The 144179-nt window shown below is 46.1% G+C and overlaps 3 protein-coding genes, 1 long non-coding RNA gene, 1 other non-coding gene and 2 pseudogenes across 16 annotated transcripts; 2 read left to right on the top strand and 5 right to left on the bottom strand.

Annotated features, from left to right (window-relative positions):
* Positions 1–23588: 23588 nt before the first annotated feature.
* LOC120849913 lies at positions 23589–24098 on the bottom strand (annotated as a pseudogene).
* A 12472-nt stretch (positions 24099–36570) lies between these two features.
* LOC120849903 lies at positions 36571–39666 on the top strand (annotated as a pseudogene).
* A 32214-nt stretch (positions 39667–71880) lies between these two features.
* On the top strand, positions 71881–77144 carry LOC115319184 (protein ALP1-like). Its single transcript, XM_042291039.1, has 2 exons — positions 71881–72004; positions 73675–77144. The coding sequence occupies exons 1-2, from the start codon at positions 71912–71914 to the stop codon at positions 74527–74529; spliced, it is 948 nt and encodes a 315-aa protein (XP_042146973.1). The 5' UTR covers positions 71881–71911; the 3' UTR covers positions 74530–77144.
* Positions 77145–77834: 690 nt separating this feature from the next.
* LOC115319187 lies at positions 77835–106748 on the bottom strand. 12 transcript variants are annotated; one of them, XM_042291032.1, is made up of 8 exons: positions 94534–94560; positions 93752–93952; positions 91699–91970; positions 90447–90591; positions 88589–88760; positions 88419–88507; positions 87733–87821; positions 77835–80091 (listed from the first exon to the last, which is right to left on the bottom strand). In XM_042291032.1, the coding sequence occupies exons 3-8, from the start codon at positions 91903–91905 to the stop codon at positions 79762–79764; spliced, it is 1032 nt and encodes a 343-aa protein (XP_042146966.1). In that variant the 5' UTR covers positions 91906–91970; positions 93752–93952; positions 94534–94560; the 3' UTR covers positions 77835–79761. The 12 variants fall into 12 exon arrangements, with proteins under 12 accessions (XP_042146966.1, XP_042146969.1, XP_042146970.1 ...); XM_042291035.1 differs by having other exon boundaries at positions 93752–93947; XM_042291036.1 differs by adding an exon at positions 93216–93257 and having other exon boundaries at positions 93752–94555.
* Positions 106749–117667: 10919 nt separating this feature from the next.
* Positions 117668–121069, bottom strand: LOC115329476. Its single transcript, XM_040213502.3, has one exon. It carries the CDS (start codon positions 121067–121069, stop codon positions 117998–118000), a length of 3072 nt encoding a protein of 1023 aa, XP_040069436.2. The 3' UTR covers positions 117668–117997.
* Positions 117681–117868, bottom strand: LOC121836207. Its single transcript, XR_006077841.1, has one exon. It is a non-coding gene; the product is annotated as a U2 spliceosomal RNA (small nuclear RNA).
* A 5481-nt stretch (positions 121070–126550) lies between the features above and the next one.
* Positions 126551–129364, bottom strand: LOC121046290. Its single transcript, XR_005798088.2, has 3 exons — positions 128909–129364; positions 128171–128295; positions 126551–126757 (listed from the first exon to the last, which is right to left on the bottom strand). It is a non-coding gene; the product is annotated as an uncharacterized LOC121046290 (long non-coding RNA).
* Between the last annotated feature and the right edge of the window lie 14815 nt (positions 129365–144179).

Genomic DNA, 144179 nt, shown 5'->3' with positions numbered 1-144179 from the left:
TAGCGTCTGTGGAAGAGAGAAAGCCGCTTTTGGTTAAAAATAGATAATCGGACCGGACGCAGTAGCTCAGTAGCCGAGGCGTCGGCAAAGGGCTTCTAAGAGTCCTTGGCGCAGGGCGTCGAAGCATAGCCTCGTACAATCCTGGTCCACACCTCCACACATGTGGTAGGCGTATCCGGGGCAACTAATCTCTCCCTCCATTCCACCCCACCTTCTTCCTATACTCCGTTCACTCCTAAACTGACAGTGCGGTGGAAGCTGCACGCTCGCTGGACCACTCAACCGTCAGCCTTGAACCATGTAACCACACCCCTCTCCCCGCACTCCTGCGCGTTGAGCGAAGTCAAGCAATAAGATTGGTCCTGAGAACACGTAGCCTCCAGCGCACCGTCAGCTTAGGAGTGAACGGAGTATAACCTCGTCAAAGCGTTGGGCTCTCCCAACCTCCCTTTTGTGTTCATTGTCACTTCCTTATCCTTTGCACCCAAGTTTATCTCAGTCGAAACTGGTGGATTCCACCGTTGTATGCTTCCCTTCAAGTTCTTGGAAAAGCATTTTACCCTCAATGCGGTAACCCCCTCTCCAAGCCCACAGTGATCTTCGGTTGACGGTGGCATTGTGCACCCGAGGTTTGCTCTGATCAGCACAGGTTGTTGCGTTTCTTTCAACGATTCAGTCTTGCGACGTCAACTCTCAAGCAGACATCTCAATGTCGTTGTCCAAGCCGTCCGCAAAACGCAAAGTTGAAGACGAGAAGCGGCTCTTTCAAGAGCGATGGGAACTATCCTATTTCTTCACGGAATCGCAAGACAAGGTGGTTTGTTTAATTTGTCATCAGACTGTAGCTGTGCCAAAGGAATATATTGTGCGACGTCACTTCATGTCATGCCATCAAGAGAAGTATGAAGCCCTCACCGGAAAGATCCATGAGAAAACTGTTTTCCCACGGATCTTTCCCACGGAAAGATCCGTGGGAAAACAGCAAGACCTCTTCCAAAAGGCGGTCCAAACAAGCGACGAAACGGAGAGATCTAGTTTTATTGTTTCCGAGCTTATCGCCAAATCGTCCAAGCCATTTACTGATGGCCTGTTCATAAAAAAGTGTCTGCTTGAGGTTGCTGATGCTGTCTGTCCCAGCATGAAGAAGACATTTGAGAAGATAAGCCTTCCCCCAAACACAGTGGCAGAAAGAATTATGAGTTCAGTGAAAACGTCGAGAAAGAATTATTCACCCGATGCAACGGCTTCAACGCATTCTCATTTGCTGTCGACGAGAGCACCGGTATTACTAACAACGCTGAGTGTGCCATTTTTGTAAGGGGCGTAAACAAAAATTTGGACGTCACAGAAGAAGTCTTGGACCTAGTGCCAATGAAAGGAACAACCACAGGTGCTGATATTGTTTCCGCCCTCGAACGAGTGGTTGATCGTGCTGGGCTGCCATGGGAAGAGTTGGTGTGCCTCGCAACCGACGGCGCATAGTCAATGGTGGGAAAGAAAAGCGGCCTTGTCGGACGATTGAGGACGAAACTCGCTGGACTGGATATCAGCGAGTGGTTTGCAGCAGTCCACTGCATTTTACACCAAGAGGCGCTATGCAGCAAGTCACTGCAGATGAAAGGAGTCATGGACATTGTGTTTGGTGCAGTAAACTTCATTCGCTCCAGAGCGTTCAACCATCGACAGTTTGTATCTCTGTTGGAGATGGTTGGCAGCGAGCATAGCGAAATTTTGTACCACCCTGAGGTACGGTGGCTGAGTTGCGGGAAAGTTCCTGAAGAGGTTTTTTGATCTTCGACACGAGATAGATACTTTTTTGAAAAGCAAAAACAAGGCCGTCGCTGAACTATCAGACCCCAGCTGGCTTTGCTCCCTCGTATTCCTCACGGATATCACTGAGTACCTGAACCGTCTAAATGGGAAACTTCAGGGGAAGGACAAACTTATTACGACAATGTATGATGACATCCAGGCGTTTCAATCAAAGTTACAGCTCTGGGAGCGCCAAATGAGGCTGCTCAAACTCGACCATTTCCCGACGCTCAGTCACTAGGGCACGCGAGTCAAGAATCGTGAGACACCTTTTCGGACCTCCTGCATGATCTCCAACAAGAATTCCAAAAACGGTTCCAGGACGTGAGCAGCCTGTCAAGAGAATTTTAACTTTTTTCTTTGCCCTTCTCGGTGCGAGTGGACGACGTTGCACCTGAACTACAGATGGAACTGCTTGAACTGCAAGAGAGCACTGTACTCAAGCAGAAGTTTGAGGACGTCACAGTCCCGAAGTTTTACAAGTTCCTCGACGAGGAAAACTTTCTCTCGCTGCGCCAACAAGCAGTAAGGATAATCGCCATGTTCGGGAGCACGTACTTGTGCGAGCAACTGTTTTCCTTGCTAAAGGTAAACAAGTCGACACTTCGGTCAAGGATGACCGACGAACATCTGCGATCAATCATGAGGATTGCCTCCGCACAAGGGTTAAAGGCGGACATTGATTTTCTCGTCACCGCTAAGCGTTGTCAGGCGTCAAGCCAGCGTTCATAGAATTTTAGCTCTCATATTTGTGGTTCACATGGATAAATATATCTTGGCTTTCACAAAATGTTTTGGACATTATCTTTGTAATACTGCGAATTGCAACATAATTTACGCAGGTTAACTTTTGCGGCAATGAGTTGTAGCATAGTTGGTGCAGATTTCGACTGTTGTCGAAAGCGGTGATAGTATCTGGCATGAACCCCGTGTTGGTCAAAATCAGAAACCGGACGTCACAACTTCCGAATGGCGACGATTGCAAATCCAACCCCCCCCCCCCCCCCCTCTTGCGAACCTAGGATTTCTGGATGCGGCCCGGCTCCTCACGTGAGTTTGAGACCCCTGATTTAGTGCATAGTGTTCACACAGCTGAAGCTTAATATATGTGGAAGGTATTTCTGACACCATATTTCTTTCTCCAACTGATGAGGTAGAAATTATTTCAATTTTCAAATACTTAAAAAATATAAAAAGTCGTAAAATCGATGACGTTGAGATAAAACCGATTGAACACGTCATAAGAGTCGATTGCTTCTATTTTAACTCACATCTTAAACTTACCGCCTCAAACTGGGGTTTTTCCGCGCAAAATGGAAGAGGCCAAGGATCCGGCAATCTATGAATTTATAAGGCGGGAGACCGAAATGACCTCGGCAACTGTAGGCCAGTTTCTATTTTGCTGATATATTCAAAAGGATTAGAAAAAATAATCCACAAAAGACTACAGCTTTTGCAAAAAACAATGTATCCTTACTCCCCATCAGCACGGGTTTCGGAAAGGATGCGCTCAAGTGAGTTAGCCTGACTAGACCAAAAAGAAATAATTCTAATTAATGTTGAGAATAAACTCCTTACATTAGGAATATTCAATGACTTCTTGAAGGCTTTTAATTGTCTTAATCATAAAACATAAAATAAAATCATAGATCATAAATATGGCATAAGGGGAAGAGCCCAAAACATAATTGAGAGCTACCTAGAGTTCTGTTTTCAAAGTGTTGTAATAGAAGGACAACACTCTCAGTCTAGAAAATTAAATGCAGGCGTACTGCAAGGAAGTATTCTAGGACCCCTCCTTTTTAATTTATATGCAAATGACATTACCAACTTTGACTGCCAAGCAAACATGATAAGTTATGCTGATGACACTACTATATTGTTTTCGGGGTCAAACATTTCTGAAATTGTAGGAACGAGCAATCGATTTAAGAAAAACTTAACGTGTGGACAATTCTGAATTCACTATTAATAAGCAGTAATAAAACAAAGGCTATAGTTCTTAGGTCGAAGGAAGTAGGGTTTTGCAATAAGCAGTGTAGGGGATAGCTGAAGGAGCTTAGCTGAAAGAGCTTGGAGAATCGGCAGCATGGTCACTCGAAGCGTCCTTCGGAGACGCCCGATGCCTTACGTTTTTCCCTTTGGCGGCAAGCGGAGGCCAGCTTCCGAAAGTGGAAGATTTTTACCATGGGAAGTAAGCAAAGCTTTCGGTCCCAGGGCGGGAGCGAGAGGTCGCTTTTGCTGCGGTGGTAATTGGGGATTTGACATCATCAAGGCCATCTCGACGACTCCAAGTAGAGAGGGAAGTCGGTCTCCCTTCGGAATGTGGGCGTGCCTTTTTGGAAAAGAATGTGAGTTTGTATGAGCCCGTCCGCAGAGCAAGACTTCATCCTCCCGTGGTCCCGAGGGCCCCGCGTATTCTGTCTTGCGGGACAAAGAACTTGACATGAGCGGCAAGTGACTTGGCGCCGAGGTGCTATTGTTGGCGTTGTGCTGCCTCAGGCAACAGCAGCAGCGTGACAGCCCCTGTATCATATTCGCTCTCCAGTGTAAATATATTTATCAAAACGAAAATTACGAGTCCTCCGATTCCCGATTGCAAGGAATGGCAGACACCCACAGCACCACACAGCATTCCACGGTCATCTGGTCCCGATCGGGACTCCAAGGGAGCTGCCCAAAGACCGGAGAAAGCAACCATCCTCAGGGGAGGACGAAAATTTACTAGCAGGTTCTCTTCCAAGGATCTTGTAGTATAGAAATTGTAGAGAAGGTCAAGGTTCTTGGCATTATATTTAGTAAACACATGTGATGGGATGATGAGCTTGACACGATTGGAAAAAAAACATCAAAAATGGTAGGTATAATATACAAGTACAAAAAAACATTACCATTGTCTATACTACAACTTTTCATTAACTCTTTATTCTATGCTTGCTTCAATTACTGCTTTCTGGTATGGGGGAACACCACTGCTACATATATTCATAGCCTGCCTGTACCACATAAGAAAGGAATTCGTATACTGTGCAATGAAAAGTTGCACAGCCACACGGCACACCTATTTGAAAATTTCGGAATTATTGATAACAAAATTTTACAACTACAAACTTGCACTAGCATATAAAACAGCTCTTAATAACAAAAACAGTAGTTTCATTTCGCTTGCCTCTCTTCGCTTAAAGAGTTCTTTGCATTTTACTCAACATATCGATGTCTGGACGGTCCCGCGCTCCAGAACTACGGAGATCAGACGATTAACCATCAGCTCCCCAGAGTGTTAAACTATTTTTGCAACTAGGCATTTGCATTGAAAGCGCTCCACGAACAGCTGTATTATCGCTACTTGTTTCCTTACATGAAACATAACGAGTCGACAGAGTGTAAGAATATGTTTTACCTTTGTTATTTCAATAAATTCTGCTAGCGCTGTTGCTGTAGGGGAGGAGGGGGCTTCGTCAAGCAGTTTTGGTACTGCACTTTTTTTTTTTTAGGAAGAGGAACACATAAACTTGAAACTGGCAGTCCCCGAGAATCGGGCTGGACGAAGTGCCCTGTGGCGTATGGACATGAACCTCCTTCGGGACTCGTCTTCCATTGCTGAACTGCAAAACAGCATTGCAGAAACGCTGAGTCTACAACCCTTTGTCCCTGCCCAGTGGGATGGTCTGAAAGTCACCTGGCAGGCCTTGCTGGTTTCGACTGACAGACCACCGCACAGCTCGGCAGACTACAACTCTAACCGAGCTGATAAAGCAGATGCGCATTGTTCAGCACGGTGGGACAGGGACCTTGCTCATGTGTGGTGGGACAGGCATCTTGCTTCGGGCACATTACAGTTGTATACTTAGTTACTTGAACCACAAATGCCCAATTTCTGAGGGGTACGCCTGCGTCCGACACCAGTGGCGTAGGCAGAGAGCCCCCCCCCCCCCTCCCCCCCCCCCCAAATGCCAAACACCTACACCCCCGCTGGCTCCCCTGCGTGTGCAGGGGGCCCGCTGGCTCCCCTGCACATGCAGTCGGTTTTGCGCGGGGCATGGAGCAAAGGGGGAGCGCGGACTATCTCCAACTTATATGTTTTCGGGAAGAGTGTTTCTGGGGGCAGAAAATGCCCAAATAAATAAAACAGGCTATATTCCTTCATTCATATATACGAGTATTTAATGGGATGCGGAACTTGATTTCAGATATATAGAGAACAGATATTTCGAAACACTTATGGGGTGACGGATGGCAATTTCAAGGCCAAGTATAACAAACTATCCTCACTGAAATACACAGTTCAATCAAACCAAAGCGAACATAAGAAAATGAACACATGGCGATATAATATAAAACAATGCCAGTGATGTAAGTAATATTAAATGAATTGTAAAAACAACTGCACTGTAAGCAAAGGGGTGGCGCTGCGCTCACACACACCTTGAGTACTGATCAGAATTACGTGCTTTTGACTAAAATTATTAATAAAGAGTTTATTTCCGTCGTATGATGATGGTGGCGATCAAGGAAAAAGCTGTATGGCACAGCTTGATAAGTACTTGAAAAAGGGACGAAAAAAAAACATTTACATATCTTGATTACCACAATTTAACAAAGCATGTTTCGAACATATTTTATCATCGGCTATAACAGGAGAGTGACCTATTTGAGAGCCCAAAAGTTTAGTTTATTATGAGACCTTAAAAGTTTAGTTCATACTCAGATTCATTTGTGAAGAAAATTAGTCGAATTTCTCTAAGAGACATTGTACTGAATTTCAATCTTTTATCTTCAAGTAGGGTAAGTATTTTTGCGATGGTATGTTTAACAGGGCCGGATCCAGAACTGTGTTTTGAAGGGGAGGGGGGGGCAGAAAATTTGTAAGGATACTGTTTTCCAATGCTTTCTTGTGCGCCGGGGGGTCCACCCATGTCAAATTGCCCTCTGAGAAGGGGGAGTGAGGGGGTAGACCTTGTTTGAAGGGGGGGGGGGGGGCGACCGCCCCCGTCGCCCCCCCCCCCCCCCCCCCTCTTGGATGCGCTCCTGATGTTTAAGCATTTGTGTGCTTAAACATTCGGCACGACGGGTAGAACACGTGTGAATATTTTGAGAGAGCTGCCCAAGGTTTATCAAAACGTTTGAACCCCTAATTTGTTCTAGTTTTAGATTAGCCACACGTCTATAGCTAAGTAGAGCGCGTATATTGATAACGCGAAACTTTTAAAATAAACTAGCTGCGTGGCAGTCAGATGGAACGTCTTCTGTAGCCCTTAACGCTTTTTTTGCAACAAGTGGATTTTTTAGATTCATTGAGTTTGTTGTACCACACACTAAATTACAATAGTGTATGCGTGAGTAAAACAATGAATATTATATTAATAATTTCACCTTTGCTGGTAACATGTACCGGTGGCGGTTTATCAGACCTACTACTTATGACAGCTTAGAGACTAAGGTTGTTGACATGAGTATCCCATGACATATTCTCTGCAAAAATGGCACTTAAGAGCTTGAATGAGTCTACAATCTCTATTTTAAACAAGTAGAAAAGATATCTCTTGTAATTGTGACTAGCTTATGTTTTAGGCGACAAAGAACCGCTTTTTGTTTTCTACGTTGATTTGTAGTAAATTAATACAACTCCAGCGTGCTAATGCAGATAACACCTGATTTGCCATGTCGAAAAGCACATCGACATTTTCAGCTGAAAAAAAGCTAACTAGTGTCTACATAGCTGATAAATGTTGCACCAGAGTTAATATTTACAATATCATTAACGTAAATATTAAAAAGAAAACAACCTAATATTCATCCCTGTGGAACACCAGTAAGAATACGCTTTGAACTTAAAAGAATATCCATCAATATAAACGAATTGCATTCGATGCTGTAAGTAAAACTTCACTCACTGCAAAGAATGCCCTCGAATCCCATATGTATCCAATTTTGCTAGTAAAATTTCATGATTGAGGCAATCAAAAGCCTTTGTGAAGTCTATGAATGTTCCAAGATAATTTTTTTTCTTCAAAATTTTTAAGATGAATTTTTTCTGGACGAGTGCAGCATCGGTAGATTTATGCTTTATAAAACCAATTTCATATCAAGTTATGCTTCATTGAAAAAATAGTTATACGTGCATGAAGTACCTTTTCAAGTGCTTTAGAGAATACTGGCAATATAGAAATTGGTCTGTAATTACCTATAACATTTACACTCCCCTTTTTGTGTAGTACTGACGCTTTTGCTATTTGCATTCGTTTAGGAAAAACGCCAGTCATCAAAGAAAGATTAAATATATGCGTTAGCACTGATGCTAATAAATGAACAACAGAATTAACGGGCCTTATTTGTAAACCATCCACGTCACAAGCTCCACTTTTCTTAAGTTGTAAAATCACATTAATGACCTCAGGTTCTACAACAGGACCTAAAAAAATTGAGCTGCTGTTTCTATCATCAAAAACGCAATACTTTACAGTAATAATCTCACTTCCAATATTCACAAAATGCAGGTTAAAAGCGTTCGCAAAAGAACATTTGGTTAGTTCAACAGTGTTACGCACCATTTTATTAATTGAAATAGATGAATGTTTTCAATTTCAAAGATAATTTTAACTCCTTCCATGTGACGTCCATACACCCCTCGGCTGCCTTGAACACCTTGAAGCAGTAGCGTTCTTTATCACGCTGTAAATCACCACGAATAAAAAGTGATTGTGACTAGTTATTTCAGAAAGCAATTTACAGGCTATCTTGATCATTTCATTTATGCCAAGCGCCTACATATTAAGATACAGCCGCCTGCGTTCACGGCAAAGAATATCCAGGACGTCCTCTGCTTGAACTTCCATGCCGCGGTGAACATTCAAAAGCGATAAAACGAGCAGTCGCTCATTTGACGTGGACGCTCTCAGGTATGTTTTCAACCGTCGTAGTGAAAAAAATTAGCTCTCGGCTTCCGCCGTTGTTACGGACAGAGTCGCTAGGATCTTGAGGAGACAAACGTTTCGGAATAGGGCCTGCGGACCGAGGGCGACCGCCTGTAGCGCACACGTGACGGGCGTTTCACGTTTCTCCCTCTTACATTTGGCAGCCAATATGAGCAACTCACATTGGAGTTCAGGAGACGAAACCAGGCCTGAATGGAGCTCCAAAAACTCTTCAGCGCCGAGACATGTCCCGCTTCCCAAGATCTTTGCGGGCAGAAACGACGAAAGTAGATGCAACGTACGCCGGTGCTTTTTAAATCTCCCATCTAACTTTGAGATCAGGTAATCCATGAAAGGAAGGAACACGAACGTTTAAAATGCTCTTCCGTGCTTCCAGCTGGAATGTTAGAGCGGTGACGTTGCCGACTTGTTACTCACAGCATATAAATTTCGACTTCAGCTGTCTCGGCCATTTTAATGGCGGCTTGGGATATTGCCAAGTGTTTGTGCATAAACGCTTCCTCTAATTCGCAATTTTGTTTGTGTTGCTGTTTAATTTTTTATGACAGTATAGCTATCTTTTTGTTTTTTCTGGCCGGTACGCGTTGGTAATGCAGTGGTACCTAAAAAGCGGAGGGAGCTATGTGCTGTAAAGAAAGCTTTTAAAGTTGGTGGGCCGCAACTACAATAGAACAGTGAGGCACCATGCCCGTATTCCTGTAAATCAAGCCTGCTCCGTTTTGAAAAATGACAATGCAGCTTTACCCGCTTTATCTTAACAGTGCCTCCCCAATCTTTGCGCGAGCATCCGTACCACCGAGTTCACCCTGCTTCGTCATTTGGGGGGGGGGGGGGGGGGTAGTAATAGTGCCGGTGAACCCCTCCCGAAATAAAATCCTGGCTACGCCACTGTCCGAAACCGAGGTTCTGAGGTATCTGTGCACGTCTGGTGGAATGGGGACGGGGAAGGGGGGGCCTGTATGCGGGTTTCGAAAGTGCTTTTGTCGGACAGCAGCGTGCCATCCAGGCAGAATGACATAGACGCCGTGTTCCTGGAGTACTTCTCTCGCTTGTACGCTTCGAATCAAAGCGATACCCCAGTGATTTTGCCATGGACGTGCGACAGTTTCGTGGGGACCTTCCCGAATTTCCGGCTGAGATGAACAAGGTTGGTGCGTCCCACCTCCCGTCAGGACGGGGTGGACATACTGTGTTCCATGAAGACAGGCTCGGCCCCAGGCCCGGATGGCTTCCCTACTGAATTTTACTCAAGTTTTGGGACGCGCTGGTCAAGGTCATTAATACGTTCCACGTTTCAGGCTACGCCCCCCGATTCTTTTCAAATCGGACGAGTCCTTCGAATTCCCACAATGAGGGTTTCTGGCCCCGAGCCTCAATCGTGGCGGCCAATCACGTTATTAAAAACGGATATCAAGATACTAGAGAGTTTTAGAATAGGGGGCCCCAAAGCTTGGGGCCCCCAAAGAAATAGGGGCTCACCACTGCACATGCGCAGAACCCAAACTCTGTTTGGGGCTTTGGGTTGGCGCTTGGGGCCCTTGCGTCGGCAAACATGGCGGCGCCCTCTCCGCTCGCTTCGGAGCAAATTCGTCATGGTCGCTGCAGTATTAGCCCATTTCAATGCCAATGAATAGTGCAACTGACTTTCGCTTTACTTTATCTCGCTCAAATGACGAAGAATGAGCGGTGGGCTTGCCCCATCTTAAAGATCGTCGCCGATTCTGGCCGTTTCTAAGCCTAAACATACGCGGTAACCGTTGACATGGCAACGTATTGCTACTCCATGGCTCCGAGTCGGTTTCGCTCGTGGCACGATACCTGCAGCTTGAAAACAAGTATTTCAAGGCTTCAAAGTCGCTTCAGCTTGATCTAAATAGTTCAGCTGCTCGCAGAGTATGCGCGCTCGCGTTCGTCTCAGTTTCGGCATAGTTGAAGGTCGAAATCTTCGGCTGCAGATAGTCAAACCGCACACGAACGCCCAAAAACTTTGAGAAGGAGCCATGCTTAAAACAGCGCGCAAGCACAGGAGGAAGAAAATAGAACACAGGAAGTAGAGCTGACTCTCAACTTATGTATTGTGAAAGAAAGAGAAAGAGGAAGCTTCAGACATGAAGCCCGCGCGCACCCACAAGGTAAAAAGAAGGAATAAAAACAGATACCTTACTAAGTTGCAGTAGAAAAGGAGAAAACTGACATTATAAGGTCACGACAAAAAAAAAAAGAGAAAAAAGAAGAAAGAAAAACTACAACGTGGGCTTCATATCTTCTCTTTCTTTCACAATACATAAATTGGGAGTCGGCGCCTCTTCCTGTGTTTTGCTACCTCCCTCCTGTGCTTGTGCGCTGTTTAGGTAGGTCTTCTAAGTACCAGCTAGCTCAACTCTCTATGTTAATACGAGAACAAGCACCAAATTAGAGCGCTACGGATTGGATTGTTCTGGCTACATCCGAAGCGGGATGGCCGAACGAGTCAAGGCCGATCCAAGACCAGAAGAAAATGGCGGAAGAGAAGGCTCCCGCGCGCGTTCGCTTCTCGATGAACGATATAATTTATGTGGTACACGAAGTGTACGCCACTAACCCATTCCAGAATTTCAGGAGATGGACTTCAATTGCCGAAAGGGTCTCCGAAGCATTCGGAAGAAATTTCTCCACGCGGGCCATCCGCGACCGGGTCGACCTGCCGCTGGCACAGTTTCATACGAAGCACCAATTTCCCGGTGATTTTTCGTAACGTAACGTAAAAATACAAAACAAAAAAACGGGTTGTGTGAACGAGCTTTTTGTCACCGAGTAGCAATACGTTGCCATGTCAACAGTTACGACGTATGTTTAGGCTTAGGAACGGCCAGAATCAGGTACGATCTTTAAAATGGGGCGAGCCCACCAGTCATTCCTTGTGACTTGAGCGAGATGAAGCAAAGCGAAAGCCGGTTGCACTATTCATTGGCAATGAAATTGGCTAATACTGCAGTGACCATGACGAATTTGCTCCGAAGCGAGCTGAAAGGGCGTCGCCATGTTTGCCGACACAACCCGGCCCCAAGCAATTGGGGGCCCCACGCTATTTCTCGAATTCCACGTTGGGGGCGCGCGCCAACCTAAAACCCCAAACCCCCAACGGAGTTTGGGTTCTGCGCATGCGCAGTGCTGAGCCCCTATTTTTGGGGGGCCCCAAAGCTTTGGGACCCCCTATTATAAAACTCCATATAAATTTCGTGGTGCTTTAGCTACAGGATGGGCTAAAAGCAAGCTACACCTACAAGCGTCGTGCCTGTGACCGGGGAATGGCCCGTTGAGTTCGCAGATAATTCCACAGGCGCACATGATAGCCTGGTATTTCAGGGCGTGCACTCTCTTGTGACCAGAAAAGTAAATCTTCTGATTCAGAGACGGTCTCTTGCTGTGCCGTTCCAATTGGTGTTACCCTCTCTATTATTTGAACCGCAAGCCACAATAAAGTGTCGTTTCAGCGCAAATGTTTTGCGTTTTAATAATTTTTTACTGTTAAGAAGTTCGCTCGTTGTCCACAATGGCGCTGCATGCGAAAAAGGCGAGCGTGCCGCGTTGCGTCGCCACAAACCCTATTCTATAACACGCTGCGTGAGGTGTGGTTGCGTTGGGTACCCCAAAGCGTTGGGTTCCCCAAAGCGTTGGGACCCCCTATTCTAAAACTCTCTACTAACCAGTTTGTTAAGTAAGCGGCTTTGCACTAATTTGCTCATCATTATTAGTCTGTTTCAGACGTGCAGCGTCCCCGGGCGCACAATCTTTTCTTCTTTAACTCTGACGAGAAGCTGACGAGAAGCTGACGAGATCGGGGATGACGCATATAACATTGTGTGACAGATAGCGCCTAATTTTCTGAGGCGCATGCGCATTTCCATTGTGATTAGAGAGTCGTGTTGTGGTATGTTTTTCTTCGGGGTTTCCTGAGAATAAACCTTTCAGTTGTGAGTCAGCGCTCGTCCTGTCCAGTTCCTTCCTCTGTCCTTGCAAAAATTTGCGCTGTTCCATTATGAGAAGCCTTTTTTTCATATGCATGTTCCAGATCTTCTAACGGCTGTTTTATCTCTCTTGATCAGGCCAAAGCTTTCAACAGGGTTGAGCACAATTACCTCTACTGTGTCTTAGCTACGTTTGGATTTTTTAGGCTGTTTATAAGTTTTTTTAGGTTTGTACATAAATATGTCCATTGAGCGTTTAGTAAATGAGCGTCTAACCCAGGCACGTAGCCAGGGGGGAGGCCCATTGGGCCCGCCCCCCCCCCCCCCCCGAAATCTTCCATTTTGCATGGGTCCTCCTCTCCCCCCTCCACCTCACACAGCATTTTGTCATGAGTGGGCCCCCCCTGAAACAAAATTCTGGCTATGTGCCTGGCCCAACCGCAGCTTTCTCCGTAAGGAGAGGAGTGCGTCAGAATTCACAAAAGTGAAAATGTTCAGGGTTTATTTGCTTCTGGGGCTAGGTACTGTGTCTGTTTCAGCTTATGCTAAAAGCTCTGTTGCCTTTTTACTCTCTCGTTACCAAACTAATGTGTGTATCACCTTTCATCGTTGTTGTGTTCTTTTTGAATCGTATAACTTACTGTACTCGCCCCTTCCTTATGTAACGCCCTCGAAAAAGAGCCTTTAAGGAACAAATTAAATGCAACATGCGGAGCTATTTGCCACACCTTCTCCAAGTTGACAATACAGCAGATGTGTCTCAAACGGCCTATAATAACTCAAAAAGAAGTAATCTGTTATCAGCCCCCCCAACTACTGTGTGCATCATTAAAATCACTGTTATATTAATCTAAGGCTCATCTTGTTTCATCACATGTCACGGCAGGGAGTTTGAAATGCATGTGCCACATTGCCAACTCGGCGATTAGCGCCGAATGTAGTTCAATACAGAAGCAAATCGGCACAACTTTCATTCAGCCTAAACGGTCGGCCACATGGCACCGTCACTGCTCGAGGCACGCAACAGGTCGCGCGAGAGCTTCTGCTGAAGTCCGTTGAGTGGCGCAACAAGAGGGAACCTTTCACTCTGTCATCCTCGTTTTTTGTGTTTTTTTTTTTTTTTTTTTAAACTGCACAGGATAGATTTTCACAACCATGCGTGCATTTTTGTTTTTTCCTAGTTCATACAATTCCATGAGGAGCATCTAGATTTCCTCTTACATTTAGTTTACCTTTACATTTTCTAGTGGCATTTGTTTTCTTCAAAGCTGTCTTATACTTTAAGAAATATATTTTCTAAAAATAAATTTTTTAATTCATAACTTTTTTTGCTGATGTTAGGAACTGATGACACATGGTATTCAGTGATTACTTTGAAGACAATCTGTCTTTGTTACATCACTCACAAAGATTTTTCTACACCAGCGGCGTAGACTTTCCATTTTCTCAAGGGGGGGGGGGGGGGGGGGGGGTGCTGCGCATTACCTCTTCGCCAGAACTGGAGATTGAAGCTAACGAAAGCACGCTGGGATTCCATTTCCCATATATTTTTTCAATAAAGGCAACGTGGGCGTTATTTTGTTTACATACCACTTCTTTAGAAGCTTGTTACTGGCACGTAAACAGCGTCTCGGTAAGGATCATGGCCCGGGCCCGGGGGCTGATCTCACCAAAGGGGGCCGAGCCCCAATGCCCCCCCCCCCCCCCCCCCCCGGAAGTCTACGCCTATGTTCTACCCAGTAACATATTGCACAATTGATGCCTTATTCCAGTATTTGATAAAGTAAGTCAGTGCTGCTATAAAGCATCAATTGCATGAGCATGTAATGAGAATTAGTGATAGGAAATTGGATCTAAATGTGGTTTTTGCCTGCACTAAAAGCCCAAACTTCTGCATTTGTAGTGCTGCACATACAGCAGTTCAAGCTTTTAGTGCAGGCAAGAACCACACCTAAATGAATACCATCGCTAAATCTTATTACATGCTCATATATTAGCTTCAAGTTATCACAAAGAATTGTTGGCACATGCATAGGCGTAGACTACGGGGGGGGGGGGGGGGGGGGGGGGAGAGGCATTGGGGCTCGTGCATTCCATGTTGAAATCCAAGAGGGGGGGGGGGGGGGGCAGAAGCCCCCCCCCCCCCTCGAGACGCTGTTTACGTGCCATGTAACGAGCTTCTATACTTCATTTCATACTTAGTATGCAATGCTGCCAAAGCTACTGGTGCGAGACGTGGCTTTCTCTGTGGTTTCGTTCGCGCGAGCACGCGTGCAAATGATCAACGAGATCAAGCCTCATGCTCGCGCCAGTAGCTTTGACAGCGTTGTACGCTAAGTGTGAAACAGAGTATAGTAGTGGCATGTAAACAAAATAACGCCCCCCGTTGCCTTTATTGACAAAATACATGGGAAATGGAATCCCAGCCTGTTTTTGTTACTTCAATCTCCAGTTCTGGCGAGAATGTAATGCGCAGCACCCCCCCTCTCTCCCTCCCCCTTCCCCCCAGGAAAATGTAAAGTCTACGCCGCTGGGCACATGTCTTGAGAATGTACAAAGAAAGTCCCAAGGTATCATCCAGAGAACATTTCGAGGATGAACGCTGAACTGACAAATGAATCCTCAGTGGACTGCTTGAGGATGAGTCGAGGACTACATCAGGATATCCAAACATCCTTACTTGGATATCCTGAGGATATTAGCCCCGAGAGCGAACACAAGCGTCGCTGCGATCGCCGCGCCCTGATTGGGTGAGGTGTACCGTGACGTCAGGCGGAGGACTCCGCTCCGCGATCTCGCATCGGCTGGCTTCCCAGCACCGGTTTTCTGGTTTGGCGTTGTGTGCCCAAGCTCTTCGAGGAGCTGGACTTCGTTTACCCGATGTACAAGACGTTGAGTTAGGCCGATATTGACGTGCTTCCGTACATCTTATAAGCCTGCTGGTCCCTTTTACCTTTAAAAGGTAAAACGACACGACACAAGACAATCTTGCGAAAGGCCGGTGAAGCGGTGGCGCAAGTGTTTCAGACGCTGGAATTTCGTTCCATGCATGTTCATGATTTGGGACGATATTACATCCCGCTTTCAAGGCATTAGAAGTGGCATTGATATCATGGGCCTTTGGGGGGTCGGCAAATTAGCTCGCGACCCCGACTTAGCGCTGCCACTCTGCATGCGCTGGTTCGCAGATGTATTAAAAGCCCTGCGTCTGATGATCTTTGAAGTGCTCGTGGAACAGGGTTGTTTTGCATAAATGTAGCTTCTTCGTGAATTAATTATACGGTTTATACACGTATGCAAGCATATTTCTTACAAGGTGCACAACTACTGGAAATTAGTTTGTATGGTAGCAGCAAAAACGGCTGAATTGCCCCCAGTTGCCTGTATGATATGTATTGAACTGCCCAAAATATGCACAGCAATAGTGCCGTATTTAGAATGTTTATACTTTTCCATGACATTCTTTATTCCAGCCTTGGGTATTCAGAAAAAACACCGTTTAGTCTGAGTTGTCATTTCCAATTAAAAGAGACACTGCTGCAGGTCCCCAAAAGCTTCCTCAGCCTTCAAACTCCCTACAGCTGGAGTCTCTGACAACAGAGGAAAACAGTAGTCAAAGCAAGCATTCGAACGTCTGTCCAGTGGTAGATGCAGCACTAGTAGCAGAAAATGTGGAACCTGTGAAGGGCGACAGTTTGCGTGAGAAAAGATTCTGATATTTTAGCTTCAGGACAATTCGATTTAAGTAAAATCTCTATTTTAGGGCTTAAGGGACTAATAACGAGCTAGACACCTTCGCTTACGTTTGTTATACATTACTTGAGGGTTGATATAAACAAGCCCACAGATACCTCACGTGTAGTCCATTGAAATACTATCGGAATCCAGCAAAGGTCAAATGAGAGCAATGTATATAAATAAATATTCCCTCTTTCTTTACTTTGCCCCTGCACTTGGGCTGTCTTACTTATGATTCCCTCCCCATCGCCCAGACTGTATTTAGCATGTTGCTCGAGCAGCATGCAGCTTTTCTGCTTCGGTGACCCTGTTTAAAAACAGAAATACAAGAAAATATAGTATACATAACCTGCCAATTCGTTTAGACCATCAGCAGCATTTATTGTGCGAGATGTAAATCTATAGTGATGATCCTGCAATTGTGGCCATATTTCTTTATTTTCATATACCAGCTGCGATTCATGCGTTGCCTGCCCTGTCAACCATGCTTAAAATGTTGGCTGAAGTTTCGCCTGTAGCTACAGGCTATACCCCAATAAAGGCACATATAAAAATTTAGACTTCCCACCAAAAACACGCCAAAAAAGTAATTAAATAGAAACGAGCGCGCCGACAGCTAGCGTCGTCACAGCCTCCACAGGGCGAGCGGGGCGAGAACTAGAACTAGACAAAGTTAAGAGTAAACGAAAGGGGAAGCAAGGACATAGACCAAAAAGTTGGTGGGACAAAGAAGTGAAGCAAGCGATACAAAAACGTCAGGAAGCCTCTAGAGAACACAGGTATTCCAAGCGTAGTGGGGAGTCCGAAACGGAAGTAAAAAGAAAATGGGACAATTTTATAACATGTCGCCGAGAGGCATCCAGTTTGATCAATGCGAAAATTCAGAGAAAGGGTGAGGAATGGATGAGTAATGTAAGTAAGAAAGATAGAAACGCTGCCAAGAAGTTTTGGGAGCACTTGAACTCACTCGGTGAAACGACGCAAGCTAGACAGAGGTTCATACTCTCGCATCAGGGAGATCAATTAGAGGGAGATGATGCGATACAATATATAGGAGCAGTGATGGAGGAGAAATTTCGGGAACGGGTACATGTGGAAGATAGGAGAACCGAAGGAAGTAGCAGTCCAGTTTGTGACATCGCGGATTTTGGACAAAGAGAATGGGAAAAGGCGGAACGAAGAGTCCCTAGTGGCACGTCGACAGGCATAGATGGTATCCCTATTAAGCTGGTGAAGAATTTGGGTCCTAAATCTAAGGCAAAACTAAGGGAGGTAGTGAGTACCATGATAACAAAAGGAAATATTCCAGATGAATGGAGGCTTAGTAGGATGAGTATGATATATAAGGGAAAGGGAGATAAGTCTGACATTAGGAATTATCGTCCTATAACCGTGACACCGGTTATTTACAGGTTGGTAATGCAGATTATAAAGAACAGACTGGAGGAATGGGTAGATTGCGAGGGCATACTGGGCGAGTTACAGAACGGGTTTCGAAAACAAAGAAGGTTGGAGGACAACTTATTTTCTCTAACACAGTGTATAGAAATAGCGCAAAAAGAAAACAGACAGCTCTGGCTGGCATTTCTGGATATCAAGGGTGCCTATGACAATGTGAACCAAAGAAACCTGTGGGACATAATGGAGAACTTAAACCTAGATGAAGGACTAACAGCACTATTAAGGAACATTTACAAAGATAACAAGGTGATTATAACATGGGAAGGAAAGGCGACAGGAAAAATAGAGATAAGACGAGGCCTTAGGCAGGGGTGCCCGTTATCGCCTTTGCTGTTTATGTTGTATCTGAGAGGATTGGAGGATAGACTAGAGAAGAGTGGGCTTGGGTTCAACCTTTCTTACAGTAAGCTAGGCCAAAAAATTCAGCAATCCTTACCGGGATTGATGTATGCGGATGATATTGTACTAATGGCTAACAACAGGACAGAGTTGCAGGAATTAATGAGCATCTGTGGTAGGGAAGGAGAGGAATTAGGTTTAGAATTCAGTAGCGAAAAATCGGCAGTCATGATTTTTAACGAGGATGAAGTTGAGAGGCTGAAGATACAGAATATTACAGTTGAGAGAGCTAGTAAATACAAGTATCTAGGAGTATGGATATGTGATGGTGCAGAATATCTCAGAGACCATGAAAAGTATATAATAGGTAAGGGCAACAGAAATGCAGCTGTAATGAAAAATAGAGCACTTTGGAATTACAACAGGTATGAGGTGGTGAGAGAGATTTGGAAAGGGGTCATGGTGCCTGGCTTGACTTTTGGAAACGCAGTGCTATGCATGAAATCCGAAGTGCATGCGAAACTAGAAATAAAACAGCGCGGAGTAGGTAGACTGGCTTTGGGGGCACATTGCAAAACGCCAAACCAGGGAGTACAAGGAGACATGGGATGGGCATCATTTGAGAGCAGGGAAGCGGTGAGCAAGGTAGAATTTGAGGATAGGTTGAGGCTAATGGACGGGGAGCAATGGGCACGAAAGGTTTTCAGCTATTTATACATGAGGAGTGTAGACACCAAGTGGAGACAGCGCACTAGGAAATTAAGAGGAAAGTTTTTGGGCTATAGCGAAGATACGGAAGAGCAAGTCTCAGTTAAGAAGAAAGTTAAGGCCACAGAAAGAGATCGGTGGCTAGAGGGAATGCAGACAAAGATGGCTCTGGAAAGCTATAGATTAAACAAGAGTTATTGCCAAAGAAAGCATTTATGACAATTCTAGGGGAAGCTCATTGCTGTTTGAGGCAAGAACGGGTGTTCTGCGAACCAGAACATACAGAGTGAAGTACCAGGAAATTGATACAGTGTGCACTGCTTGTGGAGAGGAGGACGAGACGGCTGAGCACTTGATACTCTACTGTAAAGGGCTTCACCCTATGCCTACTGAAGACAACATAGATTTAATAAAGTCATTGGGTTTTAGAGACAGCAAAGGGAGAGTGGATTTCAAGACTGTAGAGATTACCAAGCAAAGATTAAGTGAATGGTGGCAGAAATCGAGAGAAAACTAGGTATTTTCTTATTCACTGATGGCAAGGGGGTTTCATAGCCTCACTTTCTTTGTACTGCGGAGTGAATATAGATTTCACATTTAAATAATCTAAGCTTAAATGGTAAAACAAAATGGCTAGGTGGCGTAAGCTACCGCCCGATCCAAAGGGCTCAGCCGTATTCATCCATCCATCCATCGGGGCTAATAGACCCTTTACAAAAAAACAGCGCCATCTGTTGAACGCAGCGGCAATCAGCGTCAGTCGCCATCTTGCAGGGTTGGCGGCGGCAGCGCCGATACCAGTTGACATCGCGTGTCTGGCGTGCGGCGCGTGCATTTTCGACCACGTGTGTGATGCCTATTTACTGCTGCGTGCCCCTCTGTAAACAGAGTGGGTATTTGGACTCGTCCGGAACAAGGGTACGTACTTATCGATGCTCACCTTATGTTTTGACGGGTTTAGACACGATCGCGCGGCCAACAAAAGTAAAAGCCAGCACTGAGTATCGTGCCTTGCATCCCCTGTTCCTAACTGAAGTTTGCAGCATTCGTAGTCCGATTCCCTTGTTTCAGCTAGGGAGGAGACTACACAGTATCACTGACTGATACTTTCCACACTCCGTGGGTGATGTGGTGATGCAATGCTGCTCAAGGGTGTAGCTTTCTTGCTATCCCACAGCTGCGTGCGAAGCTTTACATCCCCGCATGTCTGTGATTTTATTTCATGTACGAGCGAAGCCAATGCTGCAAGAACCCGACGCTGTGAACATTGCACACATACTCGCGCGGTGAAAGCCTTTTAGATAAGTGTTTGTAGCGTGGACTTCGCTCTCGGTCTGTTCTCCACACCTTTAAGCGCGAAACACATGCGCATCAAAACTGTCCGATCCGACGTGCGAACTGCCGGAACGGACGCTCGAGGGCGAGGGTTTTCGCAGCCTCGGGTGCGACGAAAGAGCAATTACATTTTGCAATCGCTAGTAGTAGTACACTGTTAGTCAGTACGGCTAGCGTAGCGCAGTGTAGTTATTTGAGGCAGCAACAAAGAAAGTGAACGTCTGTGTTCGGCCTGCCTGCCCCCGTAAAAATATTTTTTTCGTGGTACAAAATACGCACAGCCAAAGATCGGCGAGAACCTCAGCGATATCTGTTCGACGGTCGCTGGCCGGTTGCTTTTCTCAGCAAACACCTATGCGAATCAAAGCCTGTCGAATTTTGCAATATCGAAGGTGCTCTTACCTTTTTCTCGCATAGTTTGCCTTCACGGACGACGAGATGACAAACCCCTCCATAAGGAAATTGTAACTTCTCTCGAAGCAACTCACCGATTCCGATCGACTCTCGTACAAATGTTCCACTTCGTTGTCTTTCACAGCTGGAAGTTGGGAGATGTCGGTTACCCAACCGGTGATGCGGATAACCCCGCTTGTAGCCATGCAGGAGCGAGGTAAATAAGAAAGCGTCGTTGAAGAGAGCAGCACCTACAGCCGCACGCGCGTCCGGAACAACCCTGCAAGATGGTGTCGGCCACCCAATGTTGCTGCACTCGTTTAGCGGATTTTCACCGTTGCCAGGTATTTTGAAAGGGGTCTATCCCAAGGATGTCGTTGCATTGTCTGGTGTGTTAGCCAAATCTCGTGGATGTTTACATTCTTGCTGTATAACTTTTTTTTATGACTGTCATGCTCTTTCCATGAATTCAAACCACTTTGGCTTTGGCTGCCCCACTCCCCTCTCCTTCCCCCTCCCCTTCCCCTCCCCTCCCTCCCCCCCCCCCCCCCCCTCCCCGGAAGTGAAACAATGCCTATCCCGGAAGCAGTGCAAGACCGGGCCAACCCGCGGCAAAGGTGAAGCAAGCTTCAATCGTTTGACGGCCCGGTGCGTTCCGTAATAACGGCAAGAGGTTGCAGAACGTTGCGGAGAGCGTTTGGGCTCAACTTGTACACATAGTCTACAGCAGTGAAGAGCCAATATGAACGCGCTATCGTCGCTAGCTGCTTACCAATATTCCACGTCAACATAGTGGCGCCAGGCGACAGCGTCGAAGTGGCCGACCTTGGGACGATCCCACTGGCTTTCGCGACTTCTGTCCGGCTTGAACCATAGCAGCCTTGACAAACCCTGCTTTTGCAGTCCTCACCGCGCGACCACTGTGCGCGTCGCTGCGTTTCCTACTGCTATGGGTGCCAGGGGACCTATGTTGGACTTTCGAGAAACTAGAAACAGAAGTGACGTACCGGCAGGAGGAGCGTAACCAAGCAACGGCGCGCACCGCGAAACCGCCCTCTTTAACGCCGTGACGACATGGCAAGATTGACGTCTGTCACTCACTTGAGAGGCGTCAAGAGCCAACCACCGAAGAGCGGAAGTAGCTACGCTGTCCCCCTGCCGTACCTACGCTTTCCCCGCGTTACCTATCTGGAACCTAGTCCCTACGCAAGCGTCCGTTTCTCCGGCAACCGGAAAGGCATTTTCTGCTTTTAGTCAAGCGATGGCAGCCAATCGCCAATCCCTTGCGGCGGCGACCTTCACATCGGCTCTTTTTTAAAGAAACTTGTCAAACTAAAAAAATACACGTGTTCTATTGAAATGAACAAATGATTTTGTAGCGGTTCCAGAAAATATTAGATGAAGTAAACTCGCATAAAAGGTTAGAACAACATGCGGGACGCGGATGAGCGCCTAGTTCAAATTACTGGCGCTCATGACTGCTCAAGAAACGGGAGGATGTGGCCTCTCTGATACGCGGCGCAACTGAGCTGAGCCCGGCGCTGTCCAGAGACGACAAAGTTCGTCTCTGGAACGAGCTAACCTCCCGGCTATACTTCCTCGGGCCTCCAAGGAAGGAGCCGGAAGGTTGGAAACGCTACTGGGCCATGCGGGTGTCGAAGGCGCGGGGGCGGGCTACGGAGCTGGCGAAACAGGCGAGGTAATTTGCGTAGTTTACTCAGAGTGTGGACCAAGCTATTGAATTACTTCCTTTACCCGCAGGCAAACAGGGGGCGGAGGCGCCCAGGTGCGCTCGCTGGCGTCATCATACTCGCGTATTTTGGCGCTGGTGGGCGAGGACTCGGCCCTGGGCGCTCCCGGGTTTTCTTTATTTGAAACCAAGAGGTCTGCACTCTAGCCACAACTTGCCACCCGCCTGAAACTGGCCTCCGGGTTTGCCGTTTTTCTTTTATCGAAATAAAGTGGAGATTTGGGCCAGTTCGTTCATTGCAAACAGAAAAGGCGCCAAAGGGAAACAGGACAAGGTGCACTCTCAACTGAAGTTAAATTTTCACCAGTGCATTTTGTCCTGTTTCCTTCGTCTGTCCCCCTGTGTTTTTCGTTTGTTTGTTTTCTTATATCATTGTTAATCTCAACATGCCTCTACTATGGAATCTCTCATGCTTCCATTTGTGACTAAACACACACGAAATGGCAGTGTGCTGAATTAAGTGAAGTGTAGTGTGAAATAATGTCTGTGATATATCCTGGATAATGACAAAGAATTTATATGGTGTTTAATAGTCCATGCTCAATTTTAAAGAAAGTATTGCAACCTGTGCTTTCAAACATGTTTATTTTTCATGTTACGGCATTGTTGTAAAAAAAAAGAAAGCACTTTCAAAGACACTGTTTGTTGTCTTCTTTATACATTCAAACCGACACAAATCCAATATGCGATTATCGAGTAATACACCTGGCCCTGTGGTAACCATAATAGATTGTAAAATGGAACAGGGCAATGGAAGTGTAGAGAAAATGAATCGATGTCCAAACCCGATACGAACAATATATTGCAGTAAAAGAAGCAAAACGGGTCTCACCAGTAGCCTCATTGAGTTATCCGTTTCCTGCAAGGGCGAGCCAGATGCCCTGTTGGCTAGCTACATAACCCACAATACATTCTGTTATTGTTCCAGGCATTTTATGCACCCTGCTTACAAATTGAAAAAAAAGCTCTATCAACATCACCGTGATGCACCGAATAGCATTTCGGAGGCGGTACTACATGTCCGTAAAGGTAACACGGTGGTTGTGCGATGAACTGCGAAAGGCATTGGAGTTGACACTGTGGAGCTTATGGACGGCCTTGACTGTGGAGCAACACGTGAGGCACATACTGCCACGGGGGGCTTCTCTGGTGGCGAGGGCGTCGGTCGAGGTGAGGACGACGAGGGGTGCGCTGTCGCCGGTGGCGTCCCTGGTGTGCGGGAGTGCCACCGTGGCGAGGACGATGAGGGGCTCCCTGTCGCCGATGGTGTCCCTGATGGGCGGGACCTCGATTGTGGCGACGGACTCCTTGGCAATGGTGGTGCCCCTGGTGGGCGCGACTGCCATCGTGGCTTGCGTGGGGGTCCGGGGAGGCACGGCTGTGGCGGGTTCGGAACTGGGCAACAAGGCGCTGCCTCAGAGCCCTCCCCCTGTCCGAGAGGCTGACCCGAGGGTGGGCAGGAGCTAGCCTCTCGTCATCCGCCACTGACCCCTCCGAGCTCGGCCCAGACTCCAACCCTGGCTCGTGAGGGTCCGGTTCTGCCTCCCTCGATGAAAGGCACATATTGTGGAGCACTGCACAAGACGATATAATGACGGTGGCTGTTGTTGGATGCTAATACAGAGTCCGGTGTCTTTGCAGACACTGGAATCTGCTTTTCAACAGCCCAATGCAGCGCTCCACAATGAACCTTATCGAAGAATGTACCTTATTAAACCGGCCGCAAGCGGTGGAGGTCGCGTGGAATCCAGGGACAGGGGTGATGAGCCAAGGTTCCAAGGCATAGCCGCTGTCACCTGCAGAGTCGGAGAAGGAAATGTATGATATTAATGCTGTTTTTTTTTTTTAAACAATACTTCAACAACAGTTGAAATATACCCGTCGTGTTCAGAAATAGGCTGAATATGATCCACAATACCCGTAAATGACAATTGCACATTTGTATTTTGAGCTTGATGGCTGTATTCTTCGTTATAAACAGCCCATACTGGCAAGCGCTCGGAGAGCAGCCAGCTGAGAGCACGTCACATCCAGTGCAATTGTGATGTAGTTTATCTCGGGATGAGCAAAGCTGCGGCGAGGCAGACGTCGTCAGGATGCCCTAGCTGTTCCAGCAACCAAAGCGGTCGAAGCACGCCAGCGATCGGGCCACCGCAACTAACCCCAAAGCTGCTTTTGTGTGAATTTTGAGTGACGGGTTAATCTTCTATCATCTTGGGACACACAAAAAAGAGTCCCGTCGAGTGTGGAATTCCTCCCTCCCCTTTTCTCTTCTGCTGGCCGTAGAGCTGTCGGGATGGCATCAGGTTCAAAGCATGTATAGTTCTAGGTAAGACAGTTATCATCCCTACCTGTCAAGGTTCCTAGACTGGCATTACAGCTTTAGCAACATCTAAAAAATGCTCTTTTCTAATTGCCTAATTTATTTAAATGCCTTTTAGTGCCTTTTTTAACAAGATATTGATGAGTTCGATGTGATACTGCTCTTTAAACACGTATAGACCAAAAAATAAGCACCGAAAGTTCGTTGTAGTATCCCTTTAAAATTGTTCACAACTACGCAGGTAAAACTGCTGTTTGCAACCTTTCCCCCCTGTAGTTGACAGCTGCGTCAGAGTGTTTCCAAGGAAACGTGTCACAGGTATGGCCAGAGCGCATGCCAGTTATCCATGTTCGGAACAATAAGTGTGATATTGTAGCTTATAAGTGGTGCAGAGCCATCATGTACAGAACCAACAAATGGAGTATGCTTACCGAGCAGGAGCCTGCCATCGTCTATCAGCCGGCCTTGCTCGAAGTTACTCCGGAGCCACGAGTAGCGCCACGCGAAGGAGTTGTGCACCGACCCAGGATACCGTGGGTCGATGCTTACCACCCGGCAGTCGGCGTTACACACCTGCAATAGTGAGACATATGTAGACATTAATTCAACTGAATCCACAAACAGTTGATTGCACTCACTGTCATGGAGCCCTGTCAAACACTATTTACATGTTGAACAACACACCACCATAAATTATGTGGTTTGCAACAAGCGCAAAAAAAAAACGACGGAATATTGAATGAAGGAGGACACAGACAGAGCGCTGCCTGTGTTACAAAGATTAAAATTATATGATAAATAGCCACTACCATTGATCCACGTAATAGTTTAGGCAAATTTGTTTTTTTTCTTCAGAGGAGAGTTTAAACTTTATCATGCAGGACAGGGACTAATGATTAAAAGCCTAACGCGACATGAAAACAAACAGAGATCGAAAGCTTTTCAGCAAACAAACCCTCCCTCCCTTCGTCGAACAAACGCTTGTGCGGAGGATGAACGAGTACTAACAATTCATAACTCTCTAAAATGGCATATCCAGACCGTATTAGCGTTACACTCTTTTTCAAACCCATTCAGAACGGGCATTGACCTACAACTAAAAGCGCGAGCTAGCTACTTTGGATAAAGCCCCGGCGGCTGCACGAGCGCTCGTGCAGCGAGTGCTCTAGTCAAGCCGTTCGCGCTTACAGTCTTCTTAGTTAGTTCATGCTAAGGTGAGACGTAGTATATATGTGATCATACGTACCTCCATCGCGTTCAGAGCGTAGAATTGTTTGCGGCACCAATACGCCGCCTTCGTGACGGTGAGGTCGTTCTGTGATGGACCGACGATGGCGATCATCGTCCCGTCGACGCAACCGATGACGCCGGGTATCCTGCCGAGCCGTTGGAAGCCCCTCTCGACGTCTTCCCTCTTGCCGGTTGTCTGGGAAAAGTCTATCCATCCGCGCCGGATCCCCAGAGGCTGCACAATAGTGAGGGACACAGCCCGCACAACAATGCCGACTGTAGCCTGATACCTCGCTATGTGCTCGTCGCTCGCCACCAAGCTCTGAAAGCTTCCCGCACAGTTTGCTCCCCGTGGCTAAAAGCGAAGTGCGCACAACACTTGCTGTCCCACAGACATCACCGTCCACGAACCTCACAGCCTCAACTCTGGCTCCTCGTGCAGTTCGTCGCACAATCAACGGACCACATTCTTGGTGAGACGGTACTGCCTCCGAAAAGCTTCCTCCGGTAGTTCAAAGGCATCGCGGTGCTGCCGGTGGAGCCTTTCCAGAGGGGAAAAAAAAAAGTTGAACAATAGAAAGACTGTCGCTCGGCCTCCGAGACGCCGTGTTTCCAATTTCGCTACCGCGAAGAGACCATCGACAGACTCGTTCCCTTTTCAGACGAAACACCGAGGAAACGATACGTCAAAGTGTTGTCACTTCCGGTGGGGGCGGTTCGCCGACTCCGCCCACATTTTTGTAGAGAACTTTCGTCATTCGAGCCTCAACCAATCAGACGCGATGTCGTCACTTCCGTTTCTTTTAGGAGAAACGAAACATTTGTCAAACATAGGTTCCCAGGACTTGCTGGTGGAACGTGTCTACATAACCTCCTTGCATCCCCGACCAGTTTGTTTACAGTAGTGGTGAGGCGAACTTTTTCAGAACTGAGATTCGGACCCGAAACTGGATAATTAACTAGGTTCGGATAATTGAGCGAGTCTCGTAGCGATTCGGATCACTGATACGAATCACTCATCAGAATTTACTCAATCTTACTCCGGGTTTGTAACTGGGCGTCCCAAACCCTAACCGCGTCCGGCGCTTTTCGATTTGTGTTGTCACGTGACACGACTAGTGTTGCCAGATGGCGGCAGGGTTACCAGATTGGGCTATTAATAGCCAAATTGAGCTGCCTACTGATAAGTTTGGCGTCGAAATTTGGCCGCTGGTTATGTGGCTACGTGCGGCTATTTCTGGGCTATATCCAATTTTTGCCCGATATCCGCGAAATTGTCTCCTTTCCCTCTGTATACTGTCGGATATCTCAAGAAACCCGGAAGAGCATCCTTCATGTGAAGTTTTTTTGTTTTTTTTTTCTTTGGGAGGAAACAGTGTTGCAAAGATTTTAATCCTTCCGACGAATGTTTCCCTTGGTTCAACTCTAAGGTACTGCACGGAGCTAGTACGAGTGGGAACAATGCTTCCTAAAATATTGTTCATAGCATGAGACTGTCCAAATGTGTCCACATGAGCTTTTTGTTTTATCATTTGAAATTAAACTGTTTTCTGAATATTGTAAGACTATTTTTGCATACTATCTCTCACATAAACGTATACAGAAGCAGAGCTTTCGCCGTCAGCTTATAAGTCAATATCGAAATTTTGGCTACTTTTGGGCTCTGCAAATATTTCGATTTTGGTTACTTTTGGGCTATATTGACTAGCCATTTGGTATATCAGCTAGGAGCTATCTGGCAACCCTGCCAGCCGGCAACAGGCAGGCGGAGCCGGCAGAGTGGAAGCCCACGGTTGTAGCCTTTCTCGTAACTTGGCAAAGGGGGAACGGTAAGCCCCATATTGCATGCCGAGGGCTTCGAAATGCGCGACGTATATGAGCGTAACGTACACATATTGGAGCATGACGCAGCGAAAAGCCTGATACTACTCGCGCTTCGGTGGTACGCAGTCACATTCCCATTGGCCTGCCAGGGCTGTAGCTTCCGCTGTGCTGGCATGTAACGTGATCACGACTTCCTGGGATACCCAGTATTTCTTGCTTCAGGCACTGGGCTAAGCGGCGCCACTAGTGTAATAGCTCACGTTTGAACAATGCAGCAGCCACTCCCAGGGATACCCACTATTTCTTGCTTCAGTCGCTAGATGGCGCCAAACCAAACAGCATTGCAGGTTGCCGTAAAATAATATAGCCAAAATAGCGAAGACAAAAAACAATTATTTTAAAGCCTATTATTCGCAATTTTTCATGCACACACAAACCACGTTACGGACTCGTTTTCAACCCTCAGACGTGCCACATTTTCTCTGTATTACGTCACTTGCGAAGTTTTTAAACAAAGCTTCGGAAGGATAAAATTTGTACAACCCTGAACCTTCCTTCTTAGGTTTTCAGAAATACAGAACATGCAGACGGCTTTGTTGTGAAACCTGGGAGATATGATCATACAGTAAAAGAACAGAATACAGAAGCAGAACAGTTAGAACACAGAGTTTCAAACCAGATCCCCAATATCTAAGGTCCTTACCAATATCCTATCCATCTCTTTTTCTTTGTGCAGAACATGAGAGCTCCCCATTCCGGTTCACGCTATTTCGGTTCACTCTATTGTCCTTTCTTGGGGTGGGCGACGACTGGAAGATAGTCAATTGTTCAGTGGTGAAGCTGCGGACTTCTCATTTTTACGAACTTGGGTGCCTAAGGATCAGACTTTGCCTAAGGATCAGACTTAGACCCGTTACTTGAAAAATGTAATGGATTGCAATTACAAATTACCAAGCCTCACATGTAATGAATTACCGTTCCAAACTACTTTCGCTGAAAACTAATGGATTGCTTTACTCGTTATGTTACAAATTACTTTCATGGTACTTTTCCCATACGCTTATCAAGAATACAACAAAAACAAATGTGACGTTTTCAAAAATGTTCTGTAAAACTACTTTCTAGTTCTCATATGCCCACATTATGGTACAAACAAAACCATTTGTCGTCAGTTGTTTATACAGTAGGAGTTTAGTCTGCCAGAACAGGGCGACATTGTTACCCGCTGTCGAAGAGTAATTTGGCCAGTGTAGTAGATTTAAAAAAGTCCTTGAAGAAATAAAATATTGCATTTAAGAGAAAGAGTGTATGTGCACTTTGTTCACCTGTAAGCTGCCAAGGCAGCGAAAGCTGCAACCACACCCGCCATGTCGCTAGCTTATGGCGACCAGAAAGGATCCCGGGAATACTGCAGACAACGCTAGCGGTGTGCATGCTCAGTAGCAGCGTCTGCATCCTCTGGGAGATGAAGAAGGCAAAGCCTACTCGGCGTTGTCTTCTCAATAATTTTTTCTCACATCAGTTGAAAGGTTCGGGAACCTTTTTATTTGTTGTCTTACTTCGTCTGGAGGCCCTGCGCGAATGATTTTTGGGGAGACGTGTGGGGTTCACTAGGGGATGTTTACGACCTTTGGAAGGGAGAAGTCTGTGCGCTGGGCGGGGAGCCCCCTTTGCGGTGCGTGTGTCCCGCCGTTAATCGGGAACAGGCCGCGGCGCGTTCCGCACCCCGCTCGGCTGCCTGCAGCTGGGGAGGCTCCGCGGTTTAGTGTTTTTCTCTGGTAGTCGACCAGTGCCACCACTTGGGGTTGTTTGCTTAGAGAGTCGTTTGTCGCTTCCCAATGACAAGAGCCGGTCGCTTTCGTAGAAGTGTCTCGGGCGCTGTGCTTCGTCTGTCGGCACCTGTCCCTCCAGCCGGTGTTCGGAGTGCCAGGGGTGATTTGTCGTGTCTGAAGGCCAGACTTGTCTGCGCCTCCTACGCCTGGCGCCGTCTAGCCCTGGGTTCAGAGCGCCGGATGAGAATGTTCACCCCCTCAAGAAAATGGGAAAGAGGGACAGGCTGCTCTCGATAAGAGCACAGGCGAGACAAAGAAGGGGGTCTTTGATTCGGTACCGTTGGAGAGAAAAGAGCCGCTCTCTAACGGCGGCCAAGTCCGGGGCTCGGGTTGTCGATATTTGTATTCCTGTATCCCGTATGTTAAATTCTCTTTTATTAAAGTGCTACAAAGAAGTATTTGCGTAAACAGTTGTCTGGCCCGAACTGCTACACCTCCGCCACCGTCCAACGCAAGCCATCCTCTTCCACACCATCGAGAAGGAACTACCGTCTACAACTTACCAAGAACCTTACTTCAGTATATACACCGTTCCAAGTAGGTCGATGCAGAAAGGGAAAAACACTCTCGAACCAGAGCGCTGCGTCAACGCTCCGCTTACCCTTTCCCTCAAAAGCTCGTCTGCTCCACGGAGTGGACTGTTAAAAAGCATGTGAGGAGTGTACGGAGGCAAGTTGTTTCGACAATATTAGGCGCCGCTTTGATATTATAACGTGTTTTCACGCGTGACATGGCCTATGCAAGAGAAGAATCGACATGGCAGCACTGTGCTGTAATTGTTTGCAAAAATAACAAAAAAAAAGTAAAAGAAACACCGATTCAGTGTGCAAGACCCATGCTGTCAAACAGGATGAATGTGGGTGAGGCATGTTTATGCTGCACCGGTTCCCCGCTACTCCGGACCTACGACGCCGGTGGCTGGCGAATTTAAACAGGAAAGACTTCTTGCCATCGAAGGGCAGTCGTGTGTGCTCCGACCATTTCTTGGACGGCTGGCGAACTGCGGAGAACCCCGTGCCGTTCCTTCGCCTGGGCTACGGCCGAAAGGTTAGCGGAGGGCAGCTTAGACATTGAAAAAAGAAAACAGTTGCATGACTCCTGGTCTACTGATTTAATAGTACACACCACGACACAGTTTGAGCACAAATAATTCTCACGCGAGACGATTAAAGAGAGGCACATCAATGTGCCAATATTGTGACAGTGGATTCCAAATCAGAAAAAAAAAAACGAATCCGTCGCACTTGCTATTTGTACTCAGTATTTATATATCGATTCATGTTTAAATTTCAGGTTTCTACTATTTCAACCAAAGCAGAAGTGGCAACGCAGGTCTGAGCCACTAACCGCGCAGGTGCAGTTAGTTCAAATGTTCCCGGCGCCCCCAAGCTGCGACAACTCGAGTTTAGCGCAAATCCACATGCCGTAATTCGTGCCATCCTGGCTTTGTTCAATCCTCAATTTCACTAGCGATCCTCAATTTCACTAGCGCTCCCCAATTTCGCTAGCGATCGAAACGCCGAGTTTGTGTTGGGAGCGACGACTGCCCCAGAACCGCGCTAAAAATTACCCACAAAAAGATGCCAGGAAAGCAGGATGCACTTTTCCCCATGCCTGACATACAAATTAGGATAGTGCTTTCCTCCATGGATGAAGATGATGAGCCGAGGACGCCGAATACGGCAGCCGTGCTGGCAGAAGCAGCTGCGATCGGTGTGACTCGGTGAGCAGGGTAACAGTCCAGTAATGGCGGTCGCTCATTCGGGCGGGTTCAGATTCTCCCAAATGCCCGGATGAGGGTAGGCAGCGCTACAGTCGTTAAAATGGCGCCAGCTAGGAAGCCCAGCTTGGAACGGTGTATACCTTACACATTTTTCCAGTGGTTATAGTGACCGGTCATACATAGTCTTTTCTTTTCAGCTATTATCCTGTTCACAATGTACACGGCACACGGTTAGCCGACTGCTGACTATGACATCAGCAAAGGATTTCTCATCAAGAAAAATAAGTAATGAAAGTTCTTCAATTTTGACGCTGTTGGCAGTGTTGGTTTCATGGCGCTATTATTTCAAGCTTCCACTATGCTCTTTACACAAACCATCAAACTTGTTGCTCGCAACGTAATGACGTCATTAGAGGGAACCATAGGAGGAAGCCATCAAAACTAGGGATGTAGTGAACCATCCTACGTAGGTTCGAATTCGCAAGGTTTCAATATTTTCGAACCAAACTGAGGTTTGAACCGAAAGATATCTATATTTTCGTACCGCCCGAGGTTCGAATTCGAAAAGTTTGCAACTTTCGATCACCATGAAGTTTCGAATTAGAAAATTTTGAAGCTTTCATGGTTTCTAAAAAGTTCAGATTCGAATATTTTGAATATATTTTTTCTTGAGGTTCGAGAAATTTGATGATTTCGAACTTCCCTATATTGAAATTCGAGAGATTCGAAAAGATTTGGAAATTCTTTGGATATAAAATTCTAAAAATTCAAATGCTTCAAATTTTTATAGACATACAGTTCGAAAAATTAGAAGATTTCGAATTTCTTTCATCATAAAGTTCGAGTTTTGATTCTCTTTTAAGGCTAAATTCAATTTTTTTATTAAAATTTTGAATTTTTTTTTAGATTATGTTTTGAAGGCTGACTTTCATGTTCGTCCACAGTCAGTTTCAAATAACGTTTCCCGCCTCACTGGTATTCACGAAATCAGGTTTAGAAAAGTTTGGGTGTGATATTTTGACTGCGCGAAGTTGGTCAGGCAAATGAAAAAGACAACGAGTGTCCCGGATGTGCTGGAATATTTGCCAGTGCAGTGACGTGTGACCATAAACCAGTAATTGTGACCGCCAGCCCACATGGGGGGGGGGGATTTTTATAGTGCATCACACAGTAGTGATTACACGAGCACCCTGTTTTACGATACTCATCCAGTTCGAAACGGCCAGGGGCGGGCAGGAGGTTGAAGCTCAGAAAAACCTTAAAGCGACCTGGCAAACTACCTCCCCACCCCCTAGCACGCTGGTAGTAATTCGATCGAAAGACGCCCGAATGACACTGGCATATCTAAGTTATAAGTTTGTAATTGTTCTGGAGGTTTATTTTCCGGGACGGAGGAAACGGCGAGCAAAAAACGCAGAAGCTGACACAACTCGAGGTCAAGGAGCTTCCCTCCCCAAACCCCCCCCCCTCTCCCAGATATTTCGGACTGTTAAAGAAACATTATGGGGAAAGAGGGCGTTTTCTAGCTCATCTTAATCTGAAATTATTTATGCATATGTATAGCTACTGTCGCTCTTCACTGCAAAAAAGATCGCGTAGATGGTCATTGTCGGAAACTCGTTGTCGGAAGGCACTACTTGTCACATGCTTAGTGGTTCGGAAATTCAAAGCTATGTCTTCTCAACCTAAATAACTGTGCCATTGGCTAAAAAAAAAAAAAAAAAAAAACAATAAATGCGGGGATAAAAAGCTGGAAAAAAAAATCTATCAAGAGCCCGAAGGAAGTGTTGTATTCTTGCATATTCAGAGGCTCAGAACTTCGTAACAAGTTATTCTTACCAAAATGTGTACAGGCTAAAAAAAAACACGTCCCAAAAACGTGAAACAAAAAGAAATTAAAAATGTTTTTTTTAATGACATGCTGAACTTGAACAATATTAGCAATCTTCCCCCACAAGTTAATTTATTCCTCAAGGTGAAAAAAACAATAAATACACTATTTTGTATTGGGCAGATGGCAATAATATGTACTGTCCGTGGTGTTAATTTAAACGCGATACCTCAAACAATCTAGAAAAAACAATTGCCAAGTTTAGCGCATAATTGCCTGTAAATACATGTTCGGACATTTCTTAAAAACTCATATTGAAAAACAATAATCATATTTTAAAACGACACTTACCTAGGCTATACATAAATCATTCTTAAAAAGTTTAACATCTCTACCTCAAATAGCTTTGACTATAGCACGCTTCAAATATGGCACAAACGACAATTGTCAAAAACCCGTCGTCCTTCCTCACTCCTTCGGCAATTCATTTCTTTAAAACTAAGCATGCCAGAACATTGAAATAAACGCCATTGTCTTTCGCAAGGAACGCAACACAGCGTATAAAAATTCCAGAAAAAAACACTCTTGAATTCAAATGAAATTGTCCGCCAGCCTTTCAAAGTTTGAAAAACCTCAAACTTTTACCCTAAAAGTTTGAAGTTCGTTGAACTTTCAACTTTTCAGAATTCGAAAGTTCGAAACTTTTTGAATTATCTAGATAAATGAGTTCGAAAGATAAAAAATTATTAAATTCTTTACCGTAGAAAGTTCGAAAAGGTTCGAACTTTTAGTGCAATAAATTCGAAAGTTCGAAAATCATAAAATTTTTTGGTCTATAAACTTTGAAAGTTCGACAAACATCAAATTTCACAGCGTAATAAGTTTGAAAGTTCGAAAAGGATCGATGTTTTTAGCGTAATAAGTTTGAAGGTTAAAAAAACATTGCACTTCTGAATGTGCAAAGTTCGAAATTTCTAAAAGCGTCGAACTAAGAAGTTCGAAAATTCGACTTCCGTCGAATTTTAAGACATACGAAGTTCGAAAATTCGAAATCTTTCTAACCTTTCGAACCGCTTGATTCGATCATTGAAACTTCGGTTTGAAAAAAGTTTGCAGCATCCCTAACCAAAACATCTCGCCGCTAGTAGACCTAGAGTTCCTGTATAGGCTGCCTACGAGAGCCAGAGTTGCGCATTCATCCCCGTAGCGCCGTCTTTCCTGCACGGCATGTTGATCCCGCTCCTCATGTGACTGACTTCGGCGAATAGCAACGCTGCACCTTCCGAGGTGCGCGGCGAGCTCAAAAGCAGGGTAACGTACATCGGGGCGCGCCGCGAAACGTCTGCTTTCCTGCGCGGCACTTGATCTGGCTCCTCACGTGATCGGATCTCAGCGAATAGCGGCGCGGCGGCACCTGAAAAACAGACGCGCAACTCTGGCTCCCGTAGGGAGCCTTTACAAGACCTCTAAGTAGACGTTGCGCCAAGATACTCAAGCATCACAAACAATGCTCGGAACATAGATACATCAGCTGCATGCCTTTTCTATATAAAATATTTCAAGTAAATAACTACAATAGAGCATTCGTGGAGAGCGCGTCCGTAGTGCCATTTGTTTTAGATTTTTGCTTTCGAACAGTTACAGCTGCAGAAGCCAGCATGCACATCGCGTATACCTACGTCCCCGCTTTTTCTTGGATGCTTAGGTAATTCAGCAAAATGTCTATGCGGAGAGCAAGTAGTCTGCTTCTTGCGCAGGGGTTGCAGTGAAGTCAGAACAAAGTCGAGCTTTGATTGGCACTGACTTGAAGGATAGTGGGTATATTGCGATGTTAAATGCTTTAAAACCTACACAATATTTTTTTTCTTTTTCATGCAGACAGTAAGAGCTTGGCCTTCTGAGATCATCACACCTGTGCAAGAAGCAGACAAACTTGCGCTCCACATTGACGCGCGTCTAGGGCAAGGTCGAGCCTAATATTACAATTATTTTTGCCCAAGCTGAGTGAACCAATGTCTAGCTAACCAAAACAGGAAACCAAAACAGCCGTATACAGAGAAAGTTTGGCCATTCATTGGGAAGCGTAAGAAACAAATGAGGAGGTGCCATTGGCCGAAAGGGGGCCAGGCGTGTCCAAGGGCGTCTTCGCAAATCCGAATGCAGACAGCCAGAGGCCGGGAATAATACCCTGGCGGTGGTCGCGAGAAACAAAATTAATAAGTGTGTTGGAGTAACTCTTGGCGATTGAAAATATGGTGCACGTGATTAGTCGGTCACGGTAATGCAAAGTCAAAGTCTAGCAGAACGATCGACGTGCACAGAGAGCTAGGAACTTGCCATTCCAATGGTCAGACTCCGTCTGAACAAAACAGAGTTTGTGCGGCCTATTCGTTTCTTACATATTTTTGCATGATCATAATCGAGACATCACGAGCACCATATATTCAACCATGAAGAGTTACTGCATTTAAGTCTTACGCTTTGTATGAACTGTTTCTCGCTACCACCGCTAGGGGACTGTTTCGGCTTCTGGTTGGCCAAGTGAGAATGTCAAGCCCTCTATCTGCGTCTGGTGCACGCCCTGGCTCTACCCGCTCCTCTCATCGACCAATCCATCTTTATATGCAGCTCTGGTAGTGCAGTACGTGTAACACGGTAACGGTTTGCTAAAAGTCCTCAATATCTGGGGTCTTATATGTTAGATTTGGTAGTGATTTTGTCGCGGCTGTTGCAAACATATCATTGCTTACTTTGTTCCTGTTGGGACGCAGAGGGGGCAAAGTAACCACATAGGCGTCCCAAACTCAACTGGTCTTTTATTTCCAAGTGCCCGTTCCCGGACAACTCTTCCTCACCTCCTTTACCGTCTTCCCCTCCGCTGCACCGCTCTTCACATTCCCCCGTCACCGCGGGCGAGGGGAATTCTCTCGCGTGGGCAAAGGGGGAACACATCCGGTCGGCAGGATAGGCCAGGTTCGTCGGGCAGCTGCGCTTGCACGTGGCGTGATATGATCCCCACATTCCAAGCAAGCTAGACGAAGTAGTGTCCTCGGGCTTTGATTTAGCGTTCAATCTCTGGATGATCTTCCTCCTACTTTCTTTAAAATAAGTATAGTGACTGTATAAAAGTTACTTTCACAATGTGGTACGCCAGATAGGAGACTGCAAGGCGGTGATGTCCGGTAATCATGCACTGCCAACTTGGAGCATCATATACAAAGGTATCACAAGAACAAGTTTGCCCAACTTGAGTTGGAAAAACCGTCGAGCAGCAAACGTGGTCGTGACAACAGCGTCAAACCACCGCCTAAAGACGCGATCAGCCGAACATCAGGAATGCACTCGCACAAGTTCCAGCTATCGTAGTAAAGATAACCTCAAAAACTCTGATGGACAGCTGCGTCGGGCTGGTAACGAAGAATGGTCGCCAGTTTCGGTTAATCGACGACAGCGGATTTCGGAAGATTGTGGATCCAACTCTGAAAGGCTTTCAAGAAAACGTATTCATTAACTCTGAAAACGTACGAGCTAAGGTGAATCAGGAAACACAAGCAGCAAGAGATAATATCTCGCGCTCTCTGAAAGACCGCCTAATATCCTTGAAAATGGACATTGCAATGTGCCTTGACCACGCCATTCTAGGAATTAATGTGCAATACGTACAAGGTGGAAAGCTAGTACTTCAGACACTAGCCATGAAAGAAACTATTCGACCGACACACAGCAGAGTGCTTGAAATCTGAAGTGCTGCAAGTCCTGTCTATGTACGATATAAAAGTCGGGCAAGTGTACAGCATTACCACAGACAATGTGGCAAATATGATAAAGGTAGTAGAACTACTGAAAGAATGTTCTGCGGAAGAATCCGAATCTTCCGACTCGAAAAACGAAGACTCAAATAAAAGTGCAGTCTGCCGGGGTGTTGCATAACACAGTCTTTTTATGTTTTGAAGGCACCATGTCCACGTAGAAATGCTTCCAGTCCAGGCTGTGTTATGGAACCGGAAATCGACTACGGCTGGAGCTGGAAATCTATTTTACCAGCCGAATTCCAGGCTGTTTCCACCCAGAAATGGACAAATTTCTTGCTGGAAATTTGATCATGTACCTCCAAGCTGAAATTTCTGATTTCCAGCATGAGCAGCATCCATTTCCAGCTGTAAACAGGATTTCCAGCTGCTGCTGTATAATTTAGCTGAAAATGCGGCTGGGAATTTTGATTTCCAGATGGAAGCTGCAGCTTATTTTTATGTGGGATTACACTCAACGATGACGGCCCATTGTTGCAGGGCACGAGATGCGCTGCCCACACACTGCAGCTCGCCATTCATGATGCAAGAAACTTAGAAGCCAGACAGTGATGTCGCTCATAAGAAACTGAATATGAAGAAACTGATAATTGACTGCAGTACCAGATCGATGTCAACCGTTCAAATGTTGAAGCGACCTCTCGAGTTGCGAGAATTCTGCAGTGATGTTTTGTCATCTGACGATGAGTTACACTTCACTGAAGAGGACTGGCAGAATGCAGAATGATTTGTGCTTTCCTTAAGCGCAGCAGAAGAAGCTGCAAAGGTCCTCCAAAGAGAGCAGCTGACGATGGGTGATTTCTACAGCACTTGGCTGAAGTGCAGAATGCAGACATCGAAGATCGACTTTCCCGTGACAACTGTGTTGGTGGCGTTCATGAAAAGAGGAGAGAAGTGGCTGCTTGAAAACAACCTCTTCTGTGCAGCTATTTAGTACAGTGCAGTCCACTTATAACGATATATCAGTTATAACGATTGATATTACAGAGGCATCAATTTTTGCATTGGTTCTATGTAAAAATAGACCATATATAGCGATGCATTTTTCCCGAAATATCGGATATAACGAGCAATAAATGATCGCGTAGATGTGTTTACTACGAAAATTCAACAGAAAATGAGATAAAAATTGTGAAATTCCACGAAGAAACGACCGAGATCGGCGGACGTAATCATCGCCGATCGGCCCCGACCGAATACTTCGTGAGTAGGCGCTGCGCGCGGCCTTAAAACCTCGGCGCTATCATCGTCATCATACCCGTAACCTCGTAACCCCTCCCCGCCCTCCTCTTCCCTGCATCGCTGGCGTGGAAGATGGCTTCGACGAAGCAAAAAGCTATCTCCTTCGAGGAGAACAAGGAAATCCTATGTGATTGGCGGCAAGTATTCAAGGTCGGAAGTCTCGTCCGGAAGTATGAGCACTCTCAGTCGACGATATCGACCATCGTGAAATCGGGCGACGTCGTAATGAAGAAGGCTGGAACAAGCGGCTTTGACGACCAGCGGAAAACGCTTAGGGAAGCCTTGTACAGGCTGTATGCACACCGCGATAGTCAAGCTCCAGCTGCCGCACAAGCAAGCGGAGATATTGGATTTTTTTTCGCGTGTTTGACACCATTTCATTGCGTGCTTGCTGATGACCCTACAATAATACTTTGTTACATTGCGGCGCTTCTTCTATGGTGTGATTCAGTGAACACTGGTGAGTAACCTTCTGCTTGGGGGAACTATTTTGGGCAGTTTTCAGGGTCAGTCCGGATACAACGATAATCGGTTATACTTATAACGATCGGATTTTCCGCATTAAATAATATCGTTATAAGTGGACTGCACTGTATTTGTATCCCCGGTACCATGTATCATTATCGAGCGATGAGAAGAACCGCGCAAAGCAACACTTGATTAAAACACGGGGACAAATTAAGGCTTTGATGAACGGGCCGAGGACGCGTCCAGCAGACTCTCTGGGCAGCCCCGACAAAACGGAGACGCTTTCTGCCGACGATGACCTGGAGTCGACGACGACCTGGAGTCGATTCTTAAGGAGAAGGAACAAAGGTCCTCAGAACTCTATACCAAGTTTCGCCAAAAAAGCAACAAAATTGAGCAACATCTCGAATCATTTGAAAAATGAGCCTTCTGTCAAGAAGGACGCCAACATCCTGGAGTTTTAGACCAGGGAAAGACTTTGTTTTCTGGGGCTTGACCAGCTGACAGAGGTGGCACTCGCAGTCCCCGCAACCCAAGTGAGCGTCAAAAGGGCATTTTCTGGCCCTAAGTACATCCTCCCTTCTCAACGAACAAGGCTCGCACCAACAACCCTGGACGATGGACTCCTTCTCCGCTCAGTGTACGGCAACAAGGACAAGGATTGATTGCAAAAACCCAAAGCCATGCGAGTTTTCAAGGCAAAAGCATGTTTTCAAGTTATAGGCGTGACAATACACAAACATCTCTCGAATTCCTTTAGGAACTATATTTCATTGCGGAAGCGCGTCTTGAAACAAAAGCAAACATAACCATAGAAATAAGAGAAATTCGGGGCAGTAATGTTGCAGCACCCAATGCAACAATGAACATTCACAAATGAAACGACATGGGCCACATAAGCCCTTAACGAATCACAATAACATTTCAGTGAAACAACCAATAAGACCCAATAAAACCTGAATGTTAGTGTGGTGTGCTGAATTTATTATCGAAGCAAAATTAATATAGGGTTAATGTTATCGCAAAAATGAGAACAACCCAATAGCATTATTTTTTTTCTAATTTTTGCTGTACTTGGAATTTTGCTATGTTGTTCACAATCACGCGCACAAAAATACTTATATTGGTATGATGTATGCGGCAGCCATTCCTACTCTGACAATGACGAAGACTCGATTGTTACGAGACGGTTTGGTTTAGTCGATTGGCGTTTAACATGACTTTCTACCCCTAGGCGTCGACAATGCCTCCTTTAGACCCTTTATGTCCTACATTTCTGTCAAAGCCCCACTGCGTTATTAATACTTCTATTTAGGTATGTTCCTTATCCACCTTCGGCTAGCCCATTCCCGAAATTGGGTAGCAGCGTACGCTGCAGATCTATCCAAATTCCCCTACTTTTCTTTAAAAAATATAAAAAATTAAGCACAAAACGCGAGCACATAGAGAAGATGCACTTTCATTCTTTTATTTGTTTTTGTGCTTTACAATTGGCAGAAGAGAGTGATCGAGCCATCAAAGTCCCTCTCAAAACTTAAAGGGGCACTGACACATCAAAATCGTAATTTATTTTATTATCCGAAACGATTGAAAATGATGCCGGGACATTACCCTCGAAATTCGAAACTTCGGAATTCAGTATTTGTGAATTAAAAAAACAATTTCCAAATGCCGAATTTGAAGTTCCCGCGCGATCCGCGCCAATGCAGTGAGTCAAATTTTGCGGTCTCCTGCGACTCGACTTTCTTTCGGACCTCCGCACCACGCTGTGAAGCAAAGCGCCGTTGCTACCGCGACCCAAAAAGAGGAGGAGGTGAGCAGGCGGGATAGAAGGGAGCCGGCGTGGGCAAAAACCGGTTTCTTCCCCGACTCGGCGATAAGCCTCTGCTGGAGCGCCGCCAAGTTTTCCGAGGGAGAACACAAATCCAGGAAGCGACATCACACCGAAATCTGATTTTTGGTATTTCAAAAAGAAAGGCCGTAGTGCGTTCGTCATTGCGTTAAAAAACATGTTTTACGATTGCCGTTATTAAATGTTATAGAAATGTCGCCTACAAAGCTTCTAAATTTCCTGATTTTTGACGTCACCGATCAAAAGAAGCAAGGAGGTGAGCGCGGGAAATATAAACGACAAAAATAAAAAGGCGCGCGCGCGCGCGCAAAAAAATTTTTTTCTGCAATGCGTTTTTTTTTGCGTGTTTATGACTACAACTTGCATCGTTTTAGACATTAAAAAAGAGTACAACCTTTGGGGTGTCAGTGCCCCTTTAAGCACGGATGCAGCAACACGCTGGGCTAGTAGCGAGGGTCAGACAATACATTCACAACGTTAGATTGGCAGAGTTTGTTCGTAGCACCTCTTGTGGTTCATCGTAACGTGAAGCGGAGAATGTGTAGCTCTCTCTACGGAAGCCTGGATAGGCGCGTCAGCGAGGCACGAAGACTCCAGGCTTCGCGTCTCCTACTGGCTTCACACCATCGTCCATCGCCAGTTTCGAGTAACGCAGCCATGGGTGCTGAATGTGCCCGGTGCATGAATTTCGTGTACTGCTTTATGGATGAACTGGCGGGTCCAAGTACACTGAGCATGTGTAAAACATTTTCCTTTGATATTCGCCACTTGCAGTCACCTCCACAGAAAGGTGCGTATAACTACATTAAAACATTAAAGCGAACAACCTAATAAAAATCGGTATTGTGCACGATTAATTATAATGAATTATGCCTGAGACAGTGGTCCAAAACTCCAAGCCTGAGACAGGACAAGGCTCAGCTCGAACTCAGCTGCTACGCTTATTCCGTCCCACACTCTATATACTCATAACGTGTCCACATCCACCCTCCAAACAAAAAAACCAAAAACAAAAAAGGAGATGAAGTTCACAGCAGTAAAACACGCACGCGAACACACACACACACACACACACACACAATTACGCACCATTATCCTTCCTAACACTTAGGACATTTCTCCGTCTATCTTGAAAGGATTCAAACACTTCCATACATTACGGCTTCAGTGCAAACAAAGTTTGGTAGAAAATGAAGCCAGTTTTAATTTGTTCTTCACGTCCCGTTTTACGATTGACATGGTGATGGCATATGAATATCTGAGTCTGTGCATAATATTAAATTACATTTTTATCACTGCTTCAGCCCATAAAAATTATACTGCTTAAGTCAATTAATCCCACTTCTCTTTTATTCTTCTGTCTGAAAATAATGTTTAGTCGTTTTATGGCGGCGTGGCATTAGTAAAGATGCAAAACAAATCACAATAATTTAGCGGTTCGAACCGTTAGTTTTTTTTTTTTTTTCCCGAACGCTGAACCGGAACTGAACTGATTGGCGTAAACCCGAACCGAACCGATAAAAATTTCGGTTCAACATTCTGATCAGGATCAGAGATTCTACAAAGAAGCGTTGGCAGATTGGCGCTGGGAGCACGTGGAAAAACATTAAATGAGGGAGTACAGGGGGACATAGGATGGTCGTCTTTGGAGAGCAGGGAGGCAAAGTAAGTTGAAATTTGAACAAAGGTCGACCGAAATGGATGATACGTAGTGGGCATGGTAGGTATTCAAGTACTTATATGTAAAAAGTTTCAACATAAAATGAACAAACCGAACCTGAAAGCTTAGATTTAAATGCCTTCACACAAGTGATGGGGCTAAGCAGACTACCGTAAAATCCCGCATATAATACGAGGTTTTTTTTTTTCAAATTCTGCCATGTAAAATTTGTGGTTCGTATTATATGCAGGTCCCAACAATTTTCAGCATAGATGAGGCGCGATCTAACGCAGCTTCACGTAGTTTCGATTTCGAAGCAATATGACGTTTGAAACAGCTATCATCATCCTTAAAATCTGAATGTCCGAGGCGCCACCATGCGTCCACGGTCAGACTCGGCAATGGCATCGGCGCGAAAACGATGCTCGGCCGCCTTCAAGAGAAAAGTAAGAGAAAAGTAAAGAAAAGTAAAGAAAAAGAGAAAAGCGGAAGACATCGGCAACAGTGCTGCCGGACGACAATTCGCCATAAGGGGGGACATGGCCTCGGAATTAAAAATTTTCAGAAAAAAACGTTCTTTTTAAAAATGATATGGTTATGCTTATTAACTTGCAAAGAATGGTTTCAGAAACTTTCATTTATAAACGTGCAGGATTTATCTCAGAATAAATTATTTTCAACATGTCGGCGGCTCTCCGAGTCAGCAGGGAGCAAGTTTTTTGCGTTTTTCATTTAGCGCTGCTTCATACTCGTTTAACCTAGCCAGAAAATTTCACCCTCATTGGAAACACCATTTACTCTAGATTTAGCCCGTAGAAGCTTTCGAAGTTTACAAGTATCAATGGCCAGGAGGACCCAATACATCCAAACAGAAAAAATTCTGAAAATTTGCTATGAGCAATTTTATTGGTTGAGACCTGAAACAGAATTTACGATTGGTCCTTCCCGGTGACGTGATATATTGTGTCATCTTTAATAACGCCCCTTTAAGTATCTTCCACTTCAGATCCTATTCCTGCTTTGCTGCTCTTCCTCAGTGTGATTTGCCTCTTAGTTCTTGCCAGTTTATCTGTCAGGGAATGCCTGCTACAAAAGTTAGCGAGCCTACAAACAACACAAATTGGTAGCTATTGCCACGGAAAGAGGGAAGTCTCAAAGGGGAAGGTTCTGACAATGCGCCAGGTGAATTTTGCCTACCTCGGACTCGCAGAAAAGAAAGAAACCTAAAGTTGAAACTTCAAATGCATTTTTCTCAGTTTGACTTTTTGGCAGGAAATGTGGTATGAGGAAATGTATCATTGGACATTTTGAAAGTGCAGAGATTTCATTCAGTGTTGTCCTTGACTGAAATTTCCTGAGGAACAAGTTAAGGTACTCATAATCTGAAAAAGCTAAATTCTTCTTGACCAAAACTGAATATTTCAAAACCCAGAAATTTGTTAAAATTGTTTGTTCATTTTGGGTGTTATTGTATTTCTCTAGAATTGCATTTTCTACAATTAATTTTTACCTTAACTTGCACTATGGGTACTCTGCTTCACGTTAAACCAAACATTTTGTGGATTGCAATTATTATTTTTCTTAAATACATTTCCTAATAAAGTAACTTTTTTCTGGAGCTTGTTAAGCATAGTATGTTGTAGAATTGGCTAAGAAGACTGAAACTTTAGATGTCATCAATCCTGATGGGGTTCAATTCACCCTGAAAGTTTTAATCAATTTGAGACATTGGTTCAAAAGTTGACCCTCCCAAGCCATGTCCCCCCATAAATGAAGGCAGCATCCGCAGTTGGAGACAACAAAAGCAAGCTCTGTTTGCGTGCAACGGAACGAGAAGAAGCTTTCGAAGCCCAAAGAATGGCGTGTTCGCCAACGTCGAGGAAAGTCTCGGCGACTTTGTAAAAGAGCAACGTGAACGGCACCTCGCCGTAAACACCCGGGCTGGTGCAAGAGAAGGCGAGAAAACTTTGCCGAGCCGACACTGGGTTGCTCGCTCTATGTGCCGCGCTGGGCTTTCACTGCGTCGGCGCACGCCCGTCGCTCGCTCTTTCAAGGAGTGCGGATTTTCAAATGTGCTCGACGGCGCTGAAGACGACTGCCTTTGAGAGGAAGTGTCGGACAAGGAGTCTGATGGAAGTGATGACAGAGATTAAGGTTTAATTACGGCGCAAATATATGTTTTTCTTAAGACTTCCTGGGTCGCATTTTACGCGGAAAATTTTCGCGGTCCTTAAATTGTTTTGTATTACACGCGGATAAAACCTTTTTTTTCTTTCTTCGCGGTCCTCAAATCATGCCTCGTATTAGGGTTTCTATTATATGCGGGTTTTTACGGTAGTTCAGTAAAGAAGGATGTGAAAGAGGCAGAAAGAAAAATGTGGGAGGGAACAATGCAGATAAAATCAGCTCTAACAATATACAGGTCAAAAAACAAGATATAGAAAAGGAAAATATGTTTGACAATTCCCTGGGAAGTTCTTTGCTGTTCGAGGCGAGAACGGGAATTTTGAGGACAAGGACGTATAGGGATAAATTTCAGGAGACACATTATGTGCCGCCTGCCATAATGAGAACGAGACACTAGAGCACTTGGTTTTTGAAGTGCACGGGGCTTTGCCCTGCCCTCCCTGGAGGGGTAACGGATTCGTCCGGGGCCCAGGGTTTTACTGGTCGCGATGGAAGGACGGAAAAGAAAAGGGTTACAGTGACAATCAGGCGATTAGAAGATTGGTGGAAATTATCTAGGGAAAATTGAATTATGCACAACTAACTATACTCCGCGACAACTTTTCTTGGCAATGCAGTGGAAGGTACAGGCCCGCATCCCCTCTCCCATTTTGAGTGTACGCAGGCTCTCCTCTTCCCCCATTTCCGGGGAGAGGAGGAGAGCCCGCGCACACTTAAAATGGGAGAGGGGATGCGGGTCTGTACCTTCCACTGCATTGCCAAGAAAAGTTGTCGCGGAGTATAGCACAGCTAAGGACAGGCTGGACAGAGGAAAATTGGGACTCCCTCCCGCGTATCTCCGGCCCAAAGTCTTAACCCTGTCTCCGAGTAGGTCTAGTGCTGGGGTAACGCCGACAAGGTTTGAACAGAGGAAGATTGGCAACTCTCTCGCCAGGGAAGAAAGAGGCGGAGGGTGATGTTTTTAGTTTTTTTGCCAATCCCCCGAAGGTCATCCTGGTGATATCCCTCACTGCCTGGTGATAGTTGGGGGGGAAAAAATTATCTTAGGGCAGGAGGTGTATCTTGGTCTTGTTAGATTTAGGCTAGGTGGCGGAAGCTACTGTCCGTTACAAAAGGTATATAGCCTTGAACATCCAACATCCATCTATTAATCCATGATGAGTTAATGATGAGATGGTGAGCGACTTTGTGATCATGAGTTCATGATGAGATGGTGAGTAACTTTGTGAGCATGATGTGTTCATGATAAGCCAGTGAGTAACTTTATGAGTGTGATGTGTTTGTGATGAGATGGTGAGTGACTTTGCAAGTGTGACGAGTTTACGACAAAGTGGTGAGTGACATCGTGAACTTGATGGGTTCGTGACGTGCAGAAAAGTGAGCTCATAAACCCTGAAGCATTTCTGATGGTAAGTTGATTAGTTCAGATGTTGAGACGAGTTTGGCAGTTGACATTCCTCGTAAAAGTTGCATGGCTTGACCTTGAGAGCTAGCAGCGTTGCAAGAGGAAGGGGGTGATAGTGGTGGCACTATCACCCCCTTCCGTGCGACTGTTTTTTTTTTGTGTTTCCGTGTTTAGGAGCAGATGGATGAGCTTGAGGAGGCGCTTAGACGGTGCAGAGGCAAATCAGTAGAAAGGTTTGGAGGGTTGTGTAGCTGCGCGTATCACGCACATCGTGTTTGGCAGAAACCGCAAGAGGTACACTGAAGCATAATCACAGTATAGGAGTCATCGAAGAGTCAGTGAGAGGGAATTTTCACCTCCACTGCTACAAACTCAAGGAGGGAGGTAGGGGATGGGGGTAAGGGAAGTGAGGAGGGGCACACAAGAGAGGTATTGTTGTGTTATTTTCTATGTTTTTGCCTTCTTCGGGGGTTCCAGCATCTTTACGGCATGGCACGTGCCCCCTCCCGGGGTCAATGGGCCCCAAGTGGAGGCGCAAACGTGAACGTTGTAACCTTACACCCGTTTATATAGAGCTCTGAATATCTTCTTCGTGTACGGAGGTGCTTTTTATTATTTTAGCTGCTCTTGACAGCTTCGTTCGCAATGTGTACTGATTTATGTATGCGCTTTATGCCGTTGATGGCACGTCCCATCCCGTGTTGCCGACCTTTCGGGGGTTGTACCGGGAATCGGCTATTGTGAACACGAGAGGTATATTAAGGACTCGTACGTGCTTTTGTAGGGGTCAATGATTGGAATGTTTACAGAGTCGGGCGGCGGAGGGCTGTTTTCTTTTGGATAGCGCCAACTGAACTCATTTATTATTTTGCTCGTCGGGATTTGTGCAGCCGTACCACGGAGACAAGAATGTGTGTCAGAGGGAGAGAGTGAAAGAGAGAGAGAGAGAGACGAGGGTAGTTATGTTGGGAGCGGGAGAGTTGAGAAGGGAGAGTCGACAGAGATTTTTAAGGAGACGCATCGAGAGCGATGCGGGAGGAATTGAGATAAAAAAGTCCCATCGAGAGCGATGCGGAAAAATCGAGTAGATAAAGTGCAGAGGTGTCACTTAGAGAGTTAAACGGCAGAGGCCATCGAGTTTTGAGAACTACCGAACTTTAACTATGTTGTAATTTTCACGTATAATACCTGCATATTAAACCAAGTTATTCAACCCTAAAAGACTACGATCCCAACATCACTAAAACCCAAGAGAAGAGACCCTTGACTGGCAATCGGCAACAACGACGTCAGCCCAGACCCGAAGACGAAAGACTCCATGTCGTGAGACGAGACAAGACGAATATAAAGGTTACAGGTATGTTTTGAAGCAAGGCAAGTCTGCTGCCTTTCTTGAAAATGCCAATGATGTTTCCAATTTTAGCATCTTTTCTATCTTACTTGTTCTTTGGTTAATACAAAAAAAACAGTATGTTCACACCATAGCTCACAAGCCAAAGCAAATCAGATGATGCAACATTCCATACAATATGATGAAAAAACAAACTGATCATTGCATGAATGTCATAAACAAAACTAGAGTGGAATGGGCTGTATAAGTTTAATGTCAAGAATCTGCCACTGCTTGCCTGTGCATGCTGCAGATGTGCCAAGTGGTTTTGTTGACTGCTCGTTGACAGGAGTTTCTAGAATAGATGGGCAAACTGCTGGATATGCTAAATTCTCCCTCATTGGCATACTTGAAAGTGCTTCTTGCATGGGTATGACCACCGAACAAAGCTAAACTTCGTCAGGTCATAGGAGCTTCACACAGCGGTGTGGAAGCATAGGCAATAGCCTCTGCTCAGATGGTTGGGCAATCAGAGTAGCTGCAATTTTGCATATCTGGGGAAACTTGCTTTTCTCGTGACCCAAGGTCTCGGAGAGGACTGTCTCGAAAAGCCCTTTTCAATCATTCGTCAGAATAGGAATTTCCAAGACACCCCTGACACTAAGTCCTTGCAGGTACTTGTGAAGGCACTCAGAAAAAAAAAACTTTATGAAGTCGAGCCAGGTTGCACACTGTGACGACTTTGATCATGCTCTGCTGTGAGCAAATACCGGTAGTCGCACCATTTGGCACATAAAAAGTGGTACAGTCATGGCGATTCTAACTTCAGGCTCCTGAATACTGGAGCTGTTGCTGCGGATTTGCTGGCATCAGTCGAGTAGATTTTGTTCAGAAATCACCTAAAGATTGATGGCAATGGCCGGTCACTGCCCACCGTATTGTGGTAGCCAGCAGACAAAAAGAGAGGCCATCCCCTTGTTGAGCTTAGACCAGGGGTCTCCGAACCCTGGCCCATAGAGGTCTTCCGACCGGCTTCGTGGCTAGCCGTAATCCTTTCAATGAAGCCCGGCCCGTGGCCCACTTCAAGCAGGCCCGCTCCTAAGGGTGCAATAAGCAAAGAAACGGCACCGCACCTCACAACAAACATACCACAAAGAATGAAAAGAAGCTGCCTATTGTAACAGCTCCTCTAGCCATATTATTCATTGGACAATTTGCATCGGTATCATCACTACAAGTCCCCCGAATAATATCTGATTTATTCCTTTGTGTACCCATGTATATTGTGCTATAGTCCTGCGTCGAAACTATTGCATATTGTCAGCATGAGTTCTACCTTTCTCATTAGTGTTCTGCCCTTTGGGAACATGCCAATATTCCTAGCCACTTCGATCTATGACTTTTCTGAGTCTCAAAAGACTTAGAAAAGACTTTCTGAGGCTCATCAAGTGTTCGGCGTGTGCATAACGCCACTATAACTCTAGTTCAGAGGAGGCAGATTGCAGTTCTTGAGACGCCTCATGCCTTGTCATGCTCTGCACGCACAGTGCTTCAACGAGGTCGTCCCATCTGCAAAAAGACTAAAGTTCCCTCAATGCATTGCTGCAGCATAACAAAACTGGCTGGTGATATCGGTCTATTATTATGTAATGTCATACTTAGCTAAATATTGCTATTCAACGGCTCAGGCAAAGCGTTCATCAAAACATATTTGTATGTCCAGGCATCCAAAAGATCAGGCATGAGCTGGACAGTACCTCGGGCTCTGAAGAGAGCTCAGTATCACCAGTGGAGCTCAACAAAGCGCTAAAGGAAGCACAGTATTGGAGGCAGCAATGCAAACTGGAGCAAGAGCACTCAGTTTCACCTAAAGCAAATATCCGCTTTCTTAAAAGCAAAGTGGAAAAGCAACTGGCCAACTGTAAGTTGGGGCCTTTTCTACCCTTCTGTGTTGTGCACACAGTTAAGGTAACAACTAACTCGGCATTTTTTCTTTTTTTTAAGGCAGAAGCTGGTTCAAGAGCTTGCAGGCATGAAAGGTAAGCACATCAGAGTGCACCAGCCTGGTTTGAGCGATGAAGTTTGGCACGAGCTCATCCACCTTACAAAAAGTATTTTTTCGTAGCTTTATAAGCATATACCTATCAATGGTATTATTTATTCGTCGTTACAATGAGCACATGTCCTCACTTGTTTGCTTGGGTGTGCGTTCTTGTTTGATAGAACGGGGTAGGTGGATAATCAAGCACGCACAGTGCTTCACAATCCATTTGTCAGTGTCAATCAAGGCCTGCAACCTGGATTGGCCCTCTGGCCAATCCAGGCTGCAGGGCTTCCCTTTGGCCAGTGACGCACCAGGAAGCGCCTGTGAGACTGCAGGTAGGAAGTTAGATAACTGTTATGGTAGTAAGCTGCAGCTTAATTGAAAGGCAAGTGGTCTGGCTCAGACCGATGAAAAAATTGCATGAGCTGAAAGACCCTGTGTTGAAGCAGACACAGAATTAGTACTGCTAATTTATTTAAAGGAATACTACAACGAAATTTTGGCACTTATTTCTTGGTCTATTCGTGTTCAAGGGAGCAGTATCACATCAGACATACCAATTAATCTCTTGTTGAAAAAGACACGAAAAGGAATTGTAAAACAAACGATTAGCAAAGGGCACCTGGTGGCTGTCGCTAATGTTCCGTTTCCGATGCCCATCTAAGAACCTTGACAGGTACGATAACTGTCTCGCCTCCAGCCACCACGAAAGAAGAGGGGGAATGGTTACTCCCCTCTCCACGAGACTCTCTCGTGTTTCCCAGACGTTGCTATTGTTCCTATACAAGATTATAGCCCGTCACTCAAAATTCCTACAAAAGTAGCTTTGTGGTTAGTTGTTGGGAACCTGGATCCGGGTTCCCTTTAAATGAGGTTGTGCGATCCTTGGTTGAAAAAGTAAAAGGAGAAGCAGCTAGTAAGTGCAGTGTGGAGAAAAAATGGGTAGTAGTGGTTCCATACTTGCACAAGGTATTGCACAACTTAAAACAAGTCGCCCAAAGATATCAAGTTCAAGTGCTTTTTTTCAGCACCTCAAGAAAGAACCCAGATTTGTTCTCCGGTGCACTTAAATTTGGACAAAGTATCTCGAATGAAATATAAAAAGAAATATGCTATACAGATTGTGCCCTGTACCTCGCGCGTAGTATACAGCATTCCCTTAACATGTGGTAGGACGTACGTGGGACAGAGGTGGGACAGAGATGAAGATGCATTAATGGTAGGCTACATGAACATAACCTGTCTACGAAGTCGACGGTGGGGAGCCACTTGCTTCCGCACTATCAAGCCTGCACATGTATTCCAAACCTGTTTAGCACCGTTATCATAGGAGGATATAAGGAAAAACTCTCCAGATATTTTTACAAGGCGTATATTACACAAAGTCTGGGGGAGAGCACTGTGTGAGCCATCCTTCTGTTACTCTATCTAAAAAGGAAGTTTTGTTTTTAAAGGGATACTACAACGAAATTTTGGCGCTTATTTTTTGGTCTATATGTGTTCAAAGGAGCAGCATCACATCGAACATATCAATATCTTGTTAAAAAAGTCACGAAAAGGAATTTTAAAACGAATTAAACGATTAGCAAACAGCACCTGGTGGATGTCGCTAACGCCTCGCTTGTAATGCCCGTCTAGGAACCTTGACAGCTAGTGACGGTGAGTGTCTCGCCTCCGGCCACGACGAGAGAAGAGGGGAAGGAGGAACTCCCCTCTTCCCGAGAATGCCTTTTGTGTGTCGCAGAAGTTGCTATTGTCCTGCTTCAAGATTACAGAAGATTTACCCGTCACTCAAAATTCGTACAAAAGCAGCCGCTTCGGTGGCTGGAACGACTAGGCCATCCTCTCGACGTCAGCCTCGCCGTAGCTTTGCTCGTCCTGAGACAACCTACGTCACGATTGCGTTGAATGTCACGTGGTCTCTGCTGGGACTTCTCCGAGCGCTTGCCAGAGTGGGCCGTTTATAACAAAAAATACAGCCACCAGGCTCAAAATTGCGATTGTCATTTACGGATATTGTGGATCATATACAACCTATTTTTGAACACGACGGGAATATTTCAAATTTCATTGAAGTATCTCTTTAAATGCTTCAATGCGCTGAAGCCACTGTTTCGCACCCTAGAGTCACTTCTTCTTCTCTTCTGGATAAATAGTGAGTCATGAGTTCAGCGCCTATCCTGTCTCCTGTACTCTTTCACAGTTTTCTCACATTGCTCGCCGACTTTAACCATGCATAATGCCGACCAACGAAACCATTTTCCGCAAGGCAGGAAAATGCCCCCCGCGCCGCTACTCTTTTCACCCTCTCCTAAAAGTCACGTGACGGCAGGGGCTTCTTTTGTGTTGGCTTTTCCTGTAGGGATAATCCTCAAAAAGCGCAAAATGAGCAGCTAGCTGCGAGCGCCACAACGACCTTGAGACTTCCAGGCAGCAGCGTAGACTTTCCAGTTTCCCGGAGGGGGCCGGCTGAGAAGTTCTCCGGTTGGAGGGGAGGGGGGGGCTTTTTCGAGCAATTTTTCTTTACACCGGCAATTATCACTAGTTTATTTTAGGGGGTACATTTTACAGCGTATGTATATCGCCATGTGTCCGTCGCTGTGTGCGTTACTTTGTTTACATGCGACTACTAGAAGCTCGTTACATGGTACGTAAACAGCGTCTCGGTAAGGATCATGGCCCGAGGGGGGGGGCTCTGCGCCCCCCGGATCTCACTAGTGGGGGCACGATCCCCGATGCCCCCCCCCCCCCCCGTAGTCTACGCCTATGCTTCCAGGTGTCTTCCCTCGTTGACGCGTGCAAGCTCAATCCGCGAGACTCAGTGCGACCGAACGCTTCTTTCCATGAGCTGGAGACCCGAGGCCGCTCAGTCGGTGGAGAATTGGAGATCGAGGGGCCGCGGTATGCTGGGGTCATTCCAGCAGCCGCCCTCTGGCATCACGCGGCTCATGGAACCATTCCCATGTCGGCACAAGGATTGGCTTGCGCAATAAAGGGTTCAGGTCGTCGATTTTACATTTCTTTCCGAAACAAATAAATCAAGTGGCTTTCCTTAATATCTTCATTACTGTTAGAAACATATATCCCTTCTCATAAGTTGTTCATCCCATGTTGCACTATTCTGCGCATTTATTCTTTCTTACCTCTGCTTGATGACTGTTTTATAACTTAATAAAGACATTTAACTATTGGCGCGGGCTTGCGCGATCAATGCTGTACCGGATTTATCCAATATTGGAAAGATTGGCGTCAGGAGGGTGGAAGGAGGGTGGAAGGAGGGTGGAAGAAGCAAACCAAAATTCTGGCTTCTAATGAAGACGGCAGTCGTAGGATAGGTCTTTGCTTCATCCGCCTACACAGCGCCCCATCGTTTTCACTATCACAACTTCTTAGTAACCTAGCCGAGTATCACATTTTACTCATAGTTACTAGAGATGTGGCCCCACAGGCTTTCCCGTTATGAGCGAGTGGGCTTTTTAATGACCGGCGACACTCCTGAGTGAGAAAAATATCATCACCTTCCCACAACAACCACCCCTTTCTCACTCCCCCCCCCCCCCCCTTTTTTCCCGAGTTGGGGAGATGTCAGGCCACTCCACGAATCAGCCTGCAGACAGCGCTTTTTGGCTACTCATTCTCAACACATTAAAATGCGGAAGTAAACACATTACACGAATGACGCCCAGTTTATTTGCAACCTAAATAATGTGGCTCTACTGTTGGGACCCGATCAATTTCATCAGCAATCAATATTTGTTACGATTTCATGGTGAAACTGTGTTCGTTGTGATGCGACAGAAGTGATTGATCCGAAGGGAGAAGTAGGTCCTCGAATTTATTTTGAGGAAATACGCGCTCCTGTGACGCTCAAGTGGGTAAGGTCAAAGCACCCAAGACAGTGGGTGATATTTTACAACTGTTGGTGACGATGAAATATTTGTGGGATGTGCGTAAAATTGTTTACACCGTATTGTAGCACCCTAAAAAACAAAAGCATACCTAAACATAACAAAATGTCACAATCGAAAAAAAAATCAGACTGCGGAAATTGTTTGAAACCCAGGCAGGCTGGCAACAGAGCAACTTAAAGACGACCGCTTGAGAGCAATAATCGTCTTCCTAACAAGAGACTCGCTCCCATCTGAGGCTAAGGAAGCACGCATGGTACGAGACCTGGCAGAGAACAGCGAAATAGACACCACGGGCCTCTTGATGTACACGGGGCGCGATGCCAAAGTCCCCTGGCTACCACTGCACCTGAGGACGTTGCTTCTCCAAATGGAGCACGACCATCCATTGAGCGCCCATGCGGGCTACTTCAAAACACTCCGACGAGTTCAGGGGAGATTCTATTGGTTCGGAATGCAGTCCGACATATCCCGCTATGTCCGGTCGTGCAAGTCTTGCCAAGCCTTCAAGCCACGCTGACAGAAGCCCAAGAGTCTCATGGATAGCTCGTGGGCAGCAAATCCCATGGAGCACCTAAGTGTCGACCTGATTGGACCTCTCCCCACCACAGCACGCCAGAACAAACACATACTGGTTCTTCTCGACAAGTTCACCAAGTTTATTGAACTCTACCCCCTTCGTGCACCAACATCCCGGGCCATGTGGAGAGGATGGTGGATGTCTTCTGCCACCACGGTGTTTCTCTGACCATTTCGAGCGACAATGGCAAGCCATTTGTCAGCGGGTTATGGAAGGGCGTGATGACAGCTTGGGGTATCAAGGACCGCCACACTGTGCCCTACAGACAAGCAGGTCAGACCGTCGAGCGGCATAATGCTACAGTGAAGCAGGGACTGGGACAAGCGCCTGCCAGAGGTAGCATTTGCCATGAGAACCACCAAAAGCGTGGTGACTGGCTATACACCTGCCTTCCTGTGCTATGGCCGTGAGCTCCACACTCCCTGGGAGTTTAGACCCTTGCAGGAACATCCAGAGGCCCGGCTTCCCAATTCCCATGCATACGCCGCAGGGCTCAGCCAGCACCTCAGAGATGCACTTGCCTTTGCAAGGGAGCACCAGACCAAGGCACAGGAGACTCAACAGCACCAATAGGATGCGACACGACAGCCTTGCAACTTTGCTGTGGGTGACTTGGTGCTTCGTGATTTACACACCCTAAGCAATGCAAGCCGCGGAATCGCGGCTAAACTTTCCCCCAGACGTTCCGAACCTTTTGTGGTTGCGGCTAGGCTCGGACGCAATGTTTATAAACTGCAACATCCGACTACGGGCCGAGCATGTGGTCTGGCCAACGCGGACCAGCTTGTGCAATACCAGGACTCTTGGAACTCTACTTGCACGGATTAAGAGGGGGAGACTGTTAGGGCAAGCGCACATATGCATGCACGTAACACGGGCGGCACCTCTGGAATGACATGGGCGACCACTGTAACCGTTTCGCGCCGACCCCGAGATATGGCGCAGCGGCCGCGGGCAGGAGCGGCGACGCAGGGTGAGGAAGAAGCAGTCGTCGGTCGGAACGCGAGGCGTAGCGGCAGGATCGATACTGCTGCGCGCAGGTACGTGAAAGAATAAAGTGTTTGAGAGATTTCTTGCGTGTGAGTACGACTGAAGCAACCAGTGACGAGGTACGTCACAATAGTGCATGTCAATTTAGATGCAAATAGTTTAATCACTGTGCACAAACGTTTGCGGCCTGGAGGATGACGTGGAAGCATGGTGGAAAGCAGCTTGCTGGAAATAGAAGTCTCTATTGCACTGCACTGGTGTGAAAAATTATTACGTATTGTTGTCTTATTTCTGTGCAAAAATAAATACAATGTTTAGAAACCGACCACTGTGCGTTTTGAGGAGCGCCGAAAGTACATAAGAAACCGGGAAAACCTGAACAATACGAGGCGCCTTGCTTCACTCAGCTTTTCCTGGTTTCTTTGTTTTTTCGTAGGCTTTCAAAAGGGGATTCAAAATTATGAACCGACTGACCCGACTTACCACATTAGAGCAGTTCATTTTCATTACGACAGGCTATCTTCAAGCATCTTGCATAGTTCAGCTTGTACTGGTCCGTTTTTTTTTTTTTATTTTCGGTTCCTTTCAGAAAGTGAGCTCTAAGCCACTGGACCAACCTATCACATTCATAATTTGCAGAAGCGAAGAAGTGGAAATGCGACAAAAGGAAAGATTCGCCCGCGTTATTTGAGGCCTCGAAGATACAAAATCGCCCCCCCCCCCCCCCCCCCCCTCCTCCCCCTACCCCGCCACCGCCGCTACGGCTGCAATTGTGAACCCCGGATAATGAGCTTATCCCGGCTTGTCCCACCCTAATATGCAGCAACAAAAGAAGTCTCCCGTCGTCGAGATACGTAGCAGAGTGGGAGATGGGGAAATCGGAAGGGTGGCGAGAAGGATTTTCTTCCTCGTTGGAAAAGGTTTTCGTGGGTTGATTTTTAACAACTAGCCCACCTCACAACCCTTCTACATGTAAGAACATGTAAGAGATAGGTTGAAGGCAGATCTGTTGACAAGCTGGACATTTAGGCAGGACGTTGCTCATGACAACTGGGACAAGAGTTGCCCGAATAAACGCAGACGTCGGAGGTTACTCTTTTCTTCCTCCTGGATGCATTGCTGTCATCAATTTCCTCTATAAAAAAGTTCCTTATATTTTTTATTTTCTTGACCCATATCAGCCAGCAAAGACATAATAAAAGAGAGAAGAGGTGGCGAGCTCTCAATAATGTGCGCGTATGTCACGTGTAAAAGAAAAGCCGAAGCCGGCAGTGGCTGGGCAGTCTCCGACATCCATCTTCCGGAGTGTGGGGTGGTGAGACATGTGTTATGGTCCGCAAGTCGGTTGTGTTGACGACTTGGTGTGAATTGGTTTCGCAGAACTGCACTGTCCAAAAGTGAACGCCTAATTCCCTCCTAACCAACCCACAACCTCTTCAGAGGGTGACCACCACTGCTCATGGACTGTTCTTTAGTTAATCGTCCATACAAATAATTAGCTACCATGATTAAAATAGCGCGAACTGGACAGGGACGAAAAAAAGAACATGTCGGAGTCGAGAAACTTGCTTCGAAAGCCCAAAGCGTTGCACATCACTTACTTGCATGTATGGTCACACAGGTACAGGACACAAAGCGTCAAAAGAAACGCAATAATGTTAAAAGAAACATTATTGTCAGTCTCAGTTTCTTCCTGTACATGCGACATTGCGTAAGCACTAGCATTTTTGAAAGGATCAGTCTTGGATGTGGCAAAGAAAGAAAAGATTGTCTGGTTGGCCCGACAAGTACATCCGACCAATTTCTTACTGCTGCTGCCTGTAGTGTCCACTTGGTTCACCCCTAACTTGACAGCTCGGTAGAAAGAAGCTACCTGCTCATTGGACCAGTCATACAGTTTTCTTTTGCCTCGCAATCATGCACCCACCCATACCCTCGCATAGAGAAAGTATTTGGTCAGGTGATGAAAGGGAGGCGGTTGATTGGTGGGGGGAGCGCGTAACTCTTTGCACTGCACTGTCAGCTCATGGGCCAAGCGAGTATGTAGCATACAGTCGGCGACAGGTTAAGAACCCCGTAGACGCTCTGCCTAAGACTTTGGCGCATGCACAACCAGGGCCGATGGCCTCAATGCTTGTACGGCCATCCGCGCTCGCTGAATTTCTCATCTACCAAGGACGCATCAGAAGTACCGCTTTTCAAACACTGTATGCAATTGTTTTTAGTCTACAGGTAACTTACCGTCAACGCATATTTTTAAATATTCTCAGACGAACTGGTATTGCCAATTTTTTAAACCCTGACTCGTATTAAAAAAAAACGACTCCCAAATCACCTTGCTATATATAAGACTAGTCCTGCTATATATAAGACACCTAGTCCTGCTATATATAAGACTAGGCCTGTTTTCTTTTTTGTTTGTTTTGCTGTACGTTTTTTATATGGGAAGCTATTATTAAGATGGCTGCCACTGCAAATTGTATGTCCCCCGCCCCGGACTCCGAACGGATTTACGCCCCAGCTTTCTTCACATTCCTTTGCCTTCTGTATAGCCGCGGCTTGAGTGTGATGTACATAATCAGGAGAAATCCATTTGGTCACCCATTTGCCGAGCTGTTCACAAAGCTCGGTTGGGGCACTGTCTTTTTGATTAGGTCGCTGCGTTCCCACAAAGCAAATATGACCTCACCTTCGTCGGTCACTCCCAAACTATCCGCGGTAAAGCCGTCACTCATCGGGCAGCACTTACATTGACCCAAGAAACATTTTGCGGATGGCAAGCTGCAAAGGCAAGGCACTTTCAAGCTTTCTATTAGTTTCTCGCTACCCGTTGTGTTTTCGAGTGCGGAAACACACATGTTGGCATTGGCGCAAAAGGTGCTGACGCAGACTTCTTGCTGCGGGGTGTGCTGTACCCATTTTGGGTGCAAACAAGCCCCTTAAGCTCGTCTAAAGTCTCTTAGGCAACAAGTGCATACACCAGATTCCTCCTCAATCTGTCCAGGGGTACTGGCACTTCTACAGGCGGTACTTGAACTTGACTGTATTTTTGTCAACACTTCCTTTTCAATCTCTGCCTGTTTTCTCTACCCAGAAGGAAGAGTTTCTGAACAGTTTCTGAATGGAAGATCCTGGCTTCAATGGAGAAACTTTGGAAAGTTGGACACACCTGGTGAGGTCAGTGACTGCTTCTCCTTCCTGAAGAAATGTCTCGTCGGTTTCTTCAGGTGTGTCGGAAGACGAGAATAGAAGCGCCTCCGGGCACCCAAAGCAGTGCTTGCAGACCTGGTCCGTATCCTGAAAATTACCACATCCTGGTAGCAGCTTCCATAGTGATTCAACATCTAGGACAGTGCAAAACTTTCTGTTGGAAGGCATCTTTTGTGAACGCGGAGGTAACTGGCACAAAAAACTCTAGCTATGAGCTGCGTGCATTTTAGGTATAGAATCCCACTTCAATAATACAATAAACTGAGCACATAAATTAATGTTTCCTTCAAGTTCTAGAGGTTGTAATAAAACTGTAACTTATAATTCAGATAAAAACCAAAGCCCTTGTCATTTGATTATGAACATCAATTACATTTTATGTGTAGAATTTTATAACAGAAACGGCATGTGAACAAAACTTCCAAGTACTGTCAGTCTTTCGTACGAAATGAGATTCATTAATATGTTATTTGAGACGATAATCAACAGTTCTGAAAACTCACATAGGCATAGTGTATCGGTCCGGCCGAACAGCGAGGGCTGAGCTATTATACTTTCAGTATTATTAACGTGAAATTAATTTTTGGCACAACATTGGCGTACATTCCTCATATTTTGGTAAAATGTAGCAGGATGTAGTAGGGTAAGCACTTTGGCGCTGCTTGGCGCAGCAATGACATCAATGCCTGCGGCTGAGAATCACAGTAATGTGTGTCAACACAGTGGACAGCAAACTCTCACTGTCCATGATCCGTTTCGAAGCATAAATGGGATGCCTGTGGCCATTCACACGACTGAAGCCACCCTAAGAATAACAATAACTTGTGTTAGCAGAGTAGAGAGCAAAATCCCAGAGTTAGCGCTCTTTTTCGAAGCATAATAGGGACGTCGAAAGTTCCCTCCCTTAAAGTCGACGGTCATTATGACTTTTGGGTCGCACTTCGGCGAGTCGGCTAACACCTCGTGGTGGATGAGGAGCAAGCTGCCCTGTGCGCCGAGGTGCGGTCTGAAGAGATGTGGCATAGCTTTCCTGAATTTCAGAGGTGCCATTGTACTCGCTTGAAATATATCGTAAAAACAGCACCGAGTGCCTCACGGGAGGGAAAGTCTGCTACAACATTGATAAAGGGTTGGTGAGAGGACTGAGATCTGGGGAACGCCAATGCCGGTAACTGGGCCTAGTTCAGTTCGACTCAAGCTTGATATCGCCAGTCTTACAGGAACACTGTGATGAAGTGAAGCGGTCTTCCATAGAGACCTCAGTTTTGAGTTCCCTAACTAGTGCAATGTAGAGGATTAAATCTAAACCTTTTGGAGGTGACAAGAACCACAATGCACAGATTGCAGCTAGACTTGTTGCCGAGGGCAGGGTTGTGAGGTTATGAAAGGCAGTTTTTGAGTGCTTGGATGGCTTCTGAACCCGGTTTAGAATGAATGGAGGTGTTTCTCGGTTTTGTGATGCTGTGGTCTGTAACAGGCGTAATCCTCATTTCCGTTGGTGCTGCTGTACTGCCCCCGTCACCTGGCTTGAAGGTTAAATAAGTTTCAATTAGGGGTCCCTTCTCGCACTTGGATCAAGTGGGTCCCCTCCTGAAAGGCCTGGGGATGAACTGTTGAAGCGGAATCGTAGGATTCGTCTAATGGGCTGCTGAGAAGTTATCCATATGACGAATCATGCAGAGCACTTTGAAGGCCGAGGTCGTAAGGCTTGCAACAAGATCAGATAGGTAGGTGGTCGCTTCCCACCGTCGGTGTGCACTCGCCATACCCCTCGGCTTAGGGAGCCCCACTTTAACCCTCAACTCTCAAGCCTGAGCACGCTGTACTTGTCATAATTTTGCACCACTAATGCAGATAATGAGTCCTTAATTTTTATCCAGTTCAGAACCTTTTCAATTTGCCTGATGCAGACACACCAGCTGCTCCTTATCCAATTCCAGGTTGTGAAATTCATTAGTTTTTTTGTTTTTTTTCCGTTTAGAGTGCATTTTGTCTGGCAGTGTATGGTTTCCAAAAATGATGCCAGTTGCGATGGTGTTGAAGTAACGTGACTCGGAAGCACGCTTTTTGTGCGGTGGAAGTCGTTTCGTCAAACAACATTTTCTCGACAGTTCATTTCATCGACATATCTTGCCATGTTTCATCGACAACATTTTTTGGGGGCTTAGGGGTGAGCTGCTTTGTTGGTGAGCGAGGTTACTGGTACATGCACAGGTACGCGACCACCCGTACACGCTACTGCGAAGCGGCGCAAACGGGTGGGCCGGGTGGGTTCACATTTTTGTAATGAACTGCCGCAGACTGTCACCGCGAAGTGTCATGAGCTGGGTAGGTCAGATAGTTTAGCAAGTGCCCCAGTGATAAATGCACGACAAAATTACAGCGTGCAATTTGCGTGTCAATGAAAGTTTACAGCACGGTGTGGTAGTGTTGATGAAACAATTAGTCTCGATGAAATGAGTGTCGATAAAAAGTTCACGAAACATGTGTTGATGAAACAACAAGGGCCGTTTCTTCGAACAGTTCCATGGTAGCTCTGACGATGAGGACTGCGAAGTTGCCTCCAAGAAGAAGTTCGATATGTTTTCTATACGAGCCTGACTTTGCCAAGGTAAACCCCAAAGACGATGGCGGACTCTGCAGAGCTTGTTCACTCTGAAAAGCTCGTTCGCGGCTACGGCCTGGTATAATGCAGAAATAAACCTACGTCAGAAACGTAATTAAGCGGTTAGAGCCATTGCTTGATTCAGACATTGTACCGTTGTGTCACTTCCATTCGGACCGAGATCAGAACATCTGAGTATTCCGTATATTTTTGAACTTTTGGTTAAAATAAATGTTTTGCATATAAGAAAGCCACAATTCATGAATTGAAGGGAAGCTGCCCTTGCAATCAATTTTTAATTAGATACTTTTCAGCTGTTACAAATTATTGAACCAATGCTGCAATCAAATAGTGCGGACAAAATTTTCCTTCTAAAGTAAATTGGAAAAGTTGGTGAGTGTTTGCCGGTAATACCTTAAGGCCCCTTCACACTCTTGCGAGCTCTTAAAATCAGGTGCCTTAGAACCTCTTAATATCTCTAACAACAAGAGGACACACTGGCACCATCTATTGGGTAGAAGTGCAAACTTGGCGGTCCGGCATGTTTTCTATTTCTCTCCCGCATTATCCTTTCTTTCTTGGCTCGAAAAACTTTTGTCAACAATATAAACAAGCTTTTCTTGTGGGTATTACACACATTTGACCTCGGAAATCCCGCAAAACCTTCGCTCTTGTGAAACGCAGTTCCATGGTCACAGCATAGATGGCGCCAGAATGCCAGTGTGTTCCCACGTCCCAAGAAATTTTAAGAAGTTTTAACAGGCCTCGTTTCTCTCAATCTTTCTTGGTTGCAAAAGTGTGAACGGGCCTTTAGGCCGTAACGCAAGTGGGAGTGCACGCGTCATGTACCCAGGCTTTGAAGCATAAACATACCACTGATAGCACGCAGAAAGTTCGGGAGCATTTGAGAGAACCAAATCTGCTTCCCTCAAATTCTCTGAAATTTTCCTAAAAGAAGAGCTTTTTAACGTCCAAAACAATATCAACTAAATGTTTGCAACATATGCATCACTGCTTTATCATTTTCATTCATTCAGTTATTGAACTTTAAAGGCCCCATTGGGGCATTATATAAGGTGGGGGGGGGAGACAGTACCGGGAGGCATAAATGTAGAACATTTATGCTTCCCGAGGGATACATATAAAAAAGAAAACAGGAATAAGATGGGGCCTAACAGTGGCCACACACAAAGACATGACACTGGTTAGGCATTAACTACGCATGACACGGTATTTCTAAAAAGATTGGGGTCATGAATGTGCACAATGTGATCTGGCAGATTATTCCACTCCATTATAGCAAGGGGAAGAAATGAGTGGGTGAAGCTCACAGCGGAATCAAGGATGCGACGTACACAAATGAGGCTAAAAAGACGGGATGAACGATGGCGATCTAACAGCAGTGACTATCTGAGTTGAGGGTGGTGATAAAAAATCTTATGGAAACGACAGAAGCGTGAAATTCTGCAGCGAGTAATGAGGGCGACAATAGGTAGAGAAGCCTTCATGGCTGATACAGGGCAGAACAATCATAATTAAAATGAAATGGGCAGCACAATTTTGAACAAATTCTAAGGTTTTAGTGATGTAGAGTTGATGAGGAGACCAAATGAAAGCAGTATATTCAATCATTGGGCGGACAAATGTCTCATGGGCCAGCTGTCGTAGGGCAGGGGGGCAGAGTGCAGGCATCGTCTGATATAGCCAAGGGTTCTAGAAGCTTCAGCATGTATAGTGTTCATGAGTAGAGACCATGACATATGAGAAGAATGGACATCCAAGGTATTTGTATGATTGTACAAACACAATTTTTTTCAGTGCCTAGAGAATACCGGAAGAGAGATCAGGAGTTATTGTGGGATTGATCACACCATTTGGCTATGCTTTCAAAGTCATTCTTTGGGGGGGGGGGACAATCGTAAGCGCAGTTCATTTGGCGATATATTACACGATCATCAGCTACTAGACGTATATTAGGGGTGATTGAATTTGGAAGGTCGTTAATAAAAATCAAGAAAAGGAGGGTACCTAGTAAACTGCCTTGAGGGACACCATGACAAGACACTGGTAAGTTTAAATTCTAATGAGTTTACAACCGTGTATTGGACTCTGGATGAAAGAAAGCTGCAAATCCAAGACACAATTAAAGGATCAATATTGAGACAGGAAAGTTTTGAAAGGAGGTGGAGGTGAGGAACACGATCAAAAGCTTTTGAGAAATCTAGAAAGGTGATGTCCATTTGGGAATGTGAATCGAGGATAGCGGGCAGATCGCAAGAAAATTCACAGCTGGGTATCACAGGAATAGCCCTTGCGAAAACCGTGCTCCTTATGGAAGAAGTTGTTTATAAGTTAACCGTTAAGTGATTCTTAATGTTCGAATGTATGATGTGCTCTAGAAGTTTTGATGCAATGCACGTGATCAATATTGGACGACCAATAACTGGGATGGGATTGATCGCCACTTTTGTAGACAGGAATGACCTGGCTAATCTTCCAATCTGTTGGAATGCAGCAGTTAGACAGCGACTAGTTAAATATTAGCTAAAGAAATTAACTCGAAATGCATTTATTATTTTTCAGTAGGGATGCCGCAAACTTTTCTCGAACCCAAGGTTCGATGATCGAATCAAGCGGTTCGAAAGATTCGAAATATTTAGAATTTTCAAACTTTCCATATCGAGAAGTTCGACGGAAGTCGAATTTTTAAACTTGTTAAACTAAGAAGTTTGACGCTTTTCGAAATTCCGAACTTTGCACATTCAGAAATGCAATGTTTTTCGCACCTTCGAACTTATTACGCTAAAAAGTTTGATCCTTTTTTAACTTTCCAACTTATTACGCTGCAAAATTCGATGCTTGTCAAACTTTCGAACTTGATAAACTAAATAATTTGGTGATTTTTTAACTTCCAAACTTCTTGCACTAAAAAGTTAGAAGCTTTTCAAACATTTGAATTTCCTACGCTAAGAAATTCGATAATTTTTGAACTTTCAAATCCTAAGAAGTTGAAAGTTCGAAGAACTTCGAACTTTTAGGGCAAAAGTTTGAAGTTTGTCGAACTTCAAAAGACCGGTGGGCAGTTACTTTTGGATTCAAACAGTAAGGTCCATTCGTAATTTTTTTTTTTCACAATTTTACATGCGATGTTGCATTCCATGCGAAAGACAATGCCGCTATTTCAATTTTCTTGCATTCTTAGTTTTAAAGAAATAAATTACCGAAGGAGCGAGAAAGGACAAAGGGTTTTTGACAATTGTCGTTTGTGCCATATCTGAAGCGCGCTATAGCCGAAACTATTTATGGTAGAAATGTTTAACTTTTTAAGAATGGTCTGTGTACAGCCTAGGTAAGGGTCGTCTTAAGATATGATTATTGTTGTTCAAGACGAGTTTCGAAGAAATGTCCAAACATGTATCTACAAGCAATTATTCCCTAAACTTTGTAATTTTTTTCGTCTAAATTGTTTAAAGTATCGCATTTAAATTAACACCACAGACAGTACATATCATTACCATCTGCAGAATACAAAATAGTGTATTGTTTGTTTTTTTTTTTTTCACGTTGAGGGATAAATTAACTCATGGGGGAAGATTTCTAATATACTTCAAGTTCAGCACGTCATAAAAAAAAAGCCTTTTTTTCCTTTTACGTTTCTGGGGTGTGTTTCTTTTAGCCTGTACACATTTTGGTAGGAGAAACTTGTTTCAAAGTTCTGGGCCTCTGAATATGCAAGAATACAACACTTCCGGCGGGTTCTTGATAGTTTTTTTTTTCTCTTCAGCTTTTCATTTCCGCATTTATTATGCTTTTTTTTCATTTTTTTTTTTTTTATTTATTAATGGCTAAGTTATTTAGGTCGTAAAAACATGGCTTTGAACTTCCGAACCACCAAGCATGTGACGAGTAGTGCCTTCTGACAACGAGTTTCTAATAATGACCATCTACGCAATCTTTTATGCAGTGAAGAGCGACAGTAGCTATAGACGCTTTCAGCGAGTCAGTTACTCGAGCTGCCACCAGTCGGCGCGCCCTCCGCGCACTTTCCGGGCCGCCATAGCCGAACTTCAGTTTCTCGCCGTTGCTCCGCATTGTGTGCTGCACAGGCCACTACCAGAACTTCGTTTTCGTCTTCTTTTACGTTCCGCGTTGAAATCTTGCATTTTCTTTAGGTCTTTTTGATATTTAGGACTTTCATTTAATCATTTGATATCTATATTTCAACATAGCTCTTGTATTTTCTTATTTATAGAATGGAATCGGACAGCGAATGGATCGACGATACAAGAGTATGAGGCTTTAATGACCATGCTTCAATGCACGCTAAATCGCTTACATGCGGGTCGACTTTACGGAAACGAGCGCGCACATGCAGCGAGAAGCACGACTGGATAGCCTTACTGTGTCAGTTGAAATTTGCATATGTCGCAATGGTGTAGACTGCCCTTCATTAGCAAGAAAAACAATAGAATGAGATGCACTTATATGGTCTCTGAAGCCATAATCTTGTATGGTCAATCCATTCGCTGTCCGATTCCATTTCATAAATACGAAAATACAAGAGCTGAGATAAAATATAGATATCAAATGATTAAATGAAAGCCCGAAATATCGAAAACACCTAAAGAAAACAAACAATTTTAACGCGGAACGTAAACGAACACGAAAACAAAGCTCCGGTAGTGGCCTGTGTAGCACACATTGCGGAGGAACGGCGAGAAACTGAAGGTCGGCAATGGCGGCAGGATCACGTGACGTCAAGATGGCAGCGGCCATGAAATGTTGCCTGAAAAGGTCTATACCAGGAGTGGCCAAGCTGCGGCTCGCGAGCCGCATGCGGCTCATCGCGTACTAAAGTGCGGCTCCCGGCTCCCTCCCCTAACCCCCCCCCCCCCTTCCACACACTCCCACGCCTCCTTCCCGATCACACGAGCACTGCCCCAAAAAGAGAAATGGAACGCCTTTTCAAATCGAAACAAAAGTTGCAGTTTGGTAGTCTTGCGCTACTGCTACCTTACGTACAGTTGGACTGCTTTTGACTCAGACAGATTGAAAGTAGTTTGAGTTTCGTTTATTGCTCTAGACAAAAGTCTGACCCCCCCCCTCCCTCCGAGGCTCTTGAAAGTCTCGTGGTTTTGTTTGCGGCTCTTAGACCGGGTGAGCCTGGCCGCCCCTGGTCTCTACATATGCATAAATAATTTCAGATTTTAAAATAAGCTCGAAAATACCCTCTTTCCTCGTATTGTTTTCTTTAACAATCCGAAATATCTGGGGGAAGGGAGGGAGATTGGAGCTGCCCCCCCTCCTCTCTCTCTCTCTCTCTCTCATCTCCTCCTCCTCCTCCTCCTCCTCCTCCTCCTCCTCCTCCTCCTCCCCCCCCCCCCCCCCCCCCCCCCCCCCCCCCGACGCCACTGGTATGGTAGAACGCTCCTCGACCTCAAGTTGTGTCAGCTTCTGTGCATTTTGCTTGGCATTTCTTCCGACCCGGAAAATAAACCTCCAAAGCAATTACAAACCAAAAAATTGTCAGATGCAGGCAAGCTGGTGTATGTTAATCATGATTCAAAATCCTGAGACTGGGAATGAAATTCGAAAGAAAAACTGTAAGAAGAAAGAAAAAAAGGCACAGGACAAAGTCTCAAACTCAGCTGAGTTGAGTTTGAGACGTTGTCCTGTCCCTTTTTTTTCTGTCTTCTTACACTTTTTCTTTCAAATTTCATTTCCAGAGCTGAATTTGAGACGTTGTCCTGTCCCCTTTTTTCTGTCTTTTTACACTTTTTCTTTCAAATTTCATTCCCAGTCTCAGGATTTTGCATCATGTACAAACTAAACTTACTATATGCCAGCGTCACTCGGGCGGCGTTCGATCGGATTACTACCAGCGTGCAAGGGGGTAGGGAGGCAGATTGCCAGATCGCTTCAAGGTTTTTCTGAGCCTCAACCACCTGCCTGCCCTTGGCCATTTCAAACTGGATGAGTATCGTTAAACAGTCCGTTCGCGTGATCGCTACTGCTTGAGGCACATTAAAGACCTCCCGGGCTGGCGGTCACAATTACTGATCTATGGTTACACGTCACTCCGCACTGGGAAATATTCCAGCACATCCGGGACACTCATCGTCTCATTTATTTGCCTGACCAACTTCGCGCAGTCTAAATATCACACCGAAACTTTTCTAGACCCGATTTCGTGAAAACCAGTGAGGCATGAAAATGTTATTTGAAACTGAAACTGTGGAGAAACATGAAAACTGAGCTTTGTGCACTTGGACTAAAATAAATTTGAAACCTTAAAAAAAAATTTTTTCGAATTTAGCCTTAAAAGAGAATCGAAATCTTCGAACTTGTCAAACTTTATGTAAAAAGAAATTCAAAATTTTCGATATTATTGAAATTTGTCTATAAAAATTCGAAACGTTCGAATTTTTCGAACTTCAGATTCAAAGAAATTCGAAATCTTTGAATTTTTCAAACTTTAGATCCCAAGAAATTCAAAACATTCGAATCTTTCGAATTTCAAATGAGGAAAGTTCAAAATCTTTGAATTTGTCGACCCTCAAGTAAAAGAATATTCAAAATAATCGAACCCAAACTTTTAGAAACCGTGAAAGCTTCTAACTTTTCGAATTCGAAACTCCACAGTGTTTGAAAGTTCCTAACTTTTTGAATTCGAATCTCGGTACGGTCGGAAATATCAAAATCTTTCGAATTCGAATCTCAGTTCGGTTTGAAAATATTGAAACCTTTCGAATTCGAACCTAGGGCGGTTGACGGCATCCCTATTTTTCAGTATCTTTGAGCAGGTAGTGTCAGGGCCAGGGGCGGAAGAAATCTTCAGCTTATCTTTAAGCTTCGAAATACCAGCTGCAGTGACAGTGATTGGTGGCATGCGAGGAAGTTCAAGGGAAGAAAGGTTAGGGATGTTATCTGGTGACTCAGTTGTGAAAACACAGGAAAAATAAGCATTCAGTAAATATCGGGCAAGTTCGTCAGGCATGACGACAATACCGTCTATTAGTTGAATCGACTGGGTTCTGGAGTTTGGTGTAATTGTTTCCCAAAACTTATTTGGGTTTTTTCGAAGAATGTTGAGCAAATCTTGATGAAAATACATCCTCCTTGAAGTTTGAATCAATGCAGTGTACTCTTTTAGGCAGAAGAAGTACTTATCCCACACAACTCAGGAGCCACTAGCTTTCACTTTTCGAAAAAAGCGTTTCTTTTTTATATCAATCGATTTGAGTTTTTTGTTGTACCATGGTTGCCCAACATCCCCATGAACTCGCAGCAGGGGAACATAGAAATTGATGAGGTCAATTAACTTTAGCTTAAAAATTAGCCAATTGTCCTTAACGGTCTGTGAAGGATAGGAGGAGAGGAAAACATAAAAAAAAGATGGTGAGCTCCTTATTAATGCCGTCATTATTAGCTCTGTCAAAATTGCAGATGATTTTAGACACAGGTGCCTTAACTATAACAGGCAAAGTTATCAATATATTTATTATTCTATGGTCGCTAAAGCCGGACATAAAACAGTTGATTGCACGAGATCAGGTGACGATGCAAGAACTAGATCAAGGATATTTTCGTCACGGGTATTCATACCGATCCCTTGACTGAGATGAAACATCATGCATACGTTGACGAGCTGCTGGGAGTCTCGTGATGTTGCTAGTACCTGCCAATCAATTTCAGGAAAATTGAACTCATAAAACAGTAACAGAATCGCTTTGGGGAAACGTTTCTTGATCACATTTAAAGCAGTATGTAATTTATTGAAAAACGTACTGTCACTACCAGGAGTCGATAGCGCACAGCAAGCAGTGTTTTACTAAATTTTGAAGAAACACAAACACAACAAAATTCGAGGTCACACTTCAGCTAAACGCAAAAGGAAGACAGTTCTTTTTTCATACGACCACCACGCCGCCGGAGTTGGTTGCATCGATACACCGAGAAATTCGTGTTCAAATAAAACAGTTTGTCGTCACTGACGTCCAGCTTTAACCAAGTTTCCGTAAACATAGCTACGCCAGAGTTGCTATTGCCGAGAAGGCCGAGTATTTCATATTTTTTTGGCAGGAAACTTCATACATTTGTAAAGGTAGCAAGGTGAGACTTCAACTTCTTGGCTTTGCTTCGACAATAGGTTAATGACGGGTCTCCCGTTCCCATTTAGTTATGTGACAAGCTCCTTTACACAGCCATTAACCGGATTGTAAAGGCCCGTTCACACTCTTGCGACCGACTTCAACCGAGTGCGCTAAAACTTCTTGAAACCTCTTACAACCTCTTAGGACGACAGTTGCTATAGCAACCACTGCGTTTTGCTACGACCAGCTAAATATTTTGTTCACGTCGTACGTAGTCGCGTCGACAACCAATAGCAGAACGCTAAAAGGGCTCGGCTTCAGCCACTAGCAATCGACATAGTCAGGCAACACTGGATGATGCGACGGTGCTCGCTTCTCGTCCCAACATGGCTGCTCCGGCAAGTAGCTCACCCCTGGCCCCGATCTCGCCGGACTGGCCCGATTCCGGCAGTTCCGGCAACACACTGCGGACACTGTTCCTGCAGTGTGTTGATGCATATGTAGCGGAAACAGGGAACGACGTGGACTGGGTACTTGTGGCACGAGCGTCCGCAGCGATGTGCCTGCGTTCCCGACGGAGGGAGCCACGCGAGTGGATTCGCTTTCTGCTCCGGTCCCGGGCAACGCACGGTGAATTCCACCAGCTTGTCCGGCACATGCGCCTCGACGACGGAAGCGACTTCTTCCGATACTTCCGCATGACGCCGCAAAGGTGGGTACTTAACTCTCCTTAAACATAAACAGTCACAAAAAAGATACGTTTGGATGTTCGATCGTCTCGGTGGCTCTGAGGCAAAGGGCCGCCCTTTGCTTATGATTCGCCAGTTGGCGGGTTCGAGTCCCGCCCGTGGTGCCCACTGTGTAATCGAGAAAGAAAGTGCTCGAAATTGTTCCATGACTGGGGCGTGCCATGTAATCTACTGTAAAATAGTTTGTTGTTGGGCAAAATGGTGAACGTGCGCTCGTGTTTGTTTCTCTCTCTTGCGTCCGTCTTTTTTTGCGCAAAACCATGTATCCAAACATGCAACCTAATTCGTTGATTTGGTTCGTAAAACACCCGAGTTTTTACCTTTTTCGACCATGTGCAATTACTTCAGTATGGCTGGGTTACGTTCATATAACCAGTTTTTCTTCTATCACTTTTGAAGAAAAGATTGAGAAAAAAAACAACATTGGCAGGTCATTTTTGGTCACTTTCAGTAGACTCCTGTCAGCTGTGTTCGACAAATTCTAAAGTGCACAAGTTTGTCTGCTTTGATTTCATTGTACCGAGAGGAGAAGACCAAATTACAAAATAGTGTTTTACAGGCTGTTCCTGCAATTGTTAATTTCAGTGGCTCACTTCTTAAGAATAGCTTCCCACAGTATTGAACAAATTGCTTTTGAGTACAAACATTAATAACCACTTTGTCTACAGATTTGACCACCTGCTCTCCTTGGTGGGGCCTCTTCTGCAGAAAAAGGCGACTTTCTTCAGGGAGCCCATAAGCCCTGCAGAACGTTTGTCGTTCACAATCCGGTAAGTTGAAGAACCTCTCAAATAACCTTGCCATAAGCCAACTTAAAAAAGTGTACATGTATGGGAATTCCGAGGCAGTCCTATTTATGCCAAAGTAAAGCAGCTATTATACATCCTATATCTCTCACAGCATTCTCTGGGTAGGCCTTCATGACATTCAGTTATTCACGGTCTGTCTACTGAAGTGACTAATCGCTACCTCGCTGACTCCGAGGCAAAGCACCGGCCTACGGATAGCCAGGTGACGGGTTTGTATCTTAGCTGAGGTGCCCGTAATCTGACAGAGGCTTATTGCGGAGAGGGTGCCGTGTAATTGAGCTTTCGGTTGAACGTCAAAAGATCCCTAGGTGGTCCACATTAATCCTCGGTGCTCTGCTGGGGCGTGCCAGGTGCCCGTCGTTGGTGTGACACGTAAAACCCCCGAGACTTTTTTAAGTGACTAATGCCATGCAAAATGCCTGACAAAGAGAGCAAAGACAGTGTGCCAAGGAAGTGAGGGAAAGGAGGAGACGAGGGCGCGCAGGGACTTAAAAACGCAGAGCTCTCATTGAAACGATTAGTGGGTAGACTGAAAGCTAGCAACCGTTGTCTGCATTGCACTCATCAAACACGTTCGAACGCCGGCGTCTGGTGTTTGGCTTTCGCATTCGAACACACGAGTGCAGTGGAGATAAAGGCGGCCTTTGTATCCGCTGCAGTGTCGAACGCGTGAAAACGTGGAACGCAGGCGTCTGGTGTTTGGCTCTTGCATTTGAAGGGGTTCGACTAGTGCAGTGGAGACAAGGGCAGCCTTTGTCTCCACTGCACTCGTCGAGCGCTTTAAAACGTGGAACGTAGGCGTCTGGCACTTTGCTCTCACATTCGAGTGGGTTCGATGAGTGCAATAAGACAATGGCTGCTAGCTCTCGGCAACCCACTAATCATTCCAATCAGCGCTCGGCGTGCAAGGCCATCTTGACACTTTTCCGTGAGGAGACTCCTAGCGTGGGGGATCAGTGGCCGAATGTGTTAATGCACCCTGACTCCAAGCAGGTAGAGCGAAAGGTCCATGCTGAGGGATCCAGGCAGCCTGGCCTAAATCCCCACGCCTACCCGTTTCAATCTGAATGAGCATCGTATTGGTGTTTGCTCGTGTCACCACTGCACGGTGTATATTACGGCTAGCATCCATACTACACTGGCTTAATTTATTTGCAATATAAAAAAGGTTCCATGTTTTCAGAGTTCTTCTTTATCAAATTGGGGGTGTATTTTTGGGGTTTATTTTCCCCACGGATTGGTTGTTTTTCAACGACAGTGTTGAATAAATATGCACGCAACCCGAATACTTGAAAACTCCCAAGGACCAAAATTGAAGGAAATGGAATAAGGTCTGTGGTTCCTGAGAAAGAAGCAGGCAGTTTACTAATAGCCCTCTTCTAGATCAGCACAAAATAAAGCTGTACATAATAAATTTGTTCCCGTGAAGCTTGGGCTCTTGTAATTCAAGGACAGCTCGAAATCAGTTTTTCAGTTTTCCCAGATTTTGACAAAACTGACTCGGGTTTATTTTTCTAGGTTTTATTGGTATTTACTGAAAGCATGGAACCCTGATTGTAACCTACTGTCATCAGATTTCAAAGGTAGAACATCCTTTAACTGTCTACATACAAACATCTCATTTACATTATTTTGAGTCCCACTCATCTTTTATATCACTCTTTTTGTTCTCTGTTGCTCCAAGCATTGACTGTTTCTGTTGCTCGTCTATTAACACATGTATCATCGTGACCCACAACTTTAACATTTTACGTGCCTGGCTCATGGATCTTCTCAGCAGCTGGCATCCATGTGCTACAGGATCGGGCGATCGACAGCAAGCAACATCCTACGGGAGACGTGCTGGGCACTGCACCATATACTGGACCCATTGTACCGCCCGGTGAGTATGTCAGTATTGCTGTTATGTCCGGACCTAACGTCACACAGCGTCGGCTCATTCAGTTGTTTCCAGCCGAGGCGGGCTGTTCATCCATGTAGAACATAACGGCGCTTTGCTGATGAGTGTGCAGGCTGCTCCGAAGTCAACCTTGAAGTTCAAGCACCTGTTGTCAACTGATACGTCCACTGTGAAGTTCAGCACATTGGTAGTATTTGCACGGTGTTCAGCTCGTACAGTCTTGACGTAGCCAGTGAGGGAGGGTGCATGACAATTGTGGCACACTTGTCTGCAGCTGGTGCTGTTATAGATAGATGCTGTGATTTGTGTGCGGATGTTTCGTATTCTTCCGCTTCTTGATGCATGCCTTGACAATGTGTCTGCATTTCTTGCAATAATTGCAACATGCTGCCTCAAATTTGTAAGTGTCTGGAGTGTGCTGCGCATTGCATCGCCAGCAGTGCTGAGCGTTCTAATATAGTTTGTCTGGTTATTTCAGCGATCCTGGTTCTGCATTTTGTAGCCACTTGTACTTCGTTGTGCACTTCCTTGAATTAAGCTTGCCTCTTTTTCTAGCCTTCCCGCGGCATTCTCCAGCTGCTTGCAGGGCAAAGTTGTAGCCAAGTACGAGCTGCCATTACTGCCCCATTTCTGTTTCCCAGAAATGCTGACCACTGGGACTTTTGATGACAAGGAGCGAACCCACAAAAAGCCTCCATTAGTGACAGAAGCACAATGGTGTTTATGCTCCATCGTACAAGTTATGTGCTGCAATACACTTCCTCCACCCCTAAGCTGGCAGTATGGTGGGAGCTACATGCTTGCCAGAAAAATCAACTGCCACCCTTTCGTCTTCTGACCGCTATCTCTGCTCGTGGCCAGAGAAGGGAGCGTGATCATGCGACGAAAGGTAGACGCACGACTAGTCAATTGAGCAGGTGGCTTCTAGTGCCTTGTCAACTTAGGAGTTAAAGAAGTAAATCAGACACAGGCTAGGTCTTGCTAATTAACCATTTATACAGAAGCTTCAATTCCCTGTGCAGCAAAAGCCCTATCTTAAGCCAATATCTCATGGCTGTGATCTTAATGCTTCACAAAACTCTTGAAGATGCAACAAACACAGACAACAACCTCTTGTGCAACCACAGTGATGAAGTGAAGTGAATAAAATAAAGAAGGTAAAGTGAAAGACAGTTATGACTGCATCTCTTTACCAGAAATTAATGCCGTGGCTTGTGCTGTTTATGAATACTTTGGATTTGACGTTCTCTGTGTAAAGCGTACACTCCCTGTAAACTCTCAACTGCAAATAATTGCGACCAATGCAACATTACGGCTGTTTCCCAAATCCAACTCGAATGGGATCAGAGTTACTGCAGCAGATCATGTCACGGGACAAGACAGATAAAGAAACGCTGGACGCGTTTAGGTTTTCAAACAGCAGGTACAGAACCTTTACCCTAGAGTGAGATTGAGTCAATTTGGGAACACGGACTATGAGTGCTGTGCTAGGATCACTTGAAAAAACATCTTAGTATTCATGGCACTCATGCCTTCTTACGAAAAGAAACTGTAAATGGTGTAACATATGACACTTCTGGATTTGAGGTGTTTGGTATGTCTTGGTGGTGTTTGTGTGATTCTGGCTAAGACTTGGTCAACTGTTGTTCTAGGCCCCCGACACTGCCCAGTGGGAGCGGATCGCAGCAGAGTTCGGCAGGCTGTGCAATTTCCCAAACTGTGTCGGAGCCCTGGACGGCAAGCACGTGGCCATCCAGGCCCTGTCCGGTGCGGGCTCCGACACCTTCAACTACAAGGGGTTCCACAGCACTGTACTCATGGCCAGCTGCGATGCCACTTACAAGTTCACTCTCGTAGACGTTGGGCAGCCGGGGCAATTTAGTGACGGGGGAGTGTTCAGAGAGTCTGAAATGGGGCGGTCTATGCTAACGGGGGAACTTGGTCTCCCGCCAGCTGGGCTCCTACTCCAAACAGAAACCAAGCTGCCTTTTGTATTCGTGGGCGATGAGGCGTTCCCCCTGCTCCCTAACCTCATGCGCCCTTTTCCCAGGAGAGAACTGCAGTTACTCTCTCGAGTGTTTAACTACAGACTCTCCAGGGCAAGGAGGATCATTGAGAATGCCTTTGGCATCTTGGTGGCGAGGTGGCGCATTTTCAGACAACCAATCCAGGCTTCTGAGAAAACCCTGGAGGCCGTTGTTTGGGCATGCATCAACTTGCACAACTACTTGAGGGTGTGTGATGAGAGTGAGCAGGGACATTGCCGCTACTGCCCTCAAAACTACGCTGACCACGAGACCCCTTTGGGTGGCGTGGTGAGCGGTGGCTGGAGAGCTGATGTAAATGATGGCACTGCCCTGTCAGATGTAGGTTGCATCAGCTCGACTGTGCCTGGCGACAGGGCTAAAGCGGTGAGGGACGCCTTCAGCAGGTACTTCTGCTCTCTCACTGGTGAAGTGCCTTGGCAGTACAGTGTAGTGTTCAGGGGCTCAGCACCCAACGCTTAAAGGGACAATGCAACAATTTTAGGTTCGAAAGAATTTGCAGTTCTTAATTTTTACATTACCTTACCACGAGGTATAGAGAAACCACCTTTCTTGTAAAATATCGCAATTCCATTGTGTATTAGCAAATAAACAAACAAGGAACATTTTACTATTTACAGCTGCAAGTGGCGGCCATGGGAGCTATGGCATGACACCAACCTCGGTGCATTGTAATAACTTGGCAAGATGTGCTACTATGTGCTCAATATCTAATGCTATCTTTCATAAATATTGTCGTTTCAACATGAGTAAATGTCTGCAAATCCTCATATCATTGAAAAAACGGCACTATATTCAGTTCTATGTCACTTTTTTATTTTTATTTTAAACAAACTTACGCGCAGAAGCAAACTTGGTTTTCAGCTCCTTTGCTCCACACAGGACAGGGAAAACTACCACAATTATTTGATTGAAGTCCAAAAATTGTTGCACGGCCCCTTTCACTCTTTCGGTAACATTCCCCAGTCTTTTAAACATTGTAAATTGAATACATATAGGGTCCTTGCACTTGATGCCATTATAGTTGGAAATCCTAGCGGCATATTAAAGGGCCACTCCGCTTCATATTTGTTTTTGAAAAACCAATGCAGTCCTCTTCAGTATCACCTAGGAAGACCACACGTCAAATATTACGACGTAGTTCTCTAAATGTTCCTTAAAGGGTGCGGCAAACTTAGCAACTCGCCAAGTTGCCGAAATTGGCCGACTCGAGCGGGCGAATTGAGGCGCAACCAACAGCGTAGCCAACTTTGAGCTAAACGTCATTACCATTGCCCCCAGTTTTTACTTCTCCGGGCAAGCGTAATGTGTAACGTCAGCAACGTTTCTTCTTAGCGCTAAGCGGTGCCCGCATGATTGGTGTAATGCGCCTGCGCAACACGTTTCTTGGGAGCCGTCTGGTCGCCTCGCCGTTACCGCCATCTCTCGCGTCTCAACCACCCTCGTCGTCTCCCTGTTTGTGATTATTGTCTCTCGCAATTTAGTCCACACTACAGCCACTACGTGTGCAGACTTATGCCGTAGTTGGGCAGACGTCGTTGAATGCTGTAAACACCAAAACTTGGTGAAGATTGTGGTACAGACGACACTTGCGCCTGACACAGGCCCGCCCCAATTCCAATCCTGCCCGTTGTCGTGTAGAGGATCACGGGACATGTTGTACCATGTGATAGCCATGTTCTTGGCGGCCCGAGGCCAATGTTGCCAAACGGAGCCGAAGTTTCGGTTTCAATTTTTGCTCGTGTTTAAAATGGGACTTTAAAATATATATTCCATTTTTCACAATGCAAATGATGTAGTGTTTTTTACTAGGGCTTTTTAATGCGAAATCACTCATCATGTCAAAGTATTTGAAATCAAGCGGAGTTGCCCTTTAGAGAAAAATGATGAAGTCTAATGTTAATAAGCCGTCTGCGGTATTGCTGGTCACACATTGTACCATTTTCCCTATTCATTTTGAATGTAAGCAATTCTTTGCTAACGTCATCCTAGATCCCAGACTAACTTTGTTTTTGTTTTTCTGAGCTGCCTCAGTGGGCTTGACGGTGACTGCAGAAGCCATTTCAGTAAGCAAAACCAAAGTCTTGAGGCTTGTCTTAGGTTTGAGTGAAGACCGGTACGTATAAAAATTGAGCACCAGCGACTTGTGCGGCTGGCACAGTTAATTGTGACGCAAAGAACTAGCGTTCTGGAAAACAGTGCCTTTGCACATAAAAAGGCATAAAACAAAAGCAGACGAAAGTGAACATGGATTCCAACAAGATTTCAAGCCAGGAATATTCTTTCATCATGGTCTCGTGCAAGGACCCTAAGAAAATCTTAGTGACACTAAAAAAAAAGTATGTTGGTTATATTTCTCCATTTCAAGTTTGTTGGATGCTTTCTCTCCTCTTGCCTGTAATGCAATTTTTTTAATTGTGTAAGCATAACAAAACTTTTTTTTTCTCTTTACTTTGGGAGGCAAGCACTTGTCAAGCAAGAAACTAATTGTTCTTCTGCTTTCTCTCCAAATTAATTAAATTGTGATTTCCTACCTGTGACTTGGAATCAATTCTACAATTGCAATGTGTCCATTTTTGATAGCCTCTTGGATTGAGCAGTCTGGATCGGTGAAGGATCACAGAATGTTTTGTTCAGTTTACACTTAAATTTAAGGGTAACTCTGGTTAATTACGAAGATTTTCAGTCAATGGTTGATTAGATGTCAAACCTTATCTCACAACTGCTCCCCATTGAAATATTTTCATGCAATCTTCGTTTGAAGTTTACCACAAACCTACCCTGAGCCGTGAACTCGGACGATGCAGAAGTAACAATGCCTGCCTGCGGCAGGCATTGTTACTTTTGCATCATCACAGGCATGGTTTACCACTACAAACTGCAACGTTATGTGGGTGGCAGGCCGCTGTGCAAGGGTGCGTGTTTTCTGCTCTATCTGCAGTCAGTTACATCCGACGATGCTTGATGGACTGTCTTGGCAACTGCGTTTTGATCAGGAGGCTTGGTCAGAGAACTGATATTATTCTACGTCGGTGTGGTGTTACTTTTTTCCCCGTGTGCAAATAGAAATTTAAGAAAACGAATAACTGACTTGTTCAAACTGGTTTTATTTGAGGAATATCCCAGGTTTCCCAATTAGCAATGTATGCGTCATCTCTTAACACAGACCCCTTTATTATGAGAACACTTTGGGAGACAAACTGGGTAAATACATGCATTTTTGTCTCATTATTATAAATAACTCACACTATGGACATTTTGCTTTGGGAATGGAGGTGTGCATTAACGAGACATCACTGTATATCACACGACTTGAAGTAAACAAACGTCATAAGTCGTAGCACTAATTCATTATTTTGACATCTCCAACTTGGGACTTCAAATCGAAAGTAGCCGGGGAAAATGTCACCTTGCTTGCAATAGACGTTGCAGTTCAACACACCTTTCTGGCCACAAATGTCCACTGCCGCTTTTATGACCTTTTAAGTTATGGGCAATGCAAAGAAACTCAAAATACAACTCGGGTATCAGGCAGCACGTGACATTTGCTTGGTTGTGGAAAACATTACAGAATGCTCTCGCGTTCTGTAATGTTTTGGATTTGATTCTCGTGTCACAAAATTTGCAGTCAATTGCATGACACTTGCTGTAGGAAGATGCATGTCTCTCGTACAACCACAATGCAGATTGCTATATGGTAATTTTTTAATTGGTGTGTTGGAACCTCGGTTGCTTGTTTGCACCAGTCAATGTCAAGGAGACAATGCTTGCAATTGCAACACTTTATTGAACATCACTATCATTTCGTAAGCAACCCACATTCATTATGCATGTTATACAGAAACCAAAAATAAAATCTAGGTTAAACAGCAAACCCCATCTTCAAATCGTCGCAAAGCGAGACTTTGCGACGATTTGAAGATGCGCTCGCACGGTGTGGAAGCCTAGAGGCACAAAAATTGTTCAAAACTCTCAGTGCTTTGCACTTTCCATTTGTTATGTAGTTTATATACGCACTTACTTTTGCTATGTGCAGCCAAGATGAAAGAATATCCAGCTCGTTTTTGTTGGGCATTCAAAACTTTAAGTGAGACACGTGCCGAAATGACATGCAAGAGTTGAGAACATTGCCACCAGATGTGTCATGTCTGAAAGGGTCAAATGTCGTGCCAGTCGAGCACACCCACACTATACAAGACCTTTCCAGCGCCATGTAGGACCAAAACTTCTCGGACATGCGACACAGCGACATGGGACCGTCAACACTGATACCTCAGTCGGAAACTAAACCAAACAAAATGGCTACCACCCTACTATCCCTGCGACAGCTGCATTGACGGGGGATGTCAAAATAATTTTTTAGATATGTTGGCGGTGGACGTCGAAATAGTCAATACCTTATATTATTTCATCTGCAATAAATACACTAAAACCATGACATAAACTAAACAACGAGCAAAATAACACATCAATATATTTTATGCACAAGTAAAGATAATAATGCATCACAGGTGGACATACCAATATATTCCTATCATGACATGCAATAAAAAATATTAAAAATGAATTTTTTGCTAACTGCACAGGTCAAAACAGAATGCATAACAAAATAATGCATCAATGCAACATTATAATCAAGAAATCAAATAAACAATGAGTAAAATAAAACATCTATGCATTTTAGGCTATACAACATTCAAGGTACACAAAATCTCACTATCTTTTTTTTTTTTTTTTTGTTTCAGTGTATGCTTAAAGGCAGGAAGTACTTGGTATTGATCTTGCTGACTTGTAAAGGCCCGTTCACACAATTGCAACCAACTACGACCGACTGAGACAAGATCGGTTTTTAAGCCTCTTGCGCGACGGCTTACAAGCGGATGCACTGCTGCGGAGCCTGTTGGAAGTCGTCGCAGCAAGAAGCTTAAAAACCAGTCTCGTCTCAGTCGGTCGTAGTCAAACACAAAAGTGTGAACGGGCCTTTATCAGTTGTAGGTGCTTTTGGGGGAGGGGCTTGGGATGGCCCACTCAGCAGAGTGGCACTTGCCGCTGAAAGTAGAAAGCAGCCGCCCCTTCTGCCGGCATGCTGCTTCCGTATTCCCCAGACACAGTTGCCTAGTTTGCTGAGCCCTTGTCGGTTCCGATAAGCCTTGCTGTTAGCTCGAACCTGACTTTATAACCAATTTTTCCAGGAGCAAGGAGTTCGAAGCCGAGCTTGCCAACCAAAGTAGACCATTTCAACAAGCTACGCCTCCATTTTCAACATACTTCGCTCCACTGCCTTTTTTAAAAATATGTTATAATCTCAAACTCGAGCAAACGGCAAGCCTCGTCAGGACCAACACGGGTTCAGCAAGCTAGGCAACCAAGTCAAAGGGGGGGGGACAAACAAAAAGAAACAGCATGCCAGCAGCAGGGGTGAACGCTTCCTACTCTCAGCGTCAACTGCTGCTCTGTTGAGTGGGCCCTCCCAAGCCCACTCCCAGTAGTAGCTGCACTTGATAACAAGCCAGCAATATCAACATCATGTTTTGTGATATCAAAGCTTATTACTGATTTTTTTATCGCTAAGGGCTTCCATCTTTAGCTCATATGCCATCTTGTGCATGTTAAGTTTAAACCGGCTTTGATAGCTAAGTGGCAAGCTCTCAACCTCGCTGATCATAAATGCCATAAATGCACTATCAGATGTGCTTATATCAGGTGAGGCCTTGTGCACACCCTGCCCATCTGACGCACAGATTCTTCAATAACTGTCGCCAGAGCCGCATCCTCTTGAGCCCTGCCCTGCGGAGAGGTGCCCTTGTGCGTTCTCTTCCTGGAGCGCAGTGGGACTGGCTGCGGGGTTTGTGGCTGCCGCTCAACAAGGGCTGGTCTTGGCGGCGACAGCAGGGTGGGGTGCGCTCCTGAAGGTGCGCACTGCGGTGGCACCAGCTGAGATGAGCTGGGCATATGATTGTTCTGCTCCAGCTGAAGGAGCAGCTGGCAGGTGGAAGACAGCTGCAGGTCATCCTGCAATGAGTCCTAGGAAGAGTGCAGCCTTGTTACTCAACCACAATGGGCAGGAACAAAAATAGAGTTGCATTAAAACGAACATTGAAACATCCACTCCAATAATATATATTGAAATTTTGTTTTTTATTAGTTGATCGTCCTCATATGCTTTCTGTAGAGGTGTGCGGAAACTTGGATTGAAACAGCCACTCCAAGAATATATCTTGAAATTTCGGTTTTCATTAGTTGAGCGTCCTCATATGCTTTCTGTACACGTGTGAGGGTATCAAATTCTTGACTGCAAACAATGATGGAAATTTAACTGCAAATCAAATTAAGATATATTACATTTCATACAAATTGAGCAGGAATAGCATAATAAAACATGGCTGGAAACCTTTGATACAAAGCATACCTATCAAGATGACAAATATCAGGGGTGGAACTCATGAAATGTACTTGGGAGCAGTCACGGGAGCAGCTGAAACAGCTGTTTTAGAGCAGGTTGGGAGCAGCTAAAACTACATTCTGGAGCAGGCTAGGAGCAGCTCAGATCAGTTTGCATTGCACTTCAGCTTGTGTCTTAGACAAGCAAGGGAGCAATTTCAATTGTGCTTAGGAGCAGAGATGAACATCGGTGGTTAGGGACCCAGGCAGATGGGATAACAGTGTAATAGATGCGAAAACTTGAAACTTTGTGAGCCTTAATGAGAATCAAAAAGCTAGTACCTGATGTTTCCGAAGATAGCGTCCTTGATATTTTCTGAGTGGCTTTCAGATGCTCAAGATGCAAACCAGCACTGCTTATCGCACAACCCGCACGTGATTGACATAGTAATTATATGTGCGAACCACGTGACGAGCGTAAACAATGGACATACAGTTGCACGGAGGAGCAGGGCAACAAATTTCGAGTTTATCCTATTGCGCAACTCGATATCGAAGCAGCAGGCTACGATTAACGAAGTTATCGTATTTGAAGCGATAAGCAGGAGCAAGGTTAAAGTACGCCGAGCAGATAAGTAGAGCTGCTGGCCGGCAAGGTAAGAGCTGCTGGCCGGAGAAGTTTCGGATCGGACCGCGTTTCAGTTCTATCGAATCACGATTTATCTTGCGAGAATGCGGTTCCAACTCCTAAGGATGAAGTACTAAAAGGAATCTTTCGCTCATTTGCTTTCGACTGGATGACGTCCGGATCCCGGGCCGCAGAGCCTCATGCAATCTGATGCTTAACGACTCGACCTCACCTCGGCCGACTTGCCCTACCGCTTATGGTTGAAGAATAACAATCCAGTCGCAGGTGGTGTAGCGCTTAGAATCCGGGTTCTTTTCGCGCGCTTCCGACTCGGGATAGACAGGGGAAATAAACACAACAAAGGATTACAAGGCCGACCAGGCTAATCGCCCTCATTGTTGCCAATCGAGTCGATAGAAACCGAAACTAAGACGAAATAAAAAGTTTTTTGGCACACGTCTTGCGATTTGGCGCATAATGGCGCGAGGTATTGGCTGTGGCGCAGTTTCTGCAACATGGCGCAGGATGGCGCAGACACATGCGTCTGGCGCAAAATGGCGCAAATGGCGCAGCCGTTCCACCCCTGAAATATTATCTGTGAAACATTTCACTGCCTGCATTAAGAAAAGGAAGGCCCAGAAAAAACAAGTTAGGTGTAACATGGCAAGTGAGGCAATGACTAGCTTATTTATTTGAATATTGCTGAAGGTTTTCTTTCTTGTCACTGCCCTTTAAATTTGGGGGTTCAACTATAATCATAACCGGCAAAGGCTGACCTGCAAAAGCGAGCAAAAATGTTGAGACCATCAAGCCAACCGAGACTCTCCGACACATGAGCCATTTATCCTCGCACACCGGTGCAAAGCAATGACGACTTCATTTCATTCCATTTATTGTTCCCTTAAAGCGCCCGTAGGGCTTTACATAAGGGGGGGCTTTGGCAGCAAACAAAAACAAACAAAGAAAGGAAAAAACAGGATTAAAGGTTGCTAAATATCGAGAAAAGTAGCAAGTGCAGCTCTGAATCCAGATGAGTCTTGAATTGTAACAATATGTTCTGGCAGAGAGTTCCATTCTGAAAGTGATAATTGCAGTGGAGAGAATTTAAAAAGGTTGGTCCTTGGTGTTACCAGATGAACTTTCTGAGAATGGTCTGTACGAGGAGAAATGTGATGAGCCGCAGGACAGTACAATTCTCTCTTTAAAGGGGCCAGATAATACAAAGCGTGCAATGAAACTAGTCTGGTCAGTTTCCTTCTTTCCGCGAGCAGTGGAAGGCCGAGTTCTTTTTTTAGCGTAGTAATGCTAGTGTGTGTATAGTTTTTAAGAATGAACCGAGTTGCCCTGCTTTGGATCGACTCTAATTTCTGAATTAGGTAAGCCTGGTGGGGGTTCCATGTTGTAGATGCATACTCGAGCTGCGGGCGAACAAGGGCAGTGTAAGCTACGAGTTTTGTCTCCCGGTTAGCCATATGTAGTGTTCGTCTCAAAAAACCGAGGCTTTGGTTTGCCTTTACAACGATCTGATTAATATGAGCTTCCCATGATAAGTTTGACGTGAAATGAACCCCGAGATATTTGTACGTGTGGACATGTTCAATGGGTGTATTAAAAAGAGAGTAGCTAAACACTGTGGCACTTCGCTTAGTGTTGAAGTTTAAGAATTTTGTTTTTAGGATGTTGATTTGCATTTGCCATTTTTTACACCATGTTTCTAGGGTAATCAGGTCATTTTGAAGTTGAATGCAATCACTAATGCAAGATATTTTCCTATACACCACACAATCATCAGCGTACAAACGGATGGTTGAAAGAATACTATCGGGTAAATCATTCACGTACAAAAGAAAGAGCAATGGACCCAGCACGGTCCCCTGCGGCACTCCCGATTTTACTTTCTGATGGGATGAAGATTTGTAATCATAACAAACACTTTGCGAGCGATTAAAAAGAAAATTCGATATCCAGTCTATCACGAATGGCTCCACTTGGAAAGCACGTAATTTTAGAACTAGTCGATGATGCGGCACCTTATCGAATGCTTTTTGGAAATCAATAAAAATTGCATGCGTCTCAGTTTTAAAATGCAGGTTACTGTGTATATCAGTTACAAATTCAAAAAGTTGGGATTCGCAAGAGTGAGACCGACGGAAGCCGTGCTGGTTTACAAAAAGTAGGCTGTTGGCTGACAGGTGATCCATGATATTTGAAAATAAAACATGTTCCATTAATTTACTCGGAACACTCGTCAGAGAGATGGGTCGATAGTTCGTGAATTCATTCTTTTGACCATTTTTAAAGACCGGGGTGACTTTTGCCCTTTTCCAATCAGCAGGTATTTGGCCACTAGTTAGGGATTGCTCAAAGATAGAACAGAGGATTGCGGAAGATTCACATTTGCTAAGCTTAAGTAGCTTCGTCGTGATATTGTCAGGACCGGGGGCAGAATTTGTTGGGAGATGTTCTATTAGTTTCTGAATTCCGCTCACAGACATAGTGATTGGGCACATTTGTGTGGCTATGTCGTAATTAGGCGAATGCTCTGGTAAGGGGAAAATATCTTCAGAAAACATCTCGCTAAAAAAACGACTGAATTCCTCGCACACTGCACCCACATCGAGCTCGTCTCCCGCAGGATTAGTGAATCGGTGAGGCTTCGACACTTGCTTAGGGTTAACCGCTTTCCAGAACTTTTTGGGGTTAGCTGTCATAAGGTTGCGGAGGTCTTCGTTGTAAAACTTGTTCTGCGCTCGACGTATCTCTGTCTTGCATACTAATTGGAATTCGTCATACTTTGTCCACGCAGAAGGGGACAAAGACAATTTAGCTGTTTGAAATAGTCTCCGCTTTTTATTCAGTAGTCGTTTAAGGCGGTTCGAAAACCAGGGTTTCTCAATAGAAGACTGTATATTTATTTTTGGAATAAACTGATCACATAGATCAAGTAGCTTTTGTTTGAATAATCTCCAGTTTTCGTGAACTGTCCTAGAGTCAAAGCCAACCATGTAAATACTTGAAAAAGATTGCAAGCTACGACAGAAGTCATCGACGTTAGCCCTGGAGTAATCATAAATAGCTTTTACCAGCGGACTGTGCTTTTGCGTAGGAAGAGCAAGTTCAACATTTAGGGAAGTGTGATCACTGAGCGGTTCCATAAAGTTTACCGAAGCTATAAAATCTGGCTCCGAAATGAATGGATGAGTGCCAGTGAAACGCAGTTAAGCTTTTCTGTTTTGCTCTGATGTGAATTGTGGAGAAGCTTGACTCCAGCTACCAATTCCGGCAGATGCATCTCTGTATATGAGTTAGTTTTAGGGGTTTACAAAAAGTTTTGTTGCTGCTTTAGTGTGTTTTTCAGAGTATTTCTGTCTCCTTTTCCTGTATAACAGACCCGTGCTCTTTAAAAGAGGGGAGGGGGTTGTCTGCATCAGGTCTACAGTGACTGGAATGCATTCTCGACTCGTGCCTATACACCAACTCATGTTTACAAACAAACCGGAGCGCCCCTAGCGGATGCCAACGACGCCGTGCATGCACGGTGGACGGTGGGCAAGAAGCTCGCCGTCGCCCATAAACAAACCATTGAATTGCGTTGTTGTCGGCGTCGCTGGGAGTCCCCGTGCTCTTTTTCGCGCTGGAATTGTTGATTCTACGTCCTCCTAACAATATCTGACTACTTGAGCGGCTTCATCAAAATTATTGAGGCAAAACTTTGCGTGAATATGTGACGTGTGGCGATTCATTTCACGTGGACGCCGCAGAATGGGCGCTAAAACCTGACTCCCGCGATGAGATTCTGCTCGCTATTTTCAGTCGCGACGTCGCACGGGCTGCAAAAGCGTGGACCGAAGCTGAGATGGTGGACGTCGATACTGAAAACCGCGAGTACAATCGGGCATTACAAGTCGGTGATGGCCACTGGTAACAATGATCAACATCTTTATCTACTGTTTACACTTAGCCTACTTACCCCAACCAACCTTCAAAAGTGTTTTGAGGCCTGCACTTAGTTCTTATCGCAATTACCGGATCAACGTTTGGTTTACGGGACGCTGTCGTTTGAACAAGCTGACGACAAAAAGCAGACAAGTTTGAAAGAGCAGACGACAGTTCGAACGCATGCGCGATGGAGTGCGGGAAAGAAGCATCACGTCCCGCGTCAACAAACCATTGGAATGTCACGTTGTCAGCATCTGCGTGAGTGTGCATAGTCTTTTTCGCATTAAAATTGTTGATTCTACGTCCTCATAGCAATGTCTTACCACTTTAATCGCCTGAGCGAAATTATGAAGGCTCATTACGCCGCTAAACTCTGTGTAAATAATTTGACGTGCGGCGATTCATTCGCATGAACGCCGCAGAATGGACGTCAAAACCATGATGAGATTCTTGTAGCTATTTTAGGTCGCGACGTCGCTCGTGCTGCAAAAGTGTAAAAGGTAGCGGCGATGATCGACGTCAATATTGAAAATCGTAAGCAGGAACAGACCAAGCGTAACAAGTCGGTGATGGCCACTGGTACCAATGATCAACATCTTGTATCTACTGTTTACACCGAGCCTACTTAAGTCTTTTGACGCCTGCAATTACTTCTTATTGCAATCACCGGGTCAAAGTTTGGTCTACGGGCCGCTTTTGTTTGAATGAGCAGACGACAAAAAGCAGACAAGTTTGAAAGAGCAGACGAAAGTTCGAACGATCAGGCGGCCGTGTGATTTTGAAGACGCACTGAGCCCGTGGGTGGTCCGGACAACTTGGTGGTTTTCTCTCAATCATGTTAGAACAAAACAAATGCATCTGGCGACCACAAAGTGTTGTCTGCACAAGCAATCGTAGTTCGACAGCGTCTGGTTTGCCCTTTTCACGGCTACTATCCACGTTCTCGGACGAACGGAGGGGGCAGAAACACATGAAAACTAATCTTCAAACCTCTCCAGACTCTCTTGGTACAGCCCCCGTCGCAGCATTTTGACGAGAAGGCAGGTTTTCTGTCTGGTTTCTTCCAAAAAATCACAGGAATGCATGTCTGGCACGGCGACTTCTGCCCACCGCCCCAGACCGGAAGTGCGCCCGACGCGCCACCACCGCGGCGTGACGTAGGAGAGTTGAGTTTGTGTATAGTGTCCTACACAACTCACGCATTGAAGGTGGTTCCAAGGTTGGAGGGAATAAATCGCATCATAAGAGTTGGTACGTCATGCTGTCAGACACTGCGATACTGACGGTCTCTTGTAGAAGTGTTCTGGCACAAGAGACGAGGTTAATGTAAGCGCCACTGTCATCACAGCATCCCAACTTGTTGCTGTAGAAGCCTCTTTGTACTGGGAAACTGAGACTGAGCAACAGCATGACACTTCTATGACGTCATCAGGCTGAAATTGACGGACCACATTGGAAGACGCAGTAAACACGCTTCTCAGAAACACTCTCCAGGTACTATAGTCACGTTTATTAAGTGCCATGGCAGTGTCTGTGCCTGGATGAGTAGTAGCTCGGTCCCTTCCGTACGCGTAAGTATTGGTTGAAGGCTCAGCTTTGTCTGGTGTAGTCGAGACGTGCTCGTCATGGAAAGCATTTCGTGCTGGTTGCCTTTCCCCAAGATTACATACTTAGTCCTCTCAGCTGACAGATTGAGTCGGACACTTTTGAGATGTCATTTTGTAGCTACTAAACGGGGAGTATTCCTGTGGCCCACATCCCATTCAGCCAGGCAAGGATCGTCTCTAGCCTCCTGTTGGGTGAGTTTTAATAAACATTTTGTTTGGCGCATTATGGCCTCAGTTGCTGCTGCGCCATTAAAACCTTAATCTTACTTACTTACTCCTGTTGGGTGTTGCATAGCATGTTTGCGTTGATGCCATCCAGGCAGGGTGCACTCAATTTTTTTATGACCTGTCCATCCGTATGGGTCCGTGTTCATGACTGGGCGTGAGGCGTCGCAGACCTAAGGACTTCGGACATGCTTGACGGTCTAAGACCCTTTTATCTCAGTCCTGGAATATTTTATTCTCTTTATGTCACTTCCAAGCAAAGCAGCATAAGGTCACAAATGACAGGCAGAGAGATGGTTAGTGCAGTAGCAAACTAAATGTTGAATAGAGGCGAACTTGTGCCCAAGACAAGAAATACAAAAAGGTGGCGTTGAAGGTCGGCAGTGTAGCACGATCGAGCGCAAGAGCGAGACTGCCTCCGGTGCTCCCGACCTTTCTGCTCCCTAATCCCTTTGCATTGCTTCACACAACCTACATTACTAATGGTGCACTAGCGAATGAAGAATGCATCGCTGAAAGACTAAAAAATAAACTAATTATTAATGCAATGAATGCATAAAACATCAAATCCCACTCCTCCTGCATTTGATTCTTGCCCCAAATAAAATAGACCTTTTGGCAAGAGGTATTGCTATTTTCCTGTATTTAGCACGCACAATCTTGCCCAGAGCAACTAGCATGCACTCGCTGAACTGTCCTTTTTCCCTAACAGCCAGTTTTTTTTTGAAAACAGTGAATACCAGTGGCACTCATGTGCATACTGTATCTGCACTCCTGTGTAGGTGGCAGTCAGAAATGCTGAACTTTTGATCTGAAAATATTGAAACACCACACACTTGCCCTGTTGGCAAGTACAGAAATTAAAATAGAGATCTTGTGACTTACACTGGTGTCCGTGTCGGGGATCTCCTTGTCCGTTGCCTCAGGACACTCATCTGGGTCTGGAATAGGAGTGTAAGCTCTCATGAGGAGCTCTGCAAATTAAAAGGCTTGGCTTAAAAATTAAGCATTCAAAATATTTCATCAGAGTGATTGCCCAACATGCTCAAGATGAATCAACACACGTCTGTGACAAATGAGGTTTGAACTCAATATATGCTCACGCTACTGTCCAAAATGTTTTTAGTTATAATCCCTTTACAATTTTAACAGGCAAACTCCTCGGCTTAGCAGTCATACAGCAACATGTCCCTCTACAACATTGAAGCATTGCCAATGTACACTCTAGGCTAACCTCCCATAGTGCTGGATCTACAGGCTGCAGCTGTAAGTACTGACATGTGGGGCAGGCTGCCTTTTTTGCTCCATTTTTAATATTTTACCACCTCCAAGTTGAGCTCTAAAAAAAAGGACATAAAGCATCTCGCAAAATTATGTTTGTGTGCCCAATTTTAAGCATGTATGTTTGTAATTTGAATTTTGCAAGGCATGCCAAATCTGTTAGTCTTTACTGGCGACCCTGTATGTACGACCACCCTGTTTTTTTCCGTAACTTTAGTTTGACTAATGAGCACTAGAGATTTTAGCATAGGGCCTACAAAAAGCAGAATGTTGCCTGAAAGGAAACTTGCCTGTAGGTGTCACTGGCGACAATCCCCCGCTTGCCTCGGGTGCCACCACTAGATTTGCCTGTTCCAAGGCCATTTGTGGCTTTTTTGAGCTGAAAGGAAGTATGAGCATGTTACGCTCGCAAAAGAAAATAAAGTTTATTTATAGTCTAATAATATAATATGCATAGTACGCTCTGGGGTGGATCTGGTGCTTGAGGAAGCTCAGCAAGTTCCAGAGCGTCCAGCTTGGCTGCCGGATGTCGTCCCGGCCAGCCCCGCTTCGGCCCATACAGATTCTGGCCTCCCGACCATACCTGCCTCGTATGGCCTGCCATGCACGTTTGCATTCATCTGCACTGCGCTCTGCAGTCAAAAAACCAAATATTTACAAATTAAGGCAATTACCTTTTGAAAAACGTTCTAGCCCATAACGAAAGGAAAGAAGACTTGTGTTAGTTCGAGTCACAATGGTACAAGTCATAAAAATCTTACTAATTTTCTTCCCATATGATTTCACTGGGTCCGTTATTCATTTTCCATAATTTTGTGGGGGAGGTTTGGCTGTTCCTTGATGATGTGGGGACCGCATAAATCTTTCAACATGCACTAAGTCTGGCTCAGAGGCAATAAATTATGTTTAGAATGTACTCACTGTTTAACATTTGTAAGCCGGCTCAAGTGCTTTAAATAGGGTGACCCAAGTCACCAGGCTCGATCTAAAATACACCGTAAAAATCGACGCCTGCACGTCGTAATCTACATTTTTCGTCAAAAGTGTATTTCACAGGTCGGTCTTTTCTTGTAAAATTAGAAAGCGAAGCTATCTTTCTGTAAAAAAATAGGGCCAAGAAACTTGCCAGGGTCAACGGCGGGCGGCGACGCAGACCAAGTCGAATAGCCGGGCGGGTTTGGCGCTTGTATTGATAGATGGCGCTACCTCCTTAATGAGACTGCTCACGACTACCATGGTTTATTAAATGAACATAATCTTTTTGTAATGTACCTCAGGTATGTCTTTTATAGCCTCTTCAAGGTACCGGGCATTCATGGGTGCTTCAGCTCGAACAATGCCCACACTTGTGTCCCGAGAAAACAAATGCCCATCAGTTTTTCATCTATGCAGGTATTCTCTACAAACAACCTTTCGTTGCATGCTACAGCATGGCACAGATTTAACAACAAAAATTTAGCAGCTGGCTGCAACGGACAAGTTGCCTTGAAACAGATTCCCAATACTATTACGGCTAACCTAGAGTGCACTATAATTTTTTCCATCTTTTTGTGCGTGATGAAATTCTGATGAGCATGTGACGTACAGGAAAACTCGGAACAGACTATTCTACAAGAATAGTGTTTTCTTTATGCTAGCGCTTGTTAAAACTTCTCGGTCAGTGTATTTAACAATGACGTGACAATTCACTTGACAACGCACTCGATCGCTAGTTCGTTATTTGCTTCAGTTTTAAAGTATGCCCTTACATTGTGTGCGTACGATAGACTTCGGCGATCGACGATAGGATTCGGCTACCAAAATCTCTGGCTTCGAGCGCCTAGCTGATCTAGCTTTCAATAAGAGGTGTGCCGCTTCAGCAGCGGGAGCATTTGCACCCAGCTTTCAGATCAGACCGCGAGATTGAAAGACGGGGGAAAGTGTCTGGCTGGAGTGATTCCTGCGAGTCTGAGCAATTAGCTGATCTAGCTTTGAATAAGAGCTGTGCCGCTCAAGCAGCGGGAGCATTTGTGCCCAGCTTTCGATTCAGACCGTGAAAGTTAAAGGATGGAGGATCGCAGCGAGCGTCACCGACCGCGACCATCTGTATCTCAACAGTATGTAGCGGCCCGTGCGCCTCGAATATACACACATGCAGAGGTGCCGTAGTGCTAATACACTGTTTTCACGCGTTGAACAAACGGTGCACATGAACTAGCTTGATGATCTCTGGTCACCTGTTCACAGTAAAAATCTGGAATACGCTCGCGCGGGGATCCAGCTGCCGTGCTCGCTATATGTACCTCTCTCAAAACAAACGTTGAGAAATGAATACTTACTTAGGAGGTTGCCGATGGTCTTCCAGGAATTCTCCCGCTTTATCTTGTCACGATAATCGTGTCCGGATGTATCCCATAGCCATGGGAACTGCTCAACTTTTTCAATAAGTGCTGCCTCAAAACAAGAACTAAACTCGTCGGCCATCTTCGAGGGAACGGGAGTCGGGACAGACGGGATGAAGAAAAAGGTAGGAGGAGCCACATTCTTTTTTTTTTTTTTTTTGTCGACTCCTTATTGGTTTGTCGGAGGGCCGCTTGCAACTCCTTACGACCAGGTACGACCGGCTAAGCGCAGAAGCGCAGACCTCGGCGTCCTCGGTTGCCATGGCAACCAAGTGGTTTAAGAGGTTTCAAGAAGTTTTAGCGCACTCGGTCGAAGTCAGTCGCAAGAGTGTGAACGGGCCTTAAATCTATCAAGTGCTAAGAATGTTAAGCTTATTAAAGCAAACTTTGAAGGGCTTGTTTAGCTGCTTTGCAAGCTCAGATAGCTTGCCGCGCGATAGACAGACTGATTCAGTATAGTCTCTTCGAACAGCGAAATTAGTATGCTTTAGTTGGGACCGGCCGTCACGGTTGGTCGCTTATATCTTCAAAACGAAGTAACTTTACGATTACAGGGCGCACTTTGCCTTCGGTAAAACAACCTAAGCGATGTGACCGTTCAAGATAGGAAAATTCCAGCTGGATGCTCAAATTTTCTAAACAGAAATTAAGAATGTTTTCTTCGGATTTCGCCCATGTTTCATTTTGGGAATCCGGTATTCCAAAAAAAAGTAGGTTTGATCAACGAAGGCGGTTTTCTGCGTCGTCGCAGCTAACTCTCAGTTCGAACATTTCCGAAGGCATGGCATTAAGGGTGTTGTTAGGTGATAGTGGCTGACCAGACATACTTTTCAAAGCTGCGATATCTTGCTCGATGTTAGTAATTCTCCTTTCAATAGTATTACCTCTGCTATCAACAACTCGCTGATCACGCTGTAAAGATGTGATTGGCGCTAGCATATTGGCTTGGCCTGATACAATACGAGCCAGCATTCCCAGAATGGTATTGTATTCAAGGCTGTCAGGGCCAGGGTTAGTCTCGATGTCTCCAGAGATAAAGAGCAAAAAATGGCAGATCATAGCGTGGCATGCACAATTGACAACACATCTTATCATTTTTTTTTTTCGGTACACTGACTAGTCGTAGGGGCACGGCATTACCAAAAGATAGCGATTACTGCTAACTAGCATCCCTGCTGAGGAAACTAACCTGTAGTAGATAAAATGCTGACATAACAGTTCCAGCAGTAACGTCGTGCCCCAACTGGGAGGGGGACCGGGCAGGCTTTTGTAGACTCCGGTGATGTGGGTCACAGGATGTCCCTGGTTGCCAGACGCCGAGGTGGCTGAGTGCCAGGTTTAGCTGACCGAGATGTGGGACGGCTTGTAGTTGCTCCGAAGCCACTTGGTCCGACATCGAAAGAATCCAGGTAGCAGTGTTTCCACGGCTGTCGGTGAATGTCGGCCGGGCGAGTGGGGCCACTGCAAGGGCAACGGCAAGGAGTGCCTGTAGTAGATGGAATGCTGACATGACAGTTCTAGTGGTAACGTCGTGCCCCTATTTGTATGCCACATGCATGCAACAGCTCATTATTGCGAACGGGGGTGCATCCGAGGGCATTATCGCAGTCGTAAATTACCGTGCAGCCGATTGCGAAACAGAAACTTGACATGGATGCCACGTTTCACAGATGAATACAAACTGCTTAGAAGGCGTCATTTTAGTAGACAGACCATTTATTAACGCCAGCGAAGACACGGTCGAACTCGGGTGAAGAAACTCACTGTGGTCACGATTCACTTATGCTCATCCCGCACAGCCCACTGCTACACTTATAAAAAAATAAAAAAAAGTTTGGTGACCGCAGCCTTTTAAAGGGCCCATGAAACGATTTTTGGGTTGGGATAAATCATTTTACATTGGGATTTTTCTAATAGAACATCGTTCAGTGGGCCAAAAGAAAAAAGGTAGAAAGTCAAAAGTCTGACATTCAGTGCGAAAATTTGAAAACACAGCGGACTATTTCGTTCCTTCTCCCCTTCGTAACCGCTCTGCCTTTTCACTGGGATACATCCGCGGTCCCAAAAGCGTGTCATCGGGTCCAAACTGACGTCACACAAAACCGGACCTCATTTAGTCCCTTCACCCCTAAGCTGACATTGTGGTGGAGGCTACGCGCTTGCCGGACCAATCAGCCACCTCCGTTTCATCACCTGACTTCATTTTCTGCAGCCACATTTGCCACGCTTACGTGGCAAAAGTGTGGCTAGCCCAAGGAGCACGTAGCTTCCACAGCACTGTCAGCTTAGGGGTGAACGGGCTAGGGAAAGAAACTTTTGTCTGAGTTTTGAGCGACGGGCTAATCTTCTAGGGGGAGAATGGATGTGTCCGGGGATTACACAAACCAGGTTCCGAGCGAGAGGGGCCTCCCTTCTTTTCGTCTTCTTGAACTGTTTGGTGGAATGCGCGATTTATGAGTTGAGGAGGAAAGCGAAACAAGAAAAAGTTGGAAAAGCGTTTCATGACCCCTTTAACGTCGCTCCACAGAAACCACTGCAAAGAAAAGCCGATGCAGTCACGATGTTGAGGCGCAACCTGAGGCAGACAAAGCAGGCGGCGTACAATGTATGTACAATGCTAAGCCTTACGCCCCATCAAACTGTCGCTGGATTCTCGCAGAACCTATTGCGAATAAAAGTGGACGGGGTTACGACTTAGCGACTTACGCTCGGGTAGGTGAAAAACCGCAGTGAAGAGCAGAGTAATTGCTGCAAGATGCGGGGGTTGTAGAAAATCTGGCCGGGAGCCATGTTGAAAATATTAGTTTGCAAGAACAAGACTGGCGCGCAGGTCGTGACGTCACAGAAACAACGAGACACCAGTGATGGCGGAGGAATACAAGATTTCCTTGGAGAGGCATTTGCCTTTCCAAGGAAACCTTCTTAACTTGTAACCGACTATAGGCCTATTCACTCCATGCGACGACTGTTTTTGAGGGCAGGCAGTGAAAACCCCAGCGAAACGAAAGCACTTTGCATACGCATCGAAGTCGAAGCGGTGCGGTTGGGCAGGTTGACAGCATGAGCTACTGGGTTGTTTGTTGCTCCAATAGTTATGTGTCATGTCTCATGGGGACAAAGTTTCATAGCTTTTTAACTCACCGCCGTTTTGTGGGGCAGCGGCGACAATGGATACGTGTCGTACAATGCAAGAAATTTGGTCTCCCAATCACGTCTGCCACGTATTGGCACGGTTAACTTACCTTACACTGCCGCTTTGCACGCTGTGTTTGCTTTCCTGCCAGTAACACCAACATATATTAGCGTCGATGGGAAGAACTGAAAAACCATTGCATACTCGCGGGTATGTAGTGACCCATTCCTTGGAGGGATGCCCTCCTAGGCGTTTCGTCCCCATCGTACATGTCGATGATCTTTCCAGACTAGTATGGCTCCAGTCTGTCCTTCATGAAGAAAGATTCGGACAGGACAAAAAGTGACAAATATGAATCTAAAGAAAACTTTGATGATGATTGGAATTAGTGTACAATCGACGCTTGAGTATGGCAGTTTAGGTGGTGTGCTTTCTTTTTTTGATCAGCCTCCTTTCACACATGGAAGTTGCCTTTCTTCACATATGTGATTGCCGGCAGACAGTAGGTGACTGCAAAACAAAACACCGGTACTGTTCTTGACCAATTAATGCAAGATAACTGGTTATGTCTAAAAAAAATGAAGAAATTATAATTTTAAAACATCAAATATATCAATTTCAAAATTTAAGTCTAAATCAAATATAAATCAGATGTATACATTATTTCTGTGGTTCTCAAATAGGGGTCCACAAAGGCATTCTGGGGGTCCGCAAAGCTCTGCCTCAGTCAAGCAGGCATTATAAGTTGTCTTTTATCCGATTGAGAAGCATTCCAATCTTAGGTGTTTTCTCGTGTATATGTCAATGAGCGAAGTTACTTCACACCAGCCCTTAGTTATAGCTACTTATTAAATCATTATCATAATTAACCTTAATGCTCCCTCCCCTCACCACGAACGGGGTCCTCCATCATCTCCGCCAATCAACAAAGGGTCTGCGAATCATCACTGCATTATTTAAATCATTTTACCAGAAAAAGTCATGTCTTTCATTAGTCTTTCTGAGCACGGGAAATGGATCCTTCAATCCGCATAATCACTGAAAACAGTGTAAAAAAAAGATTCAAATTTAATTATATCATAAGGTGCAGATTAATTCAACTGTTTTCTTGATATTCGCGACTCCAGCGACCTATAGGGGGCGCCCCCACCAAACAAACATGGCGGCTGAGTCCAGGTCGCGGCGGCTCGGCCGGGCCGCCTGAACAGGGGGCGCGTTCAATTTAACAGATTTTCTTTTGTTTAATGCCCAATTTTATAGGTATTTAAACTGAGACGGTTAAGTGTAGCTGGTGCAGATAAACTTGCAAAGCATAGTTTTGTTTTGCCGGTGTTTTTTTGTTCTTTTCGTGTCAAACTTTCGTTTCGGAGATTTCGTTCAAAACCGAAACTATGGGCTCCGGAGAGACGGTAATATACTAATCAGTTTTGATCATCTAAGGAAAGCGGCGATGACTATAGAACTGTTCCACAGAGAGTAACTTTTCAGCTAACTCGCATGCCTAGACCATGCGACTTATCTGTCCGCGAAATCGAGCTTTTGTGCATATCCGCGTTTACGAAACAGCTCCAGTCGTCTGCTCGGCCAACAACACAGGCTGCAGGAAAATTACTAAAATTAAGCAACCGCTTCTTGAGCCAAGGACCATGTTAACCCGCCGGCGCCCCACTAAGCAGCTGATACTCGTATTTCAATTCAGGTTTTAGTAGCAATCGAGAAGTCATTTTGACGAGCGGGTTATGTATTATATTACGTACTATGGGGGGGGGGGGGGGGGGGGGGGTGTCCTACTAAAGCGATATTAGTATATCCTTCGGGTTGAAATATGAGCTTAGTTAACTAGCTATTAGGTGAGCTGCTGAATAAAAGTATATTTGACAGACGGAGACATACTACTTAAACTTAGCCAAATGGTTCTATAGCCGGCAGCACGGGGACAAACTGAAGAGAATCTTCATTGAAGATCCGCGCAGAACCTCTCTGCATTGAACGGAGAAAATTTGTATTTTTTTGTGGCCGGTCAACCTGACCAATGTAGACATATATTGCTGCTGGCTTCGACGTCCTCGTAATATAAATATTGGAGGCGTGATAAGTCAAAATGCATCTAACGTTGCGAGACTTGTCTCCCACCTTTTGAAAACAGATAATTTCCCTCATTCATCATTTGCAATGAGCAAGTTTTCCTGAATCAAGTAATTGCGAAATAAGCCCAACTCCTTCAGTGTGGTCCAGAGGCTTTTTCGGCGAAAAGCAGCCAAGATGAATAGCCAACGCACCGACCGGCATGGGTGGCTCAAGCTTGAAGCTAACCGAACACAACCAAACTCAGGAAAAGCAGCTATCGAACCTTCCCATTCACTTGACTGCAACATTGATGTTCCCTCCAGCATCAGTTACCAAGCAGTCGCCACTTTGAATGTGATTCGAGACAGACAAGAAATCAAAAAGTTTTTCCGTGATTCCTCTCCATCCAAGAAATCGAAAGCACGCGACCGTGTGCTGTGGAGTAAACGGGCTTTCAAACACGTAATAGAAGAAAACAATCTACTCAGGCTTCACCACACTAATGATCACTCAGGCAAACTTAAGAAATATATGGACCTTCGTCAAATTACATCGCTCGCCACCGCGCCGACAACACGTCTCCGCGAAAGCCACCAGAGACGCGGAGGGGCGCGGAGAGACCTGGACCGGCTGGTTCCCGGTTTTCCCGCTTGGCGGCGTCCGTTTTGCTGGAGTCGCGAATATAAACCACGTCATACTAAAGCAAAAAGAGCTTGATTTGTTTGATTTTTTATTTAAACTTCAGTTGCTGTAATACTGGAACAAAATAAAATACTATATCTCCGCAGTATATTTGAAAATGCGAAGGAAACAGCATCTACCCACCAAATTGTTTTCTATCAGCTTTGCGCACATGGTGCCACTGTTGCCATTGCTTTTGAGGCCAGTTCCAAACAAATTATTAAAGCTCTGCAGCCACACCAAAACAGAAAAGTTAAAAAAAAAAAAATACTCAACTACAGCGACGTAAATGTATGGTCTTTGAACTCAAACACAATTCGAGAGTTGCTTAATGACCATGACTTTATCTTTTGGTTTTAAAGGGCACAAGATGGTGGCATAATTTCATAGAAAAAGTGGCAGGCTCATGTAAGACAAAGCTTACCTATATACTTATACCATACAAGATCAGTTTACATGTGCAATTAGATCTGTCTTTACCTGTCCCTCAGTCAATCCCTTTCACCGGTCTGTGTGCGCACACATACACGCTTTTGTTTGTTTCCTCCAGATTCCGATATGCTTGCACAAGATGCCACTTAAAAAAAGTGGAAGATATGAACAACTCGCCTCTCCAGTTAGCGCAGAAGAGCACCGCATTTTGCTCGTGCTCAGCATGTTATTAATTTTATTTGCCCAATGTTTTTTTATTAAAAACAAAATAAATTTGCATAGACAGCATCAAATTACAGACAAGCATTACTAAAAACTTCTTTATAGTATTAGCTTTGCAGGAAATTATTTTTGTGGAAAGTCGTCACAGTGACATTGGTGTTGCTTAAATCACGATCTAAATCATCTTGACTCTTGTTCTCCACCCTGAACTCAATCATTTGGTGGTAGATTAATTTTACGATGCCCATGCCTTGTTGATTTTGCAAAAAAGTGCAGTGGTTACCCCCCAGAAGCCGGGAATGTTTCTCGTCGGAAGTCAGCATGAGGTGTGATTGATAAAAGTTGTTAACTTTATTTTCTGGGATATATAATCAGCAGAGAACAGCGAAGCGACCCTCTTAACTCTGCCCCAGCCTTCCTAAAACGTCACCCTCAACGTTTCGGCTCAAAGAACCAAAGTTCTGCCCGAGCGCACTTCCACCGCCACGGCTTCGCATGTGAAAAAGCTGCTGAATGTGTCTCACTGCCGAACGTCAGCCCTTCCGCCAGTGGCGCTACACGCGTTTTTTCAAAGTGCCCCCTATTCGCAAACTTCGACTGTCTATAGGTGGCGCCACTCATTTTCCAAAATGACGGTTATAGTGAGTGTCGGAGATATGTGCTGGTATGCTAATTGCTGAGCTTGTCTAGTGTGCTGGCTTCACTGAGTGACACAAATTATCCCCTCTTTTACGAGGAAGCTAGGGCGTCTGGTCCACAGGTCACCTCTTTATCCTGAAGTAAAAAACAATATTTAGCGTAATACTTACACCACGATGCTCGTTTTAATTCAGGAACAAATCCGAAATTAACTTCTATTTTGCATTGAGTTTTTCGATATAGGTGTTAATCTCGGTTTCTTTTCTAATTCAAGGTGTGTCTCACAGCGTAGTTATTAAGCTAAGGATATGGTTTGCGGAAACTTTATTTTGTGACATACGCGCACGATCCAGACACTTCAAAATGTTTCGCAGTGTTCAGCGTCTCTTTAAAGGGACACTGACACCCCCCAAATATTTTTTTCATATTTTGCCAGGCGCTTCATTATGGTGTCGGAGGACCACCCAATTAATATTTTGCAACAGAGTAGCGTATTTTTTTAATAAAGCCAAAAGACGCAACTGGTCGAAACCGAAACCCGACGGAGGTCGGAGAAGTGGAGAGAAGAGAGTGAGTGGCGGAAGTCACGTGGCTCCACCCGACCGTACGGTTTTTTTTTTCTTCTCTCCGGTAGCAGACGACACGACATGCGGCGTACAGGAACTGTTCGCCGAGCGATTCTTTTGCAGTTATGTTTGTTCGGCTCGTTGTTCTGTACTCCAAGATGAGTTGTGTTGTACATTGAGGAGTTGGAGATGTGTAGTGAGTGCCCATGGTGAATTTCCATGATCAGCTCCGAAAAGAATACACCCAAGATGTTGCGTGAAGAGCTGGCTCACATGTCCTGCGTCCGAAAGAAAAGGGGCATTGTGCGACAGAGTTTCCGAAAGATCAACGGGATCGGGACCAATGGCTGGCTGCAATTCCTGTAGAACATATACGGGCACCTCAGAAAGCGGACGCTACCTGATTTATATGCTACTTGCATTTTGTGGAAAGTGATTACATTGAGTTCGCAGGTGTCAAAAAGGAAATCCCATACCATTTAATTCAGTGAAGTGTCGTCCACAACATTTGTTTATTTTTTTGTTAATCTATTCAGTGATAATTGTAAAAAAAAAAAAAAAAGACATGTAAACATCAAAAAAATTTTGAAAAAATAAAAAAAAGGTTTCACGGGGGATCGAACCCGATCCTACCGCGGGGAAAGTAGAGGTCTTTCCCACTGAGCTACTGAAGCATCTCGTTACGTACGGATCTCTTTCCTTAGTAATGATTCAGCCGGTAAACTAAGTTGGAAAGTTTGCTGCCGATTTTCCTTTAGCAAAAGCACTCCCGGGTCGAAGTCGGGAAGCACCACACATTGGCGACAATCGCACCTAGTAAAGAAATCGTATGCGTGCATATTGAACTCGAAGTAGGCACGTCGTGCTTGACGTTTGCGCGAGCGATGTCTTCAGCCACGAGAAGGGAGCGACGGCTCGGCTACGTCTTCGTGCAAATCGGCTTGGTGGTCGGGCGTGTCGTACGGGATGAATGCGAATTCTTTTGATCAGTCCGAAATTTCTCTTTTAAAGGTAGACAGAATTCACCGGTACCGCGAACGACAGTTCTGAATTAGAGGTCCCACGCCCGTCGTCCGCTGCCATCGCCGTCCCCGCGAGTCCCACGATACGCGAAACATGCACGCACAGAATGCTTCCGGTTGTCTGTGGAACTTTTTTTTCGATCAACGTATTTGCAGCTTTTTAGAAGCCACAAAAAATGGGTTTCATATTTTTTTCTATTTTTAATATTGAATGTGTGCCTTCAGTGAGCCACGACTTTGATTAAATTTGGTGGTCGCATCGATACCTTAGAAAACGGCCCGTGACCGCGGAAAAGAGAGTGAGCGAGACTCCAACCGGCCAGTTCTTGATCGGCGGTTTTCGGGTGGAAAGAAACCGAATTTCGAGCCGCAAATTCTGTTCTGGGTAGCTGAGCTCTCATATGTCACGTACAACTAAAAACCTCGGCGAGCATAAATACCCTGTCAGTGTCCCTTTAAAGACAGGGTCTTTCATACACTTTAGAAGTACCAGAATGTTGTATTTGATGAAAAAAATCAGCACTGATATTTCCGTATTGTTGCTGCCTTTTCTCACTAACATAGTTGTCATGGAAAATAATGAACTGTGGGCTCTTTAATGGGTTTTTGGGCATTTAGATGATTAATTGCTTTAGCAGTTATAATACTGCATGAGTGATAAGTTTAGACCATGTTCACAAAACGTATAAATTAAGAAACACTGTTCTCACTACAAAAATCCCCTAAACGGAATCCGAGTTAGACAACAAAAGTGTGTGTTTTTTACGACAATGCGTGACGCGTAGGACTTATATTAATCCAGTGTTTATGTCTATCTTGATAACGATGTCAGAGTTTTTCATACGCCAAAAAAAAACAGTGAGACTTTTCTAGCTGTAAAGGCCATTATGGTTAAATGGTGTGTTATTGTGAATAAGGTGTGACCTACAATACCGCATATTTGTATTGATTATAATACCGTAAAATACTGTGTATCTGCCCATTCCACATTAAGCACCCATTCCCAAATTTCTAAGATCTGAGAAAATGTGCACAGTAGATTGATATGTAAAATTGATGACCGGACAAGTGCCCACCCCCATTTTTTCTTAATTATCTTTATATTTGGAGTGGGCGCTTGTCCGCTATTTTAAGGTACATTTCAAATATTTTACTACATACTTTTTCAAGCTCCAACATAAAATGATCTAATTTCAAACGTGCAAACTATAGAAATCCAAAGTTTAAACATTATCATAACTGGTGCCAATTGTCGCGTTGATTTGTGTGGGGCGACTTGCGGTAGCAAGACAGACATACGTGCGACGCTCAGAAAACCATGTTTGAAGAATGTTTATCCATACCCATGTTGCCGGCGTCTTGGGCAAACCTGCTAGTTAACCTACATGTTCACAGATGGCAGCACTATCCCACATCCCCCCCCTTTTTATGGGATAGCCGCAAGGTCTGCTACTGAGTATATCGCTGTGGGGTTTTCAGACACCGGCCACCTCTGCTGTGTAGGTGCGAGTTGTTCCCCCATCTTGTTTGACATTGTTCTGATCCATCGTCGTCTGACGCACTTGTTGACGGTTTCGATTGGTTCGGCGAGGCAGGAGAAGGCAAACAAGGAGTTAGATGTGTTCTGTTTGTCCTGACTGGACTTTCTTGGGTGTCGACGATGTAAGATCTTGGCTCAGAGGTGCGACGGTGTACTGTTCCTCTTCTTTCCAGGTCAACGACCCAGCCTTCTGAGCCGTCGACAATGTCGGCAAGGTCTTGTACTCGGTGTCGGCGATCATAGGCCTTGCGTTGTTTCACGCGAAGCTCTTCTTCATATTTTTGTAGCCATGTCATGTCTGGAGTTGACAAAAGCAACATCTTCTTGGCTGTTAGGATCGTGGACTAAAGTCTTTTTCCCATTAGCGGTTCAGCTGGGCTGTACCCATTGTTCAGTGGTTTGGTCCTGTACGCGAGTAGTGTTTTGTATGGGTCTCCAGTCTTCTCCATCGACTTTTTGATAATCTTAACTGCTGCTTCAGCCAGGCCATTGCTTTGCGGGTAATAAGGACTGGATGTGATATGTTGGAACCCATACACTTGAGCAAATGCGGAGAATGCCGACGTTTTCACGCGCGAGAACTGAGGGCCGTTGTCCGACACGACGATCTCAGGTATCTTGTGGCGGGCAAAGATGCTCTTACAGTGGCTAATCACTGTTTCAGAGGTGAGATTGCTGAGCAGTGCTACTTCCGGGTACCAAGAGAAATGGCCCGTAACGATGAGCCACCACTTTTTCTGATGAAAGAACAGGTCCATAGCCACCCGTTGCCATGGCCTTTCGGGGAAGTCCATTGGTAGTAGTGTCATCTTTATGTTGCTTGACTTCTTGATGGAACGTTGGCATCTCTTTACAGTCTCTTCAACGTCCCTGCTGATGCCAGGCCACCACAAAGAGTGTTTAGCTCTGGCCTGGGTCTTGACAATTCCAAAGTGCCCTTCGTGTAGAAGATGTAAGGCCTCTTCCTGGCAATGCGCAGGCACGACGATCCTTGCCCCAGTAATTGGTCACTAATTGGATTCAATGTTTCCAACTGGTTTTCCCAATTAGGATCAATAAAATCCAGTTGGCACTGGGTCACCTAATTAATCACTCTATTTAGGTTCAATGTTTCCAACTTTGTGTTTTCAATGTTTCCAACTTTATGTTTTCAATGTTTCCAATTGAATTTTATTGATCCCCGATTGGAATCAATAAAATTCAATTGGCACTGAGTCATGTAATTGGTCAAACCAGTTGGGTTCAATGTTTCCAACTGCTGCTGGTTCACCCAATTGGCCACTGTAATTGGTTTGAAATGTAGTTTGTGTGGTTGATGGCTGCACACTTTACGAACTACCGTTCTAGACAGAACTTGCCATTATCTCTTTATCCTCACCACGAAATAAGTTTTCAAAGATCGCATTACGTTTTCTTTTATCTTCAAATGACAATTTTTTTTTTTCAGTATTGCATTGCAATAAATTTTTTCAACATCGCATATTGAAAGGGAAAAAAATTTCTTACGCTATTTAATAATAAAATAAAAACGAAAAAAAGAAAAACATCTGTTTCTAGAATTGGTGGGAATAGGGCTGTGCGGCTGAAGTTTCGCCGCGCATACGCAGCGCCACTCCTCCCCCTGGCGAGGCGCGCCGATACTTGTTAGAAGTACGAGGAGCAGACGACACAAGAGGCTGGTGCGCTTGTCGGGCTGGATTCGCGCTTCGTTGAGTAATGTACCGGATGCAAAGGGTACCCTCATGTCACAGCATCATATTAAACAATCAACGAAAAGTTTTGTTTGGTTCCTGGGAGGTGATTCAAGAAAGATTGCCAGAAGCATGAATCGCCAGCTGTGCGAGGAACAGATTTAATTATTGTTTTCTATCTTGTCGCGTGATTCAGTAATGCAGCTAGGCTTGCTTGTCACATTTAGGGACTTCTCGTGGGTCACACGCGAGAGCATGCAGGAGTTTTGCGTTGATTGGGGGCGGTATAGCTGGCACTCGTGGGTCCCGGAATCCGACACTGACGTTCTACGATAAGTCCCTAATGTAATAACTACGATGGTTCCCCATGGCTGTCTACAAACGAAACTCGAATATGCAGTTACCGTTTTTTTATAAAAGACTTTAAATTTGATAACCAAGCTCACTTTGCTTATCCGCTCATTTTGTTCCCCGATGTTAATAAGAAAGCGGGTAAGCGGCAACAGGCTTGGGGAAAAATTTGGCAGATAATCATAGCCCCTATTGCGTACTGACTTGAACGCATAATTGAAAAAAGAAAATTGACCGCTGTATTCTACTTTTTTATATATCATTAAAATGATGTAGCTATCCCACAACAGGTATAATTACTTCCTAAGCGCCTCACAAAATTAGACACTAGAACATCCCTGGGTCGACCAATTTGAGCGTGTTAGATATGTTCCTAATGCAATAGGTAGGATGGTTCCCTGTGGGTGTCGACAAAATAAACCCGATTATGCAGTGACTATTTTTTAAACAAGTTTAAATTTGATAACCCAGCTCACCTCGCTTACTTGCCAATTTTTCATTTTGATGAATTAGTGGAGACTGGGTCGAGAAAACTAGAAACATCAACCGTGAACAGAAGGAGGTATCTCTCATACACGGTTGATATTTTTAGTTTTTTCGCCACAGTCTCGGGTAACTCATCCAAATGGTTAATATACACACCAGCTCGCCTGCACTCTCACATGAATTTCTATAAATTTTGTTCCCTTATGCTTACAGCGAAAGACATGAGGGCCAATGAGGCAGATAATTATAGCCCGTATTGAGCACTGACTTGAGCGCATAGTTGAAAAGAGATTTACACTGACGGCTGTACTCTAGTTCTTCTTTTTTATACTATTAAAATGATGTAGTTAACCTACAAGAGGCACAAATACTTTCCAAGGAACTCTAAAACATCAAACCCGGAAATTCCTCGGTCAACCAATAAGGGTGTGTTGGCAATGTTAGATGTATAAATTGAAAGCACCATTAAGAGGACAAGGACAGGGCACGTAATAAAGGCCAGTAACTAAACATTCATGACTGAAATTTAAAATTAAATAATCTTTTCTTACAGAGAGAGAGTGAAGGAATATTGACGATTCTGTCCTGGCACACAGACTCAAGATATATCAAGTTTAATAGTACCTAAACAGCAAACAAAACAAAGAGTGACGCAAATTTTTTTTATTAGTTGTGAACCGGAACAGTGTTCAAAATTATCATTGTGCAGTCACATAAAATAAGTTTAAAAAAGGGGACGCTTTACAACGCAAATGCAAGTCGGTTGGAGATCCCTCCCTTCACTAATAAAATTAAAAGTGGGTTATTGACGCACGTGCATGAATTACGATTCTACCGTTTTGACGGCAGCGACAGATGCGCGCAAACACAGCAAGTTTTTTTTTTTTTTTTTTTTTTTTTTTTGTTGTTGGATTTGTTTGAAATAAAAGCGGCGGCCTTATTGACGTACCGTTTCGGTTTTTTATTAGAACTTGACCCAGTGTTGCGATCAGGCTGTGCGTGCCTTGTCATTAACTTCATTCGGATGAATTAGAATAGGCACGGCATACTTCCAGCAGCCGGTGACCTGAGTTCAAGGAGTGTATGCGACAGCGCATCCTCATCTTTGTCCGAATAACCCTGACTTTGAAGAGCTAGCGAAACCATAAAGAAACAAAGTATTTATTTCGAGGCGGATGTTACAGTCGACGCTGTCTTGCACTTGCGAGACACACTTCGCAAACGACAAATATTCGTATGCCTGGATTATTTCCTCCACCCCGGAGACCTGACACACAGCACAGGCAACCTTTCTTTTGCGAAGGTTCACTTCCCTAAAAAAATTATCAGTTTTATAGCGGACAGAAAGCTTCAACGCGGTGCCCTCCATCGCAACTGGCAGCGCGATGGGACGAGCAAACGGCTAAGTAGGGCGAATTTGGGCCACGGCGCGGCGCCACTCGTATCGCTCAAGCGCGCCCCCCTGGCCCAGCCGAACGGTCCCATTGCCGGCAGCGTCGGTGTACACTGGGCGGCAAAGATGGTGCCGCGAGGACGGTGGAAGCATGAAGCACATGGCGCCGATGGCGTGCACGGCATTCAAAGCGTGGTTATGGCAATGATTCAAGAAAGTTCCTTTGTCTTTTACTGCTGTAGAGTGCTCAATGGTGCGGTGATAATTACTTCATTTGACCTGCCTGCTCGTTAGAGCGCGAAGGATTGGCAACAAACGTTTATCGGAGCAAGGCAAGGGATTTTTTTTGTGTCCTTGCAGTTCGGGGATTTCAGATTGTTAGATATGCTGAGACACTCGTTGCTTGATCTTCAGTGAACGATACGAGCCTGAATGTATAGCATTAGAGAAGAAAATTTTCCGGGCAGCTATCAGTTCGGAAGTTGTTGTTGGGTATCCGTAAGGAAAGTTGTGTGTTTTAAGCATGTCAAAACTAAACTATGAATTGCTGAAAACACTGACTGGGCACAGTTTCCTTGAAGTTTTGGGATTCAAAATGAAGCAATTTTGGGGGAATTCTCGATGAGTGGGAAGTGGGGTGGGGGGTCGGTCGGTCGGTCAGGTCGGGTCATTACCTCCGGAAGTTGATGACTTTTTAATAAAATAACAGTAGGTGCCGAAAATTTTGCATCTCATCTGGCGGACTATTTGCAGCTATGTTTCTAAATTTACTCTGTCTCCCCACTCAGGGTGAGTTCGAAAACCTACCCGCATCCAGCGTTGCCTCTGATCCATTCGAGTAAGATTTGGAACACAGCCTGCGATGCACGATTTCTTTTCGAGATACGAAAGACACTTCTTTTTTCACCCATGCACACTTTAAGCATTTTTCAGGTGCACTGGCCAGCTTTACAAAGATGCCTCTGAATTGACTGTTTTTTCTCCTTATAGCAGAGAATATGTCTCACAGGCTCATAGGAAACCGAGTAGTCTTAAACCATTCCACATGCAAATTTAGCCCAGTCTCGGCAAAAGCTTTATCTCCTAATTTTGACCAGACTGTTCCACTCACTTGCACTTTTAATGCAAGGCCTGCAGGTTTTTGCCACAAAACTAATACCTGCAGTTTTCAGTGCAAGGCCTGCAGGTTTATACCAATAGCACAGTTATTTAGGTCGAAAAGACATAGCTTTGAACTCCGAACTACCGAGCATGTGACGAGTAATGCCTTCTGACAACCAGTTTCTAACAATTACCATCTATGCGATCTTTTATGCAGTGGAGAGCGACAGTAGCTATACATATGCATAAATAATTTCAGATTAAAGTAAGCTCGACCATGCGCTCTTTCCCCGTATTGTTTTCTTCCGAAATAGTCCGAAATACCTGGAAGGGGGGGGGGGGGGGGGGGGGGCAGAGACTGGAGCGATGTGGTAACTGTGTGCTTGTCAGCCCTTGTGCGTATGGTTCTCTTCAATATTAGGGAGTTTTAGAATAACGTATGCAATTTTAGCGTACTCTAGCTCGAAATTTAGCGCTTGCATTAGCGCACGCGACGCGAGAGTTTTAGAATAGCGTTTCTCCGTCGCGACGCAAATTCCCAAGCATCTCGCGCTTGCGATGCCACCAAGATACAATCACAATTTTTATTTCACACACGAAATGCTGTAACTTTAAAAAACGACAAGTTTTTTGGTCCAGAGTACCATTTTAGATTTCTTTAAACATGAGAACGCGACGCGAGCGGTTGACCGGTCGTGTCCGCTTGTGCCGCATCGGCAAGAGAGGTCTCGTTTACTGACCTTTGCGCATTGTACCTCCGCCGAGAAATGTTCGCGCATCACAAGACAAGTTGCCGGTGATCGTTGCCAAACCGAGTACAATGTCGTCCCAAATTGAAAATCGCAGTCGCGAGGATGCCACCAACGTCGCACTCATGACACCGCCACCGCCAAAGCAGCCGCCGACATAATCCTGGAAGCCGCCATGTTTTTTAAACTCTGATCGTCTTGGCTTTAGCCAACTTCTCATCATGAATCCTCCTTGGAGAAGCGCAAAGACTCTTTGCGTGCGCACGCTATTTCCGAGAAATAGCGCACGCTAAAATTGCGCACGCAAAGCGCAAAACCTCGATTGCGTTCGGAGCATGCGCAATGGCGACGCGCGCTATTCTAAAACTCCCCATTTTCTGCCTTAAGGATAAAGAAAACGACCAGAAATGGATGCAAAAATGCCGTAGTCCACTGCGCAAGTGACAAAAGATGCGGTACATTCGGCATAACATGATTTCCATTTGATCTTTCCAGTGATGCAGCAAGGTAGTTGCAACATTGACTGACAAGTACTTTAAAACATTCCTCGCCATTCCAGCAATCTTGTTTTCGGCTCACACATAGTTTGTGACAGAACAAAATAACATTGCTTTGCATTTGAGTTCTTTCGCGGTTTTCATCTTTCTGCATAAAACGAAACACAAAACTACCATGCTTTACGTTGCACATTCGACCATTCCTAACTCTTCCCATCTTCCTAAACGTCTAATGTGTCCGAACATCGGAAACCGGCATTTTAAAAGTTAAAAATGAGACGTTGCGAATATGGGATGCACACTTTCATGCAAAGCTGGCATCAAGTGACTCAAATCGAAGAACATGCATATTTACAATATTGTTATCTCAGGCTCAACAGCCGTTGCATTCATTTTCGCGCACGAAACCGTGACTCGCAGCGTAAAGATAGAAAACAGTGTTACTGCCTTTTTTTTTTTCAATAACACAAACTTGCAGGTTTGCACTGATGAGGCCTCAAAACCGAAACCTGCGTATTATGGCTGCACTGACTGCACCCGCTACTGCCCATCCCTGTTGTCACACATCTTCTGCACAAAGTCATTTTAAAATTACCAGTAAGCATACAAAAATGACACGGATACTATAATCTGGTAAAATATCACCTTATTTAGTAATAACTGCGTCAATATGCATTCAAAAAAAACCTAGACACTTTTTTCGCACAATAAACAATATATCAACATTTAGGTCTGGTAACAATGTATTTTTGCCGAATCTTCCGAAGAGTTCGGCAAAATTCAGCTTTGCCGAATCCCTAGATTCGGCGCCAAATTTTCGAACCAGCAAACGTTTCGCCCATCACTAATTTTAACAAAGTACCCCACAGAGATAATTGCTTATTGATCACTAAAGAAACCCTGAAACCCCACAAAAAAATTATTGCATTTTTTGCGAGGCGATTTATTATGGTGTCCGAAGACTACCCAATTTATATTTTGCTGCAGAGTCACGGATATTTTTAATAAAGCCAAAAAACACGGCAGCTCAAAACCAAAACCCAAAACCACGCACGGATGTTGGAGAAGTGGAGAGGAGAGAGTGGAGTGGCGGAAGTCACATAGCTACACCCGACCTGCGCCTTTCTTTTTTTTCTGCACGCAGCAGACGACATGCATTGCGGGAACTGTTTGCCGTGCAATTCCTTCGTAGTTATGTTTGTTCCCCTCACTGTTCTGCACTTCAAGGTGAGTCGGTTTGTACATTGAAGAGTTGGAAATGAGTCTCGAGTGCCTGTGGTGAATTCCCGTGATAGACTCCGAAATGAATACCCCCAAGATGTTGCGTGAAGAGCTGCCTCACATGTCCTGCATCCGAAAGTGTGGCAGAGTCTACACAAGTTTCCGAATGATCAACGGGATCAGGACCAATGGCTGGCTGCAATTCCGGCATAACAGCTACGGGCACCTCGGAAGGCGAACGCTACCAGATTTATATGCCCCTTGCATTTTGTGGAAAGTGACTACATTGAGTTTGCAGGTGTCAAAACAGGAATCCCATACCATTTAGTTCAACGACATTTCGTCCACAACACATGTATTTTTCAGTGATAATTCTACAAAAAAGAATACAATATAACAAAATGTGCAAAAACATAAAAGGATATGCACACACTCGGGATCGAACCTCGGTCCACTCCGTGTAAAGTGTAAATCTTTCCACTGGGCTACAGGGGGAACTCTTCATAGTAATGCAGCCGGTTGACTGTAGGTTGGAAAGTTTGCTGCCGATTTCCCTTCAGCAAAGGCACTCCCGGCTATTCAACTCAAAGTGCATATTCAACTCGAAGTGCGCACTTCGTGCTTGACGTTTGCGTGAGCTGTCTTCTGCCACAAAAAGGGGCGACAGCTCAGCGACGTCTTCGTGCAAATTGGCTTGGAGGTCAGGCGTGTCGTACGGGATGAACACGAATTCTTTTGGTAGGTCCGAAATTTCTTTTTCGAAGGAAGACAAATTTGCCGGTACTGCAAACGACAGTTCTTAAAGGGGTAGGGAAACGAAATTTCAGCGCTCATTTTCTAGCTTGAATGTGTTGCATGTTGCACCCTAAACTCAAAGACATCAGTCTTCCGTTAAAAGGTACAAGAAAATTAATTTTAAAGCTAAATAAACAATATTTCAATGTGCACCTGGTGGATGCATGCGAGCCTATTTGAGAGGTAATCTAGCAACGTTGGGCAACTTGCTACGTAGTCGTTACTTAGCAGATTCCTTCGGAGCAGCGCTGCTCTTTGGAATTTCAACATTTCCCTTCTTAGCTTTCCCCCTAGCTCAACTCACAAATCACGCATTGTACCAAACGGCCCAAGAAGACGGAAAGGAAGGACTCCCCTCTTTCTCGGACCCTTGTTTGTGCAACTGGACACAGCCATCCTCCCCCTAAAAGATTAGCCCGTCGCTCAAAACTCGAACAAAAGTTGCTTTTCCCACCCCATTCAGCCCTAAGCTGACAGTGTTGTGGAAGCTACGTGCTTTTTGGGCCAGCTAGGGCCAGCCAAACGCTCGTCACCCCACGGGTACTTTGAGCGGCTCGATTGTAACGTGCTGACGCTATTGACACCACCACAACGCTGACAACGCCACCAAGGGCAAAGCTCATAACCACGCCGGCCTTGCTACGTCACGAATGTGGGGAATCTTTCTGTTTCTGTTTGTGCCGCATATCCCATGATTAGGGCTCCGTGCTTTCGGATAATTCCGAAAAACTCCGAAAAACACCCGCCGGTAAAATTTTTGTAAATTCGGATTTATCCGATAAACTCCGAATTGTTATTCGGAGTTTATAGGATAAAAACACCCCCCACCCCCCTCCCTTTCCCCACAAAAAAAAAAATATATAATTTTTTTTTTTTAATTTGGGCAGCGCAGGATCAGTGGTCCTGGGAAAATGACACCATAGTTACCTTTCAAGGCTCGCACCTTTGTCAAAAGGGGGTCTTACGGCTTGTCTCAACAAGGTTGGTTTAGAGAAACAGGTCATTGTACCATTGGTGTCACAACAAAAGCCGCGCTTTTGGTTTCCAGTTCTGGACATGGGATTTGGGATTCAGAGAAAGGAGAGGGTATGTTTCCGGGCATAACAGTGAAACCTATGGACCATAGAGATTGTACAAAATAGGGAAAAGGGGCAGTTGAAACTTCACTATTTTAACCACTCCACCTCCCGCAGCCGCGGGATAGATTGATGGGAAATCTACGAGCTCCTTGTGGCTACCTCCGGCAGTTTATTGATTTTCAGGTATCGACGTTTATGCAAGCCACACTTGTGTACGACTTTTGTCGTGGGACAAATTACTAGTGCCAATGACACCAACTTCAACTAAAGAAATCTTAATTGGTACAAGCGCGTTATTTTTTATCTGGCATACGTTTGCATCCGATTATACTTTATTATTTTTTAATAGGAAACACTGCGAATTTAACCTCCGAATTTCGGAGAATTGGGAATCAAACAAATATAAACTCCGATAAGCTTTGAATCTTTGGCAAAAAAATAAACTTCCAAAAACACCCTCCGAATTTCACGAAAAATAAACTCCGACAACACGGAGGCCTACCCATGATGTATCGCACTCTCCGTTCGCTTCTCTTCGAGCGCACCGTTTGGAACGAAAAATATAGCCAGTCGTTCAAAATACAAACATGTGTTTATCATCTACGGTTATTATCCGCCATGCTTAACTCATTTCCAAACGAAATTTGAATATTTCAATTTTTGTTTTCGTACCCCCTTTTAGTAGAGGTCCCACGCCTGTCGTCGTCGCCGTCCAGCCCGCGAGTCTGACAATACGCGATATGATGATATGTTGAGAATTACGCAGTAAATGCACAAAATGCTTCCGGTTCTCTGTGCCACTTTTTTCAATCAAGGTATTTGCAGCTTTTTAAAAGCCACAAAAGATGGGTTTCATATTTTTTTTTATTTTTAATATTGAGTCCGTGCCTTCCATGACCCACAACTTTGATTAAATTTGGTGGTTGTGTCTAAATCTAAGAAACAGCCCGCGACCATGAACAAGAGAGTGAGTGCGACTCAAACCGGCCAGTTCTCGATCGACGGTTTGCGGGCGGAAAGAAACCGAATTCCAATCCGCAAATTCTGTTCTGGGTAGTTGGGCTCTCATAAGTCACGTCTAACTGAAAACCTCGGCGAGCATAAATACCTAGTCAGTGTCCCTTTAATAACAATACCAACAAGGTAAGTTTGGTTTTGTGTTTGTTTTAAGTCTAAAATGTGCTTTTTTGACAAAAATTCGGACAGCTTCGCAATGGCTCCAATAGATGCCGTCAGCCGCGGTGCTGAATTTTGAATTTGTATCGGCGCTCGACACTGATCTCTGTGTCTAACAGTATTGCAAAATAGTTTATCATGTTTTTTACAGCGATCGCAATACCAGTCATGTGACTGACCAAAGCCATTTTGGAACACCTTTCGGAGCAGACAAAACAGTGTTCTGGAGCAGCAAATGTCGCCTTTGGAGCAACCAAGAAAGTGTTTTGGAGCAGCAAAAGTGGCTTTTGGAGCAGTTATTTTTAGAAAAATTAAAATATTTGTTTTAAGTGCTGTACAAACGAAGGGCACTACGTATTGTGTTCTAATGTGACGTGTTGTGATGCAACTCGCTACTTGTGTGTTTGCTGCTGAAACATCCCACAAGTTTACAGTGCTGTAGGCATTGCCGAGCAATTCCGGAAAGGTGCTTGCCACCGTTTTAGTGGTTCCCAACGTACCAGATTTTCATCAAAAGTGAGCAAATGTGAAACAATGGATTACAAGCGTCCCGGCTGGTGCCTCTTTCGTGCAACCATGTTCGCATTCACGTAAGGGCAACTTCGGCAGGCTTGCAGTTGCGTGTGCTTTGTCGCACAAGCGGAGACAACAGCTATTCGACCAAAACCGAAACCATGCCACTCCGCTCCGTCGCCAAATGATTCCCAAAATTGTATGCAAAATGTAACTGTTGAGCACACGATAAAAAACAGTCCAGTGGCGCATGCTTGCCAGGCTGGCAAACAAGGTACAACCTACTTGAAGTGGTACAAGAACAATGTACTTAAAGTACTTCCCAACACTGATGGAGAGAAACCTAGGTAATCAATAATTCGGCACATCGGTCTTTGAGTTAGAGGGATTTCCGTAGTAACGTATGATTTAAACAAGAACAGAAATGTAAATGAACGTGGGGCAATACTTAGTTTAATTTTACAAAGCGACACTCTGCCACTATGTGTAGATGGCAACACCCGACATCGCGCGACCACGGTAAATGGAAGGCTGGGACCAAATATAGTTTTCCCACGGCCATTGCTTTCAGGAGCGGGTGGCTTCAGCTCACAAAGTAACTCCCACCACACAAAAATGTGGTTTCGTTTGTCAGCACAAAGGCATGGCTGATACCTGGCATGCTAGTGTCGGAGCATCCGCACACACCAGCGTCTATCGTTAAAGATATTTTTTTTAAAAATATGCGAGACAAGACCCACGAAAGCGCGAAACACGAGACGACGGGAAAATCATGCAAGACTGGATGGACAATTGATGGAGGGTACTTTGTGTCGGGCGACCACTTGCGTCACATAACACACGCATGCTCAATTTCGATACTCAGTTTAGTTCCGTATTTGAAAGGCGACCGAAATTGTTTTTTGACACAGGCTTGGTGCAGATTAGCGCAGCAATCACCTCACTGCAATACCAATCTTGGATGTTTGCGTAAAAGCCTCAGGATTTGGTACGGTTACGTGGCTTGTGGTCTAACTTGTACAGCATGGCGGCAGCCAGGGAAGAGGTTGCTTTTGCCTGGTGAACAGAGCGTGTATATCTGTTTCAGTATTACACTGGAAATGTAGAACGTGTTAAGACGTGGCAGCGCGGGCCTCCACGGTATGGGCTGTTGACCTTTCCCCGGTGCCACGGCACTCCTGAGTCAATAAGATTATCATTATTATTATTAGAACTGACAAGAACAGAAACTTTCAAGTACCTAGGGATAACAATGAGTCAAAACATAAAATGGCAGTCAGATATTGTAAATATCTGTGCAGCTGCATATAGGAAGTTGTGCATGCTTAGACATAAGCTTGGAAGTAGCAAAAAAGAAATAAGACTTACAGCACGCAAAACTCTAATACGACCTACTCTAGAATATGCTTTGGTCATTTGGGACTACGTAACCAAGACCGACATAAATAGGCTCAAGAGAATACAGAAGAAAGCAGCACATTGTATAACTTCAAATTACAGATCAACGTCCTCTGAGACATCTGACGGACAGGCGGGTGAGGTCGCTGGCCAGGACATGGAAACTACAGCGGTGCCTGACAGCACCGGCCTGATCACCCAGAGCACTAGACCCGAGTACCTCCATGGGACAACCCTGGGGACGAAAAACTACTGCACAGAAGCTGGCCCAGATGGCACAACACCTGACGAGAGCACCGCTAGCAGCACGGAACTGGTGGAGGTCCCGAACACTTCAGTCCAAGTGCTGCTGCAGTCACAAGACCTTCACCTGCGGATGCACTCAACACCATCCGAGCCCATCGGCACGTCTGACGGACAGACCACCGCACTTGGTCACGCCCATGGAGCCACCCTGGAGACGGTACTTGACTGCACGGGAGCTGGCCCAGCTGTCGCAGATAACACGAAACCTGATGAGAGCGCTGACAGCACTGAACTTGTGGAGCTCCTGGACACAAGATCCGTCCTCTCCGAGCACACAAGGAATCTGCGACGGCTACTAGGCGAGACGACCTCTGATGCGGCATGGGCCACTTTCACTGCCATCCTTGGAGAGGCTCTGGAGGTGGTGACCAGGGCGGTGAAGCTCCCAGCTGCATCATCGGGCAGGAGACCACGGCGTGAGGTGAACCCCAACTGCCCTCAACAAATCCAGGCACTGTACCGTCGCAATCGGCGTCGAGCGGTGCGCCTGATTGTGGAGGGGTTGTCCTCACAATGCCCAATCCCGCTGGAAAAGATAGAGGCACATTTCATGGACACCTGGGCCCCGAAAGAAGCAGATTCCAGCCTGCTCACGTCCCGCGTGCCGGTGACTGCGGAGATGCCCATGGCCAGCTTCACCGAGGAAGAGGTTGCAGCCCGCCTGCGGCGCTGTGAAAGCACTGCCCCTGGAGGAGATCGTCTGACCTACCACCATTGGAAGACTGTCGACCCGGATGCCTGCTTCCTCACGGCGGTATACAACATCTGCCTTCGCCACCGCCGTGTGCCAGCTATATGGAAGGAGACAGAACAATCCTGATATACAAGGGAGATCGCCAAGACCCCACGAACTGGCGCCCGATATTCCTCGGCTGCACTATTGCGAAGCTGTATGCTGGCTGCCTCGCTTCCCGGCTGCAGGACTGGATGAGCAAGCACAGCGTCCTGTCAAGGTGCCAGAAGGGCTTCCTCTTACACGACGGGGTCTTTGAGCACAATTTCGTGCTACAGGAGCGCCTTGACAGGGCCCGAACAAGTGGTGGGCAGCTATGCGTGGCTTTCCTAGACTTTGCCAATGCCTTTGGCTCCGTCGCACATAATGCCCTGATCGAGGCGGTGCGGGGTGCTGGTGCTGGGGAGGCATTTGCCTCCATAGTGCAAGACCTTTACCAAGACAACATCACCACCGTCGCCGCTGAGGAAGGGACCACCGAGCCCATCTCCATCGCTGCGGGAACCAGGCAGGGCTGCCCGCTGAGTGGGCTCCTCTTCAATCTGGTCCTCGACCCAGTAATTCGGGCGGTGCAGGGAGGCGAGCGACGTCACAACATCCTCGCATATGCCGACGACCTCACCCCACTGGCTGATGACCCAGACATGCTCCAGCAGCGCATAAACACCGCGGCAGCCTTGTCCGGTCAGCTGGGGCTCAAGCTGAACCCTGCAAAGTGCCGCACCATCCACCTCACCGGCGAGCACCCCGTGGGCACGAGGCCGACCACGTTCACCATTGATGAGTCACCTATCCCAACCATCGGGGACTTCGCAGGGCACAGCTTCCTGGGGCGGCCAGTAGGCTACCGAGTACTGGCCGACAATGCCACCATCCAAGACGCCATCAACCTCGGCAAGCGCCTTCTGACCTCGGTGCTTGCCCCGTGGCAAAGGCTGGATGCGGTGAAGACTTTCCTCTTCCCTGCACTCAACTTTGCCATGCGGGCGGGCACGCTGGGGAAGGAAGACTGGCGACGCCTGGACGAGACTCTACGGCCACTTCTCAAGCGAACGCTGTACCTCCCGAGCAACTCATCAAACGAGTACCTGTACGGAGGTGCAGCCGCCGGGGCAGTAGGCATACCTGTTGCGGCCGACATCAGTGATGCCTGCCGCATCGATGGGGCCTTCAAGCTGCTGTCTTCTCCAGACCCCGAAATACGCAGCATGGCATTGCTGGCGGTGACAGACATCACCGCAAAGCGACTTCGAAGACCAGCTGCCGAAGGAGACATCGAGGCCTACCTGACGGGCAAGACAGAAGGCGACTTCCGCTCCACCGCCACCCAGCTCAAGCCGGTGTGGACGGAGGCTCGCAAGGCGTCTCGCCGGCTTGGGGTAAGCTGGGAGCTCCGACCAGATGGAGCCCGGATCGCCTTCGGGGAGACCTCGCTGTCTCCAAAGCACCGCCACAAGGTAATTCGCACACTGCGGGAGGTCTTGATGGCGGAGAAGAACGCAGCCCTCCAACAGAAGCCAAGCCAGGGCAAGGCAATGGAATGCGTAGCAGCTGACCAGACCAGCTCACACTTCATCCGATCCGGTCAGTTCACATGATCTGCAGACTGGCGATTCATCCATCGGGCGCGACTGAACCTCCTACCCCTCAACGGTGCTCGACCCTGGGCTGCAGCAGTGGACCAACGGTGCAGGACATGCGGCTACCAGCAGGAAACACTGCCGCATGTCCTCTGCCATTGCATGCCCCGAAGCCGTGACATCACCGAGCGCCATAACAAGATTGTGCGACAAATCAAGGCCGCAGCTACGAGCCGCTTCACAGCCACCCACGAAGACCAGTCGGTGGGAGACACAGGCTTGCGACCCGACCTCGTGTTGGTAAGAGGGGAGGAGGCCATAGTCCTTGATGTCTGCTGCCCATTCGAAAACAGACGGGTGGCCATGCAAGAGGCGAGGGCGAAGAAAATTGAGAAATATGCGCCTGTCCGGGAGCTCCTTCGGCGACGCTTCCAACGAGTCACGGTCGGTTGACTGAAATGTTCAAAGGCTGGAGATGTTTTGTCATGCCACCTGGAATTATGGCAAGGGAGATGGCCAGCTTTTCCAATCTTTCTTTTACGCTGTCCATGAGGTGTGCCCGCATTGAATCCATTATCAGAAGACATTTTGGATTGAAGAATGATCCCTTGCGCTTTCTCAGTACGTCGTACGGCGTGACAAAACATCTCCAGCCTTTGAACATTTCAGTCAACCGAGCATTTAAGAGCAATATCGGGAAGCACGGATGCAAGATGGATCTCACACGTACACAAAAACTGGACGGATGCGCAGAGCGACTTATGCAGACGTGTGCAAGTAGGCGATAGAGTCTTGGAACGCTATTCCATGTCGAGTTGTTGTCAACAGCTTCGCCAAAGCGGACCTAAAATCTTCTGGACAAGAAATGTCTGATGCTGAATGCGACAGCACGGAAGACACTGATGACACAATCATCGATTCGCAAATGATTGACCTTTTTTGCTCAGACAGCCCCGACAGTGATTATGACAGATTTGTTGACTGAACATGTATAAGTGGCGAATTTTGTATGATGCGAGCTTTACTGTGTTCTAATAGAGTACCTACTACATATGAGGATTGCAACCTGGACGGTTTTTGACAGGCAGTACAGGTTGTTTCCACACGTGGCCCAGCCATTATGAGCTTGTCTGGGCGTCTGAAGCACCGACGCGCATCTTTTATTAATTACTTTTTTTTAATTTCATTTAGCCTCTCGATTTAGAGTTGTTCGGTAAATACCCCCGCAGGGAACAGTTTTTTTTTTTTCTTCGGGGGATAGGTATTTTTAAAATGTGTTCTGTGTAACGATATAACTGCGGACTATGTGCTAGGTGCAGACTATCTAAAGGAAAAGTTTTTTTTACCGAAATGAGCTCCTGCGGACTATACACCGGGTGCGGACTATCTAAGCAAAAACTTTTCTTTCTGAGCTCAAATTGGCCCCTGCGGACTTATAGTCCGGAAAATATGGTACTTGTATATCGCTCTAGCCCCTCTACATCATTGAATTTTCTGAAAATTTCACTGGGAATATATGGGGCCAATTTTTGCCCACTTCTGGCTTCTGAAGCCATAGAGCTCCATGTATTAGAGAGCTCCGTCAGCCGCCCTTCCCCCACTGAAAATTGCAGCTAGCATGATAACATAAGTTTGATATATATTGACACCCACCTCTAGTCCTACGTTTAGGAGGAGATCGAGCGTGGAGAAGGAATTCTCCAGAGGACACTCTGCAAGCGATAGCAGTTCGGTCCCAGGTGTCCGTGTAGGGCACGATAGGCTGATTCTTTCTTTGAATTTATACATTTCCCCCCGTGAGGGGGGTGGGCCGATCCTGGAGGCAGTGCAATACCAGGCCAACCCGTGGCATAGGTGAGGTAAACCTCAAGCACTACGCCGCATTCCAAAAATAAGATTAATATCTTGGGTCCAAATAGGACCCGTATCAGATATTAAGCTGATAAGAACAGAGATTTTATTGCATGTTATTTACATATACAGGGAGTATGGGAAGCTGTACAAGTCGTAATGTTAGTGGGAATTTTATACATTGGCTAGCTAGGGAAATTATACACTGGTTATAAGAGAAAAAAAAAATGCTAATACAATGCTAAAAAGACGAAAATATACATATTCTAAAGGCGCTTCCCAGCAATGTGACTAGCATATATGTCCCTGGAGCTTGCTATCGTCTCACTCACAATGAGTTTCTTCATTAGTCGTAAATATGACCTGCTGCATAGTCTCCTGAGGGTGGCATCATTGTCTGGGTCCCAGGACCCTAACGCACCCACGATCACGGCAGCAACAGTCACGCGCTGGTAGCGGCGGCACAGGTACTGCTTGATGGCCTCATACTTCTCAATTTTCTGTTGCCGCGCCTCCAGCAGCGCTGCACGTCTGTTGTCAAAGGGGCAGGTGACGTCAATGATGATGGCCTCCTCACCCCTCGCCAGCACCAGGTCTGGACGCAGGCTTGACTCCCCGACCGGCTGGTTTTCGTGCGTCACCGTGAACTTGGGCGTTGCTGCTGCCTTGATGCGGTTCACGATGTTGTTGTGACGCCGCGTCAGGGCCTGGCTCTGGACCATGCAGTGGCAGACGACGTGTGGCAAGGTTTCTTGCTGGTAGCCACACGCCCTGCAACGTTGGTCGACGGCCGAGGCCCATGGACGCGCTCCGTTGAGTGGCAGCAGGTTGAGACGTGCCCGGTGGATGAACCGCCAGTCGGTGAAACGGGTGTATCGCCCTGACCGCATGAAGTGAGAGCTGGCGCGATCAGCGGCGACACACTCCATCGCCTTTCCCTGGCTGGGTTGTTGGTGCAGCGCTCTGTCGTTTGCTGCTGTCGAGATGCCTCGGAGTGTCCGGATCACCTTGTGGCGATGCTTGGGGGAGATGGTAGTTCCCCCACAGGCGATCCTGGCTCCTTCAGGCACCAGCTCCCAGGTCACGCCGGCGCGTCGGGAGGCTTTGCGGGCCTCTGTCCACACCGACTGGAGCTGCGTTGACGTTGCTCTGAAGTCGCCTTCGGTGTCTCCGGATAGGTAGGCCGCCACGTCTTCTGCTGCAACTGGTCTCCTGAGCCGCTTCTCAGTCACCCTGGTCACCGCCTGCAGTGCCAGGTCACGTACCTCGCTGTCTGGCGACGAGAGCAGCTTGAACGCACCATCAATGCGGCACGCGTCGCTTATGTCGGCTGCTTCCGGGATCCCTGCGACTCCTGCACCTGCACTCCCGTAGAGGTACTTGTTTGAGGAGTTTGCTGGCAGGTACAGCGTTCGTTTGATGAGGGGTCGCAGGGTGTCGTCCAGGCGGCGCCATTCTTCCTTTCCCACAGCCCCAACTCGCATGGCGAAGTTCAGGGCCGGGTAGAGGAATGTTTTTATGGCGTCCAGCCTCTGCCAGGGAGCCAGCATTGAGGACAGCAGGCATCTCCCCAGGGCGATCGCGTCGTCCACGCAGGCGGTGTCGGGCAGGACCCTGTAGCCCACGGGGCGGCCCAGGAAAGTGTGCGCCTCGAAGTCGGTCATGTGGGGGATTTCTGCTTCCCCGATGCAGAATGTTGTAGGCCTCGTGCCCACAGGCTGCCGCCCCGTCAGGTGAAGGGTCCGACACTTAGATGGGTTCAGCTGGAGCCCGAGCCCGGAGGACAGCGCGGTGACGACGTTGATCCTTGTTTGCAGCTCGGCAGGGCTGCCTCCCATGGGGGTGAGGTCGTCGGCGTAGGCCAGGATCTTGTGTTGCCGTTGGCCTCCCTGCACCGCCCGGATCACTGGGTCTAGTACGAGGTTGAAAAGGAGCCCGCTGAGTGGGCAGCCCTGCCGGATCCCTGCTTTGATGGCGACCGGCTCTGTTGTGCCTCCCTCGCTGATGATGGCCGTCGTGTTGTCCTCGTACAGGTCCTGGATGATGCTGGCGAAGGCGTCCCCAGTGCCCGCACCTCGAACCGAGTCGACGAGTGCGTTGTGGGCCACTGACCCGAAGGCGTTGGCGTAGTCGAGGAACGCCACGCACAGGTCACCACCACCTGTTCGCGCCGCGTCAAGGCGCTCCTGCAGCACGAAGTTGTGTTCAAACACACCGTCGTGCGGCAGGAACCCCTTTTGGCATTGCGACAGGATCCCGTGATCGCACAACCACCCCTGCAGCCGGGATGCCAGGCATCCAGCATACAGTTTGGCAATCGTGTTACCAAGGGATATGGGGCGCCAGTTTGTGGGGTCCCTCTTCTCGCCTTTCTTGTGGATGAGCACCGTACGGGACGCCTTCCAGCACGCAGGAACTCGCCGGTGTCGTAGGCAACAGTTGAAGACAGCCGCTAGGAAGCTCCCCTCCGGGTCCACGGTCCTCCAGTGGTGGTAGGTGAGCCGGTCGCCACCAGGAGCAGTGTTCTCACACCGCCGCAGCCGTGCCGCCACCTCATCCTCCGTGAATGCCGCCAGGCTCAGCTCACCAGGGGCAGGCATCCGCCGTGTTAGAAGCGTCGTGTCGGCCTGCTTTGGTGCCCAGACGGTGCTGAAATACGCCTCTAGTTCGTCTGGTGGGATGGGGCACAGCGTTGAGGGGCCCTCCGCAATCAGTCGTACCGCACGGCGGCGGTTGCGGCGGTAGAGAGACTGGATTTGCTGGGCGTTCTGCGGGTTGACCTCTCGCCGCGGTCGTCCGTCAGCAGTGGCATCAGGCAATTTCACTGTGGTGGCTATCACGCTGATGGCATCGTCCAGGATGCTCCCGAACTCGGCCCAGTTGTCTGCATTAGGGGCCCTTGTCAGTAGTCGCCGGAGTTTTTTGGTGTGCTCGGCGAGCACCGAGCTGTCATCTTCTAGTTTGGCAGGTGCAGTCTCCACGGCGTCCTCCTGCTGGTCGCTGTTCTGCAGGCTCCCTCCTTGGCTGGGACAGTCCTGGGTGAACAGGCGAGATGGAGTGGCCATCGCGTCCATCGGACTTTCCGCCAGGGTAGAGGGGGTCTCGCCTGTCGCCTGGGTGATGGGGGTGCTCGCGAGGGTGGCTCTGGTGTTGTAGTCCTCGGGGGTGGGGGTGCCGAGTAGGCGACTCTCCTCCGAGCCGTCCCCACGCACTGGACTGGTGCAAGGCAGAGGTTGTTGCTCGAGCGTCTTAGGCTCGCCGCTTGCTGCCGAGCCTAAGACTTTGATCTTAGCCAAAAGGCCGAGAAGCGATAACACCCAATTGTCCTTTAATTTCATGTCTTTCTAGACTTGAACTCCAAGAGCACAGACCCCCATGAGTGATGCACACCAATGAGCATGGCTTCTGCGGCGAAAGAGTCCATACCAGATAGCTGGTCGCGGCTTCTTGGGGCTAAATAACGGTCTCTAATGTGAACTAAACTCGCAACTGCCTAATTAAATCGAAAATAGTAAAATTAAGCCGCAAACTGGGCACTGTGAAGAGGTACTAAAATCCTCGTCACCATCTCTCCTAATGTCAACTTCTACAGTGTACTACAAATCGTAGTAAATGATATGAACTTGAAAGAAAAATAGTCCCACGCTATTTATAAACCTTTGCAAAAATACCACTCACCAAACAATTGATGATACTAAAACCGGATCTCCACTCAAGTCGTTCCGGTGAAGTTTCGTCTGCTTTAATCACACCTAAGGGCGGCTCGCTTGCTGACTGATAGTAACTCAATGTCGGATACCAACAAACAATTGTTATTAAACCGCTTTCGTCTTGCAATGGCGGTGCGAAAGTATGAAAACCACCGCGAGAAAATAAGCAGTTATGTTTCGGGCAAACCCATCCCTCAAACTCGGTCTGCAATGTCTCCCCAAACCAGTTGACAGCAGCGCAACGTTCAACGTTTACGAGACGTTATAAGCAGAAACACAGCAGCCGCCTAACATTTCAGGCGGCTTAGAAACGTCTTTAAAAGATATCACTCGCCAAAGAAAGAACACCGCAAAATCATTGCTGAAGGTTGAAAATGAAATCGAATGAAATCGAGACAAATTAACGTAATCACGATCACCCAAGAAGAATCAAGGAGCAGACATCGCCAAATTGTAGCGCAAATCCAGATTACCTGGATTTGCGCGAGATGGCGACACCGCCGCTAAAGGTCCAGTTTTACTGCGCGTCTACTAGATGTCGCTAGTGCCCCGTTCACAGTGCAGTGTAACTGGTTGAGCTCCTTTTTCACGAGAAACGAATAAAAAAAATCACTCTCTCGGAACGTCTATCTAAACTTCGACAAGTACTTTCGAATGTTAAAAACCTTTAACGAACGAAACGAACTCGCCGGATTGTCAGACAGAAAAGGCGCCAAAGGGGGCTTCAAAATCAAAAGCCAGTCGCTGTCAAAAGAAGCAAACTAATCGCGATATTAGTGGACGCGAGCTCACGCCGAAACGGGCTTGCGCGAGATGGCAACATCGCAACTAAAAGGCAAAAGTTCGCCTCGCGTCCACTAGATGTCGCTAGTGCCCCACTGAACCGCGTCCTCTCATGCACATCGTCCTCTCATGCACAAGCCTGCAACCAAGCCATCCGGTGCAGTGGTATTACGCTCCTGAAAACGGACAGACACCTGGCCAGCCCCTTCCACAAGCCCAATTGCTGGCGGAAGCACTCGGCTTCCAATCACCGGCGACGGGGTCAGCGCTGAACGCGTTTCTAGATAGAGATGCTGCTGCTATCCCTCGAAGTGAGGTTGAAACGCGCGCCGCAGCGTCCACGAAGCCGATTGGACGGAGCTGGAAAGTAATCGGAAGAACGAAAAGCAGACTGGAGGACTGGTGGCGAAGGACAAAATCAAATTGAACGTGAAGAAATGAGTTTTTTTTTCTTGTTTAATATATATATATATATATATATATATATATATATATATATTTCTTTTTTTTGGCTAGGTACGAACGTTGTTCGGAACCGCCCGATACAAAGGGAACAGCTGCAAGATCATCATCATCATCACCGCGGTAACAGACTATTTTTTTTTTGTTTTCTTGGCGTTTAAAGATCCTAAACATGCTTTTTCGCGTAACATAAACACTCTAAGCTACTACCTCAACGTTGCAAGCCTTTCAACGAGCACTTATGAACATTCAAAACCTGTAACGGAAAAAATTTAATCTCCAACCTAACGACCGGCAGAAAAAGGCGCGAAAAAGGGTCGAAAGCTTCGCGCGGTTTTAGTGCTGGTTACGACTGCGCGCTCCCGCTTAAAGATACTGTAATACGCCTCGCAAGTGGGCTCATTTTCGTCTTCTGCGCATGAGAAAGGAGGCGCGAAGGCGGGAGAGGAGGTTGATGACGATTCGGGCTAAGCTCCGCCCTCGCACATGTCGGGGAGGCCGGGGGGTAAACAAACATCGGCGTCGGCCATGGCGGCCGTGCTGTAGCGGCGACCGCGAGTCTTTTGTTTATTGTAGCCCGGTTAAAATTTGCCGAGTCCACAAGATCGAGCAGCTTTGTGCCCCTTACGATTCCTCCGTCGTCTGCTAGAAGCATTTCGAAGATTCCAAGATGAAGACGACGAAGAGCATCAAAAGAAGGCGCTTGCCTAGCCTCGCGATTGAAACGCCGGTTGCGCCGGTCACTACGAGACCGCCGCCCGATTGTACCGGTAAGTTGCCTTTTATCTTGTGCTTCCTTTACGAACACAACAGATTTTGCCTTCTAGCAGGTCTTTAGAAATCTTGTGTGGCGGAGTCGATAGGCGCTATTAATCGAAAAACAGCCGAGAATGTGGTGTTTTCGCGATCCTCCGAAGCCCATTTTCGCAGGTGATATTTAGGAATTTCGACTCGAAACTGCACGGAGGCCGTATAAACTATGTTCCGTTTCATTTTAAATGCGATCGAAGTTAAATCTACATGGGCGAGTCCCGAGCTTTGATCATAGCTGCCATGTGCGATCTTGCAGTGCGTTCTCGCGTTTGTAATTTTCTCTTCGTTCGCACTTATAATTTTTTATAGATGAGACGCAGTATAGTCATACATCGTATTTGGTATAGTAGTTTCAGTCTACGGTTGTAATCATGGCGCTGTAGAAAAGCACAGAGCTCAAAACTTACCACAAAAACGCGATCGTTTTTTTTTTTTTTTTTTTTTCTTTCAGGAATGCAGTTGGAATGGCTGTTACGTGTAATACAGTGAACCAACTCGGACAGTACAAATTTGCCGTTTCACATTACCCAGTATGAGTGAATTGCCAACGAAGTACCGATGCCGCCTTTCTGCAAAATGTGTTGCGCAGTGTATCTTCGAACCACATCGACGCTGTCAGTGTCTGACGTGTTTTTGTGTGTCGCTTGTCTCCTTTTTCGTTCCCATACCAAGATGGAAATTCGGATATCGTGCACTATCCAAGCCTAGCTAATGAGCGCCCCATGGAATTGACACGGGAGTAAACACTGGCTAACATGTACATATTTTTGTTTTGTTCGCTCAGCAGACTGGGGCTGAGTGTGTGACAAACTTTCTAACATCATTTGTCATTTCTAGGTCCCAGATGGGCTGTTGACATCCAGAAACACTCCAACAGATGGTGGTCATACAGCGATTGTGAAGAAAGTCCCATTTGGATCCACATTCCTAGTCCACTCATTGATAATCTTTCCTTGTTGCATCAATGCCCAAGTATGCCAGGCACTGAGTGACTACTCGCATGTGTTAGTGATGGTGGCTTGCGAGGCTTCAGTATCGTCGCTGCTGATAGGGCTCACCCTCACACCAAAGCTGTTGGTGGTGTACCTTTCCATGGAATTGTTTGGTTGATCCCAATTTCCTAGAAACGCCAATATTCAGTTTGGTGTGCCTTGCGGCTGAAGTAAATTCATCAAGGAGGTCTCGTCTCTTTCCTGGGGGTAATACCATGTCAGCTGCTTTGCATGAGCCACTTGGAAACTGTTTGGACTGCTCTAAAGCACTTGTAATTGACCTTACCTGTTGTGTCCATGCTAATGCTGAAATGTAAAGTTCACTGAACCAAGTTTTACTAATGAACCAAAACAATCAGTGGAAAGGATGAATGGCTTTATTTGTTTTCTCGAAGTATACACTGTTTCATACATAATACATGATGCTGGCAACGCTACTTTCATTAGCAGACAACTTAGTCTACACTGTTTCACGATAGCTTGGTGAACTGTGGAGGCCCCTGCGACCCAGTAAGAACGTCAAAGCGAGGCACATGGCAGCATGTCACAGGAGCGCCCGTGTCACCGCGCCAAATGCAAGGACCACCCACCAGAACCGGCTGTCGTATGCTCAGAAACCCAACGAATTCGGATGGACGTCCACTGCAGCAACATTGCCGTCCGCTAGAGTAGCGAGGTCTTCAGTAACACTTTTATGAGGCAACCACATGCTCAATTTGCCCATGAATCTGTGGCGGGTGCTAATGCTAGGGCGATGTTTTGAGCGGAAGTGGTCGATTCACGGCTACGATTGTTTGAACGTCGATCACAAGCCATGTTTTTCTCAAAAGTGTTGATCTATATTAAGTGTCGTTAATAAGTAACATATGTCTTAGTCTTTCTTCAGTGTCGTGTAGTGTTGCGGTCCGAAGAATCCGACAGCAACGCTACTAAAAGAAGAAGAGAAAAAAAAAAAAAAAAAACCTAGAACTATGTTTTGTTGCAAATGGCGCTCTTGGTGTGGCGATAACGAGGACTCGACCGTGGAGTGTTGTCATGTGCCTGGCTCCGATGCTCTTATTGGGTCACAATGTTTGCCAAGTGACCGTGAAACGGAGTATAGTGTCTCACCTGTACCCGCTATAAAACAAATGAGATGCCAGGTGTAGCCACTTTTGCAGCTGTAGCCCTTATATTATTGCTTGCTATGCTGTTTGGAAGAATACATAAAAAAATCAGCTTACAAAGCCAAGTCTAATTTTTTGCACTCTTGCATGTTACGAAAATAAAAGCATCACGCCTGAACACCAACATCTGTCTCTAAATTATTCCTTGCTGAAATGAAAAATAAATATACTGTGAATATGAACCAATACAATCTCAAACAGGTTTAAGAATGGATTCAATAAACAATTACTTCAATCTACAAGCTTGAAATCAAGTATGCGTGTGCAATAAATACCCTGGTCTTTCGACCATCCCCGTTGGCTCTTGTTCTCGAAGGATAGGGACTTCGTCGATTTCACGGCAGTTCAAGCATTGGTCAGGCAACATGCTCGTGTTTATAGTTTCGGCTGTGCTATAGGAATAACAAAGGTGAGTTGTGTATTGCCGAGTCAAAGCAGAACTCTCAGGTCTAAAAGGCTTCTTAAAAATGCACTAAAGCTGGTTTTGACTTTATAATTACATGACTCGAACATAAACTACTCACTTCACCAAGTCTAAGGATTCACAAATAATCTGTGAACATGTATTCTGCTTTTATCTTCATTCACTTATGAAACTGGTTGCGTATATAAAATATCCAATCAATCTTCCACACCTCCCCATTGCGAAAAGGAAGAGGGAGATTCGTTGGCTTTTTTTTCTCGCCAAAAAACAGAAAAAGAAAAGGAATAGGTTTCAATGTGCACATTACGTTGAAGTGGGACAGTTACGGAAACAAATTTTGCATCTTCAAAGTTCATGAAGTAGGCAGATTACTTTCAAGTCATAAGAGAATAAAGTCAGAAACAACTTCAGCTCGCCTTCGGCGCATCTCCATCAAGGCTGTATAAACATAAGAGCAAGCCAGCTCGCCTTCAATCAGATTTTCCCTTCAGATCCAGGGACGTTTCACCTTCATAAGGTCATCAGTAGCAATTGGCATCCATTTAGGACTCTGTAATGGTAGATGTACAAGCTTGACCTCAAAGTCGCAGTGCCCTCCTTTCATGTGCTTGCAGTGCGACCCCCTCATGCACTTGGTCCCAGACGGTGAAGCTGGTGCTGGACAGGATGTCGTCCCCTGTAAAAGAGTCGTCCCAGTAGTCAAACGATCCGGTTACACCCTGAGCAGCGTATTTGTCCTCCCATGCCATTACCAACTTAAAATCAGTGAAAGCCTATTTTGAAGCAACAGAATGCATAAATGAACATGTCTATTCCATTCCCTTCGTACCGAACACCTGCCAGAATCCAAGGGATGCAAATCAAAATAAATAACATTGCATTATTGGCTCTTTTGAGACTCAAACTTAAACCAACTCAAACACTACCACAATTTTAAAGCTGGGAACTTCGAGGACACCTCTCCATATACTGAGATTACATGCTTGTCCCACTCCTGGCTTGTCCTCATCCTGGCTTGTCCTCAGCAGGGTTGGCCAGCGTGTTCTCATAGTCCTGGGTTTTTAGTCTTGGAAGTTAAAGCTTTGGTTTTTGTCATTGCTTGGTTGCTGGTAGATGCTGGAGGAAGCTCGACCTGTTACTTTGAAACATCAAGTTTACAAATTGAGCACTATCCCATATTGATGGCCAGATACAGAAGCTAGATTTGTCATGTCAAGGAGGTTGTCATAAAACAGTGGGCACGGGACTGAAATTAGCGGCGGAGCGGGCGACCGAGGCGCATTCGGGAGTATCGAAGAAGACAAGGTGTGTGAGTTTTGCGCGAAAGCAGGATGATTGGCCAGAGATGTGAGAATGTGGCGTCGAGAGAACTTCAACCGGGCTGACTTCATGACTGTTATCTGAGCCACATTAACCAGAAGAGAAGAGAGAGTAACAAGTGAACGACGCACTACGGCCGAGGAGGTAATTGACCAGGTTATTTCACCCAAGCACCACAGTAGTCATTTCAACGACAAAAAAAAAACGTCCAAACATCAGCACAGCAATACCAGCAGCGTGCCGAGGAATCGGGTTGTGTGTATATTTATACAGTCTCAAACTCAATCTGCCTCGACGGGCGATGACTCTCCCAGCTGTAGATGACCGGTAGCCTGGGGCCCTTAACGTGCATCACGTAGTAGTGATACACGACCACACGCCGGTACAATGCTCATCCAGATCGAAACGGGCAAATGTGGGGCTTGAACACACAATCCTGGGCTCTGCAGCGCGAGCTTTCCCTCCACATTCTCCGAGCTGGTGCGTGGAAGCCCCCTCGGCCACCAATCCCCCGGTGCCAAGGAATAACATATAATAAATGACAACGGTACAGTCGTCTGCAACAGGTAGCTTTTCAGTGCCTTGAGCAACCAGGTTGAGATAATGCGACACTTCCCTGCCATATGTGCCTTGCAAAATAGAGATGTATAAGTCATAAAGCAAGTAATATGAATTTTTTTTTTACTAAAGATATCAGCATTTGTATTTGGCTTCCACAACTTCTGAAAGCTACCTCTGAGTGCATAGAGTGGTTTCTTCATAATCTTACCTCTATGGAGAACTTCCCAGCTGGTAACGGGGCCGTGAAACGCAGACCCCCTGGAAGTCGCACAGGCGCCGAGGGCATTACACGGGGCCTGCAACATGTCCTCCGAGCCCGGCAGCTGGTGGATTCTGTTGGAATGATGGGGTAGGGGGAACACAAGCACTTGCAGATTAACGGACCTAAGAAAACCGGTAGGCAGGTACGAAAACATGCTACTCGTCCCCGCAGCGTTTGCCTCACTGGCGCTTTATGGTGAAACAAATTAGCGGCGAGCGACTGATGGAACACGGGTCCATGTCACATGAGCGAATGACATTTTAGCGAACAGCGACATTTGAGCGAATGGACGTTTTAGCGAATAACAGGGGCGCGCGTTAATCCATCCGCCGCGCTGCGCTTTCGCCGCTTCGCGGCGATAGTCTGCGGCGGATCATAACAAAAATGTGAACTCATTTGGCCCACCCGAAAACGCCGCTTCGCGGCGTCCGACTTTTCGCTAAACTGTCATTCGATGAAACCTGGGCGTTCGCTAAAACGTCATTCGATCAAGAGATTGCCTCCCATCTGTCGCTGGGGGGAAAGAATAAAAACAGACGACTGCGCACTCGGCTCGGTCGTACCACACCGATCGCCTAATCCGCTGCTTTTCCGTAACATTCCGTTTTACTTTGCTATACTCCTTTCACGTGCAACTGAGCTGTTTGTGAATGATGCGAAGTGTACAGAGACGACGTAACTCACCTTAGCGAGCGCCATGGCGCGGTTCTCCGGGTGTCAGCGCTGCGGGAGATCGGCCTTCGAAAGCTCGGCAGCCCGTTCAGCTCGCCGAAGAGGGCTGTAGCTACACTTCGATGTTTCACGGAGACACCGAGTCACTTGCTGGCGAAAAAAGGTCTCCGCCAAAAAGTAGAAAGGCTCACTCGCGTCGCACATCACCGTGCTGACGTTGGGGGGACTCACATCAACATCCGACCGCCGGAGACCGGGACCCATATTGGTGCTTCGTATGCTCCCAGGGTAAATTCTTTCGCGTCAAACGAAGTAACGTACATTTCGAGGTATTTCCGGTCTCTTTTTTCCGTATGCCGCGTCCTCGTTCAAGCAGCAGCAGTGGATTTCTGAGAGCCACAGAAAAGGCCTTTCGCAATGGCTGCGGAGAAGAGACGACACCGCTTTGTTTACCCCCGAGCTCCCGCCAGCTTCCGCCCGGAGCCATCCTCCAATCAGAGCGCGGCGAGGTGACGTCACGCCACCGGCCTGCGCGAAAGAGCAGACGGCTTTCCCTCCGTATACAACGCACGAGGCATTTAATTAAACATCACGCCACATGAAACGTAGCCGGCGCCCGCAGCTAGCCAGTGATTATATTCCGAATAGGGTGGCCGCAGAAAACACGAACTGGCGCACGTCCTATCACCACGATACCAAAGGCGCCCCAATAACGCCAACACGCAAGACAAGCGAAAAAGAAGGTTATCTTGAACTAGACACCGCTAACCGACAGCTGCACGAAAAGAAGTACTGAAATCGACTCACCTCAGGCCCACTTCGCCCGACCGTCGAGAAGGTCCCATCATCCGTGTAACAACGCGACGAAACGCGTTCCAGCGGCTCAGGCACTTGAACCTGCGAACGAGGGCGCGTGATCGACCGATGAACAAACAATCCGTGACCAACCATCACGACGCGTCAAAATCATCAAAATCGTACCAAAGCGGGACGTCGCACTCCAAGCGCCAAGCTCCACAGCGGAAAAGAAGATGTCAGCGGCAAAGACAGCAGGAAACCACGAGGCGACAAAGCAATGAATTGTTCTACGCAAACGCGAAGTGTAGGGGAAAGGGTATTTTTAAACGAGAAGGTATCGTCGTTGCTGCTTCGACCTTCGACAGCTTTTTAACGTCCTCTCCCCATTAGGGAAGAGTAGACGTGGCCTTGAGTCATTCCAGTACGTCACGAACAGCGTTGGCGGTCCTTCGAGGCATCGCGGTAGTGACAGCGGGCGCGGGGCAAGCAGCTCGTTTCCTCTCTGCACTTCGTTTCACCGTGCAATGGAGCGCAACAGAGCCTAGGCGCCCATCGAGCGCTGGGCATTCGGTTGGCTCTGAGACAACGGCCTGTGGGGTTCCCCGCGGTCCACCTTAAGCTGAGACGGTGCGCAGCGGAAGGATCCGCCTTTGCCCAGACTCTCCTTCTGGCTGTCCACAGCGAAGGAGGATTCGTTTCGCCGTCTGTGGAGGTGCCGGCGTCTTATCTCTATTCTGTTGTGCTGTTGCTTCGGAAACGCTTGTTCTCGGCTGCCGGCTGCTGTTGGCGATCCTTTTCTTCTTTTTCTTTCCCCTCGGTTGGTTGGTTGGAAAATGTCTTTATTATATTTATAAAAAGGTGATTTACGCTCGCCGATCTTGACTTAAGTCATCTTCTTTGAGCGGATGAGTTTATGTTATGATTTTTTGTTTTAGATGAATTGTGTGAGTTTGGCTTCCTTCACGTATGTGAGGAGGGAATCGAGGGTTGCCTTGCGATGCTCAGGGGATCCAGTGGGCAGGACCCATTCTTCAAGGTCCTGCCTAAGCCCCTCGGACTTAGGTTTGCGCTTACTGCTTTCTTTTTTATTTTTATTTGTTCTTTTCTTTTTTTTCTTTTTGTCGTGCGTCTTTTATGGAAAGGGTTACGCGTGCATTTTTTTTTTTTTTCTAACACAAAGGTTTTTTGGGTTTTTTTTGTTTTTTTTACTCTACTAGCAAAAGGCTGGCCGGCGTCGGCGTTCGTGCATATGGCGCGCGCTTTGCTGGCTCTACTCGCCTCGCTCTCCGAAGGGAAGATCCTCGTGCTGGGCTGTGAACTTGTGAAGAACGTTTCGAGAGGACTTCGCACGCTGCAGATTGCGGGCAGATTTCTACACGAATTTAATGGGAGGTCGCAACGAGCTGGTGAATATTGAGCCCGACAAAAACCCGGACTGCGGGTATGTTCGCAGATTTCTACAAACATGGAGCTGAATGTGACAATCGCGGAGCGCTGTGGGGTTCTACTTTTCTAGAATTGCGAGTAAAATAGTGTCGCAAGCGCTTGATACAAGAATTGTTAACAATGCTAAAACACGGGAGCGTTGTTAACAAGCCTTCGTTTTGTGTAGACGGGGTAAAAACGCTCCGGTCACAGGCCACTGGTCCAGACCACATTATAATAACTGTTGCAGACAGCTGGACGTCAGGGGTTGTGAACGGGCGATTTTAGTGCCGTGTTCCAAACGGCTTCTTCGTGAAGAACACACTCGACTTCAACTGAGTTCGCTTCTTCCTCCGTATCTTATTTTTTCTTTAGCTTGGCTCGTGATGGCCGATCGGAACCATCCAATACATGCCTTGCAAGTGACGTCATGCTAGGGTAGAACGGGGCCCCGCACCATACTGGTGGTTGACTTCACACCGCGCGGGTGCGCTTAGGATGCCGCTAAGTGCCCGGACATGCGCTGACAATGCACCATATTTTTCACAAAGGTATCAGTTATGTTACACTTGAACTTGGAAAAACGTGACGAGCTTTCGATGAAGAAGTTTAGCCAGTACGTGCAGAATTTTTGGCATTGGTGCGATCGCGCTACGACCAGAAAGTTTCAATACGCCGCTGACGCAGTTTTAAAGGAATGCTACAGCGAAATTTCGGCGCTCATTTTTTGGTCTCTATGTGTTCAAAGGAGCAGCATCAGATCGAACATACCAATATCTTGTTAAAAAAAAGTCACAAAAAGGAATTTTAAAGCGATTAGCAAAGAGCACCTGGTGGATGTCGCTATCGCCTCGTTTGTAACGCCCGTCTAGCAACCTTGACAGCTAGTGACGGTGAGTGTCTCGCCCCCGGCCCAGAGCCAAAGGCTCTGCTCCGGCCACGACAAGAGAAGGGGGGGAAGGAGGAACTCCCCTCTTCCCGAGAATGCCTTTTGTGTGTCGCAGAAGTCGCTATTGTCCCCCTACAAGATTACAGAAGATTAACCCGTCACTCGAAATTCGTACAAAAGCAGCCGCTTCGGTGGCTGGAACGACTAGGCCATCCCTTCGACGTCAGCCTCGTCACGTCACGATTGCGTTGGATGTCACGTGGTCTCCGCTGGGCCTTCTCCGAGCGCTTGCCAGAGTGGGCCGTTTATAACGAAAAATACAGCCACCAGGCTCAAAATACAAACGTCCGATTGTCATTTACGGATATTGTGGATCATATTCAACCTATTTTTGAACACGACGGGAATATTTCAAATTTTGTTGAAGTGTACCTTTAAAACATGAAAACGGTTGTGTCGCAAAAAAAAAAAAAAAGAGGTTGAATTGCGTGTTTTAACATTTGACGTGCAGCTCTAGGAGTCGCTTGTAGAAAAATTGTTACGATTCTGCGAAATACTGGTAAACAACGGAAGGCTACCGTCATAATCTAAACCCTGAGACAAAGACAAATCAAACAATGGAGGGTTTATATTATGATGTTTCCTAACCGGCTCGCCTGCATACTTTCGCTCCTTGCTAAAATTACCGTTCTGGCGAATGGCACAAGCCGATGCCTCGCGGCGGCGGCGTCTCGGCGAGCTTGCACAAGGGGGCCGCCGCCGACCGATCGCCGCTTCACTCAGTGTTGGACAAAATACTCGATAAAAGTATTTAAGTTAAGTTACTAAAAACCTGCGTCATAAAGCATTTAAAATACTACTCAAGTTACCTTCACTGTAAAGTATCTTGAGTAGAGTACAAATACTTAGAAATGTATTTCAGTTACATTTGAAGATACTTCCGCATTGCTTAATTTGTATCGACGCCATTGACAACGACAATTATGCAGCTACGCAAATCTGGGTTACCGGAATGGTTTATTAGCACGCAACAACAGAAAACGAAAAAAAAAAGTATCGTAGGGATATTTTATGCAGTCCGACTATACAGAGCAAAGTATTGTCACGAATGATAAATGATGAGGCGGCGAATAACTGAAGAAAAAACAAAAGAGAGAAAGGCTACCGTTGCAGGCGTCGATGTCAACGAAACAGCAGGATCGACCGCTGGGGCGAGACTGATTCCAGACCGCCACTCGAAGCACCTTTTGTACCTGCTTGTGTTTCTGGAACATTCGGCGTAGAAAGTTCGGCGCGTAGAACATTCGTAACTCGATCAGACGACAAAATTCTTGACCTTACCAGAATGTCAAGTTGAAGAAATAAATAAAAGAGAAGTCCGCCCTCTGACATCAAACCCGGAGACGAGAGCCAAGCGCGGTAACCATTCGGCCACGCGCTCGCTGGGCAGCGCACGTGGCAATATCACTGATAGATCATTACAAAACATTTCTGGGACAAAAAGAAAGAGGTCGTTCAAGCTATTGGGGAGGAGATCAGACCGTAGCGCCCCAAGCGGTTAACTTTAGAACTAGATGGATGGGGACAACAAATACAATGACTCGGCGCTCGGCTGACTTAACCGAACGCGGCGTCAGCGTTCGGCTGGAGTTCGTGTTCTCCGGTGAGGGCGAGGAGGGTATCATGAACAATGCAGCATGCACGGCGCCCAGCTAAGCACAAAAGCCCAACTGGGTCAAGTTCTCATCCTCTGACGACTGCGTACATATAAATTACAGCCTTTTTTTTTTTAAATTTCAAATGGAAGAAATAATTTAAGAGGTCAACTAGCTTGATATGCCGGTATAAAGTTTTTGACCTACATTACTGTTACTGCACGGTGTGTATTTGCACTTACAATAAAAGTGAAAAGCACATAGAAGTTATAAATAGGCAATAGTGCCCAAAGGGTCGCTAATCTAAAAAATTAAAACAGACAGCAAGAACCACTCTCTACTTAGACACGACCAGGCAACAGCGTATAAGCAGTGTTCGCTTTGATCGACGAGTGACCCGTCAATAGGCACTTCCGTGAGGTGACTAGATCTGGCATATTAGCAATCTGAAGGTGATTGTCACATGTGGGTACCTTGAATGAGCCCTACGCGCGTTTAAATTGGCATGTCTGCTTTGATTCGCAGCTTGTCTTTACTCGCCTGTACTGCAGTACTGCCTACTGCTCACCGATTTGTCCAAGTTACCCGTCGCTCCCAAATTAAGAGGAACCTGCCAACTAAAGCAAATATATTCTTATATTGTTAACAAAGTGACATACTATTCGCTACGAGTGAGGTTTCCAACGCAATTTTTCTTTTTCTCTCCCAAACTCTCAAAATGCGAACCCGTTTTGGCATAAGAATACATCACCGGAAATTAATTTCATCCTGCTAGCTGTCTGTTGCAAAATCCGACAGGAAGTCACGTGGACACTAGCACCAATGAAAGCTCTGGCGTATATTATAATAACTCCATTGCCGTAATCAGCATAGCCGTGTTTCTCACGACGCTCTGCGGGCTTCCAAGTCAAACCTGAACCACTCAATTAATACGGAAGAATTCGTTAATTATTTTTATAAAATTACTCATTTAGAATTATGAAAATTAAAAAAACAACAAAAAACGGTCGCTTTCTGACACCACTGGTAGCCAAGTGAAGTGCATCCCTCCACCTTGCTGAAGGTTAGCTGGGACAACCTGTATGTCATCCCGCGCTGGCAGATTGACTCGTGACTATTCTGTATTCACCCAGGCTGACATGAAGTCATATTTTCGCACTTCCGACGTTGTAGAAACTGCGATTTTCATCTCCCAAAAAGTTCGTGATTAGCAGGCGCAACATAATCTACAGCGGTTTTGTTTTTTTAAAGGATGACATAATTCTAGATCAGATATAAAAGGAGGAGGAAAGCACGAAAGCGAAGGAAAGGTGGGCGAAAGCCTGGAGATCGCAAGGCGACTGTTGCGTCCCCCCAAAACAGGCCGAAATATACGGGGACATTTCACAGCTTTTCATAACGAAGTGTTGTACTTTTGTTTTGCAGCGAAGTAACTTACTGTGTTCCTCCCCTCCCTCCTCTCTAAATTGAAAACAGCGCAAGACATGCGAAAAAAAATTGCTTATTCTGAAAAGTCTTTCAGGCACAAACGAAATCCTTGCCACTGAAGCCTATTCTCACAGTAACTGCACACCTCTATTGGTACAGTACATTCTACAAGTATCTATAAGTGTGCACATTATAAAAGGAAAGCGTACTTACCACTCCAAAGGGAGCATCATACTTGTTCTTGTACGATCGCTTTGACCAGGCGCCGTCAGCAATGACCATCACAAGTGGTCAGCCTTCGGCATCGATCTCACCAGATTCTCTTGCGAGCCTGGCCTCTTCTTCTCCGGCTTTTTTCATGGATTCCAGAGCCGCGGTTTCAATACCTCGAGCCACCGTCTTCTCATTCTTTGCAAAAGTTTTGCTGGACATGGACGGCACATTCATCGATGCGAAAAGCTCAACAAGGTTCGATTGCCCACTACCAATGTAAATTATTCCCGACACCGCACCAGTGTTCACGTCCATGCTAGAACTTGCATCGGTCGTTTGAGGAGGTAACTCCGACTCAATAACATCTTTCTTGGTGCACATCTTGCAAACGAACGTGAAGGAACTGCGCAAACCGTGCCTCCGTTCCGAGACAAACACCATGTCCACAAAGGGACAACTGAAAGGAGCATGATCGCTGATCCTTTGAACAGACTGAAATAAGTGCATAATGTCGACCACGCGACGACCGTCGAGCACGGATGCTGCTGGTTGCAAGGTTTCGGACGGTTCGACCGTGGATTCGACCACATTGGGTTTTCTACGGTTGATCGAATGCCATTTCATCGAAGCACGTTTTAGAGAATGGGCACGTTTTATCGAAGCACGGTTTAGAGAGAGCACAGCCTCAGTTTAGAGAAACGCCGTTTATCAAAAAAAAGACGCCTTAAAAAAAAAAAAAAAGCTTTTTTATTTCTCGCGCTTCCGCCGCTTCGCAGCGGCAGTCTGCGGCGGCTCATTAAAAAAAGAGTAAAGCTATACGCACTCCGGAGTGCATTTCGGACGAAATGGCTATACGCACTCCGCGCAGAGTTCATGCCGCTCGGGCCACCCTTTTCGAACGGCGCGTGTATCACTGGGGAGCTTGTTTTAATTAACACAGCCCCCCGCCTGCGTTCACGCAACACCACCTAGACAGAAGGCCTCCGCATGGTTTCCTCTTCCTCTATGAAACGTCATCACAGTCGGATCGCGCTCGGTCGGCTATTGGACCCGAGCCCGACTTTCGACGCGCTGATTGGCCACGAGCCGCAGCCGAACACTGACGCAGCACTCGTGCCCAATCTCTCGCCTCGATCTATCTGACTATGATGACGCGTGTGGAGACCTTCTGTCTAGGTGGTGTTGGTTCACGCCGCTTCGCTGCGACAGTATCGGCTGCTAATTACAAAACTTAACCAGTACACGCCGCTTCGGGGCGTCCAGCCGGCAACCCAAGCCCCGCTGTCCCCGATCGCACCTCCGGAAAGGGAGACCCATACCTGTAAGAACTTGAGATTGGGCGAGTTTTTCGAGTGCGCTAAACGTCGACAAACAAGACCCATACCATTTCGTTCTGCGAAGTTTCGTCGACAACATCATAGCAAAAGAAGAAATCTCGTAAATAGCGCCAATGCCTCGACAAAACAAAATGTTTGAGAAAAAACGAAAAAAAAGTACGCCCACCGGGGATCGAACCCACGTTGGGAAAGCGTTTCATGACTCCTTTAAAGAAGTCATGAAACGCTTTCCCAACTTTTTCCTGTTTAGCTTTCCTCCTCAACTCATAAATCGCACATTGTACCAAACAGTTCAAGAAGACGGAAAGGGGGAGTCCCCTCTTGCTGGGAATCTCGCTTGTGTAGCCGCACACAGCCATTGTCCCCCTAGAAGATTAGCCGTCGCTCAAAATTCAGACAAGTTGCTCCCCCCCCTCTTCACCCCAAAGCTGACAGTGTTGTGGAAGCTACGTGCTCGTTGGGCCCGGCCACACTTTTGCCACGTGATCACGCTCTCTCGTGCATACCGACCCGCAGAGAATGAGGTCAGGTGATGAGAGGGAGGTGGCTGATTGGTCCGGCAAGCACGTAGCTTCCACCACAATGTCAGCTTAGGGGTGAAGGGATTAAGTGAGGTCCGGTGCCGTGTCACGTGCATTTGGACCCGGTGACGCGCTGCGGGGTCCGCGGATGTATCACAGTGAAAAGGCAGAGAGCTTACGAAGGGAAGGAGGTACGAAAAAGTCCGCTGTGTTTTCAAAATTTCCGTACCGAAAGTCAGGCTTTTGACTTTCTACCTTTGTTTTTTTGGCCCACTGAACGTCCGACCACACCACAAAGTTCGTGTCGCCGATGCTGTCCCACTGCAACGACCAACGCCCGCGACAATCGCCGACATACGGTAGACGACGGACGAGCTCTTGTCTGTCTTTGGACTTGAAGCGCAGCAAGCAGTCCCACCGAGGAACACCTCTCGGATACAAACTTATCCTCCTCGTCCACTTGTGCCTTCTGTTTCTGTTGCCTCCCTTCCCACCCTTCTACCCTTCCTCCCGTTCCTGCCGTGGCTCGCTCCGCCGCTCGACCTTCAGGGAAGCCCTCTGCGGCCACTCCTCGTTCCCGCCTTTCCGGTCCCTTGATTGCTCGTAGTGGTCGCGAGTGCGGCTTGCTTGCTGGCGCCGGGCGGTCCTGTTGCGAAAGGGAATTCGCTGTGGCTAATTTTGTTCGCGAAAACTTGGTGCGCGAGGTGGTGCTTCAAGACGCCGAGGTCTACGCCCCTGCTTCAGGATGGATATACCCATGTTCGAGGACTTAAAGGGACCATGAAATGACCTTTTTACTTTTTCCAGATAACTTTTACATTAAACCGTCAATGTTCACTGAATGCCGAACAGGCATCCGTTTTCGTCTCGGTTTATTAACTTTTACACAAAAAACTATTGAAATATCGACTTTTTCATTCTCTCCAACTGACCGCAAAAGAAGCCGTGACGTAGACCGTTTCCGGAACCGGAAGTTCTCTCGGCAGTAGGAGAATGGAAGTGTTAGCGGCAACGAGTTGGGGTGCGCCGGTAGGTTTTACTGCGCTGATGTCACCGACGTATTTCCTGAATCGGCGCCTCTCATCGCCGCATCGCAGCTGAGCGAAATTCAATGAGATATGTTGCGCTACAGCGACAGCATGGGACTAGTCCCATACGCCGGTATGCCTGTTGGGAAGTGCAGCGAGTCTTGTCACCACCCCGTCATTGTTGGCAGAAGGGCCGGCCCGTGTTAGTCGTTTGCAAAGCGACGTAGATGGCGTTTTTCGCGGCCTCGGAGATGCAGGAGCGAGCCGACGTTAAAAAAGATACGTTTGAACTACGAGTGTCAGCAAGAGCCACGTAAATACCTGCTTACACTCGGAGAGGACGCGCGCGCTTGATGGAAGTCTTGTATTCGCGCTGTTGGTAAGCGCTTCGGGACCGTTCTTTTACGATTGCAACTCGATACTGACGCGACACTCGGCAAAGAAAGGTTGGACCGGGGTCGACACGTGCAGTCTGTCAGAATAAAAATGGGATACCAATAACAAAGTGTACATACCGTGTTACGAAGGCAATCCATACGGCGTTTATTTCAGCTCTATATCACACAAAACAAGAAGATAGAATCGACGAGAGTCCCTTTTCGACGAGTGTTCGTCAACACTGCCTCGGAAAACAAGGGGAAGAGATTGACCTCCTCACCTCTTAATCTAGAATTGAGGTCAGTGATCAAACTATAATACGGGAAGAGTCCACAAGGGTCGCGCGGGCATATTCCATTTAGCACGCCAGCCGGTCGTAGGCAGACGGTCTTGCGACGAAGCAACGCAGCGCCGAGTCGGAATGCCTGCTAGGCCTATACGCTTCGTCGGAGTCGGTGAATCCAGCGTTCTTGTTCGTCGTGGTCTGTTTTAAGTACTGTTTTCTTGCTGCTTGAAGTCGGCACGCGCGGGAAGAACACGTAGAAAAATAAACGTTCAGTCAGTCAGAGTTTTGAGAGGAAGGAAAACAAAGAAAATAAATGTTCGTCGGTCGCCGTCACCCAAGTAACTGGCGGCCCTGCCCTACTGCGCACGCGCAGTAGTTGCTTCGTTTACCACACGATAGATGGCGCTTGGCTCTTAGCATTATCAAATTTGGCAATTTTCGCCACACATCTCTAATTATGCTACAAAATGTGGATCTGAATATTATTTAACAAAACTTTTAGGAAACATTCGCCGGCTATTTATTGTTTACGATCGCGGTGCTGGTGAGGTAGGCTCTTACCCAATAGGCGATGTGGATTCGGCTGACGTGCACCGATTCTGCGTATGCATCGTAGTGAACAGGCGAAGGAAGGAAGGCGCAAAAGAGTCCAGTTTTCTTTTAAAAGTTCTATAGCAAATAATTTTTTTGGGCTCCCTATTTTTGTGTTTTTGTGTTTCTTTTCACACCTTTTACGACGTGCGGTGGATGAAACTCGATTTTAAAATCATTTCATGGTCCCTTTAAGACCGCTCACCACGAAGTAGGACACGACGTTCCGCGGCAAGCCATTCCTGCAGACACGAGAGACTTGTCATCACGTTCTGTGATAATCGGGATGCCGTATTGTCCACCAAAGAACGCCTGCCCTCGATCATTCGTATATGAAGTTATAAACATCCTCAAAGTGGGCGTGAAATTAGTTGGCGCTCACCTATAATTCCTCAAACGACCCCCCCCCCCCCCCCCCAAAAAAAAACAAAACAAAAAACGATTCGGGTATTTTGTTTGGAAAAAGTTTGTTGCCGATTGTCACTATAGTGACAATCGGCAACAAACTTTTTTCAAATTCAGATTTACGAGCATCAGAAGTTCAGACTGTTGTCGGATCCCTTTTGAGGCGCGGGTATTCACAAGGTTTTATTGAAAACGCGCGCGAACAGATGCAGCAGGGAAGAACAAAAGCGACTAATAATTACGAAGCAGCCGTGGCGACTTATGTAAAAGTCGTCTCAGAATTTAGTCGCCGGTCCCTCCTTCCACGAGGTGTACGAACAACTTTCAAACCCCGTATAAAATTACATGACCTCATTTCGAAGCCAGAGGATCCAACCCCTCCTGAATCGCAAAGTGGTATTGTATATAAAGTGAACTGTCAGGACTGTGACAAGTGTTACATCGAAGAAACCGGCCGCAAACGGAGTACCCGCCTCAAAGAGCACAGAAGAGACGTGGAGAAGGCAACACATGCCACAAGATCAAAAACTGAACTGGTGGACCATTGTTAGACGACTGGTCACACTTTTGACCTCGGGAACGCTGTGACCCTGGCACGGGAACAACACTGGGGCCCCAGAAGGTTTCTGGAATCATGGTGTATTCGCAGTGACCCATCCGCCTACAATTCTAACCGCGGTCCCCTCCCCGACGTCTACACCGACATCCTGAGATAACTTTTTCTTTAACTTCACATCTACGACGGACGAAGAAAGTTGAAACGACAGCCGACAATGCCTCTCGACGATGATGATGTCTCCCGTATGCCATGGACGGAGAAGTCGGCAGAACCAGCGCTACGGATGAAGGCTTTTTTTTATGACGTGCTGAACTTGAACTATATTAGAAATCTTCCCCCATGAGTTAATTTATTCCTCAACATGAAAAAGACAATAGATTATTTTGTATTGTGCAGATGGTAATGATATGTACTGTCTCTGGTGTTCATCTAAATGCGATACCTTAATGTAGGCGAAAAAATTACCAAGCTTAGGGCATAATTGCTCGTAGGTACATGTTTGGATATTTTTTCGAAACTCGTCTTGAACAATAATCATATCTCAAGACGACACTTACCTAGGCTATACATAGATCATTCTTAAAAAGTTTAACATCTCTAAAATAAATAGCTTCGGCTATAGCGCGCTTCAAATATGGCACAAACGACAATTGTCAAAAACCAGTCGTCCTTCCTTGCTCCTTCGGGAATCTATTTCTTTAAAACCAAGCATGCCAGATGATTTAAATACACGGCATTGCCTTTCGCAAGGAATGCGGCACCGCATGTAAAATTGCGAGGAAAAAAATTACGAGTGTACCTCACTGCTCGAATCGAAATGAAACCGCCCGTCGGTCTTTCGAAGTTCGACGACCTTCGAACTTTCACCCTAAAAGTTCGAAGTTCGTCGAACTTTTGGCTTTTAAGGAATCGAAAGTTAGACAATTTTAGATTTCGTTAGATTAATAAATTCGAAATTTCGAAAATGATCGAATTTCTTAGCGTAGAAAGGTCGAAAAGCTTCGAACTTTTTAGTGCAAGAAGTTCGAAAGTTCGATTTCTTTCGAACCGCTTGATTGATCATCGAAACTTCGGTTCGAAAAAAGTTCGCGGCATCCTTACACGTACACTCTAAACTACAATCTCAACGTCGCAAGCCTTTCAACGAGCACTTATGAACATTAAAAACCTGTAACGGAAAAAAATTTAATCTCCAACCTAACGACCGGCAGAAAAAGGTGCGAAAAAGGGTCGAAAGCTTCGCGCGGATTTAGTACTGGTTACGAAAGCGCGCTTCCGCTTAAAGATACTGGAATAGAACACACGAGACATTTAATTTAATATCACGCCACATGAAACGTAGCCGGCGCCCGCAGCTAGCCAGTGATTATATTCAGAGTATGGTGGCCGCAGAAAACACGAACGTCCTACCACCACGATACCAAAGACACCCTCAATAACGCCAACACGCAAGACAAGCGAAAAAGAAGGTTATCTTGAACTAGGCACTGGTTACCGACAGCTACTCGAAAAAGAAGTCCTGAAATGGGCTCACCTGAGGCCCACTTCGCCCAACCGTCGTCGAGAAGGTTCCATCACCCGTGACAACGCGACGAAATGCGTTTAAGCGGCTATGGCACTTTAGCCACTTTAGCCTGCGAACGAGGACGCGTGATCGACCGATGAACAGACAATCCGTGGCCAACGATCACGACGAGTCAAAATCATCAAACTCGTACCAAAGCCGCCTGTATACTCTGTGCCTGTCAGAAGCGCGCCTCGAGGCCGTCGTGTTTCCTCCTTTCCCTCACTCACCCCCTCCTCTCCTATCGCCCGTGTCAGCCGCGAGACGGCGTCACGCACGTTGGGGATCGGCGTCGTTCGGCAGCGGCGTGAGTGGAGCTGCGTGTTGCGTCGGGTTCTTCCCGTCGGAAAGTCTTGCGTTCACGCCTAGAAAAGCGTGTTGTTTTCTCTTCCCGATCGTTCTCCGCTCTGCTGCTTTTCTTGTTGGCCAAGAGTTAGAATCTGATGCCCGTTCTGCGTTTCTACGTCCATTGAAAACATACTGCTCGAGCCAATAAATAAAACATTGCCTTTTGAATTATGAACTATTGAATTCAAACCCATGCATAATTGAGGGATAAATAGAGCAATTTAAAATATTCCAACTGCCGATTCATACACTTCTGTTTTCTGTAACAAGTGTTCAAAGAAAACAAAAAAGGGAATGCTAGAGGAATTCAGAACTACATTTGTTTTATACTTACTTTAAGCATAAAAACCTATTTAGGTCTGCCATTACTAACCCATCGCCGTAAAATCTTTCGCTTGTGTCTTTTCCATAAAATATTTCATCAAAATGCTGACCTTCGTCGTAAACTAATTATCACACCATTCTATATCTCTGCTCGCATTGATCATAGTCATAAAGTCGGTATGCCAAATTTGAAAACTCCGTTGTTTCAACATTCTTCTATTCCCCAAACATCATTAGATTGAAACCACCTTCCCGTCTCCATACCTAATATTACTGATATTGTTCTGTTTAAGAGAGTTCTTACTAACACGTGCACATTGTAATTATTATTTTGATGTCCACTCCCCTCTTCAATGCATTATTACCTTGAGGGTATTTTAAATAAATAAATAAATGAATAAATTCACTTATAGACGCATGTGCGCGTAGTTCAAAGAACCATTGCGTCATGCGCACTGCTTAAACTTCGTGATATTGGTGCGCGAAAATTCCGAAAATGACCTGTCATGTAGTTGCTCTCAACAAGTATTAACCATCGCAAGGGTTGCATGCTTTCACTTTTTAACTTCAAATTTGATTACTTGACGGCACCCGAAGATAGCGGCACGCTTCGACTTCGTTTCGTTCTGGCATATTTTTGCGGTTGTAAAAACGCAGAGCTTACACAAGAGCCTTGCTCAGAACTAAACGGAAAGAACCCGGCTCAAAAGGATGCTGTGCTAAATTACCCAAGCTTCTACACTTCGTTTCAATTTAGCTGCGAGCGAAGCCAAAGCTAGAAGCGCGAGACCAGCGCGTTTGTGTGTTTCTCTCAAGCTTGCGCGCTCGAGCAAAGCCTGAACGCACGGACCTTCCGTGCTCGCGCTTCCAGCTTTGCCTTCGCTCGCACATAAGGTGAAACGAAGTATAGGTGCATGCGGGGACTGTAAGTACGCGCGCAGCACGTGCTGGCGTCAGCACCAGTAATTTTTTAAAAAAAAAGTTCTAGATGAAATAGAATGTTGCACGCGCGTTCGTTGGTACCTTTTTTTTTAATTTACTTCGAATCTTTCTTACACGCAAAGCGAGCGCATGCAGATCGTGTAGCTACACTCGCCGTACGCCCGAGGGAGCTAAAACTCGTGTTTTAAACATTTTGGCATGGCTTGCCAGCGCTTCTAAACGCGTTGCGCCTTTCGCGTCGTCTGCTACGGCGGCAACGTTGGTGGCGCCCCCACGATCGGGGGCGGCGGTGGCGCGCGACTTTTTCGACGGCGCCCGCTATTGTTCTCCCCTCCGTCTGCCAGGCACAGAGTATACAGGCGGCTTTGCTCGTACCCAAGCGAGGCTTCGCACTCCGACCGGCAAGCTGCACTGCGCAAAACAGATTTCAGCGCCAAAGACACAGCAGGATACCAAGGATACCAGAAGGCGACGAGGCAACGTGAATTGTTCTACGCAAACGCGAAGTGTAGGGGAAAGGGTGTTTTAAAACGAGAGGGTATCGTCGTTGCTGCTTCGACCTTCGACAGCTTTATAACGTCCTCTCCCCATT

The sequence above is a fragment of the Ixodes scapularis genome, unplaced genomic scaffold, assembly GCF_016920785.2.
Source record: "Ixodes scapularis isolate PalLabHiFi unplaced genomic scaffold, ASM1692078v2 PGA_scaffold1__304_contigs__length_218370807, whole genome shotgun sequence".
Taxonomy (NCBI): domain Eukaryota; kingdom Metazoa; phylum Arthropoda; class Arachnida; order Ixodida; family Ixodidae; genus Ixodes; species Ixodes scapularis.
Note: the sequence above shows the minus strand (reverse complement) of the source record. Positions and strands in the feature narration are given on the sequence as shown.

Coding starts and splice junctions, on each gene's coding strand:
- LOC115319184 (XM_042291039.1), top strand. CDS start 71,912: ATGTGCTACAGGATCGGGCGATCGACAGCAAGCAACATCCTACGGGAG. Junction 72,005..73,674: donor TGGACCCATTGTACCGCCCG/GTGAGTATGTCA, acceptor CTGTTGTTCTAG/GCCCCCGACACTGCCCAGTG.
- LOC115319187 (XM_042291026.1), bottom strand. CDS start 106,709: ATGAGTGCGACGTTGGTGGCATCCTCGCGACTGCGATTTTCAATTTGG. Junction 88,761..90,446: donor GACCATCGGCAACCTCCTAA/GTAAGTATTCAT, acceptor TTTTGACTGCAG/AGCGCAGTGCAGATGAATGC. Junction 88,508..88,588: donor CACCAGATCCACCCCAGAGC/GTACTATGCATA, acceptor ACTTCCTTTCAG/CTCAAAAAAGCCACAAATGG.
- LOC115329476 (XM_040213502.3), bottom strand. CDS start 121,069: ATGAAATTAAAGGACAATTGGGTGTTATCGCTTCTCGGCCTTTTGGCT.